This window comes from Abramis brama, assembly GCF_963993115.1.
Source record: "Abramis brama genome assembly, chromosome: 16".
In the NCBI taxonomy this organism is placed as follows: domain Eukaryota; kingdom Metazoa; phylum Chordata; class Actinopteri; order Cypriniformes; family Leuciscidae; genus Abramis; species Abramis brama.
The window spans coordinates 17,380-161,558 of NC_139978.1; the positions used below are offsets into that span (position 1 = coordinate 17,380).

Sequence of the window (144,179 nt, forward strand, 5' to 3'; positions counted from 1 at the left end):
AGCTTGATAGGCTGTTTTTTTCTGGGTTTCTCACATATTTTATTTTTTTCCCCGCTGTCTTCCCATTTTAATATTTTTCCGTAAAAGCTCCCGTATTTTAATAATCTAATAACATTAGCTCTACCATCGGACCTGTCAGTATCTAGCTACTGTTGTCCTGTTGCTACCCCCTTGCCCTTCCAGCAAATCTAGATGTTTTCAAAGCATCGTTTTGCTTGCTTGAAGGCAACCTTAGAGTGAGATTATTTAAGATGACGGCGTGGTTTTGTGAGAGCATGGGTGCTACGAGTAGAGAAAGAATTCCCCGTTTGTATATTCACTCCAAGTTGGCCTACCATAACTTCCCAACTCTCCACTGTAGCCCATAAGCTGCATGACAGGCTATTTATATTTTTCATATTATGTACTATAAATATGGTGTACAAAAATTATATTGTTATGTTTGAAATTTAATTGTTTCAACTTTCTCAATAATGTAGATTAAGAAAGCCCAATGCCCTTGCCCCAAAGCCATGATGATACATGTAGAGAATTATTATTAAAAAATCTTTAGCCTTGTTAGGGCTGTATGAAGTTGACCAAATTAATATAGGCTGTTGTTAGGCGTAAATAAAGTACTTTGTTGGATACATTATTGGCTGACCAATGCATGAGCTTGCAATTGCGAAACAGACTAATACTGCAGCCCTTCCAACGTTGGGGGACGAATGTTGACATTTTCCTGTATTTTGGGTGAGAAACCCAGGAAATCTCCCTTATTTTCAATGCTCAATGTTGACAGCTATGCACTGTTAATAGTTTTGTTCCTGAATGAATAAATAAATAAAATAAATAAATAGATAGATAGATGAATAAATAGATAGATAAATACACAAATAGATAAATAAATAACATGCTAAAAGTGAGATATTATGTAAAAAGTTATTCAAGTTGTTGGTTTGTGGGCCAACCCATTTCAGGCTGAAATGGATTTATGGTTGACTGCCACTGTATATTCTGATGAGCCACTAGCCTATGCTATCTGTCAGGGTTCACAGATGAAACAGACAAGATGGTAAGTTCAATGCTTTAATTGCAGAGTGAATCGGAGTTGGATTCAAAAGGTGAGTAATCACAACACAGAGAATCAGAATATGCTTAGCTGAAATGTAACAGTCCTTCTCTCTTTCTACCTTGCAGATGATGATGATTGAGGATCAATGAAGATGGTTGACAGGCAGAAGGAAGGTGATGACGTCTCAGGTAAGTGAACGGGTAAGTGTTCCAGGAGTCTGTGAGTCATGAATTGACATGTATTGACGAGACCAGACGATGACAGAAGGGTGAGTGCTGAATATAAAGGGGTGAGATGACGAGGTACAGGTGATGATGATAATTACTCAGGGATCCTGGGGAACGTAGTGCAGAGAAGACAGACGGTGAATGTGGTGAATGTGACACTATCTCAGTTTCCCCTTAACAAAGAAATAAAATCTTATTTTAACTTTTGTCGTTGCAGGTATTGGCAAAAATAGAGTAGCTCGAGTGGCAAGGTATTATGCAGAGTAGAGGTCTGCGCGGGACTGTTTTTTAAGTCCCGCTCCCGCCCGCTCCCGCTGGGGTTATATCCCGCACCCACCCGTTCCCGCTATATATACACTATTTGTTCACCCGCTGTCTGCTTAGAATAATTTTCTTCCCAACCCGACCATCCCGCTTAATATAGATCTCCCAGAATTTCACATGTACATTTTCATAGAGAAAATAAAAATGTAGTCTGCACAAACATTTTTTATTATTATTTTATTCACCTTGTCAATATACAAAATTTAACATTTTGCTGCAGACAGTAGGGGAAAAAATGTCGCAGCGAAAAAAAAATGAAGTGTAGGCTATTATTTTTATTCGTATTGTCAAAATTCGTAACATTTTGCTGTCAACACAGGAAAAGTGTCAGAGAAAGAAAGAAAATATGACATGTCATTAAGCAAAATATGTAGGCCTTAACCGAACAATATGTAGGCCTTAACCTTCTCATCCCTGAGAAGAATGTGCTGACGTACGTCTCTCCAACAAAATATATAAATTCAACAATAACTAAAAAAAATATTAACAACTCAAAATTGTAGGCAAAATATGTAGGCCTTCCATCGCGAAATTAAATCACTTTTTAACCAAACAATTTAAGAAAAGAATATGCCGACATCGATTTCAACGTCTCCCCTACAAACGAAATAAATTCAACAATAACTAATAATAAATTAACAACTCAAAATTGTAGGCCTTCCATCGCGAAATTAAACCACTTTAAAACAATTTAACATCCCTGGGAATGTGCCGACATCGGTTTCAAGTCTCTCCTACAAACAAAACATAAATTAAATTCAACAATAACTAATAATAAATTAACATCTCAAAATTGTAGGCAATATGAAATGAACGAAAGCCGTTTACTTACTTGGAAAAATCAGCTTTTTCCAGACTATTTTAAATATCCATGCAAGAAAAGAATGTCATTGACAAATGATCCAGCAAATACAATCAATGAGAAAGAACCGTTACTGGACCAGCGTGCAGCGCGTGCATAACGGTCCTGAGTACAGGGCAGACTGTAGCCTATACCGGGTGGTCGTTAAGATTAAGATTAGGTAAAGCGAAGATATGCTGTTCTGAAAGAACGTCGGCGTCGGGAACGTGATATTGAATGACCGACCGCTCCCGTTCAAATTACACCAGAGTTACCGACCGCTACCGTTTTTTAGTCGGAAATTTAATCCCGTGGCGCAAAATATCTGGTCGGGTCCCGCGGGTCCCGCGGGACAGCCGCGGGAATGCAGACCTCTAATGCAGAGAATGCTGAAGCCAGACCAGAACGTAGGGGTGGTGCTCGCAAAGTTACAGAAAATGAAGAAAAGAAGAAACTTGTGATGGATCACATTCAAACATTCACTTGCAAGGCAAGCCACTATGGCAGAAGAGGAGCACCTGGGTGGAAATACCTTCCCAGTGACCTCAGTGTAAAAAAAATGCACGATTTGTTCAAGCAGCAAAATCATGAAGCTGTTAGCTACTCTCTCTATTACAGTGTTTTTCCGATACAGTTTCAACCTTGCATTTGGACATCCAGCCACCGACGCGTGTTCTACATGTGCAAAGTTTCATCTCACAGTAAAGAACCCCAGCTTGCCCGAAGAGGAGAAGCGTACAGCATCAGCATCTTTCATTTTGCATCGCAGACGAGCAAGGGTGTTTTATGATTTGCTTGGGCAAAGTGACAATGCAGCATTGACAGTCTGCTTCGACATGATGCAGAATCTGGTACTCCCAAAAAAACCCATTGGTCAGGCGTACTACTCCCGAACTACATGTTCTGTCAATGCTGTTTGCTTTAACAAAGCAGAATTTTCCGAATATGATCACTGAATATGTGTTTCCCATCAGGGGACACAGTTTCCTTCCTGTCGACCGTGTTTTCGGGAGGATTGAGCAGCAGATTCGAAAGCACAATACCATCCTCATGCCAGAGGAGTACTATGACATTTTGAGGAACCATGGACATGTCCATGTCTACGGCCAGGACTGGCAAGCTTATAATTTCAAGAAGGCAACACAGGCTTTTGTAAAGCCACAGAAGTCATTCAAGCTCAGTGATGCTAGAATGCTGGAATTGAGGAATGACAAACTTGGATTCAAGACTGTGTACAACAGTGACTTCTGCTATCACTCGGTTTTGAAGCGAGGACAGAACTGGGCAAACTTCAAGCCGAGTCAGCTCCCAAATGTAAGCACAGTGAAGGATGCAAAAAGAAAGGATGTGCTTAACTTGCTTGCTGAAATTGGTGCCAGTGACACTGTGTGTACCTTCTATGATGGAGCACTCATTGTAAATGATGCCGACCGCGACAGCCATGAAGAATAATTCTGCCGATTGTGCCTTTTGAGTTCACTGTTTCAGTGCATAACACGTGTGTATGTGAGAAAGACCTGAGCAAACAGGAGGAGGAGTTAAGTGAGTGGGGAGAAAGTCTGTGTGTGGTTGGGTGTGTCTAGATAATGGCACTTCACAATGGCACTGAATTGTAGTTGTCCATAATAATTAGATAGATAGATAGATGGATGGATGGATGGATGGATGGATGGATGGATGAATGAATGAATGAATGAATGGATGGATGAATGAATGAATGAATGAATGAATGAATGAATGAATGAATGAATGAATGAATGAATGAATGAATGAATGAATGAATGAATGAATGAATGAATGACATGCACTGCAACATGATTAATGTATTTCATATATCTGTGTTCCACTATAAGAAATTTGTTCAAGTTGGCATTGTTATGTAAATCGACTGTCATGGTTGCTTATAGCCTAGTTATGTTGCACAATCTCACACAGATTTATCGTTTATTTAAAGTTATATTTTGCACAGAAATATTGTTATGTTTTTTAATGACACAGAAATATTGTTTTTATGAACATATTTTTATGAAGCATTGTGATGGATGTATTTTTTAGAAATCTGTTGTCCAAGTTTGGGACTTGTATGTATAGATAACTTACTATTTAATACTATTTAACTTAATAATTGTACAGTTTCGTACATTGTTTTGAAAATTGAATTAATGTAGTGTATAGAATAACAAGATGAAAGCAACAGAAACAAAATTTTGCTCTAATGTTACGTACGAGTTCAGGATGAACTTGAAATCTTGCTGTTAACAGCATTAATATCAGATTGAAATGAATGCAATCTGAAAAAGGCAGCAAGATGAATGTACTTTTAAAAATTGGTTTAATGGTTTAATATAAGTGATGTTGTTCAAGTTTGGGGTTTGTCATATGTATAGACAACCTTTCCTTGTTATTTATTGTTATGTCTTTGCTCAATTTCATACAGAAAGTGAGTTTTTGTTGATGAAATGGATTTGTAGCATTTTGGGGGAAAACGTGTTATGGATATATTGCATTTTGGAGAAAAAAAAATTCTTTGTTTAATAAATGTTTAAAATCAAAATATGGATTTGATTTTTTATGTTATTACAAACTCATAATGATATATTACAGTTTGAAACAGAAAATAACAGTTTTCATACAAACAGTCTTTTGGGAAAGAAAACGCCTTTTTTCTCAATTTACCAATTTTGGATTTATAGCGTTTTGGAACCAAACTCTTCAAATATACGTTGCTTGTCTCGTTGCGGTGTGTTTTGGAGCGCGCGCCACATTTGGAACAGCGTCTATTGCGTCAATTTTGCGTACTTTTAATAGCCTTTTATTATCAAACGCATCCCGCAGTTTAGCAACAGTAAAGACTACATTTTACAACAATCACCGATCGTGCAGATTCTGCCATTACTTTGGGATTTAGGGAGAAATGACAGCGCACCGCCGTGAAGTTAAGGAAGTTGCGCTGGAGAGAATGCGGCTTTAGTTTTTAATGGTTATACCTCAAATATCTTCTTTTTTATAATCATTGGAAGCCAAAATCTAAATCTAAAATAAAATTAGTTTAATATCAAAGATGTAACCGTTTGAATGTTTAGTTCTGTCCTCATCGTCACTCATTAAAGGTGCCCTAGAATGTGTTGAAATAATATTTTAATTTTGTCTCTGATATCTACATAGAGGGTATGGCTTATTTAAGGGCATTTAAAATGTCCAGATATGGTTTTACAGGTCCATTTTCAACCCTAGAAATTGGCCCTAGAATGAAATGGTCTGTTTTTACCTTATTTGGAAGGGTCATGAATAGTAATGAGGAGTTCTGCTCTGATTGGCTGTTTCACTGCAGGCTCATTACAGTAGCTCAGAGTGACAGCAAACGGTCCCTGATGTCCAGCGTGACAATGGAAAGATTAGGCGTTCAACCGTACATCAGAGTCCTGCACGGGTCCGATTTTGTAAATCCGCACCCGCCCGTACCCGCAGTGCTTCAAACCACATCCGACCCGTTTTCCGACAGCAGCACTAATTAAAATCCGCACACGACCCGACCCGCTTAAAATAGAACCGACACCCGACCCGCACCCGAAATAAAATAAGTTTAACCAATCACATTAAAGACACAATTACAAAAATGTTTATTGCCAGGTCATACAGAAGTTATTACACGACAATTAACACAAGGACAACTTCAGCCGAAGCTGTAAAAAGGCCGGTACATGAAGAACATGGTTACGTTACCACAAAACTGAGTAGCCTTATAACATTTTACCAGTCGAACAGACGCAGCTACAACACTATATCTGCCACGCAATTTCGTCTAGCCTACATCTGACAATTGTGGGTTCAAACACTCCCTGCACACCACACATACTGAACAGTGTTAAATTTGAAAAATACTGTTCGATAGAACTGCTTGCTTTGTTACCACAGTTATCTGCGTGCTTCCTCGGCGATGAAGTTCCACATCTGCGGCTATCCAACACGAAAATGCATGCAGCAAATAAGCCTTTCACAATATTTTCTTCAGATAACTCCAGATTTCTACCACACACATGCATCCATCTCGACGACTGCAAGCAGATCACGCACGCGGTTATGATGAATTTTTAAAAGTGAAAGTAGCCTAGGTAACATTATAGGTCCTGGGAGGGCGCAGTTCCACCTGGCATTGAACATGGGCTGGCATATGCAAATTTTTGGAGGCGTGCATATTAATGATCCCGACTGTTGCGTCACAGTCGGTGTTATGTGGAGATTCGCCTGTTTTTCAGGGGTGTTTTTCAAAAACGAGATATAAATAAGAAGGAGAAAACAATGGTGTTTGAGACTCACTGTATGTCATGTCCATGTACTGAACTCTTGTTATTTAACTATGCCAAGATAAATTAAATTTCAAATTCTAGGGCACCTTTAAGCAGGGCTGTTGTGTTGTGCGCGCCGTGGCTCCGCATGAAAGATCGCTCTCTCTCTCACACACACACTCTCTCTCTTTAGCAAAATTGCATCACAGACAAATGGTTCAATATTATTATATATAGAAGTGGCTGGCAAGATTAAATTTGCAAGATAATAATTTCTTAATAGCAATAATAAATAGCGCGTGTACTTTCTTAATTTCTCCAGTACCGACAGCAGAACCGATAACGTCCGAGCTTATCGATCCAGCAGTCTTTCATAATTCAGCACCGGGGCCCGTTTAATACCGGGTTTCGGCACCCATCCCTAATAATGACACACTCGAAATTGACATAATAGTAATACATAGGATGATAACAAAAAGCTTACACAACAACTCTTGCTTATTGATATAAACAAGTAATTTATCTTTCATCTCAAGCCCTTGTTATATTTACAACTATTTAATGGACACTTTTTACATTTATGAGGTTCTCAGATCCAATATAATGTTGGTTGGGTAAACGTAAATAGTGTCGAATGGAAGTATAGTGGTAATGTAGTGGTGAACTACAGCAAATATGACTTTGCATTCCCATTTTTCTCCAATTTCGTTTAGATATTTTAATGCCAATAACACAAATCAAAGTGTTATAAATATAAAATGTAAAAATGTATAAGAGTTTTGGTAGATTTACAATGCTAATAACCATTAAAATGCCTCATTACAGTCTGTAAATATCTCTTAACAACATGATGCAATCACTAGTAAGACTTTCAAGTGAATTACGGGTCATTGGTCAGGCGTCCAATCACAACTGACTTCCAATGACATTTGAGGTTATTAAAACGGTAAGTCCCGCCCCTCAACTGCCAAAAATAAAAGTGTTCAAGCGAGCAGAAGCAGCAGGCGAGGGGAGATCAAGTACGAGAGCATGGGGAATGATCATGCGCACGCGCGCGAGGGCTTGTATTGCGTGCAGAGGAGATGCCATGCGCACGTGCAGGGTTTGAATGAACTCGCAAGTTCCCGTTTTATCACGTGTAGATCTGTTATCCTCTCGCGAAAGTCATTTACAGCATCTAAGCATCGGTACAGTGTGTGATACTATAGTGCTACAAGGCTTAAAGGCAGGGTAGGCAGGTTTTTTCTAAAAAACTTTTTCCCAAATTTGTTTAAATTGTCTTTATATACCAGTACATAATTATCGAGTGTCTGTAGTCCTCTCAGGGCTGCAATAAACACAGCTACTTATTTCCATTCGGAACGAATGAAATGATTGGCTGGGTGACTGTCACTCTCCCTCGCTACCTTGGCTACCACCCCTGCCGCTACAGGAGCTGCCCACATGCGCAAACCCACAGGAGGGGAAGAGGCATGGAAGCTAGGAAGAATCACAATTATGGCAGAGAAAAAGTGGGAAAAAGTTTTTTTGAAAAAACCTGCCTACCCTGCCTTTAAGCCTTGTAGCACTATTGTATCACACACTGTACTGATGCTTGTATCGAAATTACACTACCATGTGATTGATGACGTTAGAAGCTTCGAATGTCATGCAGTATAAAAAAAATGTAAACCTCATCCGATGCATAAAAAAGGGAAATGATTATTGAGGAAGCATTATTTAAATGATTTAACACTACACATCCCTATAATATAAATTATATATATTTTAAACAGAACACCTAAAATATTCTTCTCAATTACTTTAATTATGATCACATACTTGTATATTTTATATCATTGATCAGTATGTGAATCTGTTTACCAGACTACACATCACACGAGTTGTGGCCTCATTGGCACAAATGATATATTTCTCATGTCTGTGAGGCATGTAGACTATACGCTGAGTTTTGGTTCATTTATGAGACGAGCTTCAGTTCACGTGCAATGCAAGTGATCGCGCCGGCACCTCCATGCCCTGATTATATTGTCTGCTATATTTGCTTATGTATTAAATCCAGGTGGGATATAAGATAACATAATCTGATACAGAATATAATGTATATTGTAGGCCTATATGCAGGGGCGGACTGGGACAAAAATTCAGCCCTGGCACTGTAGCCACACAAACACAGTATACTGCCAAAAATGATTGTATACTGCCAGAAAGCATTTCAAGGTCAAAGGGGCAATGACCACTGGGCCACCTCCCCTCCAACCTTTCTCAACATTTCTGAGAATACTTTTTTCTGACAACACACTTTTTCATGAGACATTTCATCAGTAGAAGAACTTTAACTACAGCCTCAGACTTCTTACCATATCAGGAACAGAGACTCCAGGTAAGATGTGATTTTAAAACAATATCAACAGGCAGTGTCAGTGTGTTTTGGAGTAAAGGTTAAGAGAAGGTTAATACAATGCTCAGCAAATCAATCTACATGTTCACTGAAAGAAAAAGTTAAAGCAAGTTTTCAGAGGATAGACATTAGAAATTGTGAAAATATTGTAATATCTCTGTAAAGCTGCTTTGAAACAATCTACATTGTTAAAAGCGCTATATAAATGAAGATGACTTGATTTGACTTGAAACCATGAAGTTGAAACTCGAAATACTAAAAAGTGCAAAGTTGTATTTAACTATTATATTATCTTTTACCTTTTATATTACTGATATATGTGTGTGTGTGTGTGTGTGTGTCCTGTGCTAGCAGAATGAGTCAGAATGTTAATTATTCTTAATATCATTAATTCATCTTTCTCACTAGGATACGTACTAAAAACCTTTAAGCTGGCTATGATTAAACCCCTTGTTAAAAAAAACGCAACTTGATCCTACAGAATTAGTCAATTACAGGCCGATCTCGAATCTACCTTTTCTGTCAAAGATACTAGAAAAGGCAGTATCCTCACAACTATGTTCCTTTTTTAGAAAGAAATGATATCTGCGAGGATTTTCAGTCAGGATTTAGACCTTACCATAATAAATGGTAAAAAAAAATAAAAAAAATAAACCATTATAAATGATTTGCTCTTATCATCCGATCGTGGTTGTATCTCTCTATTGGTGTTACTCGATCTTAGTGCTGCATTTGACACTATTGACCACAACATTCTTTTAAATAGACTCGAAACCCTAAACCAATGAGAACGTGGGACAGTGATGACGATACATAACAACAGAGCCTAAACCAATGAGAACGCAGGACAGTGATGACGATTCATAACAACAGAGCCTAAACCAATGAGAACGCGGGACAGTGATGGCGATACATAACAACAGAGCCTAAACTAATGAGAACGTGGGACAGTGATGACGATACATAACAACAGAGCATAAACCAATGAGAAAGCGGGACAGTTATGACAATCCATAACAACAGGGGGTAAACCAATGAGAACGCAGGACAGTGATGACGATACATAACAACACAGCCTAAACCAATGAGAACGCAGGACAGTGATGACGATACATAACAACACGGCCTAAACCAATGAGAACGCAGAACAGTTTTGATGAAACATAACAACAGAGCTTAAACCAATTAGAACGCAGGACAGTTTTGACGAAACATAACAACAGAGCCTAAACCAATGAGAACGCAGGACAGTGATGACAATCCATAACAACAGAGCGTAAACCAAACCCCGGCAAACAAATGGCTTTGGGGGATGTAACACCGCCAGTCTGCGACTTTCTAAATTCCCCATGGATTTCAGGACTCGGCGGTGGCGTCGCTACTGTTTTTGAAAACTCTTTTAAATGCAGAATGCTATCTATGGACATGTATTCCAGTTTTGAGGCCAAGTTGTAAAAAATTGACATCTTGGATCCTGTTTTCTGTGTACTCGTCTACACACCTCCCAAATTTAACAAGGATTTTATTCAACAATTTTCGGACTTCCTCTCTGGACTGGTGACTCGTGGTGACAGACTCCTCACTCTTGGGAATTTTATTATCCATGTATGCTGTCCATCAAAACTGCTGGTAAATGAATTTATCTCACTAACCCTTGTACAGCACATCACTGATCCTACTCACAACAAGGGTCATACATTAGATCTGGTATTATTGTATGGTCTTTCTGTGTTCAATTTAGAAATTTTATATACTGGCATTTCTGACATTATTCAATCATATTTGAGTCAGTGTCAACCTGCCCTCGCCCTACATACACTCAGCCTTTATGTAAAGCCCGGTCTATTCACTCGTCTACTGCCAATCTTTCTTCAGAATTATATTTAATGCATTTTTCAGATGGGTTAGGGTGAGGGTTAGGGTTAAGGTTAGGTGTCTCGTGTGTTCGGCCCGTTATGCCTCTTTATGGAGTTTCTTGTGTCGACTTCATGATCGTGTTTCATAAGCCCGTTCCGGGAGTGGAATGCACGTCTGTTAGATTCAGTTTATAACTTTATTTAGAGCTGGTGGTAATTGGTGATGGGTTTTTCACATGTTATTTAGTTTAGGATTAGTTAGGGTAGCAGTCAGAGGACCCGGAAGACTCACGGAGAACATTGTCTTTTGTTTTCGAACGGGAGGTAGGCAAGTGTTATTTCTCCAGTAGATATGTGGGTGCAGGGTAATCTTTTTGTTTGTTTTGTTACTTTCTTTTACCACCATGCTCTGCTTATGACAAATTATTCATTATTTAAATAATTTATATATAAATAATTTATGCACCGTCACTGAATCTCTGTGGTCTTTATATGTTATGATGTTCCATTTTAATTCATTTGATGGGCTCGTAACAGTCACCAATGAAAATTAAAAACAGCTTTATTTCAAAAACAGCTTGTGTAACATGAACATTGTTTAACAAATTAATAAAAGAGACAGAGTGTAGCTACATCACAGGTGGCTTGAAAGACATGGGTAATATGGTTTATCCATTTTGCAACACGAACTGGAGGTAAGCAACAGTAATTTGTGGCTAGTTTGATATCTACAGAACTTAAAGATCTCCCTCTTTTCGTTTTCTTTCTTGCTACATTAAAGATGAAATGGTGACACTTCTGTTTTCGCACAGGCGCAGTGAGGGAAAACACACTAGCTGTGTCCCAATGTAAAGGCTGCATCCTCCGAAGGCCTCTGTGATGATGCAGGGTTGAATCAATGGAGGAAGCAGGATCCAAAAGCAACAGATTTATTAATTAAACTAGAAACAAAACAGACTCAGATAAAGGAACAAAACTAGGGAACAGAACAACCAGACTAAAACAACATCACAAATAACAAGAACCCACAAACACTGAACCAAACCACAGGGTATAAATACAGTGACTAACCAGCTAAACAAGATAACAAGGGGGGCGTGACTAAGAGAAAACACCTGGGGATACTAATAAACTAGAAAAACTACAAAAGACTACAAAACATGACACAGAACAGGAAATAACTAAAGTCCACACAAGACGAGGGAAACACAAGACAGGAATCATTACATAGCCCCCTACTTAAGGAGTGGATTCCAGACACTCAAAAAACAGTTCAGGAGGGTGGTGGAGCGGAGGCGGACCCGGGGGCGGGATGGAGGGCCAGGCCCGTGGAACGGCAGAGGGCCTGGAGACTGTGGCAGAACGGGAGACCAGGGCGGATCAGGCTGTGCAGGCGACCAGGGCGGAGCAGGCTGTGCAGGCGGCCAGGGCGGTGCTGGCTGAGGAGACGGCCACGGCGGAGACGACCCTTCTGGTGGCCACGGCGGAGACGACCCTTCTGGCGGCCAGGGCGGAGACGACCCTTCAGGCGGCCAGGGCGGAGACGACCCTTCAGGCGGCCAGGGCGGAGACGACCCTTCAGGCGGCCAGGGCGGAGACGACCCTTCAGGCGGCCAGGGCGGAGACGACCCTTCAGGCGGCCAGGGCGGAGACGACCCCTCAGGCGGCCAGGGCGGAGACGACCCTTCAGGCGGCCACGGCGGAGACGACCCTTCAGGCGGCCAGGGCGGAGACGACCCCTCAGGCGGCCAGGGCGGAGACGACCCTTCAGGCGGCCACGGCGGAGACGACCCCTCAGGCGGCCAGGGCGGAGACGACCCTTCAGGCGGCCACGGCAGAGACGACCCTTCAGGCGGCCACGGCGGAGACGACCCTTCAGGCGGCCACGGCGGAGATGACCCTTCAGGCGGCCAGGGCGGAACAGGAGACCACCCCTCTGGCGGTCCTGGCGGATCAGACTGGTCCGGAGGTGTATTGCCCCCCCCCAAAATTTTCTTGGGGAGGCTCCCCGGTAAAGAGTCCTGGACCAGCGGCGAAGAGGGCTTTGGGCTGGGCAGGACCAGCGGCGATGAGGGCTCTATGCTGGGCAGCGATGAGAGCTCTGAACTGGACGGGACCAGCGGTGAAGAGGAATCTGAGCTGGACAGGACCAGCGATGAAGAGGGCGTTAAGCTGGACAGAACCAGCGGCGAAGAGGACTCTGAGCTGGGCGGGACCAGCGGCGAAGGAGATTCTGGACTGGACAGGACCAGTGGCGAAGGAGACTCTGGGCTGGCGTGAAGTGCAGGCTCGGCTGGACTGGCGTGAAGCTCTGAATCGGCAGAAGTGACATGAACAGTCTCTGGATCAGCAGAAGTGACGTGAACAGTCTCTGGATCAGCAGAAGTGACTTGAACAGTCTCTGGATCGGCAGAAGTGACGTGAACAGTCTCTGGATCAGCAGAAGCGACGTAAACAGTCTCTGGATCGGCAGAAGCGACGTGAACAGTCTCTGGATCGGCAGAAGCGACGTAAACAGTCTCTGGATCGGCAGAAGTGACGTGAACAGTCTCTGGATCGGCAGAAGCGACGTGAACAGTCTCTGGATCAGCAGAAGCGACGTAAACAGTCTCTGGATCGGCAGAAGGGACGTGAACAGTCTCTGGATCGGCAGAAGCGACGTGAACAGTCTCTGGATCAGCAGAAGCGACGTGAACAGTCTCTGGATCGGCAGAAGCGACGTGAACAGTCTCTGGATCAGCAGAAGCGACGTAAACAGTCTCTGGATCGGCAGAAGTGACGTGAACAGTCTCTGGATCAGCAGAAGTGACTTGAACAGTCTCTGGATCGGCAGAAGCGACGTGAACAGTCTCTGGATCGGCAGAAGCGACGTGAACAGTCTCTGGATCGGCAGAAGCGACGTGAACAGTCTCTGGATCGGCAGAAGTGACGTGAACAGTCTCTGGATCAGCAGAAGTGACTTGAACAGTCTCTGGAATGAGAGCTAATGTGGGAGTACCGCGTTTCTCTTCCGTGATCCCCACAGCATATCCCGAATCACTGAGCTGCAGGGCCAAGTTAATATAAAGTTCTAAAGTGCCGTGGGGAGAATGCAGTGGCATGGTTGACCCAAGTGGCTCTGATAGCCCTCCTCTAAAAAAGATCATGAGGCACATAGGGTCAATAGGGGTAACATTTGCCAGATTGATAAACTCCTGTACGTACTCCTCAATTTTCCGGTCTCCTTGACGGAGACACATAATCCGTGCTACAGGATTCCTGGAGATCATTGTTGCTGGATCCTTGTTGTTTGGTGGGTTCTTCTGTGATGATGCAGGGTTGAATCAATGGAGGAAGCAGGATCCAAAAGCAACAGATTTATTAATTAAACTAGAAACAAAACAGACTCAGATAAAGGAACAAAACTAGGGAACAGAACAACCAGACTAAAACAACATCACAAATAACAAGAACCCACAAACACTGAACCAAACCACAGGGTATAAATACAGTGACTAACCAGCTAAACAAGATAACAAGGGGGGCGTGACTAAGAGAAAACACCTGGGGATACTAATAAACTAGAAAAACTACAAAAGACTACAAAACATGACACAGAACAGGAAATAACTAAAGTCCACACAAGACGAGGGAAACACAAGACAGGAATCATTACAGCCGCGGACTTCAAAGGATGCAGCCTATGCGTCCTCCGAACGACGCACCATGTAGCCTTCGTAGGATTTCCTAATTGCGCAGCCAGGTGTTCCCGATCACCGCTCCAGGCGGCAAGCAACGGTGCGAGAGTATGCTGCCATCCTGATAATTCATTTGATATAATTGAGTAAACAGCTATGGAGCCAGAATTGGCTATTGTCATTTTTATGTTTTATATTTTACTGGAGGACATGGTATTAAGGAAGTTTCAGGTCATGTACTTTCAGCTTAGCCGAAGATTCAAATGTTCATTTATATCTTACCTTGATGCGATTTTGTAGGCTATTGTATTCTTTTTATTATGCACATAAATGGACCATGGTAAATATATTTACACAAGTTTTCAACCCTATATGAATATAAAACCCAGTTGAATATAAAAAGTCCAGTGCGAATGTTACTCCCGCTCTTCATCGGCAGCTGTCAGTCACTGTTGCTAGGCGACAATAACAATCGTCCGTAGGCTAGACCGGTCCGAGCGCTTCAGATGCGCCAAATGTGACGGAGCAGTAGTTAGCAACAATTTGTTAATATTGTGACTATAGGCCTACATTTTGTTACTTTAATTTTAAAAATAACCAGTGGTGGTATGTAAGGAACTACATACTTCGTTAATACTCAAAGTAATTTTCCCACACAGGACAGCAACACTACAAAATTATGTTATTTTACAATATGATGCATTGTTTTACATTAAACTACACAAAAGTATATAGTTTAAATGTATCAACCTTGAAAATATTCAGAAGTAAAATGCAACATATGCAGTAATATAAATGCAAAACATCATAAAAACCCTGACAAGTTTTTTTTTTTTCCTGCAGAATTCCTTTACTTTTACTCTTGATGCCTTAAGTACATTAGAGTATGCAAGATAATTTTGCTTAACTAAGGTTTGAAATATATGACTAGTAGTTTTTCCCCAATGCAGTATTAGTGGTTATTAAAAGTACTTTAGTGTAATAAAGTATCTCAATATTTATTCCATGAGTCAGCCCTGCAAACCTGTTGGTAGACAGCTTAGTGGATAGTGAAAATATGCAGTCAAACACTCTGGAGAGCATCCCAGATGATGTCCCACCAGCAGGAGGCCTTACCAGGGTCTCTATTGTGGAGCCCATCCCGGTCCAGCAGCACCACCAGGGTCTCTCACTCAGCTGAATAAAAGTCTACTTCATTTTTTCTTATTTTATGTACTGTAAATTTAAATGTTTATGTTGATTTTGAGATGTTTAACATATGTTGTAAATAGTTGGGGGAAAAAAAGGTATAGAATAATTTGTTTCATGTAGAAATTATGACTGTCATTACAAAAATAAACAATGTCCAGAGCAATGAATTCTCTTTTATTTACACATTTAAAGTTGCATAAAAAGAAATAAATGTACAGAATTTTTTTCCTTTTAAAAAATATAAGTGAAAAAAAGTTAAACAAGAATATATATATGTCTTCTCTAATCAAGTCCAAAAACTCGTCCTCTCTGTCTCGCCTTCTTCGTGGTGCTGATGCTGGTGCTGATGCTGGTGCTGCCTTTGGCTCCTCCTCTTCTTGGTCACACACTGCTGAACTCGGCCCTGGTGTGTCCTCAGGGATTCAGGCAATGAGGACAGAGGGGTGGTGCAATGCATCTGTCCCAACACCTCATCCATGAGGACAAACCAGGGCCAAGTTTCAGCAGTGGGTTTCCCACTCACTCCCTCTCCTGTCCCGGACACGTGCAATCCTAAGGCAGAGCAAATTAACCATGGCTTGTTAACAGCACAATACATTTCAGCAAAGATATGATCTCAACTTTCTTACTTTGTATTTTTAAAATCATATTCATATTCAGAAATCATATTTATGGATACTCAAATAATGTGGTTAAAACCTTTGTATATAGCTTGCATGACAGCACTACAAAAACACATAAAAGTGAAACCCCATTGCCTTATCTACTGCTTTTCTTATGTTTGTGGGCTTTATAGGGTGAGTGATATTTCTTATTCACACAAGTTAGACTAGACTCCTTGCCTCCTGAAACAATTATTAAACTAATATTAGCACAAGTTTTGCCTCAGACCACCTGACAAATGAAGCCACGCAATGGTGACGAAGGAGTTAAGATGAAGTTTATAAGAAAGAAAAACTTGTGGCTTTTAACTCAGGTTTCACTAGCTATTTGAGTAAATGAAAACATAATACTTACATTTAAATGTGAATTTGCCGTCCGCCACCAAACTCTCGGCCGTCATTTTTTTTTAAATAAAAATGCTGTCGTCACCGGCGCGCAATGACTTATGGGGTAGGATCGGGTAGGATAGTCCGCTAAGTGTCCATTTATGTATCCTTCCTTTCACGGGGAAACGAAGGGTGCATTTGGCGTCGCTTTAGCCTTCGTCGCGCCGCGATGACGCAACCGGCCTTCAAATACGGCCTTCGGAGGATGCAGTATTGAATTGGGACAGCCTTCATTGTGCCGCGGTGACGCAATCGGCCTTCAAATGCGACCTCTGAAGTGTGCAGCCTTTGAATTGGGACATCCTTCGTCGCGCCGTTGTGACGTTTCGTCGCGCCGCGATGACGCAACCGGCCTTCGAATACGGCCTTCGGAGGATGCGGTCTTCACATTGGGACACAGCTAATGAGTTTAGGGCAATCGGTTCGTAGCTCTGCTTCAAGTTCAAGTTCAAGTTCAAAGTTTATTTGTCACATACCAGTTATAGTTCATACAACAAGCAGTGAAATGTAAGCCTGGTATTCCTATAGACTGTGCAATAAAAACATACCCTAAATATTATTTAAAAAGATACAACAATTAAATAAATATACAAATAATAATTACTAGTAAATTGCATAAGCAGTGCCATGTATTAACCATTTTGTCGTCAGAGTCCTTAAAGTGCCATGTTTTTTATGTCCGAGTTGAGTAGTCTGACGGCCTGAGGAAAGAAGCTCCTCCTGAGCCTCTCTGTTTTAGCCATCAGACTACGAAAGCGTCTACCTGATTGCAGCAGTTTAAACAATGCATTTCCAGGGTGAGTGGAGTCCTTGTATATCTTGACCGCCCTGACCCTGCTCCGTCGGTTGTAAATATCCTGCATAGAAGGAAGAGCATTCTTCGTTATACGCTCTGCTGTGCGCACCACTCTCTTTAAGGCTTTACAATCCTTGGCTGAGCAGTTTCCAAACCATGATGAGATGCAATATGTCAATGTACTTTCTATTGCCCCAGTATAGAATATTTTTAAAATTGCAGGGGAAACCCCAAATTTCCTCAGCAACCGCAGATGGTATAGCCTTTTTCTGGTTGTCTTTACTTGGGCTTGAATATGATGAGTCCAGGTCAAATCCTCAGATATATACACTCCAAGGTATTTGAAACTGCTCACTCTCTCTACTGGTGTCCCACTGATGTTGAGGGGGGTATAGTGCCGCTGCGGCCTTTTCCTGAAATCAACCATCTCCTTGGTTTTACTGATATTCAGAGATAGATTGTTTAACTGGCACCATGTCGTTAATTTCTCCACCTCATCCAAATATGCAGTCTCGTTGTTATCAGCAATGAAACCCATCAAAACTGTATCATCTGCAAATTTAACAATTGAAGTGGAGCTATAAGAGGACACACAGTCGTACGTATAGAGGGAGTAGAGCAGGGGACTCAAAACGCATCCTTGTCGTGCTCCTGTACTCAGGGTAATGCTGTTAGAAATGGTCTGACCCACTCTCACTACCTGTGTTCTGCACGTGAGAAAGTCCAGGACCCAAGCACAGAGCTGGGCATTAATACCAAGGCCCCTGAGCTTGGAGACCAGTCTGAGGGGAACTATGGTATTAAAAGCTGAGCTGTAATCTATAAATAGTAGTCTCATATAATTCCCTTTGTTGCTGTCAGTATGGGTAAGAGTGGCATGTAGTATATGAGAGACAGCATCCTCAGTACACCTATTGGGACAATAGGCAAACTGGAGTGGATCGATGTTATTTGGGACGGAGGAGCAAATTATGTTCTTGATAAGCCTCTCAAAAACCTTCATAATTTGTGACATGAGTGCCACTGGTCAATCATCATTTAGGCAAGAGGGCTTATTATTTTTTGGCACAGGAACAATTACAGATTTCTTGAAACAAGTGGGTACCACTGACTGAGTGAGAGACTCATTAAAAATAGATGTAAACAAGCCCGTCAACTGCTCAGCGCAGGATCTCAACACTCGACCCGGAATGCCGTCCGGGCCAACTGCTTTCCTGACATTCACACGCTTCAAAGCTCTATGAACTTCGTCTTCCGATACCGTGATCGTGCGCTCGTTTCCGACGCCAATATCTATTTCCCCAGTGTTGCACACTGGCAAACTGAAAGTAGTACTAGAGCAGTTTGTCTCAAAGCGTGCATAAAAGATGTTAAGCTCATCAGCCAGAGAAGAGTCTGCACTTACCGCAGCGGTGGGTCCCCCTCCGAATGCGCCAACAGTCCTCAGTCCCTGCCACATGCGTCGGGTGTCATCAAGTTGGAAATGAGACTCCACTCGCTCTCTGTACTTTTGTTTTGTCGGAGAGCATAACATGACGCTTTGTAATTGTTCATGTCTCCTGACACAAGTCCCTCATTGTACGCAGCTGTGCGCGCGTTCACTGCTGATCTGATCGTCTTATCAACCCATGATTTCTGGTTAGAAAAAGTTTTTATTGTGATGGTGTGTGTTACTTCCTCAACCAGAGTGCCGATAAAGCTGATAGCTGCATCCGCAAACTCATCGACGTCACCAGAACTAGCTCTGAACATATCCCAGTCCACGTCATCGAGCGCATCCTGCAGCATGGGTTCTGACTGGGCAGACCAATGTTTCACGACCCGCCTCTCTGGAGCCACCCGCACGTGCATTTGTTTATATTCCGGTATTAGAAGGATAGCGGCATGATCTGACTTCCCAAAAGCCGGTAGCAAGTTAGCTTTATAACCATTGCTGAATTGCGAATAGCAGTGATCCAGTGTGTTCTTCCCTCTGGTTGGACAGGAGATATGTTGATAAAAGTTTGGCATTACCTGTCTGAGTTTTGCCTTATTAAAATCTCCAGTCACAATGATGGCAGCGTCCGGATGACGGTTTAAACACACACTGAGCATGTCATGGAGCTTAGACAGGGCCGTATCTGTGTCCGCCTGAGGTGGGATATAAACGGCCGTTACAATGACCGACGTAAACTCCCGTGGCAGATAAAACGGGCGGCACTTGATCGTTAAATGCTCCAGGTGAGGCGAGCAGGAATGGGACAAAGTGATGATGTTTCTTAGGTCACACCATTTGCTGTTAATCATGAAACATACCCCACCGCCCCGGATTTTACCAGCCTCAGCTGTCCTGTCCATCCTAAAAACTGAGAAGTCTTCGGACGGTGTTACAGCTGCGTCCGGTACCTCTGGGGTAAGCCATGTTTCGGTCAAACAGAGGATGTTGCAGTCCCTGATATCCCGCTGGAATCTTATCCTAGCTCTCAGATCATCCATTTTGTTCTCAAGTGACTGGACGTTGGCAAGCAGGATACTGGGCAAAGGTGGACTATGCGCTCTAGTCCTCAGTCTATTCCGTACCCCAGCACGTTTCCCTCTGTGTTTTTTATTCCGTCGCTTCAGAGGAGCTTTCTCCTGGCTATTATTCCCCTCCATAGCACGAAGAATCTCTGGTGGCCACGCTGGGTCAATGGATAAAACATCGCTCACTAGGTAATTAAAATGATTTCTAATGGTTAAAAGTGTTCTACTATCATACATAATCACTGCAGATGTTATATGTACAAAAGAAAAAAGTAGTTCTAAATAAAATACTAAATAAAAACACAGTCTAAGCGGAGCAACCAGAACGGCGTCCGAACGCGGCGGCACCATGTTTCATGTTTCAGCTGTGCGATTTAGTCACAAGGAGCAACCAAAATATCTGACATGCCAGAAATTCATCCGACCATCCGATTGCCGGTCAGGAGAGGTTTATCGCCTCTCGTATCCCCCCATACACTGCACGAACACTGCGATAAACTACGCATGACAAAGCTGAAAATCGACCCGACCCGAAAAAGAGTCGCACGAGTCAGATTTCGGCTCAAAATCGGACGAAAATTGCACAGTGTATGCCCAGCCTTACTCTCCAACTAGAGACTCAGGTCTTCTGACCTATTGCTATTGACAGTTCCTCATTGCTGTTATAAATCTAAGGGTGACCGTGCCTTTTGGGTGAAGGGTCTGAAATTATGGAATAGTCTTCCTTTCCATGTGAGGTCATCTTCATCGCTAGCCATTTTTAAGTCTTCTTTAAAAACATATCTGTTTTGTTTGGCTTTGAATAGATCATGAAATGGGTTTTTGAAGCTGATATAATGTATGATGTTGTATTTAAAAAGAAAAAAGTTTATTCTTGCTTGATCTGTAAAGCACTTTGGGTCAACTTCGGTTGTATGCTATAAAAAATAAAGGTTGACTTGACTTGATCAGAGAAGGTTAGGAGAGGTTAGGAGGAGTCAGCAGGACTCATCAGTGGCATCTGGTCCCTGTAAAAAAAACAACAACAACTGTGAACATGCTGAAATCAGGAGCAAATGGGGCTGCACAGTTTAGGGGGGAAATCTGGTTAAATTCTGGTTAAAATTGCGATTTGACATTCACATTGTGCCTACTTGTAGGGTTGCACTATTTCATTATTATAAAATTACAGTATTTAAAAATAAATATAATATAGTAATTAAAATAATAATAATAATTTTACCTTTATTTTATAAGAAAAATGCAGGCAGCCTCTAACTATAAATAATTAGAAAGGAACACTTAAGAAACAACAAACAAAGAATGAGAACAAAGGGTGACAGGGGAAACTAAGCAGAATATGACCATGAAACTAAACAAGACAAGGTCGTGACAGGCATCTCCTTCACATTGACATTCAAACAGGTCTCCTTGTTGACGATTCCAAGATGGCGGCACTTTTGACGTACCTGAAGCAGCCGAGCTGCATCTACTGTACATATCTATGGTTGGCGACCCTAGCTGCGGTGAATGCACAGGTAAGTGTGCAAGTGTAACCAGATGTATTTCATGAGATTAAGGATAAAAAACCTTTGTGGAAGTTTTTTTTTTTAACTTTTTTTTTTTTTTTTTAACTATTCCTTCAAAAATAGGAAGTGTTACAACCCAAACCTGATGAACTTCAGATTTTAAATAAAGACACCAGAGGACTTCATTTCTTAGCAGACAAAGGAAACAAAAAACATCCAGGTAAGATTGAAATGTTGTTACAAAATGTGAATGTGCTATCAAAAATATCACTGGACAGATTCAATATCATTTGAAGGAAAAATGTCTCAGGTTACGTATATAACCTGGTTCCCTAAGAGGGGTTGGTAATGACATTTCCATAGTGTCAACACCATGACAGCATCTAGTTCCCCTTTCAGGGAACCAAGTTACATGCGTAACCGGAAACGTTCCCTTTCGGAACTCAACTCTGTCATGGCATTGACACTATGGGAATGTCATTACCAACGCTGCCACACTAAGGAAGATTGTCTGCTCAACAAGGCTGTGTAATACTGGCACAGACAACTGTTGAATGCAGACATGACTTGGTAAACCCTGAAGGACCTGTGACCCTGGAGTTGAGCCCATGTCCAGACTGTAAATCCTGAGTAATGTGTGCGGAGAGGGCCAGCCGGCTGCAGCACAAACCTTATGTCAGGGCCCACCCCTAGATAGAGCTATAGAAGATGCTACACTCCTTGTGGATTTCCAGAGGCAAAGCCATTACGAGAGCCTCATAGGACAGAGCGATAGCATCTATAATCCAATGGGAAAGGCACTGCTTGGTGACTGTGTTACTAAAGCAGACCAGAAAACAAGACAGGGGTAGCTGCAGGTCAGAGCACTGGGCGTGCAGAAAGGAGGTGTGTTTTGGAGGTGTGAATTGCTACAACAGAAACTAACCCTGCCACACACCTTGGTCGACAGCTTTTGCGACCAATAATAAAGACCCTTCCACGCGCACCTACCATTCGGCATTCCCCAACCTTTCGTCATGCTCATTACTCCAACCTGCAGATATCCACACTTGCAAAAGATTAGGAGAATGTACGCCACTGGCCCGACATAAATCCTAAGAGCCTGGATTGGTTATAGTAGATGCAGCCTTTCTCAAGGCTCAAATGGAGCCTCTAATAAATAAATAAAAATTAAAAAAACTTTCCAGGACCACAGAAAGATCCTACAAAGGAACTCTGCAATTTTAGGTCATACAATTTTCTTGTGGTGGGAGCTCTGGAAGTCAAAAGTGTCTCAAAATCCTCAGTTGAGAGATCAGAATCTATGAGCTGTTACCTTTCAGGTACAAGACCCAAAGTTTCCAAATCTTCAGCCAGAAAGTAAATTGCCCTCTGGAAGAGCAGTTTGGTTTCTGCCAAAAGCAGGAACTGCTGTGCCTGCCTGAATAGGAGGTGCAAGCACAGCTCGCTTTGGTGATTGATGTAAGACACTCTATTGTAAGTTGCTTTGGATAAAAGCGTCTTTTAAATGTGTACATGCAAATAAAGCATTTTATATGATATAATTATAGTTAAAGTTTAAAGTTTAAATCTGTATTTCCTATGACCATTTTCTTTGCCATGCCATGTGCTTGCTATGGCTTCAGTGCTTGCTTGACCCTATATTGCTGCTTGCATCTTTATTTTAAAATGGATTTCTTCAGTATTAACTCTTTCCCTGCCATTAACGGAAATTTCCATCATTTGTGACAAAACGCTTCTTCACCATTGACGGAAATTTCCGGCATTTCGTGTTTTCACTGTTTTACGGTAGGGGGCACTATTATGCATCTTCTGAAAGAATACCGAATCTCCTGATCAAAACACAGGTGAAAAAGAAACCGAAACATTCATTCATCAACATTAAACATCACATTAATCAAACTGCCTAATGTTACTGAATGAAAAGTCGACCCAGGACAAGCTATAGGACTGTGCAAGCTTTGAGGGTGTTTACTCAATCTACTCTATCCATCTATGTTTTGATCATCGTTCTGAATTAGATCTAGATATAGTCTTTGACAAAAACTTTTTTTTGCTTTTTCAGCTTTTTGCTCAAATTGTTGCTTTTTTAACTTAAAAAGGAAATGCATAGAGCTAGAATAAAACCTTTTTGTTTTTTAAAGCAGAGGGTGTGCTCTTTATTTTGAAATGTTGCATGTTTGAGATATTCACACAACAAAATATTCTGGGATCATGAAAATTTTGTGAAAATGATCAAAAATGCTGGCAGTGGCTAGCAACTTTTTTCAAAATGCTGGCGGGTAAACAGTTAAACAGTATTCATTACCATCAGATATAATTTTGTTAATATATGATAAATATTCTAAGTATAAATAATACCTTTTATTTATTTACTGCAGCCCTGGCATCACAGACCATTAAAGTGGCAGCTCTAGGAAGACCTCTGTTTCCTGGTATGCTGTATGACTGCCGCAAGGATACCTTCATTCCAGGTGCTTTACAAACCTAAAATATATAAATAAATAAAAGTTTATTTTCCCCTCTTCATCAAATATTGCATCACTAATTACCAATCTTTGTTTAACAACACTATAAAACCTGCATGTTTCTTCAACAGTAAATCACTTCCTCATACATCTATCTATAAATTACAGCAACGTCTGTCTGTCTGTCTGTCTGTCTGTGTGTGTGTGTGTGTGTGTGTGACCCTGTGTGTGTGTGTGTTATTCGCATATCTCTCAAACCGTTAGTCCGATGGATTTCAAACTTGACAGGTGTCTTGCTACAGGCATGAGTAAGTGCAGTGCCAAGTTTGACGTTGTTTGAATTAGAAATGCAAAAGATATTGTTAATATATATCGGTAAAAGAAGCACACACTTCACACTGAGTGAGCACAACTGGCCACTCCCCAGGACCAGAGACAGAGAGGGTCGTAGAAAGCAGTGGATCTTAAGTAGTGTTTTCTCTGAGTTCACTGTGTAGACTGCTCCCTGAATCGTGTAGTTAAACTTTCCACATATATTGTATGTCATTATGTCAGTATCAGTATTTGCTTTCTACCATGCACAAATAAAAATGTCACTGAACCTTTGCTGTGTAATTGTAACAATGAGCACTCAAACACACCAAACCAACAATTACTAAAAACACACAAAAACTGATTTTGCACGGGCACTTTGCACTGCTCCCTGAATCGACGCGTTTATTCATTTGTGGATGTAAACTGAAACTGTAAGTCAGCTATGCTGTTTACTTCTGAATATTATATTTCATTCTGGTGTGCTTAACGTTATCGCTACTGTGTAATAGTAGCCTATGCTATTCACCAGCTAAACATATCCTATTCAATGCGTTCACACAGTCTCTTTCACAGACATCATTTGTAGTAGCCTATGCACAAACTGTTTGCTCAAGCATAGCGTTTTCTTGGAGTTCACGTTGTGCTTTCTATCATGCACAAATAAAAATGTCACTGAACTTTTGCTGTGTAATTGTAACAATGAGCACTCAAACACACCAAACCAACAATGACTAAAAACACACACAAAAACTGATTTTGCACGGGCATTTTGCACTAGTAACTCTAAAAGTAATTTCTAATTTCAGGTGTCACTCTGTGGGATAAGAAATCCTTGAGAGAAGATGTGGACAGCCGTCCACAGCCAAGGACAGATTTGAAGTTCAGTAGCTCCGACTCTCTCTCTAGTAAGTCCAGTCTCCTGGATGTGAGTGCTTCCCTGAAGGCCAGCTTCTTGGGAGGGCTGGTGGAGGTGGGAGGATCTGCCAAGTTCCTGCGTGACACCAAATCCTCAAACCAACAGTCCAGAGTTACAATGTATTACAGTGAAACCTCTAGATTCGAACAGCTCACTATGACTCAGTTGGGACAGATCACCTACCCTCAGGTCTTTGACCAGAAAACTGCAACTCATGTGGTCACAGGTGTACTATATGGAGCTCAGGCCATCATGGTGTTTGATCGGACATTTTCAGAAGAGGAAGACAAGCAGGAGATTGAGGGAGAACTGAATATCATGGTCGAGAAGATTCCTCAATTTTCCATTAAGGGACACGGAGCTGTAAAAATGACAGAAGGTCATAAGAATATGGCTGAGAATATCACCTGCACATTTTATGGTGACGTCCGCCTTGAGCAGAACCCCACCACTTACATAGAAGCCCTAGAGGTTTACAAGAAGTTCCCCACTATACTGAAGGAGAATCCACAGAATGCAGTTCCAATAAAAGTCTGGCTCTATCCTCTTTCTCTACTGGATACAAAAGCAGCTCAGGTCAAGAGAGAAATTAGCACAAGTCTGGTTTCCAACACTGAAGATATAATAGAGGTGCTGGAAGAAGTAGAGAGGACTTGCAATGACCTCTCCAGAAAAACTCTGGTAAATGTTTTCAAAGACATCAAAGAGAGGCTCCGTTTATTTCAGGGCTCTCTTAGCATTTACGAAACGGTGCTCCTGAAAGAAGTGGCCAAGGTCTTGCCTGCTATACGAGGAGGAGAGATGGAGCAACATTCATTGGAAGACATCCTGAAGATCCACTACAGCTCCCCCTTTAATGCTGACATGCTTAACCAGTGGTTAGATCATGCAAAGGCTGAACTTAACCTCTTGAGTTCTCACACTGAAATACTGAAGGGAATCAATACTGAAGACTCAAACAGTCTCAACACCATCCTCTTTAATCCTGATATTGATGTTGTGGTGTGCTTGACCTTCACATCTCTGAAGTATGAAGACCCAGATCTCTCAACCCTGAAGAAGTTTGTGGAATCTGATGAATTTAAAGGGCTAAATGTGGGAATGAAACCACATTCTAGCACTTTAGCACCTGTCAGAAAGTGGTTCAACCATCCTGATGTCAGCTCAAAGATGAGAAAGAACTTATCTCTTTTCAGAAGTTTTTCAGAGGCTAATAAAGATGAAAAGAGATATCGATTATTTCTGCCATCTCCGATCCCTCCAGTCCTGGCTCCTCTATCTATCTGTATGAATCAGGGAAGCTGACAGACACACAGTTCCAGCCTGTGTCGAAGCCTCCTCCACCAGAAGTGACGAAGGTCCTGGAGCGCAGTGTGACCCTGAAACTGCAGAAGTCCCCAACTGGAGAAACTGTGCAGTTCAGAGTGGAGTACCAGCAGGTGAAAGCAGATTCTGGCGCTGAGGAACAGTGGATTATCATAAACACCGCTGATGAAGTCTTTACTCTGACTGGATTGGAGTCTGGAAAGCAGTACTTGATCTGCTACAGCATAGTGGGTAAAGTGGGAGTGAGTGAAGCCAGTGACACTATCGGCCCCATACAGTCTTCAGGTAAGTGATTTTTGCATTAATCTTTATCTTTAAAAAAATATATAAATTTCGCTTCATTCACAGTCAATGTTTGCATTGACAACCATATTTCCTAACATGTGTGGCTATAATTAAATGTGTAACATGTTGTAAGTGTTTCCCACTTGACTATATATGAACGTATTATTTCCTTTGTTCATGTTGTTACAAATAGTCCTTAAAGACGCAGAGTATATTATGTATTTGATGTCTAATGTAGGCTACTATACTTAATCATATGACATTCACAATAAACAATAAACAATACAAAGCCTTGAACAAGTGACACGTACATTTCTCTGTATAAAAACCAATAGGACATTTAAAACCCTCTGGTGCTCCTCATTTGGGAGTCACACTTATTCTCTTCGTGGTCAAAAGTGACCGGACGCCTGATATTGTTTTATTTAGTCAAATTTGTAAAATGTAAAATTGTATTTTGAGAGGATTTGATGGTAATTATTCATGTTTATGCAATAATTATGGTCCATTTTTGCCATTGAAAATAATTTAAAAACAAATTCAAATTTTTTGCATATTTTTTGCATATTTTTTTACAAATTTTTCAAAGAGATCTTCAGATGTCCACTTGAGTGGACAGCATGCGGTTATGGTTTAAACTGAAGATATACTGTATTAAATATAATACAATAATCGAACAGATAAAGTATGTGTATTTAACAAACTAATCAATACAATTATATCAAATCATGTGAAAACTATAAAATATATACAAAAAATATAAATGCGAAATATTGCAAAGGCTTCATACAACTTCATACAAGTTGCACTTCGCGTATCTTTGATATCAGAACATGAGGACGTGATTCCATCAGAATTTTCTACAGTCTGTCAAGGTACAACTGTGGAAACCACTCAGATGCTCCCTCCAGTGCACCAGAGTATGAAGATTTACCCTTATTAGCTGATAATTCTGATTATGTTCAAGATGGACATGCACATTTCTATCATAGCCCTCCTCTGAGAAAACCTAGCGATACGTTTTTTTCAATCTCATCTGATCAGTGTTGGGGGTAATGCATTACAAGTAACATGCATAATGCATTTAGATTACTTTTTTGATGTTACAAGTAAAGTAATGTGTTACAAGTAACATGCATTACGTAATCAGATTGGTTTTAATGTTACGAGTAATGTATTGTAACATGCATTACCTAATCAGATTACTTTTTGATGTAACGAGTAAAGAAACGCCTTACAAGTAACATGCATTACGTAATCAGATTACTTTTTGATGTTATGAGTAAAGAAACGCATTACTAGTAACATGCATTACGTAATCGGATTACTTTTTGATGTTGAGTAAAGAAACGCATTACAAGTAACATGCATTACGTAATCAGATTACTTTTTGATGTTATGAGTAAAGAAACACATTACAATAATGTGCATTATGTAATCAGATTACTTTTTGATGTTATGAGTAAGGAAACGCATTACAAGTAACATGCATTACATAATCAATTACTTTTTGATGTTATGAGTAATAAATCGCATTACAATAACGTGCATTACAAAATCAGATTACCTTTTGATCTAACAAGTAATACATTACAAGTGTCATACATTATGTAACCACATGACTTTTTTCGATGTCAATGAAAATTACATTCTAATAATACAAATACATTTATTTACAGTAAAAAAAAAATCACTGCAGATTAAGTTTTTAAGTTTTAAATTTCAAAAACAATATTCACATCATAATTATGAATTGTAGCTGAAATATAGCCATTGATGCATGACGTCCACTACAGTGGACATGTGATTAATCAGAGTTTTCTCTCAATCTAAAATCAAAACTTGGAAAATTTTACTGTCATATGACTCATTAGATATTGCTTGATGCTGCAATATATATATATATATATTTTTTACCTACAAGAGTCTCCTAGGATAGAAGGAATGGGTGGATATTCCGGAGCAACTTTGCATGTCTGACTGACCCTTGGCCATCTTGGTTTGGAGGGAGGAAAAATCGAAACACAATGGCTTGCCACTTGGTTGCAATTTATAGGATGATGCACCAGGGTCCAATGAAGAGGTTGATGTGCAACTTTGCCATAAAAACCCGGGCAAATTGAAGAAAATGCTTTTTTAATAGCTATCCACTGTAGAGACTAGGCCTTTTAAATAAATATTTGAAGGCAGATTAGCACCATCTGTTGTAATTTCATGGTGTTACCACAAGATGCCTGTATAGGTCTCTATGGAGAGGCTTGTGAATTCTCTAGTAGTTTTTGGACAAAATTACTTACTTTTAAGATGTGGATTTGAATGTTTTTTATTTTTTATTTTTTTTAAAAGAAATTCTCAAATAATACTTTTTTATATTGTTGTTTTAGAGTTTCACCCCTTCATTGCTGAGCACTTTTTTTCTGCATCGTGGCCGATTTGTAGATTGTACAAATCGTACAAATGTGGTTTTGTCGATTTCACATTAATTTCCTATGGTCGGTCATTTTTGATCGAAGAGCACAAGTGTGACTACATTTTTTATGACCACTTAGCCTGCTCAAACCATGCCCTCAATTTTTTTGTGTGTTCACATTCCAAATGCCATAAAAGTCACCAAGTTTCGCACCATTCCGATGAAGCTGTGGTTTTTAAAAAATAATTAAATCAAAAAATGTAACTAAAACAGACCAAAGAGCACCAGATGATATTGCTGACATAAAAATAAAATAAATAAATAAACAACAACAATCATAATCAAAACACAAAAACAAATAATCAACTTAAAACACAAAAACTGTTGATTCTTAAAGGATTAGTTCACTTTCAAAAAAAATTTTGCTAATAATTTACTCACCCCGATGTCATCCAAGATATCCATGTCTTTCTTTCTTCAGTCGAAAAGAAATTAAGGTTTTTGAGGAAAACATTCCAGGATTTTTCTTCATATAATGGACTTCAATGGCAACCAACGGTTTGAAGGTTCAAATGTCCGTCTCAATGCAGCTTCAAAGTCTCGACACGATCCCAGTCGAGAAATAAGCGTCTTATCCAGCGAAACGATCGGTCATTTTCACAAAAAAATAAATAATTAATTATAATATATACTTTTTAACCACAAATGCTCGTCATGTACCATCGTGTACCAGATGCGCCACGTATTACGTCATCACGTTGGAAAGGTCACAAAAAAAAAAATATAATAATAATAAATTAAAACAAAGATGTCAGACGATTTTGAAGTTGGAGGAGAAAATGAGATGAAATTTTTCGCCCTTCCCAACCTTTCTGAACCGGAGTACACAGACAAATAACTTAGATGACGTGACGCGTGACCTTTCCAACGTGATGATGTAATACGTGGCACTTCTCAGAGATGGTACATGACGAGCATTTGTGGTAAAAAAAAAAAAAATTATATATATATATATATATATATATATATATATATATATATATTTTTAGAAAATGACCAATCGTTTCGCTAGAAGTCAAGTCAGGTTATCTTCATTTATATAGCGCTTTTAACAATGTAGATTGTTTCAAAGCAGCTTTACAGAGATAAACGTATAATTTAAGGTAACAGAGATTGTTTTGGCTTTATAGCGGTTCTTTAATAAAGTTATTTTCCAGCTAAAGTTAGTTTTGATTGATTTGCTTCCGTCACAACGATCATTTGTTATTAAATTAGGGGCCGCTAAGACGACACCATTCTCTCTACACAGACTTTAAACGCGAACTTGTGAGAAACGCTGATGGCGTTCACATGCGCATTAAGAATGGGTTCTATAGTTATGTGCGTTTGAATATATGTGCGCAGGTTTGGAATTCCCTACAAACCAAGCCTAAACAAAGTACTGGTCTTTCCTTATAAATTTTGATACAGAATTTTATTTTATTTTATCACTTCTGGGTAGGTACGCAAAACGAATTTCCCGAAAACGCTTTATCTGTAGAGTGGTAAAGGGATCCTCCATAGGGAGAGACTAGTTGGCACTTCAGCACTGCGTTGTCATCGGGATGAAAGACACCAAAATTAGCGTAGATGCCATTCTTCTTATGATGTAACGAGTACATCAGGATTTATGGGAATACCTAATCTATACAGCCTAACATTGAATTATAGAAGTCTATAATGTATTATGTGAATGCTAGGTCAAAGAGATGTGTTTTTAATCTTGCTTTGAACTGACGAGTTGAAGAGTGTGTCTGCTTCCCGGACAATGTTAGGAAGACTGTTCCAAAGTTTTGGTGCTAAATAGGAAAAGGATCTACCGCCAGCAGTCGATTTTGTTATTCTAGGTATTATCAACTGGCCGGAATTTTGAGATCGCAATAGACGTGAAGTACTATAATACGTTAAGAGCTCGCTCAAGCACTGCGGAGCTAAACCATTTAGTGCTTTGTAAGTAATCAGCAATATTTAAAAATGTATACAATGTTTAATAGGGAGCCAATGCAGTTTTGACAGAACTGGGCTAATATGGTCATACTTCCTGGTTCTGGTAAGAACTCGAGCTGCTGCGTTTTGGACCAGCTGTAGTTTGTTTATTAAGCGTGCAGGGCAACCACCCAGTAGAGCATTACAGTAATCTAGCCTTGAGGTCATGAACGCATGAACTAACTGTTCCGCATTTGTCAATGAGAGCATATGACGTAATTTAGATATATTTTTAAGATGGAAAAATGCAGTTTTACAGATACTAGACACGTGACTTTCAAATGAAAGGTTGGTATCAAAGAGCACACCCAGGTTCCTAACCGACGACGAAGACTTAACAGAGCAGCCATCAAGTGTTAGACAGTATTCTAGATTATTACGTGTGGAAGTTTTTTGTCCAATAATTAGAATCTCTGTTTTTTTTAGAATTAAGTAGTAGGAAATTACTAGTCATCCAGTTTTTTATATCACCTATGCATTCCGTTAATTTTGTGAATTGGTAAGTTTCGTCTGGGCGTGAAGAAATATAGAGCTGAGTATCATCGGCATAACAGTGAAAGCTAATTCCATGTTTCCTAATGATATCTCCTAATGGTAGCATGTACAGAGTGAACAGCAGCGGTCCTAGTACTGAGCCTTGTGGTACGCCATACTGAACTTGTGATCGATGAGACATCTCTTCATTTACTGCTACAAACTGATAACGGTCAGATAAGTATGATTTAAACCATGCTAGTGCAATTCCACTAATGCCAACATAGTTTTCTAGTCAATTTAAAAGAATGTTGTGGTCAATGGTGTCAAATGCAGCACTAAGATCGAGTAACACTAATAGAGAGATACAACCACGATCGTATGATAAGAGCAAATCATTTGTGACTCTAATGAGAGCTGTCTCGGTACTATGGTACGGTCTAAATCCTGACTGAAAATCCTCCAGATATCATTTCTTTCAATAAAGGAACATAGTTGTGAGGATACTGCCTTTTCTAATATCTTTGACACAAAAGGTAGATTCGAGATCGGCCTGTAATTGACTAATTCTGTAGGATCAAGTTGCGTTTTTTTAACAAGCGGTTTAATCATAGCCAGCTTAAAGTTTTGGGTACGTATCCTAGAGACAAAGACGAATTAATGATATTAAGAAGAGGATCTATGACCTCTGGAAGCATCTCTTTCAGTAGCTTAGTCGGTATAGGGTCCAACATACATGTTGTCGATTTAAATGATTTAACGGGTTTGCAAAATTCTTCCTCTCCTATAGACCCTTTTACAGTTGGTAAACATGGTGACGTATTTGTGTGGGCGGGGCTTAGCTGGAGGCAGAAAGATCCCTCTTGCCGCTTCACTAACGTTAGTTTGCCAGGGTAACACTTTATAATAACTGCACGCTATTAATCATTAGTTAAGCATTAGTAAACAGTTAATTCATCATTTATAAAGCATTAATAGACATTAATAAGCAGTTTATAAATACAGCTATAAATGCTTTATACTTGATTTAAAAGCATATCTATAATGTGTTTAATAATGGAATTTTCATACTTTATTAATGATAAATTTATCATTTCTAAATGAAGTATTGCTTTATTTTCAAACCAGTTCTTTAGGAGTTGTCAGTGGTTCATAAGATCACTTAGAAAGTGTAAGTAAATGATTAATACATTATTTAAATGTACATTCATATATCTTATTATTCAGACATATAGTAATAGTTACTTAGTGTGTTAATAAATGCTTTATTAACATGTATTTCTACTGTAATTCATGGTTAATTCAGGTAGTTATAAAGCATTTAGTAGTGGTCAGTTAACTATGTTTGTGAGCTCAACTAAAGTGAGGACTAGTTATGTCTTGTAAAGCGTTTACAAAGGAGATTTAAAGGTTGTTAAATATTTTTATGTTCTGTATCACTGTGTTGTGTTTGTTTCCTTTTTCTGTTTAGAAGATAACCGAGCCTTTAAATCTCCTTTATAAATGCTTTACAAGGCATAACTAGTCCTCACTTTAGATGAGCTCACAAAAATAGTTAACTGACCACTTGTAAATGGTTTATAACTACCTGCATTTACTACATTTACTTTCACTTTCTAAGTGATATTATGAACCACTGACAACTCCTAAATAACTGGTTTGAAAATAAAGAAATACTTCATTTAGAAATGATAAATTGATCATTAATAAATTGTGAAAATACAATTGTTAAACACATTATAGATATGCTTATAAATCAAGAATAAAGCATTTATTGCCGTATTTATAAACTGCTTATTAATGTCTATTAATGCTTTATAAATGATGAATTAACTGTTTACTAATGCTTAACTAATGATTAATAGCGTGCAGTTATTATAAAGTGTTACCGTTTGCCAGTTTGTTAGCTTGTTTTTTTAACAATGACTGGAGAAAATCCAATTTTATCTTAATGTGCAAGGTCACTCACTGTCCAGGACAGCGATTGTTATTTGCAAAAGTTAATTTTAACGGATGGAACCAGATTGGCTGACCCAGGCCGTACACGCTTACTCAATGGATGGATGATCTGACAGGATTAACGTTAACGCTACCCCCGGTTGAGTGGCCTGACTTCTAAACCTAACATTACCCGATAGAGAAACTGAGGGTAAAGAGAAACTGAGGACATACATCTTTAGATGCCTATAACTATGTGCTGAATGAATGGTCATATAAAGACTTGTGTGGTACGATCCACAGTTCTGCCTAGCCAGCACCAAGAAGACGACAATGTAAAGAGTGACACTACGGTGCAATTTTAAAGATGTGGATATTTTCTAGAAATAAAAATTCCAGATACAGCATACTCATTTTTCATCGATTCTTGTACCCAACAACACAACAAGATGACATTTAATAATAAAAATAATAATTTAAGCTCCTTATTATGTAGCCGAATCTGTGCTGGTTTGTATTGGCCGCCTCCAGTTTTCCCTTTGTTTTGCCTCCAGCTAGCGCCGTGACGTAACTGTGACATCGGCGTAAAAGGGGTCTATAGGGGTGTGAGAGGACGCTGGCTCAGCTGGATGCCGCTTCTCAACCCATGTGTTTTAGTTATTTGTTATTTTAAAATAAATAAATCTGGACTACATTGGACCTGTTATGTTCTGTGGGTATTGGTATAGATCAGCTTTCAAAGGATGAAGTTAATTTTAGTGATCATAAATTACTGACAAGTGAATTTACCATCTCTGCCTCCCTGCAGTCTTCTAAACAGCGTGTCATATCCTTTAGAAATATTAGGAATATTGACCCTGAAAGGATTTCTAACCCTGTTGTGGAGCTTCCTGTGCTTGGCTCTATTGACTGTTACAACTCTGCACTTTCCTCAATTCTTAATGTTGTTGCACCAGTGAAAGAACGAGTTGTATCTTTTTCCAAGTCGTCTCCCTGGTACACAAATGATCTGCGTGCACTTAAAGTTGAAGGAAGGAAGATTGAGCGGTTGTATAAAAAACCAGGCCTCACCGTTCACAAATTAATGTTTGAACAACACCAGCTGCAGTATCATCTTGCTTTGAAGACTAGCAGAGAGGCATATTACTCTCATGTTATCAATAAAGGTGCTGCTAATCCTAGGACGTTATTTAAGACAATTGATAGCCTTCTCAAATCTCAAAAGAAAACTGCCTGTCCTTCTGACGAGATGTGTAATAATTTTAACAAATATTTTACAGAGAAAGTTCAGAGTATTTATAGCTCCATCTCCTTTGACTCTCCTTTGCTGACTAGTGAGTCTTACTAAAAAAACTCACCTTCTACTGCCCTTTTGAACTTTACTACTGTCAATGTAGACAATGTTTTTAAATTGATCATGACTAGGAGTTCATCCACGTGCTTTCTTGACCCCTTGCCTACTGAGGTTCTAAAAAAGTGTTTATCACATGTCTGCCCTTCCATCACTGTAATTATTAACAACTCCCTAGCCACTGGCCAGGTTCCTCCGGCCCTTAAGGTGGCCGCTATCACACCTGTTCTAAAAAAAACTGGCTGTGATGTTCAAAATTTAGCTAACTACAGGCCTATTGCGAACCTGCCCTTTGTGGCAAAGGTTCTCGAACGAGTTGTTGTTGGTCAGTTACAGCAATATCTGTCCAATAACAACTTATTGGAACCGTTTCAGTCTGGTTTCAGATCTGGACACAGCACTGAGACTGCACTTGTAAGGGTCACCAGCGTATTCTAGTCCTGCTAGACATTAGCGCAGCTTTTGACACTATATGTCATATTATCCTTCTTAACAGGTTGCGTGTGTTGTTAGGCATCTCTGGTGTTGTGTTCAAATGGTTTGAGTCCTATTTAGCAGATCGTTCTCAGTATGTTTGCATGGGGAAACATAAATCTGAGGCCACATTAGTTCAGCAGGGTGTCCCGCAGGGGTCAGTGCTAGGGCCGACTTTGTTCTGCATTTATATGCTTCCACTTGGTGACATTATAAGAAAATACGGTCTGGGGTTTCATTGTTACGCTGATGACACGCAGATCTATGTTAACACACTCCCGGATCCTAATCTTGCAATCACAGCTCTGAGCGCATGTATAGAAGAAATTAAGTTATGGATGCATGCCAATTATCTTAAACTTAATGAATCAAAAACAGAATTTCTACTTGTTGGTAAGCCGACAGCCTTGCACAAGTTTAACTGTCAAAATCTGATCACTGATTCTGACTTACTGGCCCCAGCATCACAGGTGCGAAATTTAGGTGTTATTTTTGATTCACATTTGTCTTTTGATGCCCATATAAAATTGGTTTCAAAATCAGCTTTTTTTCATCTAAAAAATATTGCCAGAGTTTGGCCTTTTATATCCCTGCCAGATGCGGAAAAGCTTATCCACGCATTTATCACGTCGAGACTGGATTACTGTAATGCACTATACTCTGGTCTCCCTGATAAACATATTAAGAAATTACAGTATATCCAAACCTCGGCCGCACGCGTATTAACACACACAACTGTACAGCAGCATATTTCCCCTGTTCTTTATGAACTCCATTGGCTTCCAGTAACGGCACGTATCGATTTTAAAATCTTGATTTTAACATATAAAGCCATTCATGGGATAGCACCGGAATACCTTTGTGATCTAGTTGTTCCTTACATTCCAAATCGTTCTCTCCGCTCGTCTGACTCTTCTACTCTACAGCAGCCCACATTCAAATTAAAGTCGATGGGTGGTCGCTCCTTTACGGTTACCGCCCCGCGGTTGTGGAATAAACTTCCATTTGCGATTAAAAATTCCCCAACTCTGGACTGCTTTAAGAGGTCTTTAAAGACCCATCTTTTTAAAAATGCTTACTGTCTTTGAAGTGTATCTTATTTATATTTTTTTTGTCTGATTTTTCTGTTTTTAATTATTGTTTAATTATCTTATATTATGTTTACTATACTGTGTAGCGCTTTGGGTTGGAGAAAAGCGCATTACAAATAAAATGCATCATCATCATCATCATCTATAGCAATAAATGAATAAAAAATTTCCTCAGGGAGACTACAATGCACTGCCTGATTTGATACTGTAGTAGACGGTTGCATAGTTATAATTTTCTCCCTGATATTATCAATCTTATAAGTGAAGAAGTTCATAAAGTCATTACTGCTGTGTTGCTTGGAAACGTCTGGGCTTGAAGCTTTCTTTTTTGTTAGTTTAGCCACTGTTTCAAATAAAATTCTAGGATTATGTTTATTTTATTCTAATAGGGTTGAAAAATAAGCAGATCTAGCAGCTTTTAAAGCCTCTCTGTAAGTAATCGAGCTCTCTTTCCATGAAATGCGAAATACCTCTAGTTTTGTTTTCTTCCAGTTGCGCTTTGTTTTTATGGCTGCTCTCTTAAGGGCCCGAGTGTGCTCGCTGTACCACGGCGTTAGACTATTTTCTTTAATCGTCTTTAAGCGCAACAGAGCAACTGTGTCTAAAGTGCTGGAAAAGAGAGAGTTAAAAGTTTCTGTCGCAATATCGAGTTCTTCTAAGCTATCTGGGATGCTGAGATGATGAAACTGATCAGGAAGATTATTAATAAAGCAATCTTTAGCGGCAGAAGTGATAGGTCTAACATATTTATAACACGGAGTCGGCTTTGCAACCTTGGCTAAATGTAATTTACACGAGACTAGATAATGATCTGAGATGTCATTGCTCTGCTGCAGAATTTCAACTGCATCAACATCTATTCCGTGTGATAATATTAGATCTAGAGTATGATTACGACGGTGAGTAGGTCCTGACATGTGTTGTCTAACTCCAATAGAGTTTACAATGTCTTTAAATGCCAATCCCAATGCATCTTTTTCATTATCTATGTGTATATTAAAATCACCAACAATTAGTACTTCATCTGCAGTCAATATTAATTTGGATAGAAAGTCCGCAAATGCTGTGATAAAGTCTGTATGGTGCCCTGGTGGCCTGTGTACAGTAGCCAGCACAAATCTTAAGCGTGATTTATTGTTTACACTATATATTTTTACATTAAGCACCAACCCTTCAAAAGAAGTATATTTAAAACTTGATTTCTTAGTGGTTTTGAAAATATTACTATAAATTACAGCAACACCACCCCCTTTGCGTTTCAGACGAGGCTCATGTTTATAACAGTAATCTTGCGGGGTGGACTCATTTAAAGTAATGTAATCGTTTGGTTTTAGCCAGGTTTCTGTCAAACACAGCACATCTAGGTTATAATCTGAAATCATATCATTAACAATGAGTGCTTTTGAAGTAAGCGATCGAATATTCAGCAACCCAAGCTTTAGCATTTGCTCATCTGTATTATAGTGTTTTTTTATTTGTTGAACATCAATTAAATTTTTAACCTTAGATGGGTTTAAACGTTTTTTGGATATCCAAATTCGGGGAACAGACACAGTCTCTATGTGATGATATCTAGGTGAAAGAGGCTCTATGTGATGGGATTTATCTGACCTTGGTGACACGAGGCCGCTAGCAGACGGTCGGTTAAGCCAGTCTGTCTGCTTCCTGACCTGAGCCCCAGATTGTCATGCTTGAGCTCTAAGACTATGTGTCATATAACTAGAGAGAAGAGCAGCACCATCCCAGGAGGGATGAATACCATCTCTTTTCAACAGGTCAGGTTTGCCCCAAAAACTTTTCCAATTGTCTATGAATTCTATATTATTAAGCGGACACCACTTAGACAGCCAACCGTTAAGCGAACACAATCTACTAACTATCTCATCACTCCTGCAAACAGGAAGGGGGCCAGAGCAAATTACAGTCCTTGACATCGTACTTGCAAGTTCACACACCTCTTTAATATTAATTTTGGTGATCTCCGACTGGCGGAGTCGAACATCATTAGTGCCGACGTGAATAATGATCTTAGAGAATTTACGATTAGCATTAGCCAGCACTTTTAAATTTGCTTTGATGTCAGGCGCTCTGGCTCCCGGCAAACATGTGACTATGGTGGCTGGTGTCTCTATTTTCACGTTCCGTGTAATAGAATCGCCAATAACTAGGGCACAATCAACAGAACTCTCAGTGGGTGTTTCACTGAGCGGGGCAAATCGATTTGTTATGGTAATCGGAACGGAAGAGTGGTTTTTTGATCCGCGACTAGAGCGATCCCTCACTGTCACCCATTTGCCCGGCTGCGCAGGCTCTACTTCAGCCGGAACCGACTCATGTAAAGAGTTCACTATGCTAGGCGCATCCAAAGCAGTATTTAAATCTCTAGCACTCTTACTATCCTCAATTAATGTTTGGATGCGTGTCTCTAATTCTGAAATCTTCTCTGTCAACCTAACTGTCTCCTTACATTTATCACATATAAATCCTATACTGCCGACAGAGAAGGCTATGCTAAACATGTGACATGAAGTGCATGTGACAATAACAGGACAAGACATTACTCACCGTGTTTGTTGACTGATTCTTACTCACCTGAGCTTTTTATGAACTCAAAGCCGTGAGCGCGTGAGAAAAATAAAATAAAATAGCTGAGCGCATGGGTGGAGCGTTAACAGGCTAGCGAATTACTAGCGTGTTGTGCTAGTAGTGACGGAACACTTACATTTGTACTATGCAAATTATGTGCATTTTAGGTACTTTTAGTGTGAAATCATATTTATTTTGTCCATCAAAAGTGTGCTTTCACTTTAATTGAGCGTGAGCTCAATGGTGAATGAAAAATAGACTCGGCGCCGAAACCCTCAGCTTCACTACTGCTCAGCTCACGCGCTGCTCCTCCTGTGTGTGAATGCACTTGAACATGCACGCACGCCGAAAACAATTCGCGCTGCTCGCAGGTGCGGTCTGAAACGGCCATAATTCACAAGGTTTCCTACATGTGCGTTCCTTGTGCACGTGTGATGCTGATGTTGAACGATGTTAATCATGCAGTGCCCGAGTTGAGCTTGTGCTTCAGAAAATGTAGCTTCAGCTTGTGTAGACGCTACCGCACTACTTGATCAACAAAAGAGCTTCGCTACTGAAAAGCTATTTGATTCAGAAAACAGCGACGCTACCACCATGCTATTGAGAAATGTAGTTAAGCTAGTAACGTCACTACTTGTAGCGACGCTACTGCCCAGCACTGAAAGAAACCTCATTGCTTGACTTGCTACTCTCTGCTGACTTCTTCCGATCCTATGTCGGCCACCGTAGCTTCTCATTCGAGTTTGCAATTTGAGAGAAAGGCCGTGAGTTACTGACTGTTTGCAATTCGCAAATCTCACCACTAGATGGCGCTAAAAATCACACACTGCACCTTTAACCCTCTGAGGTCGGCAAACGCGCCCCCGCGTTTTGCTGGATTTTCTTCACATTGTAGAACTATAAACTTAAATTACTCCGTCATTTATGGTCATACAGAAAAAAGAAATATAAAAAAAGAATCTGTGATATTTCTACTTTTGTATGTGTCCACTTACAATCAAATCAAAACATTGTGCTTTTGTAAAATAAAGAAAATAAACAGGGTGTGCGTTCTGCCTCTCCGTCGCGGTGAACTTTTTTTTCTTGAGCACGTCTATAAACTGAAACAAAACTCAGCGAATACTTGTCACACATTTATGAGCCATATACCTTTATAAACATTTAAGTGTGTACTTTTAAATTATCGGATTCAAACTGAAAACAAATATTCTCTGTTTAAGTAATTTGTATAAAACCAACAAAGATGTCCAGCTTCTCAAACGCTTGTTAATAGTTTTACCTAATTATTTTTAATTTGAACACGCCCACTCACGCAAAAGAGATTCACATGCAAATCTCCACATGGAGCGCGAACGCGCTCATTACCTCAAAAACAAAGCACGAAAAAACTTCATAAGTCTCTGCTTTTCGTTGAGTTTGAAAGGCGCACCGTGAGCTTACATTGGATTTAGGCTACCTCAGAAGAAGAAGAACGCGATTTGAAGACAAGAAAGATGTAAGGTAAGAAATTCTTACATATTAGTTTGTTATTGTTGCATAAATTTCACATTGCAGTTGAACTGTTGCTAGATATATGGTGAATATTATAATATTTAGACCCGTGTTTACTGTTACTGTGTTTGTGGATATCTGCTCAAACATAGATATGTATATGGTAACCATAAAGTTTTATATTTGAGCGCGATCGCGTTTGAATGTATCATATTTGATACATTCGAAAAGCAAAACGCACCAAACGGCTTCATGTTTTTACTATTATCTCATTTCATATCATCATAACGAATGGAAACATTTGAAGTAACATAATAATCAATATATTTTTCTCTAGCTTAGTTGTTACTGAAATATTTTGGAAGATTTATAGGCTGCTATGGTTATTGTTATTATTATTTTATGCAGCACTGCGCATAGCCTATGCCTACAAGGCACAGCAAACCTGGTGTTCATTATATTATATATTGTTGGAAACATTTGTGTGTGTGTGTGTGTGTGTGTGTGTATTCTGTGAATTTTAAAAAGCAATTTTAACCAGAAAAATCTAAAATGTATTCCCAAAATCGTGCAGGCCTTTCTCTTGATATCAGTATGTTCACTTTTTTTTTTTTCAGGGCCCAGATGCCACTCCTGCTGACTTCAACATTCACATGAGTCTCTGTACATGAACATGGTAAAGTGAAAATCAAACACCTTGGAAATGAAAGGTATGTACAATGTTTTTAGGAATGGCACAAAGGTCTCTTTCTTTGGATCATTGGTTTCAATGAGTGCTTTTTTGTCATTTGTTGTGTATCTTTGGATTATGTTGTGTTGTTAATAAATCAAACAATCTAAAAGCCATTCTTTTTTAAATCTCCTCATTCTTTGTGCAAGGTTGCTCAGAATGACAGGGCCTGATAGCTCCTAATAGGGCCGTTAGGGGAGGGTCTTTGTCTTTCTCAGGTGTGAAAATCTTACATATTAATGAGCTCCCGCATAAAGCTTTGTCGCACAAAACACGTCGTAAAATTTTTAAATCAATATATTGTTTTATCTGAATGAGCAGTCAGGGTGATTTTCACATAGTTTTAGAGCAAATATTCTAGGCTACGTCATACAATTTTCAAAAGTCTTGTGAAGAAATAATCAGTATGGGAATTTTTTTTTTGTATTTTCACAAACCACGCATAAATGTCATTAGCTCAAAACTACAAACTTTTACACACATGCTGCTGATATATTATTGTAGCAGAGTTTGTGCTGAATACAGTGTAATTAGACTTTAGCCATGAAAATGTCACAAGTAACAGAAATAACCACAAATGTCAGAGCATGTCAGAACACCTCCAGGGCCCAGAAAACAGCTCAGACCCCAGAGGGTTAATAATAATCATTATTAATGCAAAGCATGCAGAAGTTCATTGCAAAGGAAATAATCCTACTAAAACCCTTCTGCTCTCTTGCTCCAGTTTCTCTAATTGGAAACTCCCACCACCATTTCTACTAGTGCTTAACCGAACCCTCTGAGCGTCCCATACGCTCGTATAACACCAAAACACAACAGAAATTCACAAAAGACATAAATTTTATTCGCTCGCTGTTATCCTAATCTTTAGAATCCATACTGCGACTGTGACACATCGTCATATGAATGACTTTTGGTGGCGCTTTTGACATTTTCACAATAAATAAATTATTGTGATTACACTTGTCTGTCCTGTTATGTTTTTCTTCATAACGTTACGTAGTTTGAAGCAATGGTTATGTGTTAGGCGTAGCGGCCTAACCTAGTGGCTCAAAACATCTTTTTAATGCTATATTGTTTCTAAAATTGTAATTTTCCAAATTCCGCCACATCTCTGTTCATTACGTTTTATTCTGTTTAAATTCTGTATAAAAAGGGTATGTTTAGGTAAAAGGAAAATTATACAGATATCTTTATGCTATGAAAGATTTGTAAATATGTGACGTCCTGTAGCTGTAAAAACATAATAATATTTTGTTTAAATGTTGCAGATACTTACACATTATACATTTTAGCATCTATCCACATGTACAAAAAAACATACATTTTTGTGTCTCTGAAAAATACGTATTAATACCTACATATTAACAATGGGACCAGGCTGTTCAATGATAAAATGAGAAAGATGAGAACATATTCAATATTTTAGCAGATTAAATCTTAATATACTGTATGAATTAGTTCACCACATCATGACAGCAATATTACAGACAACACAACTCACCGTATTCTCTGTCGCAGCTTGTCTTATTGGAAATACTTGAACGAGTTGAACGTGCTTTAAGCCAATAACTAAAACCTGTATATCTGACATTAAATCCCCATACTCTGTGACTTTAAGTAGACACTATTGATGACAACAATGCATTTGTGAACATGAAGGAAACTTTTGATATTTACTGTTTAAATATTGCTGATTCTATTGATACCAAAAGTTGAATGAATATCTGATAACAATGTGTTTTTAAGAATGTAAGAGATATGATTTTGTGATATCAGCATTTAAAACCAAACGTCAATGATGCATTTTTATGATTTTAATAATTAGAACTAAAATGTGGCTTTCATGTATTCACAGAAATTCTCATAATAAGCAGTACATTTACATTTACATTTAGTCATTTAGCAGACGCTTTTGTCCAAAGCGACTTACAAATTAGGACTAAATTAAGCGAGTCATTGTGAAGAGGCAAAAAACAACGCAAGAAGTGCTCAAAAAACCAAGTGCAGGCATTGTTCAGAGTAGCATAAGCCCGATAAGGAAAAGATTTTTTAATTTTTTTATGAGGTTAAGTGCTCACGGAAGAGATGGGTTTTCAGCTGTCTTTTGAATGTTGCCAGGGACATGTTTCAACTGCTCATCCACACAGTCCAGACCACATTCACTCAGCCATTCTATCCAGGGTTTGGGGCTTTCAGTAGAATGGTTAAAATGATTGAGCATCAGACATGTATTGATCAATTGATGTCTCTTTGAAAAAGAATAAAAAGGAGGTTGAGGTTTAATCCAAGTCTTATAAAGCAATATGATTACTTTGTATATGATTAATATGATTAACCATATTCCCTCTGATCAAATCTGTGCTCAGTTCAGTTCTACAGAAGCCAAATCAAATATGGTGACATGTCACTAATATCAACCCCTCAACAGTGGCTGTGTCAGGATCTGGGCTCTGTAAACAGCAGAGACATCTCTACATATCTGCTGTGTTGGAGGATTTCTGCATGTGTTAGCAATGGATGCAGGATCGCTTTCTCTTGACATGATAATCACACTCTTCATGTCTGTTGATTTCCACAGCCACTGTTCCCAAGACCAGGAGCGAGTTCCTTCAATGTAAGTCAGAAAACAAGCAGAGAAACTCACTGAGTGTGTTCATGTTCTTCCTGTAGAAGCTGAAAGAAAACATGATGGAAGAGTTTTAGAGTTGATCATGTGAATGACGATTAAACTGCACTGAGACACTGCTGATATACTGAACATGAAGAGTTCAGAGACATTAGAAGATCATATTCATAATTCCTGACTGTGATGTGTTTTCTCTCCATCAGATTCCCGTCAGCTCACTCTGGATCTGAACACGGTGAATAAACACCTCCGTCTGTCTGAGGAGAACAGAGTGATTACTTACACTCACCCACAGCATCAGTCATATCCTGATCATCCAGACAGATTTGATGAGTGGCCTCAGGTGTTGTGTAGAGAGAGTGTGAGAGGACGCTCCTACTGGGAGATTGAGTGGAGTGGTGGTGTGTTTATATCAGTGTCATATAAGAGCATCTGCAGGAAGGGACAGGTTAAAGAGTGTATGTTTGGAGCTAATGATCAGTCCTGGAGTTTGTTCTGCACGTCCTCCAGCTACGCATTCCTACACAATAGCATAGGGACTGATCTCCCTGCAGTGCCCAGCAGTAGAGTAGGAGTGTATGTGGATCACAGTGCAGGAACTCTGTCCTTCTACAGCGTCAGCGGAGACACAATGAGCCTCATACACACAGTCCAGACCACATTCACTCAGCCGCTCTATCCGGGGTTTGCGGCTGGTCCTGAATCATCAGTGAAACTGTTGATGAATGAGAATAGACAGTAGAGAGATTCTACCCATAATGCTTTGAGCTTCATGATAAATCAGTAACAGTGAGATGTTACAGAGTCTCTTATTTTCTCTTCATTACATTAATAACACAGCTGAACTTCTGTCAGTGAAATATCATGTCAGAATAACTGTGTAATAAACCCTCATATAGACATCAGTGTGTGTGACGGTGTGTGTCTTCCTCATATAGACATCGGTGTGTGTGACGGCGTGTGTCTTCCTCATATAGTCATCGGTGTGTGTGACGGCGTGTGTCTTCCTCATGTAGACATCGGTGTGTGTGACGGCGTGTGTCTTCCTCATATAGACATCAGTGTGTGTGACGGCGTGTGTCTTCCTCATATAGTCATCAGTGTGTGTGACAGCGTGTGTCTTCCTCATGTAGACATCAGTGTGTGTGACGGCGTGCGTCTTCCTCATGTAGACATCAGTGTGTGTGACGGAGTGTGTCTTCCTCATATAGACATCAGTGTGTGTGACGGCGTGTGTCTTCCTCATGTAGACATCAGTGTGTGTGACGGAGTGTGTCTTCCTCATATAGTCATCAGTGTGTGTGACGGCGTGTGTCTTCCTCATATAGACATCAGTGTGTGTGACGGCGTGTGTCTTCCTCATATAGACATCAGTGTGTGTGACGGCGTGTGTCTTCCTCATGTAGACATCAGTGTGTGTGACGGAGTGTGTCTTCCTCATATAGTCATCAGTGTGTGTGACGGCGTGTGTCTTCCTCATATAGACATCAGTGTGTGTGACGGCGTGTGTCTTCCTCATATAGACATCAGTGTGTGTGACGGCGTGTGTCTTCCTCATATAGTCATCAGTGTGTGTGACGGCGTGTGTCTTCCTCATATAGTCATCAGTGTGTGTGACGGCGTGTGTCTTCCTCATATAGACATCAGTGTGTGTGTGACGGTGTGTGTCTTCCTCATATAGACATCAGTGTGTGTGACGGTGTGTGTCTTCCTCATATAGACATCAGTGTGTGTGACGGTGTGTGTCTTCCTCATATAGACATCAGTGTGTGTGACGGTGTGTGTCTTCCTCATATAGACATCAGTGTGTGTGACGGTGTGTGTCTTCCTCATATAGACATCAGTGTGTGTGACGGTGTGTGTCTTCCTCATATAGACATCAGTGTGTGTGACGGTGTGTATCTGTGCTTTTCTCAAGCTCTGTTTGTGTTGATGAAGATCAGCTTCATTTAGTTTCACAGTAGATTCACATAAATCATTTATAAATCATGTAGAAGTGGGATTTGTTAAACGTATTTTAATCCAGGTGTATTTTATGCAACATTATTATATTTGCAGAGTTTTATCAGTTATTATTTTCCTGCTGTAAACATGTCTGGGCGTCAGAGACTGTAAGTCATAAAGATCTCAAGCTTGAAAATAAAAGAAACTTCTCCTCGACCGTTTGATCCAATTCACTTGAAACTCAGGACAAAAAGTCATCAAAAAATCCCTGACACATCAAAACACTGTGAAGATATTAAATGATAATGTGTATGTGTTGATCTGTATCTGCTGAACATCACGATCAAACTCAACGAATCCTGATGTTCATCTTCTCTGGGTCACATGATAACACACTCTTCAGATATCACTCACACAATTCAACAAACATGGCCGTCAGCAGCCAATCAAATCACAGCAGCTAATAAGGTCAGTTCATAATGTCTGACTCTTATGATAATTAACGTATATGTGTCAAAATGAGGCTGTGTATCAAATCTTGTGAGATTCAGCCACATGGTGGCGCTATAATAAGCAACATTACATTTTTGCTAATAACTCTGTTTCTTAGTGAAGCTTCGGAACACAACAAGCACTGAAAACTGATAAAAGAACAGATATTATACAGACACCTGATATTTAATCTTATTAGATGTTTAGTTCACTGCATCTGATGGATTATACGATCAATAAAACATTTGCATGTGTTTGTAAAAGCTGTTTTAGTGCATTAGATTCATGATGAATGGCGTGCTCAATTCCTTTTGAGTTTGATTTGGGTGCTCTTCGGTCCAAGGTAGAACATCTAAGAGGCAGTGTAGAGAAAGAATTCTCTGATAACCGAGGCACTCCTTAATTAAAATGTCTTTATTACAAAAATGACATGTCCTAACTGGACAACTTTAAAATGGCATTTTAAAGTTGTCCAGTTAGGACATGTCATTTTTATAATAAAGACATTTTAATTAAGGAGTGCCTCGGTTATCAGAGAATTCTTTCTCTACACTGCCTGTTTTAGTGCAAGTTTGGCCAGCGTGTGGCGATTCACACGATCCGAAACACTGAATCATTTTGTTCAGTTGATTCAGAGCTTTGAAAAGCTTGGTTTCTCCCATCACTAGTCGACTCTGAACTTCACAAAAGTACACAACAGGACATTCTGAGGACTGATGTTTGCAGAGCTTCAGTTTTAAAACACCAGCCGTTATATCAGTGGGAATGAGAGATGACGGCTGTGATATTAATGTTCTCAGCTCTAGGATAAGAAATCAATCGATCCACTTTCATTTGTATGTTTACTGCACTTTAAGATGAAATGTTTCCTCACATAAACCTCTGTTTACACCTGTAAGTTCAGTTCTAAGTCTTAATAACACACCTGTTGGGAATCTAACTTCTCTCATACTGGAAAGCACTGCTTTAAGTTCATGAGGATCGATTTTCCCAGTTAAGGGTTAAAAACCACAGAAGATCCTGATGATGCTCCTGTGGACGAGATGAGAGGCGTCATGATGTCACACACACACACACACACACACACACACACATTCTTGTACATCTATCTTTAAGAGGACATTCATTGACACAATGCAATCTCTAGCCGCTAACCCTAACCTTACCCATCACAACTAAGTGCCTAACCCGACCCCTGACCCTAAACCGACCCCTGACCTCATTATAACCTGATCCCTAAAACCAAAGCTGCGTCCGAAATCGAATACTTCCCTACTATATAGTATGTGAAAAACAGTACGCGAGCAGAGTAGTATGTCCGAAATCATAGAATTGGAAAAACAGCAGGCGAAAAGTACCCGGATGACCTACTACTTCCGGCGAGATTCTGAAGTGCGCATACGATCGACACTTTACTATCCCATGATGCCACGGGAGAGGAGTTGTCGTCGTTATATTTGAAAATGGCGGAAAACGGAGACGCGGCTGTTTTCAAGTGTAAGTAACGTTACTTTACAAAACACTTTTTGTTTCTTTGCGGTTAAATTGTGTTTGTTTAACATTATATAAGTAAATGATTGACTTGTTAAAAGTTTAAATAATGTAAATCAAGGGTACAATTTTGTGAATTGGCTGCAAAATGACAATTGTATTATTATTATTACCGAACAGAACGAGCTAATGCCTGTCAGCTAGTTAACACTGTTTTATTTAAACAACGACGTTGTTTCTCAGTTAAATGAGATAGTTACAAAACTTTTATTTTACAACGATTTTATTTCTCCTTTACCAGTGTTGATATGTAATATGTGTTGGCTACGTAGCAAGCTACTGTTATCAAGTGTACCTCAACTTGTCCATGTAACATTAATATTAATATAATAATATAGATTGACCATGGTTCATCACTAATGTTAAATTCTGTGTTGATTTTGCAGGGGCTGATGAACACACCTGTGTTCTTATAGAGTGAAGAGTGGCTAATGAAAGAGAGGAAAGAAAAGAAAGAGCGACGAGAGCATGAGGAGAGACAAGAACAGGAGAGAGAGAGAGAGAGAGAGAGAGAGAGAGAGAGAGGAAAGATTCCTTCAGCTTTTAGAAATAATTGCTAAAAAATAATAATAATAATAAAGAAAACAAATGTTACACACTCTCTTTACATTTATTTGTAAGTTCATTTTGTCATGCAAGTTTTATTACAAAACACTTAATTCCCAGGGATTTACATAGCCCCTTTCACACAGAGATTCCGGAAAATACACGGATAAAGTGACCCGGGATTTGACCCGGGTTCGTTTGATTTTGGTTCATTCACACTGCCAGTGATTTTCCGGAATCAGAGAGTGCGTTCACACACAACCCGTAAAAATTCCGTAAAGACACGTGACATCGATGTGACTTGTAATGTCTCAGCAGCGTCTTAAGTTTGCTTATGAGCTGCGATTTCTCTCTGGAGAAACCACGCTTGTGCATTTTTTTCTCTGATTCGATCATAAACTTGCGCATTACGTTCCGTTTCACAGCTGGCGAACGATCCCGGCTTCAGCGTCATCACTACGACACGGCATTATTACGGCTTTTGTTCACACAGCGCGCATTCCGGGACTGAACACGGCAATGTTACTAGATCCCCAACCCGGCATCGATCCCGGGTCGTGTTTGCGTTCACACAATAATTCACAATCGCCTCAACTTTAGACTGGACAGGACGCACCTGCCCACGGCCAACCACTTTACCCAGATATACCACAGTGGCCTGGCCAAACTCACATTTAGCTAAATTGATGGTTAAATTAGCTTCTGATAGTCTGCGAAACAAAGTAGAAAGATGGGCCACATGCGAAAGCCAGGTGTCACTATAGATGACCAAATCATCTAAATAGGCCTCGCAATTAGGCACACCTTCAAGAACGTCGTTGATAAGTCTTTGAAAAGTGGCGGGAGCGTTGCGAAGGCCAAAGGCCATGGCGGTATACTGTAGGAAGTGATCGGGTGTCACAAAGGCTGAGATCTCTTTGGCACGGAGTGTCAGCGGAACTTGCCAGTAACCCTTCAATAGGTAAATTTTACTGACAAATACAGCTGAACCCAAACGATCAACACAATCGTCAACACGCGGTAATGGGTAGCTGTCAGGTTTTGTAACGGCGTTCACCCTCCTAAAATCCGTGCAAAAACGCATGGAACCATCACTCTTTGGAACCAGTAAACAGGGCGAACTCCATGGGCTATTACTAGACTCCGCAATGCCGTTTTTCAGCATAAACTTCACCTCATTTTGAAACAACAACCTTTTATGTGGATTTGCACGATAAGGATGTTGTTTTATTGGGCATGTAGCGCCCACATCAATGTCATGTTCAATTGCCGTTGTCCGATGAGGCACATCAGGAAACAAATTCTCATGTTGCTTGATCAGAGAAATTAAATCATTTCGTTCTAAGGTGGACAAACTAGACATAAATTGATCTAGAATAAATTGATAAACCTCAGAATTCTTCATTCTCCCTTCAATAACCTCCCTCGAGGGAATACCACCCTCACCTTCAAATAAAGGACTAGTCACAGCACCCTGTTGTACTGACGGAGACACGTTTTCAACTTGTGCCGCAACCGCCAGTGAAGTAACAACTTCAGCACCACACTTCTTGGACAGCGCCACTTCTGTTGCGCGAGCATTATTTCTGACAGTTGAAGTGCAAGGCGACTTGAGTTCCGAAATTGAACCTTCTCCACGATCACAAAACAACTTCAAACGATTAATGTGACATAGCGTGGTCTTTCTCCTTCGAACTGGAGTGGAGATTACATAGTTTAAATCACTCACTCGTCGTTCGACACGATAAGGACCACTGTAACGAGCCTGCAAAGCAGAGCCCATCCCAGGAATCAACACAAGAACTTCATCACCAGGACTGAAACTTCGGGAAACAGCCCTCTGATCAAACCTCTGCTTCATTCTCTTCTGACAGAGACCTAAGTTATCTCTAGCCAACTGACATGCACGACTGAGCCTACTACGCATATTGGACACATAATCCGTCAAACTGGGACACTCTTTAGACTCAGCAAGCCACGACTCTTTCAACAGCTTTAAAGGTCCACGAACCGTGTGCCCGAAAACCAGCTCCGACGGGCTAAAACCCAAACTCTCTTGTACTACCTCGCGCACAGCAAAAAGAGCAAACGGTACACCTTCATCCCAATCACGCTGGAACTCGAGGCAGAAACACTTGAGCATACTTTTCAAAGTTTGATGGAACCTCTCAAGTGCACCTTGGGTCTGTGGACGATACGGGCTGGATGTAACATGGTGGACCGCGAGCTGACGCATAGCTTGTGCAAACCCACGGGACATAAAATTAGTACCGCGGCCAGTCTGAATAGTTTTTGGAAGGCCAAAAAGAGAGAAAAAAACCATCAGGGCTTTAATGATGACAGGAGCTGTGATCTTACAGAGCGGAATAGCTTCTGGAAAACGAGTCAAGCTACACATTATGGTGAGTAACCATTGATTCCCAGTCTTTGTTCGAGGCAATGGGCCAACACAGTCCAATATAACGTTTTCAAAAGGCTCAGACGTAACCGGAATCGGCTGTAAAGGCGCAGGCGGAATCACCTGGTTAGGTTTACCAGTGACCTGACACAGGTGACATGTTCGACAATATCTCACGACATCTTTCTTAATACCTGGCCAAAAAAAATGGCGTAAAATTCTGTCAGTAGTCTTATTTACGCCGAGATGACCCGCGAAGTGATGGTCATGAGCTAAACTCAAAACTTTATCACGAAACGGAACTGGGACAACGATTTGAAAAAGAACTCTCCACTCATCTTGCGCTGAGGCCATAAGAGGTCTCCACTTGCGCATTAAGACACCATCTCGTAAAAAATAGCCATGCGGCGAATGCTCGATGTCTTCCTCAGACATAGCTTCCGAAAAGAGAGAAGACAGAGATGGGTCAATTTTCCCGTTCCTTAATAAGCTGCTCTCGACTCATAGAAAAATTAGGAACATCAGAAGAAAACGACAGTGAAACAGAATTCCCAGATAAGTCACTATCACTTGAGAGTGAAGGTCGAGCAATAAAAGTATCACTAAGATCAAGTTGATCCTCAATTTCATTCTCTTTTTCGTTTCTCGCCATAGCACGAGTAACCACGCTAGAAGAAAAAAACTCAGGTAAGTTAATTGACAGGTCATCAGTACATATTTTTGGAGATGCATGAGACACTATGGGGCAAGGCAAGACTTTTCCACCACACAAATCGTTACCAAGTAGCACCGCTACATTTTCAATGGGCAAGGAGGGGCGTACGCCCACAGTAACCTTGCCAGTAACTAAGTCAGACGTAAGAGAAATCTCATGCAAAGGGACGTTAACATAACCCATTTCGAATCCACGTACAAGAATACTATCACCAGTAAAAGTCTTATCACTGAAAGGCAACACATCTTGTAAAATAAAGCTCTGTGAGGCGCCAGTATCACGCAGAATTTTTACCAGAATTTTTAAGCGCTCACCAGACTCACCGGGCAAAGAGACAAAGCCATCCATTATAAAAGGTGCAAAACTGTGATTGTCAGTATTGAAGACGTTCCTACTCACAGGCATGTTTGAAACACACAAACCCACTTCTGATCTATAAGCCGGTTGACTCGCTACCTTATGTTTACGCTTTAGAGAATAAAAGTCGGCCAGAACATGACCATGTTTCTTACAATAGGCGCAGATAGGAACTGTAGCGTTAGACCCCGACGAACACCAATCAGGAGAGCGGGAAGAAACAGGCACGGTTTCTCTAGACATCTTGGACACATTTGGATGACTAGAAACGTTTTGTGAAAATTTAGAATTAGAAGGAACACGCTTATGTGTGAGAACATACTCGTCAGCAAGCACAGCTGCACGAGCAGGAGTCAGATTCTGATGCTCACTAACATGGGTAGCGACTGTTTGAGGAAGACCGTTTTTAAAATCTTCAAGAATCATCAAATCACGAAGAGATTGGAATGTTGTTACTTCTTGAGAACTAAGCCATCGATCAAATAGCATTTCTTTTTCTCTAACATACTCGACATACGTGAGAGCTTCAGGTTTATGATAACTACGAAACTTTTGTCGATAAGCCTCTGGCACAAGAGCATAAATGCGTAAAACAGCATGTTTGACTTTTTCGTAATCTGCTGCGTCTTCGAGAGTTAATGAGGAATAAGCTTCCTGTGCTTTCCCAGTGAAAACACATTGCAACGTCATGGTCCAAATTTCTTTGGGCCATTTAAAAGTCAACGCTACGCGCTCAAAATGTGCAAAAAACTTATCAACTTCGCTCTCATTAAAAGGTGGAACGAGGCGAATGTTACGAGTTATGTCAAATTGATCTGGCTTGAATGAAACACCAGCCTCCCGGGCCTTCAGCTCAAGTTCTTTAATTCGTAATGCCTACACAAGGCCATTTCCCATTTGCTTGACAGCGTAACATACATACACACACACACACACACACACACTGCTTGTAATATTGCCATCCATGAATGAATCAACAGAGATACAAACACGATGGTAATATCACAAGTAAATAAATTACTTTTTCCTTACCAAAAATGAACATCTGTCATTGTTCACAGGTTTGTGTGTGTGTGTGTGTGTTTAGCACTTTTTTAACGGTCGCAAAGTATGTTCTAATTTAAATGTAGTACCTTCTCACATAGTACGCGATTTCGGACACAGCTCAAGTCTTGACCCTCAAACAGGTCTTTAAAGGCTCTCTGAAACTTAGGACCGGCCAACATGTCCTCACTTTACTCTCTCTGTCCTCACTCCAGTGGTCTAAAACTCAAACTGGTCCTCACAAAGATAGTTGTTCAAGTACACAAACACACACACACACATATATATATATGTGTGAGTATGCTATTGTAAATACTGTATTTAATTAATTTCATTAATTCTACCCTATTCTAACCCTAACCCGTTTTTGGAGAACATTGTCAATAAAAAAGCAAAACAGACTTTTTAATTAATATACACTTTTTGGATGTTCTGTATGTCTTCTTTCTGTACTTCTCTGTATACTGTTGAATGCTTTGTTCTGTCAATAATTATTATTATTATAATAAAAAACAATATATATATGAATTTGTACGTGGTGGGAGTGGCCTCCCCCATGACGTCCGCATAGAACTGGCGCATCACAACCTGTAGTCTGTTGCTAGGAGACCGAGGACTCACTTCCGGAGTTTACTGTATTATTGCCAGGGGGCCAATGTTTCGGAAAACACTGAAGCTTCCCCGGGCGCCGCCATTGATTAGCAGACCATCACCTGCTGTTAGCATTCTATTGACTCCCATTCATTTTGGCGTCACTTTGACAGCGAATAACTTTACATCTGAGGCATTTAAAGACTTCATTTGTCCATTATTTATTTCTAAAGAAACACGAAAATGTATAAAAGGCTCCATTACCTTGTATCTTACGGTATGGCCCTGTAGAAGCAGTTTTTGTAAAAATAGGCTAACGATTGCGTCATAACACGCGACTCTCTGTCGCACAGTAGAGAGATTACCGTATGGACAGGAGGAGACGCTCGCGGGCAATCGGGGGGACGTGGAGGCAAAATGACAAAATAATTAATCAGAATACTTAGCAAAAGTTTCTCCTGCTCCTAGCTCATGGACAGCTCCTACTCACGCTCTCCGTCTCTGTGAGATTCGGAAGGGAATGATTCAGATTTCTCTCGGCACGGCATAAATCCTCCAAAAACTGCACAAATGTTGAGTAAAAACATTAATAAACAGACTAAAATTACAGTTGTTAAAAAAAATTAAAAAATTAAAAAAAAACTATTAATCTCTTAGAAAATTACATGTTATTGTCTGGGGACCCTGGAGACCCCAAAGACCACGAGTGTCACTCCAAATGAAGACCATCAGATTTTCCTCATGGACACTACAATGCGCTGTCTGATGCGCTGTCTGATGCGATACTGTAGTAGACGTTTGCGTTGATATTAGAATTACAATAAATTATAAACTATTATAACTATCTTGCAAGTAAAGTTGAAGTTTTATTTCTTGATAATTTAGTAACTGTATCAAATACCTAGGATTGTATTTGTTTTCTTCTAAAAGTGTTGAAAAATAAGCAGATCTAGCAGTTTTTAAAGCCTTTCTGTATGCAATTGTGCTCTTCACAAAATGTGAAAAACATCTATTTTTGTTTTCTTCCAGTTGCGCTCCATTTTTCTGGCTGCTCTCTTAAGGGCCTGAGTGTGCTCGTTGTACCACGGCGTTAGACTATTTTCTTTAATCTTTAAGCGCAAAGAAGCAACTGTCTAAAGCATTGGAAAAGAGTCAATAGTTTCTGTCGCAACATCAAGTTCTTCTAAGCTATCTGGGACACTGAGATGAAACTGATCAGAAAAATTATTTATGAATATCTTATGAAACAATCTTAAGTGGTAGAAGTGATTGTTCTACCATATTTGTAACAGAGTCGGCTTTGCAGCCTTAGCTAAATGTAGTATACACGAGAATAAATAATGATATAAGATGACCTTGAAATTATTCAGCAGAGCGATGATAATCAACATTGATTCCATGTGAGAATATTAATATCTAAGGTGGAAAAAGGCTGTTCTTGTAACATATGAAATATGATTTTTGAAAGACAAGTTGCGGTCTAGTATAACACCCAGGTCTAAAGTAACAGGACATCCTTCTAAATTAAAGTTGTACACAAGATTTACCACCCGGCCCTCTTCCGGGGGAGGGAGCGGTGCGGTCACCATCTCCCGAAGAGCAGTCCCATCCATCTACGGGTCGCCCATCCAAGGGCCGCTTACCTTTGGCTTTACCTGCTTGCGACTGGCTCCTCGGCGCTGCTTAGATGGAGGCTGCTGCTGTGATGCGGGACCGAGGGACGACGCAGGAGGACGCCCTCTGCGATGAGTAGACTGATGGGCCGCAGGCGGTGGGTGGGAGGCAGCAGCTGACCGCGGCGGCAGGATATGTTTGACTGCCTCAGTCTGCTTTTGTACAGCCAAGAACTGCTGTGCAAAGTTCTCGACCGCGTCGCAGAAGAGGCCGGTCTGGGACATGGGGGAGTCAAACAAATCATGTTGGCTAGACTCAGCCAGAGATGGCGTTCCTGGACCACCATAGTGGACATCACACGACCCACAGGCCATGCGGTCACCTTCGTCGCACGAAGCGTGAGGTCTATCACAGCACGATGTTCCTGGAGAACTTGGGGATCATTACCATCCTCGAGCAGATCTTTCAGTGCCTTGGCCTGATGGGCCTGCAACAAAGCCATGGCGTGTATGGCAGAGGTGGCTTCCCCACAGGCCTTGTAAGCCTTGCCGGTTAGGGAGGTGAGGGAGGGGGAGCCACCGGGGCGGTTTCTGGTTTCAGGTGAATGGTGCCATCCATGACCCAGCGAGCTCCTCATGCACCTCCGGGAAGAGATGAACCTGGGTGGGTTGCTGAGAACCAGTGTGCGCCACCCCGAGAAACCAATCGTCCTGCCTCGAGGGCTCGGGACACGTTGGAGGGTTCCACATGAACGCGATCCTGTTGGCGGACCAGGAAAGCATGGCCATCATCTCCATGTCCGACTCGGGCACTGCTGTTACACCCGAAGGGGGCAGCGCTGCCGAATCGTCATCCCTGGAGAAGTCTGACCCACCCTTCGATGCAGTGATCAACATCTGGTCATCTTGGGGAGCGTCAAAGGAAACAGCTGGTACACACCTTGTGGATGGTCCAGCATGTTCCGTCAGCGGCTCTACTGGCTGCGGAGCGTGGGAGGGATGAGGGTTCCTAGGGGGTTGGTTCCCCTTTCTTTGGCAAAGCTCTTTCTAATACATGTCACTATCCTTTTTAATAAATGCTTAAAACATTAAGTGTGGGATGTCTTTCTTTATAAACCACTTTCTCAATAAATGATTTTACAACAACAATCACAGTGTTTTCTTCATAAACAACTTACTCAATATATGGTTTCAATGATTAAAGTGTCTTTAATTATATAACACTTCTTTAATAAATCGTTTAACAACAACTTCTGGTGTCTTGCTTTATAAAAACACTTTCATTATATAAGGTTACCATTTTGGTTGACTACAATACATAAGTGCATCATAAACAAAAAGGCATATTTATAATAGAATACTTGCATATTCCATAACAAACATCAACACTGCAAAAACAGATTCTGATTCTCACCTAATTTCACTGTCTGCCCCTCGAGCGCCTTGGAGTCAATGCTGGCCACGGCTGCCAGTAAACCGAGACCCATGGGCCTGTCTGATGAGGTGTTTACTCTGACGGGGAGTGGGAAGGAGCAGCCAACGCCTAGTCAACGGACAACTACGCTGGTTCCCGAAGACAAACAGCAACAACTTTGCCACATGGCGACCCCCAAAACTCCTCCAGAATGATCCAGGAGCTGGCACCCATAAAGATGGACACGATTGTTGCCCAGTCCCTAAACATTACACAAACAGCTGATCTCTAAACTACAAGCTCCATTCCCTCCGAACAACAATTAAATAACACCCGACGCTGCTGGTCAGGTAAGCATTGGCCAACCAAGAACTTTTCCGGAGTTTCAACTGGCAGTTTAAATAAAACCCAATCCAGTGTCCCCAATGACAGCAGTATAGCTTTGCCTAATCTGGAACGAAAAATCACAGGTCTTATCCCAGCAATTAAGAAACTACGAAAACATAATTGTTTTCGCTAACCCTAACTGTAAATAATGCCAGAGTACTGTGGGATCCCCATGCTAAACCCAACGGTCTGTTAGGGGGGCACCTGAATATTCTAAGTACTATTCCAAAAAGTGATCAAATTAAACATCTTCTAGCTGAATCTAACTTAGATTAACAGTGTTTATCAGAGACATAGCTTCATAAAAATCCCCATCATCTTCTGCCTTGCATATTCCTGGGTATAATGCCTTCAGGAAAGATTGAGCTGAGGGCAGAGGTGGGGGGTTGTTGTTTTATATTAAAGATCTCATATCATGTAAAGAGATTCAATGCCATGCTGAGACATGCCATGTATTTGTTTAGACGTCACAGTGTCACCATAAATGTCTTTCATCCTCATCACCACCCTCTGCAAAATCTGTATTTTTTTTAGAAATGAAGTGCTTTATTTTTATTTTATTATTTTATTTACCCTTTATTTTACCAGGTGATGTCCCATTGAGATATTCAAATCTCTTTTACAAGGGAGCCCTGGGGCAACAATTACACAAGTTACACAGAATCACAGAAACGGACTCAACAAACAAAACAGGTTTACAATACATGTTAAACAATTTAATGCTTTACTTTGGGAATGCAGCTCAGGGAAGGAAGTAATTATGATGGGTGATTTTAATATCAACTGGGAAGACAAATCAGGTAAAAAAGCACTGAAACAAATCACAAATAAATTTGATCTGATACAGCTAAAAATGTAGATCGCATGGGTCGCTTGTGTCTGAACGAGCTGCTAGATGCAGAAGAAACTCGTGAGTGTTTGACATCCTTTATTGAAACATTACACTTCATCATATACTCTGATCGAATAACACATTTTAATGAATCCTGTGTGTGATCAATTCAATTGAAAGGTGATGACACTACAATAAGAACTGAATGACAGCTTTCCATCAACACAAATAGTTTAAGAAAAGCACAGATACACACCGTCACTCATCATGACTCTCTCTCACACACTGATCTTACTGTCTATATGAGGATTTATTACACAGTTATTCTGACATGATATTGCAGTGACAGAAGTTCAGCTGTGTTATTAATGTAATGAAGAGAAAATAAGAGACTCTGTAACATCTCACTGTTACTGATTTATCATGCAGCTCAAAGCATTATGGGTAGAATCTCTCTACAGGCTTTTCTGATTCATCAACACAGTTTCACTGAGCCATAAACCCCAAACCCAGGATAGAGCGGCTGAGTGAATGTGGTCTGGACTGTGTGGATGAGGCTCATTGTGTCTCCGTCGACGCTGTAGAAGGACAGAGTTCCTGCACTGTGATCCACATACACTCCTACTCTACAGTGATCCACATTCACTCCTACATTCACTCCTATTCCACTGTGATGCACATTCACTCCTGTTCTACTGCTGATGGGCTTCACAGGGAGTTTAGTCTCTGTCTTATTGTGCCAGAATGAGTAACTGGAGGGAGAGCAGTCCAAACTCCAGGACTGATCATTACGTCCAAATCCACACTCATCACCCGATCCCTTCCTGCGGATGCTCTTATATGACACTGATATTAACACAATTTCACCACTCCACTCAATCTCCCAGTAAGAGCGTCCGCACACACTCTCTCTACACAACACCTGAAGATGACATTCAAATCTGTCTGGATGATCAGGATCCCACTCAAGCTCTGGTAAAGAGTATGTAATCACTCTGTTCTCCTCAGACAGACAGAGCCATACATTCGCTGTGTTTGGATCCAGAGTGAGCAGCTGGGAATCTGATGGAGATAAAACACATCACAATCAGGAATTATGAATCTGTCTGATCTTTTAATGTACAGTAGCTGAATTCATGTTCAATATATCAGTAATGTCTCAGTACAGTGACTTACATTGTAGGAAGTCGTTCCTGGTCCTGGGAACAATGAAAGTGACTGTGGAAATCAACAGACATGAAGAGTGTGATTATTTGCACAGATGACAGAATAATGGCGTATGGGCATCTCTGGTATTAATGCGCTTCAACACGAGCAGCGTCACTCAAGACATGGCACTGCTGCTGCTGAGAGCTTTTCTTTCACCGTATTCGGAGAGTTTCATACGTATACTGTGTGCATCAATGTCAAAAAGTAAGTGTTACTATCTTCACCTACTAGTAGATTGTGTTTTATATTAATATTTATGGCTAATGTCTCTCTGTGTGTATTAACATGTTGTGCATCGAGTGCAGATGTTATTTATCTATATTGTGGATTGTATGATTTGATACTGGACGGTATAATCTAAAGCCCTATTCGCACGGGATTAGTATGACCTGGTGACCTCTAGTCATTTGTAATAATTGCGGAGGTTGTCTGTGATCTTAATCCCGTGCGAATTGGCCATGTCTGTAATTTGTAAAGTAAAAATTCCCCCGCAAATGACCTACCATATTTCGCCGAACACCGAGGTCCCGTAATAATATTAGTCCCGCGCGAATCGGCATCTCTGTGATTTGGCGGGTCGTATATAATTCTTTCAAGGTTTTTATCTCCCGTGCGCTTTTTATCCATCTTTCGTGAAGAATAAAGGCTGCTTTGGAGTGTTCTGATAGTATTTTGGGTGCTGGGTCATATCGCTATACACCATACAACTATACAATTTGCAGAAAGAGAAAGCTGGAAACCATCAGAGGAGCAAATTCATATACAGTAATTCTTGCTTAACTCCAATAATGAGAGTGAAATATTTAAATGTGTAGCCTACATCAAAATGAAAACAGTTTAACCCTTTCTCTTACTTCATTACTTCACTCACTCCAGTAAAAGAGTGCGTATGCACGTCACTGATTCTAATCGACCACCTCCGAGTGGGATTCGAACCGGAGTCTCCGGCGTGGGAGGCGGACACGCTAAGAAGGACGCTAAAGACCACAGCTGCTAATGTCAGTTGCTGGCGCGCCTCTTGAGGCCAGGGGAGTGAGGTTTACACAAACAGCTTACTAACTTACTGGCTTACGTCCGTTACACACTAGTTCACTAGTTTAATCAAAACTAGCTTTAGCTGGACATAAACTTTATTCTAGAGCTGCTGTAAAGCAAAACAATCTCTGTTACTGTAATCTCCTGTTGTCACTGTGAAGCTGCTTTGGAACAATCTGTGTTAAAAGCGCTGTATAAATGAAGGTGACTTGACTTGACACAGTCTAGAGCAGGGATAGGCAACTCCGGTCCTGGAGGGCCACTGTCCTGCAGAGTTTAGCTCCAACCCTAATTAAACACACCTGAACAAGGCAATCAGTGTTTTCAGGATTACTAGATAGATACAGGCAGGTGAGTTTTTAATCAGGGCTGAAGCTAAACTCTGCAGGACAGTGGCCCTCCAGGACCGGAGTTGCCTATCCCTGGTCTAGAGTGTTTGGACGGTGCGCACACATTTATGTTTTATAAATCCCAATACACATTTCAATGCCTTTTGTGCGTATGCAACATTTATACACGAGGCCCCAGGACTTTACCTCCGTCAGAGATCTTCCTGAGGTCCTCCTTGCAGAAAATCTCCAGTTTGTCTCTCAACTGACGGACAGATTCTCTTACGCCATCAAAAGAGGAGAAAGAACTGAAGGGATTGTCATTCACACCTGTAGATTCAGGAGGAGCTGAGAGAGACTGGAAACTCTAGAGGAAACAGAAATCAAAGCTCATCACCTCCACACTTCATCAATAACCTGCTCTACTGTCAGATTTCCTCCAATCCAGCACTTTCACAGCATCAGCTTCATTATTCTCATAGTCATTATATCATGTTAGAGCTCTTGCATCATTCTAGCATTTGCCACTTACACTATATGTGAACTTTCTAGGAAATCACTTGGATGATCAAACATCTGCCAATAACATAAATGTAATAGATCAAGTGCATCAAGTCACATGGCAGAGTTGAGCAGATCTGATCAGGAAAAGCAGTTTAAAGGCAACGAGTAGATTGACCATTATTTATAACTTTTGAGCAGTTAGTAGCTGTGAAATTCACAAGGACTCTTAGGACACGATCCCAAGGTCAGGTTTTGTGGTTTTAATACACTGAAGCATTGCTAATGTACAGTCTTATTCCCTTTGAATAATTAATTAATTTGTGTTCCAGTCAAATAGTTATGAAAATTAGCTGGGGTCCCATAACTGGTACCATCAAGTTCATGGATTTCACATTGTTGTAAAACAAATGTTAAATATTAGTGAAGTTTTGTGCAGTTGCTGTCTGGAAGCTCGATAGAGATTTCAGAAAAATGTTTTCTTCAGAGATTTCTAGATCTGAAATGTATTTGTAAGTGCGTCTCTTTCAAAAGAAGAAGATCAGATGAGAGTCTGACTGATGATTATATAATAACCGAACGAACAGATCAACACTTCAGTCAGCAGCTCATTCTGCTCTCATGAAATGTTTCTCTGAGTCGCCTGCTCAAGTCCACTATGACCCTGTTCTTCTCGATCTCTGTTACCTGCAGGAAATGTATGTGATCCTGTGTGTGTGAAAGCTGCTCCAGCTCAGCGTCTCTCCTCCTCAGATCATTGATCTCCTGCTCCAGTCGCTCCAGTCGTTCTTCAGCTCGACTCACTGCAGTCTTTTCCTGATCTCTGATCCGCTGTGTCGCCTCAGAGCGGCTTCTCTCGATGGAGCGGATGAGCTCAGTGAAGATCCTCTCACTGACCTCCACTGATGTGTGTGCAGAGCGCTGTTACACACACATCACAATCACACAGTGAGCTTCAGTGAGTCCTGACTGAGACGTCTCAAATTTCTCTTCTTCTCCAGACTCACCTTATGAGACGCCACAGCCTCTCTCAGCTGCTGAAGATCTTTCTCTCTCTGCTGGATCCTCTGCTGGAACGACCTCTGCGTCTCCTTCAGCAGGTGCTAAAGGACAGACCCATAACAGGAGAAACATCACATAAATCATCAAGTAAACAGATATGAATCCATTATAGGTGAAGTGGTTAGACTGAGGGGTTGAAGATCTTACATGATAAGGTTACAGGTTTATTCATAAGTGCCAGCATTATTTCATCAATGCCTAGTTTTATAGGGATAGTTCACCCAAAAATGTAAATACTTTCATTGTTTTCTCATCCTCAAGTTTTTCCAAACTAGATTTTTTTCTCTTGCATAACACAAAAGATATTCTGAAGAATGTCTCTCATTCTTAATGTCCTTTTTGAAGACCATATTGACTTTTAATATACAGTCAGATGGGACATTCATCTGTTACTGCTTGAGCAAGAAAAACCTCTGCAAACTCTCCAAAGGGAGTTACTCTCTATATCAGTGTCACTGTTTCTGAAATGCTTGAAATGCCTCCATTGTAGTCTTTATTCAGCCTAAACCCTTTATATGGCCTTCCTAATGCAGACTAACTTGATGGTTAAAAAGTACTTTTAATTTGTACATGATTATGAGCATAAGCAGAAGTCTTTTTCATTGTCATTATTCCTCAGCAATATACAATCTCAATATTTTGTTGTGTTCTCATTTCCGACACACACTCTAAGCAGTAGACCAATCACAACAGACTGGGGCCGACTGACCAATCACAACAGACTGGGGCCGACTGACCAATCAGAGCAGACTGCGATTTTCAGGAGGCACGTTTCAAAGGAACTGAAACTAAAACGGTGTTCAGACAGAGAGTGAAAACAGACATTAAATTATGTAAATGTTTCCTAGTAGACCCCATTAACAAAATGATGAGCCTTTAAATGAGCATAATGATATCTCTTTAAGTTTATACCTGTGTCTCTGTCCTCTGTGCTGCAGCTGATACAGTGTCATGCTTTTTATGTTCATCCTTCGTACACAGCAAACATATACACTTCTGATCAGTGCGGCAGAAAACCTCAAGGAGCTTGTTGTGTTTCTGGCAGATCATCTCCTGCAGTCGTCCAGTGGCATCAGTCAGATTGTGTCTCTTTCCTTTAAACAAACTCTCATGTTGTTTTAGGTGATTCTGACAGTAAGACTTCAGACACAGCAGACAGGACTTGACGGCTTTGCGTTTTCTTCGAGTACAGACGTCACACCGCACGTTTCCAGCTCCAGCGTAACAGTCAGCAGCAAGCTTAGTCTTCCTCAGTTTCTCCACCACTTCAGCCAGCATGGTGTTTTCAGCTAAAGCAGGTCTTGGCCTGAAGGTCTGTCTGCACTGAGGGCAGCTGTAGACTCTCTTCTGATCCTCCTGATCCCAGCAGCCTGTAATACAGATCTTACAGTAACTGTGTCCACAGGGAATGGCCACTGGATCCTTCAGGAGATCCAAACACACTGGACACAGGAACTCATCCTGAGAAATTCTGGCTTCTGCCATTTTACTGCAAGAACACAGAGACACAAACACACACCAGCTCAACTACACTTCAGTTTCTCTTTCTCTGAACTCATGTGATTCTTGTTTCCTGGTTCTGTGTTTGAATGACGTGTGTAAAACAGGCGTGTCTGCAAAGCAGTTCCTCATTCCTGCCAAGTTTTTAGTTTCCACACACATTGTGTTTAAACAGTCTCAGAGACACATTTAAAGAATATAAGTTAGAGTGTTAGGGTTAGACAAGACAACAACATTAAAAGTTCAGTAATTCTGTATCCCAAGTAGTATACTGGTACTGCAGGACTGAAAACTGTGTCCATAATTACAATTCCTTTAAGTCACCATGAAATCAAAATTGCCAAATCTTGTTTTTATTGTATATTGCAGTATTTATTATAAATTATTTATTCATGCACTACATTATTTTGTTAAATTCATGTGCTCTTGTAACCATGAATCAAAATGAATTCCCCTCCCTCTTGCAACCACATCTCTTCTCTTATGACGCGTTTACTGGACGACCTGTCACTCACATGAGATCCGCCAATAGCAAACCACAACCATCCAATCAATTCCCTATGGACAAAATCAAGCCCCGCCCACATTTGTTCTTGTTCCAGAAGCCGTTTCACTCGGACATGTGTCACAATAGCGACGTATCGTAACTTATATACCATGCTGACATTAATATCATGAATGTTTTCACTTTGAGTATCATGAAATATTTAGTCTTTTCAATTATAAATAGGGATTACTTTTGTCGCGAGTCATTTCTTGAGATGAATGGACATGTTTTCACACATTTCACAGTTTGGTGTTTCAGATTATCATCTCTGATGATACATCAGTAAATGTACAGTGAAAGCAATAAACTTGATATACTTTAAGTGATGAACGAGGAAAAAAACATGATTCTTTCTGGTTGTTGTTGACAACTTGCCATAATGCCAAAAAGTAGAGCACACCTTCTAACGGTGGTGGCCCCAAAAAACTATTTAAATCAATAATTAAATAACTTGTTTAAAACCAAATAATTTGGGCGCCCGACAGGAGTAGGCCTATCAAAATAAATTATAAAAAAAAAAATGTAATAATAAAAAAATTATCAAAGAAATAAACGATCTTTGAACAACAATTTCAGTCCTATGAAGGTAAAATGATACCTAAAAGATTTGCATGCACAAAGTTAGATCTGTGAAAGTCTACACAAGATTGCAAGCATTAATTACATTTGCATGTGCAAGAGAAAATTTGTAAAGGTGTAAATCATGTTTCAAGTGTAAGAAAAAAAAGATTTGCAGCATTTTACTGCTTTTTGTAAGTGCAACTCATGAATTGTGAAACTGCAGCTTCACGCTGACGTAAAATAAATATGATCTGTATTCCTCCGACTTCCATTTTTCAATTCTGTCTTCTGTTCTGTCTTTCTTTTAGGCACGATTCTCTCACTATTCTGAGTTTTGCAAGCATCAATGCGGGAGAAAGAACGGTTGAAAAAAGAAAACTTTTGTTTTGGAGTTAAAAAAAGCACCACAAATCAGAAACCGCAGATTGCTCCATAAACAGCTGAATAATCTTGCTGGATTTAGACTGAACACAGGGCCTAGATGAGGAGTGATGTAGAAAAGGGTCTAAACAGAAGTTAAGATCCCCACCCAGAATTAGTTGGTTGGAATGCAAATCAGGGAGGGAAAACAAAACTTTTTTGAAAAAAGCCTCATCATCCCAAGTAGGACCATATACATTGTCCAAAATCAAGCAAACTCCACTGATCTGTCCTCTAATCATAATAAAATGCCCATTGGGGTCTGAGATGACCTCAGAGACAGAAAAAGGAACTGATATATGAATGAGAATAGCAACCCCTCGAGACTTACTCTGAAAACAGGGATGGTAGAGCTGGCCCACCCATCCCTTTCTGATTCTTAGATGATCTGCAGGCCTGAGGTGTGTTTCCTGAATAAACGCTATGCTAGTATTCAAATGTTTCAAATAATTAAGAACTTTATTTTGCTTCACCGGAAAATTCAGTCCCTTAACATTCCAACTGGTGAATTTCAGTGCACCACGAGGTGCCGCCTTGTTACTCATCACAGACATGGATAGTTAATTCTATGAACATGACCAGATTTCTGAGCCCCCCCATAAACAACCCAGCCAACAACACACCTTGCTTGTAGCATATCAGGATATAAAGTGGTGTAATAATGATTGCACATGAATAGAAAAAAGGTAAAAAATAAAATAAAAAAAAGACAAACAAAGAACCACCCACCTTTACACCAGCTGACATCAAAAACAGCAGCTGGAACCATGACAGGTAAGTTTCCTAACTCCAAGTCCTCCCATATATGGTACGTAACCTCAATATTTGTCCAAAAATTACTGACAGACTTAGACTTCAAAACAAATCTAATGTATAATCCAGGTAAAAAAAAAAAAAAAACTTAACTTGGGCAAAAGGGCAGTAAAACTAGGTGTCCAAAATTAGCACACTATATATAGATTAAGCTTTGAAGATCAAACATAAGGATCGTTGTGGTGAACAAGTTAACACTCACCTTTGTCAAATTTAGCAAACAGTCCAATATTAAATTCACTAGGCAACTAGGCCTAAAATAATAGGAGACAAAAAAAAGGACTGCTCACAGTATAATAGTCTGCTTGAACTCAGAGCGAACCATTAAGAGCAAAAAATACACATCATAAAACTAATTGCCCGAGATTACCATACTGTAAATAAAAAGAGATTGAAAGATCAAACAGAAGAATCTTCATATTGAGCAAGTTTGAGGGAGAGAGAAAAAAAAAACTTTGTCAAATTTGGCAAACAGACAAGATACAAGTCCACAGTCCCAACAGCCAAGGTCGTCCCCGAAATTAAGAGAGAAAAAAAAAGGACAGAAAAAAAAAAAAAAATCAAGACTGACATAGTAGAATGCAGTCCATCGAACCCACTACGAGTCCAAGCACTGGATGAAGTTGTTGGCTTCCAAAACAGAAGCCAGCCATTTCTTCTCACCGTTTAGAAGCGTGATTTGCAGTCTGGCAGGATAGAGAAGCGCAGGTTTGAGACCGCGTTTGTACAGTGACCACATCACATCTTTATACTCGGCGCGGAGTTTCAAAACCTCAGGGCAGTGATCCTCAAAGATACGGATCTTATGTCCTTCATACAGCAGCTCACCCTTTTTGCGAGATTCACGGATGACCAGGTCTTTCACTTGAAAGCAATGAAATCGCAGAATGACAGGTCACGGTCTCTGCCCAGGCGCTGGTTTAGGTGCGAGGCTACGATGAGCTCTGTCCAGCTCAGGCGGCGAGGTTTAACGCCTGAGAGCCAAGGACATCCACCAGGAGCTGGGGAAAAAATGTAGTCGGACGCGGCCCCTCGACTGACTCGGGTAAGCCCAGAATTCAAATATTTTGGTGCCGGCTGCGGCTCTCGAGGTCTGAGACTTTAGCCTTGAGCCACTCATTATCCTTCTGGAGCCTCAAACACGTAGCTTCGACTTGCTCAAGCTGTTGACTAATTTCCGTAGTGCCAGACTCGAGATTACCGATGCGAAGATCATGATCTGCCACAGTAGACTGAATGTTATCTAGCTTGGTTGCCAAGCTTTCAAAGATGCTTTGAAGTCCGCGGCGATTGAGGCTCTGAGATCGTCATGTAAAGCACTGATCTCGGCTAGCGTAATGCTACACAGTAAATTTGAAATCCGGAAATCAACACCAATAGAGTTAATTTCAACACTTTAAAAGTGTATATATGGGAACCACCCACAAAGTGTTAGTTCAACACTTTCAAAAGTGTTGCCTCTCGCAACACCGACACAGTGTTACAATATGAACACTAAGAGAGTAAAATATTAACACCAATGCAGAGAACAACAACACTGTTACAGAGCTGGGTGCAGTTAAACTTCTACACTGTTCTGGTGTTGACCCAACACTTTAAAAAAATGGAAATCACAATCTTCTCAACCTTATAGGAGTCAAATATTACACCATCCTGGTGTTGATAAAACACATTTTTACACATAAAAACACTAAGGGAGTTACCAGTTTTTCTTATTAGTGTTCTGCATCTGCCACTTTAAAGAACTGTAAAATAAACTCTTTGAAATAAACATCACTCCATATTACTCTTTCAAACCTTTATTTCAAAACAATCCAGAAAGTTAAATTGTAACCTCAGTCTGGGATCATAGTAGAATTCTGTTCAGTGTAAAGTTAAAAATAAAGGCAAAATGCAAACAGTTGTTTTGACAAACTAGTTTTTTATTAACTAACAAGCCCCTTTACATCATAGGTAACTTTTAAAATAAATGAAGGAACAATATAGGCATTTCTGTCACCAGAATTATATGAAAGCTGCTTATTCAAATGGTCTGTAATACCTCAAGTCCTGTACATGTCAGTGAATGTAAGCTCTGTGTCAGTGAAGTTGATTCAGTACCTTCGACTTTGCAACAGTACAGCAGTGCATGAGTCAACAACATTCAGCAGATGAAGAACAGTTGCAGGATATGAGTGGATCAGTTCAGTGCATAGTTGTTTCACAGAGAAGGAAAGGCTGTGCATATCCAACTTTCTCGAAAAATCCTGGAGTGCTGGTTCCCTAGACAACACAAAACCAGACCAATTACAATCAATACAATTTGTGTTTTACAAATACAGCAAGTTTATGGTGGAAAAAGTTCAACCATCTTAGACTTTAGTGACTCAAACAAGAAACTATTTTGGTAAGATTAAGACTTGAATTTACTGATTTCCAAGTAAATTAAATACTTTATTCATCCAAAAATTTGTATTCTGTCATTAATTATTCACCCTTATGTTGTTCCAAACCAGTAAGAGTTTTGCTCATCTTCGGAACACTTCATGATGATATTTTTGTCCCTTGATCGACAGCCTATTCAACTACCACTTCCAAAGCCACGGAAAGGTATAAAGAAAATCACAAGTAATCCATGTGACTCCAGTGGTTTGACCTCAATTTTACGACCTTTTTTATGACAATTTTAACTCAACTTTATTTACAAAATATTAATCTTCACACAACAACATCTGCTCTCGCATTAACAACATGCACGAGTTGTAATGTTCTCATGAACGCATGTTGGAAATTAATATTTTATAAATTAAGTGGTAAATGTTTTTTTGCTGCAAACACAGCACTAGCATAGTTTAATAAAATTGATGTTAAACCACTGGAGTCGCATGGAGTACTTTAATGATGTACCTTTCTACCTTTCTGGGGCTTGAAAGTGGTAGTTGCGGGACAGCAACGGAGGGACAGGAACCTCTCAGATTTCATTAAAAATATCTTCATTTGTGTTGTGAAGATGAAAGAAAGTCTTACATGTTTGGAACGACATGAGGGTGAGTAATTAATGGCAGAATTTCCATTTGTGGGTGAACTAACCCTTTAAAGGGATAGTTCACTCAAATTAAATTTTGGTATGTTTTAGCTTACCTCAAGGGCATCCAAGATGTAGGTGTCTTTGTTTCCGCAGTAGTTTCAAACATCAACCAAAAGTAAATCTGATAAATACATTTTGCATACATACAGTGAGGAAAATAAGTATTTGAACACCCTGCTATTTTGCAAGTTCTCCACTTGGAAATCATGGAGGGGTCTGAAATTGTCATCGTAGGTGCATGTCCACTGTGAGAGACATAATCTAAAAAAAAAAATCCAGAAATCACAATATATGATTTTTTAACTATTTATTTGTATGATACAGCTGCAAATAAGTATTTGAACACCTGTCTATCAGCTAGAATTCTGACCCTCAAAGACCTGTTAGTCTGCCTTTAAAATGTCCACCTCCACTCCATTTATTATCCTAAATTAGATGCACCTGTTTGAGGTCGTTAGCTGCATAAAGACACCTGTCCACCCCATACAATCAGTAAGAATCCAACTACTAACATGGCCAAGACCAAAGAGCTGTCCAAAGACACTAGAGACAAAATTGTACACCTCCACAAGGCTGGAAAGGGCTACGGGGAAATTGCCAAGCAGCTTGGTGAAAAAAGGTCCACTGTTGGAGCAATCATTAGAAAATGGAAGAAGCTAAACATGACTGTCAGTCTCCCTCGGACTGGGGCTCCATGCAAGATCTCACCTCGTGGGGTCTCAATGATCCTAAGAAAGGTGAGAAATCAGCCCAGAACTACACGGGAGGAGCTGGTCAATGACCTGAAAAGAGCTGGGACCACCGTTTCCAAGGTTACTGTTGGTAATACACTAAGACGTCATGGTTTGAAATCATGCATGGCACGGAAGGTTCCCCTGCTTAAACCAGCACATGTCAAGGCCTGTCTTAAGTTTGCCAATGACCATTTGGATGATCCAGAGGAGTCATGGGAGAAAGTCATGTGGTCAGATGAGACCAAAATAGAACTTTTTGGTCATAATTCCACTAAACGTGTTTGGAGGAAGAAGAATGATGAGTACCATCCCAAGAACACCATCCCTACTGTGAAGCATGGGGGTGGTAGCATCATGCTTTGGGGGTGTTTTTCTGCACATGGGACAGGGCGACTGCACTGTATTAAGGAGAGGATGACCGGGGCCATGTATTGCGAGATTTTGGGGAACAACCTCCTTCCCTCAGTTAGAGCATTGAAGATGGGTCGAGGCTGGGTCTTCCAACATGACAATGAGCCGAAGCACACAGCCAGGATAACCAAGGAGTGGCTCTGTAAGAAGCATATCAAGGTTCTGGCGTGGCCTAGCCAGTCTCCAGACCTAAACCCAATAGAGAATCTTTGGAGGGAGCTCAAACTCCGTGTTTCTCAGCAACAGCCCAGAAACCTGACTGATCTAGAGAAGATCTGTGTGGAGGAGTGGGCCAAAATCCCTCCTGCAGTGTGTGCAAACCTGGTGAAAAACTACAGGAAACGTTTGACCTCTGTAATTGCAAATGTCACAGGTCGGGGTGGAGCGCCAGCGGGCCACCCACCCCTCCGCTTGCGTGCCGCCCCTGAGGAGCTGACCGTGGACACAAAGGAGACGGACACAGAATTCAAAAATAAATGTTCTTTATTAAATAAATAAAACAGTTTCTCTTCAGCATTAGCAGGCTCTTCCAGCATTAGCAGGCTCTTCACTAGCCTCAGGCAGAGAGTGGAGAATACGCGTAACTCACAGCATTAGCAGGCTCTTCACTAGCCTCAGACAGAGAGTGGAGAATACGTATAACTCACAGCATTAGCAGGCTCTTCCAGCATTAGCCGGCTCTTCACTAGCCTCAGGCAGAGATTGGAGAATACGTATAACTTACAGCATTAGCAGGCTCTTCCAGCATTAGCCGGCTCTTCACTAGCCTCAGGCAGAGAATGGAGAATACGTATAACTTACAGCATTAGCAGGCTCTTCCAGCATTAGCCGGCTCTTCACTAGCCTCAGACAGAGAGTAGAGAATACGTATAACTTACAGCATTAGCCGGCTCTTCCAGCATTAGCCGGCTCTTCACTAGCCTCAGGCAGAGAGAGGAATGGATACGTGTAACTCACAGCATTAACAGGCTCTTCCAGCATTAGCAGGCTCCTCCAGCATTAACAGGCTCTTCCAGCATTAGCAGGCTCCTCCAGCATTAGCAGGCTCTTCCAGCATTAGCAGGCTCTTCCAGCATTAGCCGGCTCTTCCAGCATTAGCCGGCTCTTCACTAGCCTCAGGCAGAGAGTGGAAGATACGTGTAACTCACAGCATTAGCAGGCTCTTCACTAGCCTCAGGCAGAGAGTGGAGAATACGTATAAAACTCACAGCATTAGCAGGCTCTTCCAGCATTAGCCGGCTCTTCACTGGACTCAGGCAGAGAGAGGAATGGATACGGGTAACTCACAGCGTTAGCAGGTTCTTCACTGGACTCAGGCAGAGAGAGGAATGGATACATGTAACTCACAGCATTAGCAGGCTCTTCACTGGACTCAGGCAGAGAGAGGAATGGATACGTGTAACTCACAGCATTAGCAGGCTCTTCACTGGACTCAGGCAGAGAGTGGAGGATAATGGTATTTCCCCAATGCAGCTGTAACTTCACAGGGCTCAGGTAGAGAAGAGGTTAATGAACAGCTGTGACTGCGAGTGAACAGCAGAAACAATTCCCACACTCGCATATCCACCACACACTGTAAGATTTCGTGCTCGTGCTCATTTCCACAATAAAACTGCAATTCAACAGACTCACGGTGCAACCAAGGCTTACACCCGCAATCCAGCCGAAGTCTTCTCTGTCTCTCTCTCTCTCTTTCTCGCTCTCTCTCTCTCTCGCGGCCTCCCTCCGCATCCGCGGCCGCTCACGTGCTGCATGCCTCACATGTCCTCTCTCCTCGAGCCTTCCTCTCCTCCCACCTGCCCTTTTCTCTCGAGCGTCAGCTTCTTTTATCTGCCACTCAGTCCAATCGCCTGTTGACATTTTTCCCCGCACAGCTGCCAGCGATTACCCTCATTCACTCTCGTTCGCGGCGTTTTTCCGGCTTCCGTGTATCCCCGGAACCAGCCTTGTGTTACCCCAGAAGTGCTCCCCACGGGAAACAAGTTCTTAATAAAAAAAGGTTCCGCCCAGCCGCTTGTCACCCCGTGACACAAACAAAGGCTACTGTACCAAATATTAACATTGATTTTCTCAGGTGTTCAAATACTTATTTGCAGCTGTATCATACAAATAAATAGTTAAAAAATCATACATTGTGATTTCTGGATTTTTTTTTTTAGATTATGTCTCTCACAGTGGACATGCACCTACGATGACAATTTCAGACCCCTCCATGATTTCTAAGTGGGAGAACTTGCAAAATAGCAGGGTGTTCAAATACTTATTTTCCTCACTGTATAGACACCATGTCTGGAACAGAAGCAACTTTTCCACCACTTAAGGCCACAATACCTCTTGTGGTCTGGGAATGTGCAACACAGGATTCAAACCCACAACCGGAATGGTTCGGGGCTCGTGGCACGTGGTTTAGCAGCTTGCGCCACTCAGTTGACGCTGTCTTACCAAGCTGCCAAGGAGAGGCATAAGTGTAAGAATGAGCACACAAAAGCATGTTAACCAGATTAGCAAGCTAAGTTAACTTAATGCTAATGTAATTTATGGTTAGCCTGATAGCTGAAGAGCCACATTAGAAAGAATGGCATCTGGTTAGCATGCTAACCAATTAGCATGCTAAGCTAACTACCATAAGGAGACAAATACATTATATTTGGAGAAAAATATATCAGGAATGGTAGCGAAAATCAAAAATCTGTTCAGTCACTTCTGTGTGGCTCGGTCCAAAGATCATCTTAGCCAATTGTCGTAAGAATTGAACAAAATTTGAATGAGGAGTAGCAAAAAAACTGAACACTGTACTTTTCAAAATGTCCACTACTGTAATGGGCAGAGTCTTAATTTAAGATATTGATTGTGATCACCATAATGAGTGGAATCAAGTGTACTAAGTTTCATTTTACATCTATTTACATTCACATCTAGATCAAAGGGTTCAAAAGCTATAAACCTTTTAATGTGGAATTTTTGAACTGGTGGTGGCGCTATAGAGTTGGTCCTAGAGACTCAAAAATTGGTCCAATTACTATTCATTACAATCACTACAAGTGTGGAAGGTCACGACATGCCTAAATTCAGGGTCCGAATGTCAGCCGCATAATTGATGGAGATATGCTTCAGTCTATCTATGTGTAGAAAATGTGTGATTATTTATTAGCCAATCAGAATCATTCAGCCTGAAGCAATGACAAAACTTAGACCTTGGTGAAGGGTATAATTGCTGTGATTTTTGTAAATGTAAGGGTGTCAGCACTTTTGTTACTGTAATCACTCCTTGTGATTCTTGAAGCTGACTTCTGCCTGATGAAACTGCAAACTATCTTCAAATCTATCAGTAAAATTTCCTTTAATTTATTATAATTCTGACTCTTGTCTTAAATTGACTGCACTTCTAACTCCTGGTCTTAATAAATCCTATCTGGTCCTTGGGTCTTTAACTGTAAGTCCCAAAATACAGATATACAGTGGTAATCCATATTGAAACAAGGACAATAAAGCAGAAGTTTCAGCAGATATTCTTTAATGATGTTCCACTGTTTAAGGTACACAGTGAGCACAACCATTGGGCATCTTTTCCAGGTAGCTTGTCTGGTGATAGTCCAATGCACCACACATTGGGTACCATCTTTGGCACTGTTCACATTGGTAAACATGACAAGGATTAATTATGTAACAAACCACTAACAGTTATAGTTATGCGTGTTAACCAATTACATAATGCAATGAATAAATATTAAATAACATGTTCAATTGCTTAAATATTTTTGTTTACCCAAAGTAGTCCTGACTGAAAACATTTGAAAAAATTGTATTCAAACACACACATTTGTTTTACTTAAACTTTTACGTCACTTCAATAAAAGAAAATATAGTAAAGTAAAAAGTACTTGACAAAACAATCAGTTAAAGGGTTTATGATAATATAAGAACAACTTAAACCAAGAGAGGATCAACAACAGCAAAATTTTGAAGAGGTGAAATTGAAATATTACTCTAACCACAAGAAATTTACAACTTTTATGTATAATCCCAGTGGTATTCCATGAACAATTAGAAAGATAATAGAAATAAAACAGTGCACTGTACAGTATCTTGAATGCCTCCATGATATTGCTGTACATTATCTGTCAGATTTGCTAAACCAATGCGTACAGGTTCAGTCACTACTGTTAATAATAATGTAGCCCCTATTAATGTACTACAACCTTAAACAAACAAATCCCCTTTTAGTGAATTACAGTATTATATCATTATGTAATACAGTATTATTAGGTATTGTCAAAATTTCACGTGTAGTAAGTAGTGTTGCACGATGTATCGATACTTCAAAAGTATCGCGATACTCGGAAATTAAATATCCGTGCAGACTCCATGGGCACATATCTCCGAGCATTCACCATCCTTTCTGTTAATGTGTTTATGTGAGATCCTGAGAGCCTACGAGTGAGAGGACCCATCTTCAGCCACAAGTGGAGAAGCTGTCTCATGACTCGAGGCACACGAGGTGCATGTAGTCGAGGGGGAGGCCAGAGACCATATCCAGGGGCGTTTCTTCAAGGGGCGAGAGACCACGGTGATGATCAGAATCGGTCTCGCTTCTGAAGCTCTCATTGGTTCTTCGAGGCAAGTCACTTCTTGGAAATGTCATCCTGTTTTCCAGGTACACACCATGGAGTGGAGTCTGCACGTTTATATACTGTCTATGAGCACAAGTGGTCCACGACTCGTAGAAAAAGATGACGCTAGGAGGAGTGACATATGGAAGTAAGTTGCCTACCTTGCTCTGTTGCACGGATACTTCAAAAGAAAACCGGAAATTAAATACGTCACGATTCCTTAATTTATTAGTAGGCTATCGCTTCTAAGAATGACTGCGTTCCAGATTTGTAAAGGCCTGACACACACTGGCTGCGTGTCGTGTCCGTTTTGATTTCGGCTCCCATGTTAACTGCCTGCGTGACACGCATCTGGGTGCAGCTCGAGACGCGCGGAAACGCGTGCATGGTAGAAATAGAACCGACGCCTATTTTTCACGCGACACGCACGCGTGTTGGAAGCGTTTCCAGGCAAAATAGAATAGGAAAAGATGTTTCTTTGTCATTTTGACACGAATACATATTAATCAATGACATTTTGATGTTTGAAAGTTTTGACAAATACAATATAAAATGTAATTTAAAAAATATGATCGATTTTCAAATATTGCACCTCTCAATACAGAACGAATTATTCTGTAGCCTATTTTGCCGTCAACACTGCCGACGTTGTCTTTGCTGCTATATATTTGTTTAACATGAAGTATAGGCCTTCCACAACTCTCTCCCCACGTCAAATATATCACCAATGAGGCTTATCATACCAATATTAAACATTGTTTAATATAATTGCTGTTCATATTTTTATTCAAAGTTCAGAATCAAGATAAAGCTCTTATGTTTCTTATGATAAATGAGATAATGCTGCTAAATTTATATTTTTTTTACCTTGAATGTCATTGCTCTAATTTATTTTTTATATTTTGATATTTCATATTTTGTTCAAATGTTTAATATATCTGCTGTTCATATGTTCATTTATTAGTGTGTTATATGATTAGAATGTTGTCCCAGTTTTAAAATAAAGCACAGCAATGATATTTGAGAGTGTTTCTCCCTTTTCAGGAAAAGTATCGAAAAAGTATCGAAATCGCAATACTTGACTTGGTATCGGTATCGAAACAACAATTTTGGTATCGTGACAACACTAGTAGTAAGTATGGTCACTAGGAAAGTACTACAACCTTTGGGATATAAAAAAAAAACCACTATAGGTGATTTACAGTTTATTTCATAAACATATGTAATAATATGCTCATTACATAAACATATTTGATAATTGTACAGTAAGGGACTTTGTGTCAAAATTTCACCTGTAGTAAGTCAGTCTGGTCCGTAGGAAAGCACTACAGCCTTTGGAACACGAAAAAATACTTAGGGTGAATTACAGTAATTTTTTAAGAAACATATTTGTCAACTGTACGTACAGTAAGGGACTTTTTGTCAAAATCTCACCTGTAGTAAGTCAGACTGGTCACTAGGAACATGCTACAACCTTCGGATAGTAAAAAATCCTTTTGGTGAATTAATGTAATTTTATTCTAAAAATATTTATGTACATTATGTACAGTGAGGCAGGTTTCCTAAATACAATCATTATAATGCACTTTTTATTGTTGCTAAAGTACAATCAATAGCATTAGAACACATAATGTGAGAGATATTTGCTGGTACATCTGTACTTTGCAAAAATGTAGTTGTCCGTTTACACACAATGAAAAAAATAGAACTTTTTAGACGGTCCCTATCTTGTTTACCACACTACATTGGACATTCGCAACTTTGTATGCCATTAAAACAATATTTGCCCATTTTGATCGATTGTGGAGAGTGTTGTAGTTCACCATCTTTGTCCTAAAGATCATGTAGCTGCTTTTATTTTGCAAAAATGTGCTTTATTGCGCTTGTTATTGAGACAGTTTTTAAGCAAAAAAGTGTGAATGTGCGAATATAAAACCAACTTTACCTAAGTGCCATAGCTTTACCGAGGTTAGCGTACCATGCAGTGGAAAAGCGCAATTAGTGGCCCAATGCAGGGACGAGGTGTGCACGAGGGAGAGAGCGGCCCGATAACACAAGCGTGCACGAATTAAGTTACACAAGCACTAAACATATATGATGGGCATTATGCAAGACACACTATTTGTTAACATGCATGTTAACATGCATACATGTGTTAAACACGATTACCTTCATGACGATGACACACATCAACGCTCTCCGTCGACTCGTCTCGAACTCGAGTCGACGGAGGCGCGCGCGCACACACACACACAAGAAAAAGTGACATCAGCATCGAACAGCCAATTGCATGCCCTGAAACAAGAGAATCGGAATTAACTTCTCGCGAGAGACTAATTCAATACTCTCATCTGAAGATTCGATTGAAGTATATAAAATACATAAATGCATTTAGACAGCAAGAAGAAAATATCTTGCTGTAACAAGAACATGTGTTTGTCTTATTTATACTCCACAATATAAACGAACTAAATTTATTTAATAAAAAAATTCAGGTATAACAAATTAAAATAATTTTTAATTTTAAAATGCTATTTATTCCTGGGACACAAAGCTGAATTTTCAGCATCATTACTCCAGTGTCACATGATTCTTTGGAAATCATTCTAATTTGATTAATTTGATTAAATGCCCAAGTAACATTTTTTATTATCAAAGGATTATCACCATCATCACTGGAATAAATAACATTTTTAGATATTTACATACAATTATTTTAAATTGTAAAAAATAACAATTTTGTTTATTTTTTTTTGCATAAGATACTTATTTCAAAAGCTATATACATATCCTTCTTACCAGTCTTAAACTTTTGTGCCTGTGTAGACTTTATATGCAAAAGCCTCTGAGGGCCGTCTGACAATTTCTTATAAAAAGAGCATTTTTATCAGACATTTCTTAGGTTCAGTAATGTCACTTTAATGGAAAGGTGAGGTCCTGTTCATCTCCAGTAAACACACAGGAGCCTGCTAAAGAAACTCTCCTTCAGAAGATCTCAGACAGAGCTTAGAGGATTCTGCATCTGAAGTCTTCATCCTCTGAGTGCAATTGAGGATGTTCTGAAGTGTATGTACATCAGTTGTGTTAATGCAGTTTACTTAGTCTAGTCTTGGTAGGCCAGTCAACAAACAACACAAAAGGGTTTGTTTCTGTTGAGGTCTTAAAACTATGGCTTGCAGTGAGCCATCCTATTGGACACTGAGAAGAAGAGCAAAGGACAAGGTGGATCAACAACTGCAGACAACACAAACTACAGCTTGGGGAGAGGAGTTGGGCTGCAGGCACAGTGGCAATACCTGTCAATGTCTAACTGAGGATGAAGACACATTTATGGACTGAGTCTCTCGTGTTGATGAGACTGAAGGTGTCAATATGGCAAGTGTTCTTGACGACAGTGAATCAGACACAGAGTCCGAATCTGATCCAACTTCCCTGGAAGACGATTGGGCAACTTGGGCAACTGAACAAAAAAAAAAAAAACACACGTTGCATTGAATTAGATATACTGCGTCAGCACAGTTTAAATCTGCCAAAAGACTCAAGGACATTGCTGGGAACAATGCGTTTGAACCCTGAAACACAAGACAAGGCTGGTGGCCAATATTACCATGTCTGAGTGCTGGAGTCCATTACAGAGGCGCTACACCAGAACATCTGCATTCACACGCTGGAGCTTCAGGCCAACACTGATGGTTTGCCCCTCTTCAAGAGTTCAGCAACACAGCTCTGGCCCGTTCTAGGAACACTGCAACATATCAGACAAGAGGAACCAGTGGCAATAGGCTTATTTTGTGGCACATGTAAACCTACCTCGCTAACTGAGTATCCTGAAGACTTCATCGCTGAAGTAAATGAAGTGGCCAATGGGTTCAACTTTGAAGGAGTGAGGTTAACTTTACATCTGTCATCAATGGTTTGCGACGCACCTGCTCGTGCATTCCTGAAACATGTTAAAGGTCACACAGGCTATCATGGATGCGGAAAATGCCCAGAGGATGGCGTGTACCTGGAAAACAGGATGACATTTCCAAGAAGTGACTTGCCTCGAAGAACCAATGAGAGCTTCAGAAGCGAGACCGATTCTGATCATCACCGTGGTCTCTCGCCCCTTGAAGAAACGCCCCTGGATATGGTCTCTGGCCTCCCCCTCGACTACATGCACCTCGTGTGCCTCGAGTCATGAGACAGCTTCTCCACTTGTGGCTGAAGATGGGTCCTCTCACTCGTAGGCTCTCAGGATCTCACATAAACACATTAACAGAAAGGATGGTGAATGCTCGGAGATATGTGCCCATGGAGTCTGCACGGAGACCAAGGGCACTGAGGGAAACTGAAGGTGGAAGGCAACAGAGTTTTTACTGTATACGGGACCAGTCATGATGAAAGATCTCAAGACAAAAACTTCATGCTGCTTTTTGTGGGAATCTTCATCCTGTGCAACAACAGTTTCATTGAAGATTACGGTGATTACGCAAATGAAATGCTAGTTCTTCTAGTCACTCACTTTGGGCAACTGTACGGTCCACAGTTCTTGTCCTATAATGCACACTCCCTCGTACATCTTGCAGATGGTGCAGAAAAGCAAGGCGTTCTTGACAACTTCAGTGCTTTTAAGTATGAGAATCACCTGAACAAACTCAAAAGACTTCTGAGGAAACTAACATGCCCTCTGAGTCAGATAATAAACAGATTCTCAGAGATAGAAAGAAGCTGCAAAACCCCTCAGAAAACCAGGCCACATCTGCTCAAACACAGCATGCGAATGGTCCTCTATCCTTTCATGAGGCGACACAATATAAAGAGTTGAGGACTCTTAAACTAGACAAGGCAAACAGTCACGTCTACATCGGCGGCAAAGCTTCTAAGCTCCAGAACATCATGTCATTCAAGGATGAAATTTATGTTGCTTACAGTACCTTCAACAGCCAGGAATCTGTTTTTGACTATCCTCTACCATCCTCTACACTCGGCATCCGTTTAGCTGGCGACCTCTCAACAACCGCTGAGTTCTGCAAGTTTGAGGAAATAGAGAACAACATTTCTCTTGCCCCATATCAACATCATTTTGTTGCAATTCCTCTTTTACATACTAATTAATTCTTTATCAGCACTTTTTGTAACATAGTTTATGCATTTGAATTACATAGTTGAAAATTTTATCCGAGTAAATAAATAATATGGGTTTCAGGCTTAAAAAAAAAAAAAAAGTACCTAATAGTGGAGTTTGAGGGAGAAGGGACCACTGGACCAATTGCCAAGTCATGGTACGCAGACGGCCATTCCTGGTGGCCTCCATATAAAGACCCTGAGAGGGTGATGAAGAGCGTCAGAACCACGGAGGAACCACAGCCAGAGAAAGGGTGACGGAGGAGCCAGAGAAAGGGTGACGGAGGAACCACAGCCAGAGAAAGGGTGACGGAGGAGCCAGAGAAAGGGTGACGGAGGAACCACAGCCAGAGAAAGGGTGGACCCGACATAGAACCAAAATCCTGCATGAGTCAGGTAAGAGGAGATTAAACATGATCTTGCTCAGCATACCTGTATTTCATTGTTCAGAATCTTAATAATATACTTTTTTATTTTATTTTTCAGCATCTTTTCAAAATGTGGCCAAAAACTGGAAGAAGGCCAGCTACACATCTGACACACATTCAGAACCTGAAATTGCCAGAAAAAGGATTCCCAAGTAAGTCACAAAAGACAAAATAAATGGTGTAACACATGAAAATCCAATAATTAAGATATTTTTGATGAAATCTCTGAGCTTTCTGACCATTCAGCATATTTACGTAGCTTTGCTTTTAAACAGTGAAGAGCATCCAATTGTACTTTTTCTTTGTTTTCCTAGAAAGAAAACATACTCTGATAACATCTACTCATCAGATGATGAGGCACCAGAACCACCACCCCTTAAAAAAAGAAAAAACGCAGACAAAGAGAGTGTTCCTCCAGCACCGAAACCTCCAGCACTTCCAAAAAATTACGATTTTGACCTGAGATTTTGAGCCAAAACACAGGCGGTTTAGAAAGATAGCAGCATCGTTATTTTATCTCTACAGAGAGATTGGTAGTCTATTAGTAACATCTGTGGACTTCAGCAATCTTTGCTGCATGTGTCAATGATGACAGTTCCAAAAAAAATTCATCCATGACATTCAATATTATACTATTATATTTGGTTGATTTGATGATTGATGAAATAAGTAAGATTAAAAGTGCATAACAGCCCAAAATTGTCCTTATTGTCCTTAAAATGTCCTTATTATTAGGTCCTGTTGTGCAAACTCAGGTTTTCCAAAGCAAAGCTGTAAACCCTTTAAGCAACTGTAAGTCTTAAGTTTCTTTTTTATCTTTTTTAAATTTTTTTATCCAAATCTACAATGATTACAAAAGCGCTATATAAATGAAGATTACTTGACTTGACTTGACATGCAGTGTTTTCGCCAACTGACCTAAACCGTTGACCCCTGAAGGTATGACTTCTGAAGCCCTCTCATGTGTAGATTCACTCGGTTGAAAAATGGTAATTTGTCATTTAAACATCCGAAATTAAAGGTACAGTAGTTTTTTTAAAATGTATTTTATTAGCTAAAACCATTGTCTTTATTCATAAATATGTCCTCATTGGTGTAAAATGACCTCTGCCAATGATCTGACTTATCCTCGTAAGCGAAGAATTTCTTGTCTTTATTTACATGGGACGGGTAAGTCCATGAGGCTTCCATGTCGTTCCGCCATCTTGAGAAACTATAATACCAGAGAGGTACAAAAAGCACTAGCCTACCTCAACACGTTTCATCAACGCGTGTTCGTTCAGAGCCAGCCGACTGAAACCAGCTGAAGCGGACACGGAGATCAGTGAGCGCTAGTTGCAACACGTGAGATCAGTGAGGCGCCAGAGAGCACTATTCGTTTAAATGCTAAATACAATTTCAGCGCTAGATGGGAGAAATTCCTACACAGCGTACCTTTATGGACTAACTTGTAGGGTCTTTAACAAAAAAGCCTCTAAAATCGAGGAGGTCAGAGGTCATGCTTCCTGCTATAGTATCATCAGCTCTCCCCAAAGTCTATTCATGCGGCCACCAGACAGACAGCCTGTCGCATCAACAAATGCTAACATTTTAAACTTCTACATGTGTTTTGAGTAGATAACCGCAGACAAAGAGAGTGTTCCTCCAGCACCGAAACCTCCAGCACTTCCAAAAAATTACGATTTTGACCTGAGATTTTGAGCCAAAACACAGGCGGTTTAGAAAGATAACAGCATCGTTATTTTATCTCTACAGAGAGATTGGTAGTCTATTAGTAACATCTGTGGACTTCAGCAATCTTTGCTGCATGTGTCAATGATGACAGTTCCAAAAAAAATTCATCCATGACATTCAATATTATACTATTATATTTGGTTGATTTGATGATTGATGAAATAAGTAAGATTAAAAGTGCATAACAGCCCAAAATTGTCCTTATTGTCCTTAAAATGTCCTTATTATTAGGTCCTGTTGTGCAAACTCAGGTTTTCCAAAGCAAAGCTGTAAACCCTTTAAGCAACTGTAAGTCTTAAGTTTCTTTTTTATCTTTTTTAAATTTTTTTATCCAAATCTACAATGATTACAAAAGCGCTATATAAATGAAGATTACTTGACTTGACTTGACATGCAGTGTTTTCGCCAACTGACCTAAACCGTTGACCCCTGAAGGTATGACTTCTGAAGCCCTCTCATGTGTAGATTCACTCGGTTGAAAAATGGTAATTTGTCATTTAAACATCCGAAATTAAAGGTACAGTAGTTTTTTTAAAATGTATTTTATTAGCTAAAACCATTGTCTTTATTCATAAATATGTCCTCATTGGTGTAAAATGACCTCTGCCAATGATCTGACTTATCCTCGTAAGCGAAGAATTTCTTGTCTTTATTTACATGGGACGGGTAAGTCCATGAGGCTTCCATGTCGTTCCGCCATCTTGAGAAACTATAATACCAGAGAGGTACAAAAAGCACTAGCCTACCTCAACACGTTTCATCAACGCGTGTTCGTTCAGAGCCAGCCGACTGAAACCAGCTGAAGCGGACACGGAGATCAGTGAGCGCTAGTTGCAACACGTGAGATCAGTGAGGCGCCAGAGAGCACTATTCGTTTAAATGCTAAATACAATTTCAGCGCTAGATGGGAGAAATTCCTACACAGCGTACCTTTATGGACTAACTTGTAGGGTCTTTAACAAAAAAGCCTCTAAAATCGAGGAGGTCAGAGGTCATGCTTCCTGCTATAGTATCATCAGCTCTCCCCAAAGTCTATTCATGCGGCCACCAGACAGACAGCCTGTCGCATCAACAAATGCTAACATTTTAAACTTCTACATGTGTTTTGAGTAGATAACCGATAGTATATTCTCAGTAAAGGGTTTCACCCTGTGTGTTTCCACACTGATTTAGGATAGTTCGGCAGATACAAGAACAGTAAAAATTATCTTATACATCTTATACGTGCAATAGATCATAGCTACCGTAGAAAAAGTCAAGTCAAGTTTATTTATATAGCGCTTTTCACAATACAGCTTGTATCAAAGCAGCTTCACAGTATTAAATTAAAACAATACATCAATGTTTGGTAATGCTGATCAATAGTATTGTTGATTGATTAATTAAATTAAATATCCCCAAAATATCCCCAACTGAGCAAGCCAAAGGCAACAGTGGCAAGGAACCGAAAAACTCCATCAGGTGACCTAATGGAGAAAAAAAAAAAAACCTTGGGAGAACCCAGGCTCAGTCGGGGCCAGTTCTCCTCTGGCATTTATGAACTAGAGGCCGGATTGTAGTTTGAACTGTAAGATTAAAAATATTATATGAATGCCTGGCCGAAAAGATGCGTCTTTAATCTAGTTTTAAACTGGGAGAGCGAGTCTGAGCAACGAACAGTATCAGGAAGACTATTCCAGAGTTTTGGAGCTAAATGTGAAAATGCTCTCCCTCCTTTGGTGGATCTGGATATCCTAGGTATGACCAAAAGCCTCGAATTTAGTGATCTTAAAGAGCGCGATGGATTATAGGGCGATAGAAGATCCGTTAAATAGACTGGAGCTAAGCCGTTTAGGGCTTTATAAGTCAGTAGCAATACCTTGTAATTAATACGGGACTTTATAGGTAACCAATGTAGTGATGATAAAATTGGTGTTATATGATCATATTTTCTTGATCTAGTAAGAACTCTAGCGGCTGCATTTTGGACTAACTGTAGCTTGTTTATTGAGGATGCAGGACAACCGGCTAATAAAGCATTACAGTAATCTAGTCTCGAGGTCATGAATGCATGAACTAACCTTTCTGCATCAGAAACTGATAGCATGTTACGTAGCTTAGGGTTAGGGTTAGGGTTAGAAAAAGGCTGTTTTTGTAACATATGAAATATGATTTTCAAAAGACAGGTTGCAGTCTAGTATAACACCCAGGTCTTTTACTGTAGAGGATAAAGTAACAGGACATCCTACGATGTTAAAGTTGTAGTGTGAGAGGTTTTGTGGGCGGTTTTTTGAACCGATAAGTAGTACCTCTGTCTTGTCTGGATTTAATAAAAGAAAATTACGCGTCATCTAATCTTTTATATCTTTAACACACTCTGTCAATTTGGATAATTTAGCGTTTTCATCTGGCCGTGATGAAATATGTTTGAGTGTCATCAGCATGACAATGGAAATTAATTCCATGTTTCCTTATAATATTTCCAAGTGGCATCATATATATTGAGAATAACAGAGGGCCTAACACAGATCCCTGCGGCACTCCATAGTTTAACTGGAGTTATGATAGATTTTTCTCCATTTAAATAGACAAAATGGTAGCGGTCAGATAAGTATGATCTCAACCAGCTTAATGCTTGTCCTTGAACGCCAGTATAATTTTGTAGTCGATCTAAGATAAAACCATAAAAATTGAAACCCCCGCATGGACAAAAAATGCTGATTGAATCTTTTCATATGAGATTTAAGACGACCAAGTACAGTTTTTCAACCATCTAAAGTTTTTGAACAGACATTGTTTAATAACAATTATACTTTAGGTCACCGTTAAACAAAATACTTACAGTAATCTTCTAAAAGATAAATAGAAGATGCATATGTATTCAAACTTTAAAGATTTAATTTAAACAATCTTTCATTTTAAAAGATCATATTTAAACTTTTACGATTATGCTTTGAAATAAATTTAGTACGAGCAAAACTTTGGCTCTGGAAAGACGTTAGCAGACTAACATTACATGATGCAAAGAGGCTCATCTGGTCTGTCACCCTATATCCTGAAGCTATCATTTATGATTGTCAAGCAACGTCTTTCTCAGAAGATGCAGCGCTGATCGGAAGGGCCTTATAAGCAGCCTATCAATGGGGACAGCCTGAGGGTTCACAGTTTCTAAATGTTTTCAGTGTTGCTCTCTCTCTCTCTCTCTCTCTCTCTCTCTCTGAAGATAGGCCTATGTGGTCATTTTCTCACAGATACAACTTAAGGAATTATTGAACATTTCACAGGTGTGAGATGACTTGTGACGCTTCAAATTTCGAATTATTTTAAATACGAATGATAAATAAATAAAAAATATATACTTTAAGTTCAAATCAAGTTTTTCCACAGACCATCGTTGTAGAATATTTGTTTTTTATTAAGACTTTTAATAATTTATTGAATTTAATTTAAAACATCTTTTACTTTTAAAAGATATCATTTAAACTTTTAAGATTATACTTTGAAATAAATTCAACACAACATTCACAATGTCTCATCCTGATCACTGAATACAGCCCTATGAGTCAGAGACCAACAGACGGTGCTGTGAGAGAGAACCACTCTGTGGTTTTATATTATATACTTTATATTATATATTTTATATTATAAGCAATTAATTTATATACTTTTAAAGAATAGAATGTTTTTCAACTTTAGTTAAATTAGCAAGATATTTATTTTATATTATATATTATAACCATTTCATTTATATTATTTTAAAGAACAGAATGTTTTTCAACTTTAGTTAGTCTGATATATACAACATTATTAGGGCACCTCTTTCTCACTGTTGCCTCAGGAATGTGGAGGGGGATCATGTCAGAGCTCAAATGCGGAGGGTGCGCACACAGACACATGCACCACTGTGGCCGCGCGATGCCGCTGGAGAGGCATTCAGGTCTTTTGTATTACAACTTTTAACTCATTCATAGAAGCTTCTTCTTCAACTCTCTAAACATGTAAGATGATTTTATTTTTTATTCTTGTTTATCTAAAACTGAAAGAATTGGTTTCAATAGATTTTTAGTAAGATATTTTTTATTTTATATTATATAATTTATATACTTGTTTGTTTTTCAACTTTAGTTTAATTAGCAAGATATTTATTTTAAAGGATAGAATGTTTTTGTGTGACGTTGTTTAATCACAGTGCCCGAGCAGCACGTTTCAGATGTCAGAGCTCAAATGCGACGGGTGGGAGGGCGCGCGCACAGACACACGTCCTATATAGCCCTTCTTGACACTGGCTTCAAACCTTCATCAAAACCATCCGTCAAAACTACATAATCGAGGACTAGCAGGGTTAAAAGGTCAAACTAACTGTCAAAAACACATGATCGATGGGCTAGCAAGGGCAAAGGTTAATCCCTGACCTCTATACCAGAAGTTCAACCTGTCAAAAGGTCAAAGTTAATCCCTGACCCCTATACCGGAAGGTCAACCTGTCAAAGGGTTTAAGGTCAAAGCCATTAATCATTTTGACATAAGCACCATCATAAGGACTACTGTCTAGCTTTGAACTGACAGAGTGTGTCTGCTTCCCGGACAATGTTAGGAAGACTGTTCCAGAGTTTTGGTGCTAAATAGGAGAAGGATCTGCCGCCAGCAGTCGACTTTGATATTCTAGGTATTATCAACTGGCCAGAATTTTGAGATCGCAATAGACGTGAAGGACTATAATGCGTTAAGAGCTCACTCAAGTGTTGTGGTGCTAAACCATTCAGTGCTTTGTAAGTAATCAGCAATATTTTAAAATGTATATGATGTTTAATAGGGAGCCAGTGCAGTGTTGACAGAACCGGGCTAATATGGTCATACTTCCCAGATCTGGTAAACCAGCTAGCTCAGTAAGTAAACTTTATTTAAATAGCACATTAATATACAGAAGAGATGGACATGATTTAAAACCATGAGAGAAAGTGCAAGGCAGAGTCAAGAGGCAGCTGATTCCTTAGGCGAGTTTTGGTTTTCATGATGAGACATGACATGTGAAGTATGAAAAAAAACTTTCAGTTTAAGTGTGTTCACATACATTTCATGATAAACTCACAAACCGCTTCTTCAGGTGGCGATTTGTGAATGTGTGCAAGATAGGAGCGTTACGGTGGATGGAGACGGTGATCATTTTCTGGTTTGATCCTTAAACTACACAATCGTTTGACCTCGAAAAACTTGAAATATTTGATATTTTTACATTAATTATTGTGACCATACTTTTATCTGCCTGTTATTGAGAGATGGTTAGGTTTAGGGATCGGGGTCTGCTCAAAAACATCTACGTAATAGTCATAACCCAGAATATCATGTCAAGGCGACAAAATTATACACCAATTTAGCCAAGTTGGTTCATTTGCCTTGAAATTCTTAATAATATGGAATGAAATCAAATTATATTTACTAGAACTTTTAATAATACAGTTACTCTCGTAAGCCTTTCTTCTTGGTCTGGTACATCTTAAGACAAAATGGCAAAATAGTATTGATATTCAAAAAGTAAATTCTCCTACATGACTTCAGTGATATTGACTTGTAAAGTAAAGTAGGGCAGACCAGGGGCGAGTTTTCACACTCTTTATTCCAGTAAATAACAGTTATATTATTTTTAACTGCCTTTTTTTCTTTCAAATTAGTGTTGATTAATGTTACTGAACATGTTGTCACACTATATGGCAGTGGTCTCGAACCCTATTCCTGGAGGGCCACAGCTCTGCACAGTTTAGCTCCAACCAGCTCCAACTCACACCTGCAAGGAAGTTTCTAGTATTCCTGAAGACTTGATTAGCTGGATCAGGTGTGTTTGATTAGGGTTGGAGCAAAACTGTGCAGAGCTGTGGCCCTCCAGGAATTGAGTTTGAGATCACTGCTATATGGGGTAAGTTGTCACAACTGAAACTTGACATTACAGTGAAACAATTCTAAAATACACATTACTGTCATCCAGTGCTTTAAAAAAAAAAAAACTTTTCCTTTTAACACATTTATACGGAAGAGGATTAGGGCCAAGCAATAATAAAAACATAAAACCATCTCGAGATTAAAGTCATTGTAATGCGAGATTAAACTCGTTAAATTTCGAGAAAAAAAGTCGAAATACAATCTTGAGAATAAACTCATTACATTTCGAGAATAAAGTCGTTGTGTTTCGAGAAAAAACTTGTTACATTTCGAGAAAAAAAGTCGAAGTAATCGTGAGAATAAACTCATTAAATTTCCAGAATAAAGTCATTGTGTTTCGAGCAAAAAAGTCGAAATGAAATGTAGAGAATAACGCATTCGATCAGTGTTCATTGCATAGCCTACTGATATCAACCTCATCGAGGTTTCGTGGTTTCCCTGGATACCATAAGACGCATTTTAATCGTTGTTGGTTGTGTACGCCTCCATCCACAGAATGTAACGACTGTAACCATCTATACAGCCATTAATGGCAATGCCGTACGGTTTTAATTTATCATAGCTGTCCATATGCCAGAGTCCATTTGGGCCAGCGCAAGTGTACTGGCGTCTTCTCAAGTGTCTCCTTCGTCGAAATTCCACACCTTGAGGATCAACAAGTTTAATAATGCGTCTTATGGTATCCTGGGAAACCACGAAACCTCGATGAATTTCATGTTGGACAAAAGCAAGTACATGGCGCAAATTGGACTGATTTTTTCTTCTAAAAAGACCTAGCTGACCTAGACCTAAGAATGTTCTATTCTTTGTTACTGAAAGAAAGTCTAAAATATAGCTTGACTAAGTGATCCAACGACTTTTTTTCGACTTTTTTTCTCGGAACACAACGACTTTATTCTCGAAATTTAATGAGTTTATTCTCAAGATTGTATTTCGAGTTTTTTCTCGAAATTTAACTAATTTTTTCTCTAAACACAACGACTTTATTCTCGAAATTTAATGAGTTTATTCTCAAGATTGTATTTCGAGTTTTTTATCGAAATTTAACGAGTTTTTTCTTGAAACACAACAACTTTATTCTTGAAATTTAATGAGTTTATTCTCAAGATTGTATTTCGAGTTTTTTCTCGAAATTTAACGAGTTTTTTTCTCTAAACACAACGACTTTATTCTCGAAATTTAATGAGTTTATTCTCAAGATTGTATTTCGATTTTTTTCTTGAAATTTAACGAGTTTTTTCTCGAAACACAACGACTTTATTCTCGATATTTAATGAGTTTATTCTCAAGATTGTATTTCGACTTTTTTTCTCGAAATTTAACGAGTTTAATCTCGCATTATAATGACTTTAATCTCAAGATGGTTTTATTTTTCTATTATTGCTTGGCACTAATCCTCTTCCGTACATTTCACATTTTGATGAAATCTCAATAAATAAAAAATGCATAAACTTTATTATGATTTTACTAACTTTACTAGATTATTACTACCAGATAATACCAGATACTACCAGACGAGAGAAAATGGCCGCAGAATAAAGTCTGTCATGTGGTCGCCTCATTAGAGCTTGTGTGAAGAGTTAGTCCAGCTGACCTGTAATAGCCTTCGCTTCATCTTATATTCACTTTAAGCTCAAATGAATAGATCATTGATATAATAAACACCCATTAAAGTATGGAGATCCAAAACTGCAGAAATTAAGAATAAATAAATAAATATATAAGTAGGAAATAAATTAATAAAAGTGGACATAAATAAATATATAAATAAATCAATGTGGGGAAAAATGAATACATTTTTGTGAGAATAAATGTAATAATAGGAAAATACATATATCTAAAATGTGAAATATATAAATAAATACATGTTTGAGCAATAGATAAATAAATAAATACACGCGGGAAAAATAAATTAATGAATAAACAAATAAATAAATTGATGTGAAAATAAATAAATATAATAATAGGAAAATACCTTAAGAAATGTATAAAAGTAGAAATAAATACATGTGGGGAACATAAATACACTGCTCAAAAAAATAAAGGGAACACTTTTTAATCAGAGAATAGCATCAAGAATTGATCTGGTCAGTTAAGTAACAGAGGGGGTTGGTAATCAGTTTCAGCTGTTTTAGTGTTAATGAAATTAACAGCAGGTGCACTAGATGGGCAACAGTGAGACAACCCCCAAAACAGGAATGGTTTTACAGGTGGAGACCACTGACATTTTTTCCCTACTCATCTTTTCAGACTGTTTTTCACCAGTTTTGCATTTGGCTAGGGTCAGTGTCACTACTGGTAGCATGAGGCGATACCTGGACCCTACAGAGGTTGCGCAGGCAGTCCAGCTCCTTCAGGATGGCTCATCCATATGTGCCATTGCCAGAAGGTTTACTGTGTCTCCCAGCACAGTCTCAAGAGCATGGAGGAGATTCCAGGAAGACAGACAGCTACTCTAGGAGAGCTGGACAGGGCGGTAGAAGGTCCTTAACCCATCAGCAGGACCGGTATCTGCTCCTTTGTGCGAGGAGGAACATGATGAGCACTGCCAGAACCCTACAAAATGACCTCCAGCAGGCCACTGGTGTGAATGTCTCTGACCAAACAATCAGAAACAGACTTCATGAGGGTGGCCTGAGGGCCCGACGTCTTCTAGTGGGCCCTGTGCTCACTGCCCAGCACCAGGGAGCTCGACTGGCATTTCCCATTGAACACCAGAATTGGCAGGTCCGCCACTGGTGCCCTGTGGTTTTCACAAATGAGAGCAGGTTCACCCTGAGCACGTGACAGACAGGAAAGGGTCTGGAGAAGCCGTGGAGAATGTTATGCTGCCTGTAACATCGTTCAGCATGACCGGTTTGGTGGTGGGTCAGTGATGGTCTGGGGAGGCATATCCATGGAGGGACGCACAGACCTCTGCAGGCTAGACAATGGCACCCTGACTGCCATTAGGTATTGGGATGAAATCCTTGGATCCATTGTCAGACCCTATGCTGGTGCAGTGGGTCCTGGGTTCCTCCTGGTGCACAACAATGCCCGGCCTCATGTGGCGAGAGCATGCAGGCAGTTCCTCGAGGATGAAGGAATGATACCATTGAAGGGCCACCACGCTCACCTGACCTACATCCAATAGAACACCTCTGGGACATTGTGTTTCGGTCCATCTGACATCACCTGGTTGCACCTCAGACTGTCCAGGAGCTCAGTGATGCGCTGGTCCAGATCTGGGAGGAAATACCCCAGGACACCATCCGTCGTCTCATTAGGAGCATGCCCCGACGTTGTCAGGCATGCATACAAGCACGTGGGGGCCATACAAACTACTGAGTACCATTTTGAGTTGCTGCAATGAAATTTCAGCAAAATTGACAAGCCTGCTGCATCATTTTTTCACTTAGATTTCCGGGGTGTCTTTGAATTCAATCCTCTGTAGGTTGATCATTTTCATTTCCATCAAACGATGTGGCATCCTTTCATTCATAACACATTACCCAGTCCATATTAGTATAGATATCCAGCATGATATTTTTCCCCATTGAGATCTGATGTGTTTTCAAAGTGTTCCTTTAATTTTTTTGAGCAGTGTATATAAATGAATAAATAAATAAATGTATGTGAGAATAAATAAATGTTCCATAGGGCATGTTTGATAATATCATCGGGTTTTAAAACACAGGGGAATGATAACATGTTAAACAGTTAATTATTATTTTGAAGCTAGCAAGATTTTCCTTAATCGTTTTACGTATATTTTTCACATGACTTTAAAATTTAACTGAGAATCTAAAATCATTAGAATTAAAATCGTTCAATAACCTCATCTGTAAACTATAGCTCTTTTTTTTTTTTATAGATCCTTTTATTTACACATTTAAAGTTGCATATAAATAAATAAATGTACAGTTTTTTTTTCCTTTTAAAAAATATAAGTGAAAAAAAGTTAAACAAGAATATATATATATAGCCTATATATATTTCTCAATCATTCTTTAAAGAAGAGAAACAGCCTGTCCGTCCTCTCCTGTGCTCTCCTTGCCTCTGCAGTCCCATGTCTTCTCTAATCAAGTCCAAAAACTCGTCCTCTCTGGTGCTGCTGGTGCTGGTTCTGTCGCTGCTGGTGCTGCTGGTGCTGGTTCTGTCGCTGCTGGTGCTGGTGCTGCTGGTGCTGGTGCTGGTTCTGTCGCTGCTGGTGCTGGTGCTGGTTCTGTTGCTGCTGGTGCTGGTGCTGCTGGTGCTGGTTCTGTCGCTGCTGGTGCTGCTGCTGCTGGTTCTGTCGCTGCTGGTGCTGGTGCTGGTGCTGCTGGTGCTGGTGCTGGTTCTGTCGCTGCTGGTGCTGGTGCTGGTGCTGCTGCTGCTGGTGCAGGTGCTGGTGGTGCTGCTGGTGCTGCTGCTGGTGCTGCTGCTGCTGCTGGTGCTGGTTCTGTCGCTGCTGGTGCTGGTGGTGCTGGTGCTGGTGCTGCTGCTGCTGCTGCTGCTGCTGCTGCTGCTGGTGCTGGTTCTGTCGCTGCTGGTGCTGGTGCTGCTGGTGGTGCTGGTGCTGGTTCTGTCGCTGGTTCTGCTGCTGGTGGTGCTGGTGCTGCTGCTGGTGCTGGTGGTGCTGGTGCTGGTGCTGGTGCTGGTGCTGCTGCTGCTGCTGCTGCTGCTGGTGCTGGTGCTGGTGGTGCTGCTGCTGGTGCTGGTGCTGGTGCTGGTGGTGCTGGTGCTGGTGCTGCTGCTGCCCCTGGCTCCTCCTCTTCTTGGTCACACACTGCTAAACTCGACCCTGGTGTCCTCATAGACGGTGGGCCGAGGGGATATTTCGTGTTTTCGGACGATCTGTGGTGAGGGATAACCCAGTTTTTTATATGTAACCGCTACGCTTTTCAACAAAGCAAATAAAAATTGTTGCCACTCACATACTTTGTCCATTACTATAATTAACTTACTGTAACTTTCTCCAGGTTATTTCCCCGGCGAATAGAGCAGGCAGCTACGTGTGGGGTCTGACATGCATGACGTATTTGTTGCCTTCATCCAATAGCGTGCGTGGAAAGTGTCGGTGACGCGTTTGTCAAAACACTGGCGCTCCGCGCCCAGGAAAGATTTAACTTAACTCATTTTACCCACTTATGCTACATATTCAGTTTGACACAAAATGTGAATGTAGAGGTAACATTATCCATTATTACTGTTTTTATTTTATATAACCATCTTTTGTCATACGACGTTCTGTCATTTAGTTGTAATCTTTAATAAATACACCGTTCTGATTTCACAATTTTTTTGTGAAAAATCAAATCAAATATACAATCAAGAAAGACAACAAATAGAGTAAATAAAATAATAATAAAATAAGTAAAATAAATAAATGAATAACATATATGTAAAAGTAAGTCCTTGCAAGGGGTAAAGGAGCTAAAGTGCACTTAGCTCATTGAAGACATTGGCTACTATAGAAGCTCTTTCATTTGGAAGGGTGCAAAGTGAAGCAGCAAAAGCTTTAAGTTCATTAGTAAAATGAGGAAAGGACGGGGAGGTTTTCATAAATCTGCATTTATGAATGAAGTATTTAGCAAATTCAAAAAGATAGCAAGTAGTAGCCTACTGTGGACAATCTTTCTTAAGTACACCAAACTTAATTTGTTTGTATTCAAGGGGATTTACACATGTAATAATACATGACAGTTTACTGTACAATTGAGACCAAAACAATTTTGAGTGATTACAATAATAAAAAAAATATGTTCAGTGGTTGCAATACTTCGTTTCACAAAATTGACAAGAGTTTTCTCCGATATCAAATTTAGATTTCAGGAATTCTTTAGATGGGTATATGTCATTTATAATTTTTTATTTAATTATAAATAAAAAAATTTTTATTTATAAAAAATTATTTCTTTCATTTTAGGGAGACATGGAAAGGTAAGATAATTCATTCTCAATTCCTTCACCTCCTCTGGGTTAAAATCTTTGAAAATATAGTACTGATTTCACAGATTTGCTCTGTATTGCTTGGAAACACAATGTCATAAAAACGAGCCAGACAATATTTTTTTCCAGCACATGTTTACTGGGTAGAAATGGCAAAACATGAAGTGCTGCATGCATATATTTGAGGGAAGTGGACCCACCATTCCCTTCACAGACATAAGTTGGGACAAATTCATTAAATCAGTGTTTTTGTGGAAAGACCTTGAGTGCAGAGAAAGTATTATAGCAGAAGAGGCAGTACAGGCATACAAGTTACAAAGCCAGGAACCTACAAACCAGTTAGTCAAACCAGCTAACAGTGGCTACCACAGGGAGTGCTACAGCCATTTCACAAATATCACCAAGATAAAACGAGCACAAAGGAGAGGAGAGAAGGCAGTATTAGTTGAAGAAACTGCAAAGGAAGGTTGGTATTATATTGTATAGACAGGCGGTGCAGTGTAGACAGTAGTATACAGTTAAGATAGTATGGTTTGCAGTAATATAAAGTAAATATAAATGTGCAATGTATTAGTAGTAGCCTTATAAGAGCAGAATAGATATGGATATGCAGTACGAACAACATATGCAGATATGTGCAGTGTAGTAGCAGTAACAGTATAAGAGTAGTACAAATAATATAGATAATATACAGTGCATTAACAGTAATATAATAAAAACACCCTGCAAAATTTTACCCTTCCAATTATGGCATCATTAACATCAACAAGGCCGGACACCTGAATGCTGTGAAACTGGTCTATTACCCATGTTAAGGGAACAGGTGGAACCAATATATGGAGCATGAGTTTTCCCCTGCTGAAAGTTACAAACCATTTCTCCTTAATCAGTGATGTGGGGAAGGGTGCAGAACCTAGATCTATTGTTTTGCACTTATTTTAGTGGTAGAGGCAGAGGATGGTGAGGCAACTCCAGTAAAAACACGGGCTCTGAGGTCTTGCGCCCATGATCTCTACACGTCCAGCTCCAGAGGCCAGACTGGAACTCGTGCACTGCTCGTGTAAAAAAACAAATTGTGTTAAGGGTAGATGCACATGTAATCAACATTAAATCAAATATGTAATCGCATGATGCTAGCTACTGCTAGATAGCCAGCTGAAACTACCCTACTTAACCCTTGTGTGGTGTTCATATTTTTGTTATTCAGCCAGTGTTCGTGGGTCTGGTGGACCCGCTGCATGTTTGGGTTTTTAATTCAACACAATCAAAAATTTTATGTTAAAATACTCAACAGATGTTTACTTCATCACAATTACATCACAATTACAAGCAATATAAACTGCATATATGGTTAATATTTTCTCTTTACCTTGTTAGATTTTTTTAATTGCAACCCTGTGTGGGAACGGCAGGAGTAGAAACACAAAACTCACTCTTGCACTCACACTTGCACACAAACACACCTCACTCACTCACACATTCAGATATGTGGTTTACGGGGACTCTCCATAGGCGTAATGGTTTTTCTTATGTACAAACTGTATAATCTATCCCCCTACACTAACCCTACCCCTAAACCTACCAATCACAGAAAACTTTTGGCATTTTTTGCATTTAAAAAAAACACCATTTAGTATGTTTTTTAAGCCGTTTGGTTTATAAGGACACAGATGTCCTCATACACATTTGTGTCCTCATAAACCATATGCAAGAACACACACACACACACACAAACAAACACACACACACAAACACACACACACAGTAGGCCCTGACAGGAGGAGGACTGAGTAAAGGTACACAGGACCTACAATTTCCACACTTTTATTAGCCCTGGGTCCAGTGGACCCGAACATCCTGTGTGTAATATAAATGTGTAGGGGGGGTGTACTGTGTGTGGTCATTGAAAATGTGTTCAGATATATATTCTTCACAGAAAGGCCAATGAGTCTGAGTTTGAAAAAATAATTAATCGTATAATTTTTCTCTTGATAAAAAATGAAAACAGGTTCTACAGACCTGCCATACAAGGGTTAAAACGACACTAACGAGACGCTTACATACGTTTGAACAACACAGTGTACAAAAACATTTTATATAGATATCATATTCTAATTAAATGAATACTTACAATCACAGAAAGAATGTCCTTGGCGATGCTACTTGTGTCCGATAGCTGAATCATACGTGTAACAGCTGTTCTAAATAAGCTACATCTGATTGGTTAATAATAATCCTATGTCAGTATTTTGCCGCACTATTGGCTCGACTGATATAGTAGGCAACCGCGTTTGCCTGCATATTACGGGTCGTGCAATATGATTTCGGGAGTAAATGTGCAATAAATGGGAGTGGCAACACTTTTCATATCGTTGAGAAAAAAACAACCGTCCCAACTTTACAAATTCAGGTTCTCCCTCCATGGGGATCATCCATTTCGAAAAGTAAAGCAGATACGGACCCTCGGCCCACCGTCTATCAGGGATTCAGGCAATGAGGACAGGGGGGTTGGTGCAATGCCTCTGTCCCAATGCCTCATCCATGAGGACAAACCAGGGCCAAGTTTCAGCAGTGGGTTTCCCACTCACACCCTCTCCTGTCCCAGGACACGTGCAATCCTAAGGCAGAGCAAAAGAACCATGGCTTGTTAACAACAACAGCACAATACATTTCAGCAAAGATGTGTGTATTAATTTTCTTAAATATATATATATATATTGTATGTATATATATATTATTTTGTGCCTGTATGGGAGTTATGTTCCCCAGACCCATTTCTTTCCTGAATTATTCTAAAAAAGCAGAAAAGGGTACTTAACACAGGGGTGCAATCTTAAGTGCATTGTTAACACTGCAAAATATGACACATCAAGACATGCAAAATATACTTAATATTTCTGTATACTCAAATTTGGTTAAAACCTTTGTAGACATAGCTTTCATGACAGCACTACAAAAACACATAAAAGTGAAATAATAATACTTACATTTAAATGTGAATTTGCTGTCCACCACCGATCTCTAGTCTCAGCCGCCTTTAAAATAAATAAATAAATGCTGTCGTTACCAGCGCGCAATGACTTATGGGGGTAGAATATCCTTCGATATCCCACCCTTAGAAGTACACACCATGTAGCCTTCGTAGGGTTTCCTAATTACGCAAACAGGTGTTCCCGATCACTACTCCTGACGCCAAGCAACGGTGCGAGAGTATGCTGCCATCCTGATCATTCATTTGATATTTATAACTGAGTAAACAGCTGTGGAGCCAGAATTGGCTATTGTAATTTTTATGTTTTATATTTTACTGGAGGACATGGTGAGGATGTTTCAGCCCCGGCGCTGCCAGGTCATGTATTTTCGGTTTAGCCCTGTTTGAATATAAAACCAAACTGAATATAAAAAAGTCCAGTATTTCTCGCGCTCGTCATCGGCAGCTGTCACAGTTGCCAGGCGACAAGAACAATCCTCCGTAGGCTAGACCGGTCCGAGCGCGTCAGATGCGCCCTTTCATATGGGATGCAGCTGTAGTTAGCAACAATTTGTTAATATTGTGACAATAGGCCTACATTTTGTTACTTTAATTTTCGGAAATGCATATTTCGTTAATTATTCACTTACAAATGTGAAGTAACCTACTGAAGTACTTTTTTTCCCTCACATATGATTTTACATTAAACTAAACAAAAGTATATAGTTTAAATGTAACAACCTTGAAAAAATTCAGAAGTAAAATGCAGTAGTAGCATAATATAAATACAAAACTATCATAAAAACCCCGACAAGTTTTTTTCCCCCTGCAGAATACATATTGCACCTCTAGTTTTACTCTTGATACTTTAAGTACATTAGAGTATGCAAGATAATTTTGCTTAACTAAGGTTTTAGTAGTTTTTCCCCAATGCAGTAGTTATTAAAAGTACTTTTTTCAGAAATATACTCTTTTTGAAAGAAAAAAAACCCCTCAGTGACGTGGCAGCCGTCGATTGAATCAGCCCTGCAAACCTGTTGGTAGACAACTTAGTGGATAGTGTAAATATGCACTCGAACACTCTGGAGACCATCCCAGATGATGTCCCACCAGCAGGAGGCCTTACCAAGGGCAGCCCATCCCGGTCCAGCGGCTCCACAAGGGTCTCCCTGTTCAGCTCAATAAAAGTCTACATCATTCTTTTCTTATTGTATGTACTGTAAATTTAAATGTTTATCTTGATTTTGATATGTTTAACGTATGTTGTTCATAGTTGGAAAAGGTACTTTAATGTAGCCTGTAGAACAAATGATTTTCATTTACCAATTTTATTAAAAAATAAATAAATAAAGGTATAGAAGAATTTGTTTCATGTAGAAATTATGACTGTCATTACAAAAATAAACAATGTCCAGAACAATTCATTCTCTTTTATTTACACATTTAAAGTTGCATAAAAATAATGTACATATTTTTTCTTTCCTTTTAAAAAATAAAAGTGAAAAAAAGTTAAACAAGAATATGTAGAAAAAAAATATATTTTTCAATCATTCTCTCAAGAAGAGAAAACAGCCTGTCCATCCTCTCCCTACTCTCCTCCTGTGCTCTCCTCGCCTCTGCCTCCCTCTCTAGTTGCCCTCTGTCTCGCCCCCTTCATGCTGTAAAGGGTTAGGGTTTCTTCCAGCCGTGTTGCTGCTGCTGCTGCTGGTGCTGCTGCCCCTGGCTCCTCCTCACCGTGGGCACCCACTGCTGAACTCGGCCCTGGTGTGTCCTCAGGGATTGAGGCAATGAGGACAGGGGGGTTGGTGCAATGCCTCTGTCCCAACACCTCATCCATGAGGACAAACCAGGGCCAAGTTTCAGCAGTGGGTTTCCCACTCACACCCTCGCCTGTCCCAAGGACACTTGCAATCCTAAGGCAGAGCAAATTAACCATGGCTTGCTAAAAACAACAGCACAATACATTTCAGCAAAGATGTGTGTATTAATTTTCTTACTTTGTATTTTTTTTTCTCCTGAATTGCTCTAAAAAAGCAGAAAAGGGTACTTAACACAGGGGTGCAATCTTAAGTGCATTGTTAACACTGCAAAATATGACACATCAAGACATGCATACAAAATACTTCAGAAATCATATTTCTGGAAACTCAAATTTGGTTAAAACCTTTGTAGACATAGCTTTCATGACAGCACTATAAAAACACATAAAAGTGAAACCCCATTGCCTTATCTAATGCTTTTCTTATTGTTGTGGGCTTTATAGGGTGAGTGATATTTCTTATAATACACAAGTGAGATAGACTAGTGCAAATATTACAAATATTCGTTAAACAAATAAGTTTTGCCTAAAACTATACCTGACAAATGAAGCCACGCAATGGTGACGAAGGAGTTAAGATGAAGTTTATAAGAAACTTTAACTCTGGTTTCGCTAGCTATTTGAGTAAATGAAAACATAATACTTACATTTAAATGTGAATTTGCTGTCCACCACCGATCTCTAGTCTCGGCCGCCTTTAAAATTAAATTAAAAATGCTGTCGTCACCAGCGCGCAATGACTTATGGGGTAGGATAGGGTAGGATAGGCCGCTTAGGATCCTTTTAAGTATCCTTCCTTTCACAGGGAAACGAAGGGTGCATTTGGCGTCGCTTTTGAATCAGGGACGTCCTTCGTCACGCCGCGGTTCTTAAACTCAAATGTAAGTACTCCTGTTAGTACTTTGGGTGTATATATGATGTTAGGTAATGTTTGTGTAAATGAGATGGGTAAATTTGTTAATGGTGTCACTAAGTTTATTTGTTTGTTTGATGCAGAGGGTTCAACTATGGAGGCAGCTCAACTATAGCTAGTACCTTGATCAAAAAGGGATTAATTGTCTTCGTTTTGCCAGCAACATTTTTAATAATAATAATAATAATATGTTTATTTTATATAGCGCCTTTCTGAGGACTCAAGGTCGCTTTACAATAATTACAAATACACATAACATAGAAACATGACAGAGACGATACATATAAACTGTGAAGGATAACATAGTAGAGGTATAGTACATATAGAATCAGAACATTCAGGGGTCAGGGAAACAAGTGACAAAAAGATGTGTTTTAATGTGGGTTTTGTCTTATAGTGATGAGAGATTGCGGATTTGTTGTGGAATTGAATTCCAGAGAGTTGGCGTGCCGGTGCAAAAAGCCCTTCCACCAAATGATGATAGTTTGTGCCGTGGGATTGTCAACAGATCGGTATCGGATGATCTAAGTGTGCGGACAGGTGTGTATGTATGGATGAGGTCAGAGATATAGTTTGGGGCAAGACCATGGAGTGCTTTGAATGTAATAAGGAGTATCTTGTACTGAATGCGATAGCGGATGGGTAACCAATGTAGATTGCGTAAGATGGGGGTAATGTGGGAAGATTTCTTAGTGTAACTGAGGACTCTGGCGGCAGAGTTCTGGATATATTGAATTTTATTTAATGATGAATTTGGTAGGCCATAGAAAAGAGAATTGCAGTAGTCAAGCCGCGAACTGATGAAAGCATGAACTAGGGTCTCAGCATCACTGATGGTAAGAAATGGACGTAAGCGTGCAATATTGCGAAGGTGGAAGAAGGCAGATTTAGTGAGTGAGGAGATGTGAGGAAGAAAGGAAAGGGAGGAATCAAAGATTATACCCAGGTTTTTGACAGTGGTGGAAGGTTGAACCGGAACTCCAGCAATATTGAGATTGTCAACACAGACCCGGGATGTAGTTTGAGGTGAACCAATAAGAAGTCAATCTGTTTTGTCTGTGTTGAGTTTGAGAAAATTACTGGTCATCCAAGCATTTATTTCATCAATACAAGCTGATATGGAAAGCGCTGGGAAAGGAGCATTGCGTTGGGAATGGATGTATATTTGGGTATCGTCTGCATAACAGTGGAATTTGAAGCCATGATGACGGATGATATCACCTAGTGGAAGCATGTAGATAATGAAGAGAAGAGGCCCAAGAACAGAACCCTGAGGAACACCGTGCGGGACAGAGGCAGAAGTGGACTTTGACTGGCGGATGGAGATGTAATGCTGGCGATCAGACAGGTAGGAGGTGAACCAGGATAGGGCAGTTCCAGAAATACCAAGAGCAGAGAGTCGTGAAATGAGAATACTATGAGAGATTGTATCAAATGCAGAGGAAATGTCTAGGAGAATTAGAATACTGGTGGAGCCGGAGTCTGTGGCCACAGGGAGATCATTAACAACCCTAAGAAGTGCAGTCTCAGTGCTGTGAAGGGTGCGGAAACCAGATTGAAAACATTCATAAAGGTTGTTGGATGACAAATGAGTTTGAAGTTGAGCAGCAACCACTTTCTCAAGCAGTTTTGAAAGGAATGGTAAATTAGAAATAGGTCAGTAGTTGGCCATGTCAGAGGGGTCGAGGCCAGGTTTCTTTAGGACAGGAGTGACGGCAGCAGTTTTAAGTTCCAGAGGAACAACACCGGTGCTTAGAAGTTGAGTGATGAGAAGTGAAATCGATGGTGAAATAACGGGTGCACATTTTTTGAGTAGAGTAGTAGGAGCAGGATCAAGATGACAGGAGGATGAGTTTGCTTTGTTAATTAGCTCAGAGATATAAGCGGGGGTTGGAGGGGCAAAAGCAGTGAGAGTACCAAATGTAGAAGAGGTTGGGGAAGACATGTAAGAACAGTAGAGGTAGTGGATGGGAAGAGAGTATAAATTCTATCAGTCTTACTTTGAAAGAAGTGCAGAAATGACTCACAGAGGTCTGCTGAGTTATTCATAGCGGGTGCAGGAGGATTGGTGAGTTTGTTGACTATAGAAAACAGTGTTTTTGGTCGAGAGGATGCATTGTTAATGATGGTAGAGTAGTAACTAGAGCGTGCAGTATTTATAGCAGATTTGTAGAACTGAATATGGTCATTGTAAGCAGTAAGGTGAACAGTTTAACCCTCTGGACATTGGACATTGGACATTGACATCCATATGTTTGGCATATTAAAAGACCACAAAGTAGGCTATGTCAGTAGCAACAACCAAAATACGTATTTCAGGGAGATCAATTTTAACTTCATTCTGGTTCACATTCATTTAAGCTATCATCATCACTCGGCTCCAGTAAAAATAGCCATGGTGTAATTGTTATATCTTTGTATATTTCGCCATCGATATAAAGTTTATCAGCAACAAGTCTTACCCTTCCCTTTTCTTTTTTGTTCTTTTTTACTTCTTTAAATATGGGAAGCAGTGCTTTTCGTCTGTCCACAATCTCCACAGGGTACTGCTGGTTAATGCCATAGCTTTTACCCTTGAGCTTTGGACCCAACCCAAAGACGATTTCTCTGTACCTGTAATGCTCGAAGCAGGCGATGATGGCCCTTGGTTTGGCCTGCTCCTCCACCACAGCATTCGAGTATGAACTTTTCTTAGGTCTCGCAGGTCCGAGTCTGTGCACTCTGAGGAAGGAAATCTGCTGAACAATCTCCTTATTGATACCCAGCTCGTTGATAAAAAAGCTTTTGAGCACGTCTTCCACATTCTCGTTTTTCTTCTCAGGGATACCGCTGAATATCAAGTTGTCTCGCATTGAGCGCGCTGTCATCTCCAGCATTTTTTCCTTCAGCTTGAGGTTTTCCCTGGTAACATCTCTCACAGACCTCTGCACGTTCTTCACCTTTTTTTTCACAGAGTCAAGATCCTTGCGTGTCTGCTCCAGTGATATCCCATTTGCAATCACTGTCTCTTTTAGATCTTTGATATCATCCAACATTGAGTCCAGCTTGTCAAGTTTCTTTAATTTCTCATTTATTTCGCTCAATATTCCCTCCATATCCGGCGTAAAAGAAAAAGAATTATCCGGACTGCTTTCTAGTTCCGTGTTCAGTCGTTTGTTCGGGGGCTCAACTCTTTTTTTGTTTGAAGCTCCGGGCGTCTTTGTTGTATCAGACGCCATCAAACAAAATGGGGGAATCAGTCGGATCAAAAAGTATGCCACTGGAGCGTAACGCCAACTTAAATTTGGCCCATTCAAAAATCAAAAATAATTCTTAATTGAATTCTACCATTTCTCCCGAATAATACTCAAAATTCTCCCATAAATTAATAAATTTTGCCACACGACATCACCTGCTGCTCACTCACTCACGCATGTGCATATCATATCGCATATAACTTGTGATCGTTACAGGCACATAGCATGTTCTGTGTTGTTCATCTGTAATTGCATGTTGACACAGAAAAAAAACATGCAACCTGGGTCCGTGAAGTCCTTACGAGTAATAGTCTTTTCTGGTTGAAAACTGTTATTTCCTTGTGCTGGACATGAGTCAGTTGTTGGTTGACACACTTGATACTAACAGGTTTCCGAACCATGAAGAGTTATCTTCAGTCATATGGTGTAAAGATCAAGAATGTCTTGTTGTAGTTTGTTCAAGTTCTCTGATGGATGACTGAAGTTCCCGTATGTGAGTCTCTGCGTTGTGTTGCTGCGTCTGCGTTGCTTTTTCTTTTGTGATAGTTCGTTCAGCAGTTGTCGTCTTGAGGTTGTGGCTTCATATGCAGGTGAGACGGTCGTTGCATATGGGTCTCGGGACAAGTGTTTATCTGCACAGAGTAAGAAAGAAAACAAGAGACGACAGAGCAGTATTTGTTCTAACACTAGGGTTGTAGCAGTATTTGTTTAACCCTCTGAGGTCGGCAATCACGCCGGCGTGATTTGCTCGTTTTTTTTTTTTATCAGTTCAAACGAGAGTCCAAATACTCTGTTGACTTTGATCTTACAAACCAGTTTCATACATCAATCTCTCCTGTTAAGTGTGTATTATTTTTGTGTATACTCACAATAAAAACAAAGTGTTGTGCTTTTTGCCAAATAAAGAAAAATAAACATGATGCGAGTTCTGCCTTCTCTCTGCCAGTGAAGTCCATTCTGAAACGCGTCCGAAAATGAACCATAACTCAGCGAATACTCAGTCAAACAGGCATACAGACACACAGGCATGAAGCTTGAATTCTCTTCTTTTAAATGAAGTAATATTTTTATAAAAAACAAATATTCTCAGTTTATGTAATCTGTAAGAAAAGAGCGAGATGTCAGTCGTTCTCATCTCATCTAATTATTTTTAATGTGACTCCACCCACGGAGAGCGCGCGCTATTCAAACGCAAATGACAGATAATCCACGCAAACCTGTGAACGCCCCCATATCAGCTCGAGAAAACACAAGTTTATTCAGATCATTACTTGTTTACACCGTCTCGCAGCGCTGTGAGGAATAATAATAATGGAAAATGTACCTCAGAAGTGCGGGTATTTCGAGGAGCAAGGATCCGACTGAGCTGAGGAATACTGTAGTAAGTTTTTTTCCTTCTCAAGTGAATCGCGTTTCTGTTTGTGAATGAATGAACGGCAGAGATGCGGTGTTTACCACAGCTCGCAAAAAGACAGTTTAAATTTAAATCGCGTTTCTGTGTGTGAATGAATGATGATGTTTTAGCAAACTGTATTGCTATACTGAGATGAGTAAAAATCGACTGAAATATGTTGAAATAAAATGTAGGCTATTTGTATTGCAACGTATTAAACTGCAAATTAAAGGCACAATATGTATTTTTTTTGCTTTCAAAATATAAAAAATCACTATATCTATGTTATATATTTTCTAAGTTGTGTATTTACATTATCCCGACAGTTCCAATTAACTTCTAAATCCAGAGAAATTAATATTTTAATTCGAAGACACGGACCGTGTCTTTATTTCCGTTATGTCGCAGTCAATGGCGTCATATCCGCGTTGTCCCTGGTTTCCGCTCGTGCTGCCATGGTAACCAGAGCTATGAACCAGAGCCCTCTGATAGTAACCAAGACGACAGACGTGGACCACTGTAGTTCGCAATGTCTATCTGCACGCTGTTGTTGTTTCGTTCAAACATTATGGACCATGGCAAGCAGACTTTGGATAAAAAAGGAGAACTAAAACGAGAATCAATATCAGCGCGGTGTTTTCGAGATGCCGAGAGCTCCCATAGACAGTATACAAACGAGAGCTCCACGTCCAAGACTTCGACCGCTCCTACATGTAACGTTACTTTATTAAACAGGTGAGTAAATTTACATAAAACTAATCAATGTTTTATAGTTCAACAATGATAAAATGTCAGAATATGATCTGTATGTTATTCTAATGTTGATCTAGCTTAACGTTACTGCTAACGTTAGTCTCATACAGACAAACTAACACATAAGTTACATTTCAACACATTCAAATGCAGTTTAGTGTGATAGTGTAATGTTAGACCAAGTGAAACAGCGCTGTGTTACCTCACAAGTTTAATTTGTCTAATAAACTGACCTGTGAGTAGTGATTCTGCGTGTAGTTCGGTAGAATGAAATGTCCATATTCCTTTTATATCCGCGGGACTCGCGTCGCGTTTGGAGCGGTTTGGAGCTGATAGCTGTCTCTTAGCAATCCCGAACTGCTTCATATCATAGTCATGACAAAAACATCGATGTATTCAGTCATCCATAAACATTATTAGATCGGTCGGCTTGACGTTGATGACAAGATCCATAATTCTTAGCAAATGTTGCGTCATCAAACTACGCCTTTGTTATTGTAAATAGGTTAGCGACCCCTAGTGGAGAAAAAATCCCATACTGTACGTTTAACATTTATATGCCCTAATATTTCATAAAAACAACGTTACAGTCAGGCGAAATATGAAAGACAACATTTTGTTGACTAGATTTGGGTACAGTTTTTACTGTAGAATATACTGCCACATCAAATAAGCTTTTGTTTAGCAATTTCTGCTCATATGTTATATATACAGTGCCCTCCACAATTATTGGCACCCCTGTTTAAGATGTGGTCGTGGACTTCTAAAAATTCTCCTTTTTTTAAAAACAACATAGAACCCAAATGCAAAAAAAGAGAAAAATCCAACCTTTCATTTAAGTACATTACTTGGGTGGTAAAAAAAAAATCACACATTTAGAAAAAAAAAACAAAAAACTTGAAATCATGTGTCCCACAATTATTGGCACCCCTAACAATTGACCCTTCGCTAAGCCCCGCCCTCCTTAGTTACTGTTGCTACGCCTGTCAAGCTTTTGCGCCTGGCACGTCTATTACAGTATGTATGCACTGGTTTCAGACATTCCTAAGGAGATAATTAGTCATTTTTGGCGGACAGGTGGAAATATGAGCGAGCAAGACTGCAGTATGCATTCGAGGGCTATATCCACGACATAATATGCAAACGATTAGAGAATAATTTCATCAAAATTGAAGTTAAAGCATAACGTTAGGTCCCAGCGCAAGCAGCAGCGCCTCATACGCTGACCATTCAAATGGGAAACACACAAATTTGAGGAACAGCTGTGCATGCCCAGCAGGGTAAGTGAAATCTGAAAATATTCTAATATTTATAAAACAAACAGCTTATCCATATGTATTATGGAATAAACACAAGACATTAGCCTGACCACTTTGCAATGATAACATTCTCCCGCTTATATTTTTAGCGCGCCAGGCTAACGTTACTGCTCACACGTCGGACTAACTTACTGTTATGAACTGATTAAGTTTGCATACCAACCTTTTCCTTGGAGATCTCCGGCAAGCCCCCTGATGTTCCCTCCTTTTACTAACTACCTTTTACTTTTACTAGAACTAACACCGGGAGAGTCGCGATCGGATTGGGGTAACGGTTTGGCCGTCGATTAACAAAATGCTGAAATATATTTTTAAGTAACGTTAAGTTATGTCAGTGAGCCTCTGTCTTGCCTTTAATCACACTGCTTGATCCACGAGCTGGACAATAACTTTATTCTAGAGCTGCTATAAAGCCAAAACACTTTACTTTAATTTCCTATTATCAATGTAAAGCTGCTTTGGAACAATCTACATTGTTAAAAACGCTATATAAATGAAGATGACGCCCGGCATTTCTCCCCTTGGGTTTTAGGTTTCGGGAAGGGAACAAAATCCACCACCCTGTCCAAACTTTTAGGATACCGGGTATCAGATTTGCACAATCCATACGCACGACGCTTCGGCATGTTTCCCTCGCTCGAAAGCTTGCCAGACCTCCCGCGCCTAGTTACGGTTGCTAAGCCACGATTGGCCTGTGGCGGTTTTTGGGCGTGGCTTAGCGAAGGGTCAATTCCGCTGAAAAATTTAATTGATTTTTTTTTAAATATATTTTTCTGTAGTTGCTAAAGTTGGTCAGGTTATCTAGGAACTTTTAATTAGTAATTCATGACTTCCTGTTTCCCTGGGGTATAAATATGACGTGACACAGAGGCCTAATTCAAGAGAACACACCATTCAAGGAAGGCAGATGTGTGTCGACCTTCATAAGTCAGGCAATGGCTACAAGAAAATAGCCACTCACCTTAACTTGCCAGTAAGAGGAATCATTAAGAAGTTTAAAACAACTGGAACAGTGACAAACAAGGCTGGAAGAGGTCCCAAGTTTATCTTGCCACAACGCACAGTGAGGAGGATGGTAAGAGAAGTAAAAAAAAGTCCTAAGCTCACTGTCACAGAATTGCATCAAAGAGTGGCATCTTGGGGTCACGCTCTCTACATGCCAACAATCTGTTTGGGAGGCATGCAAGGAAAAAGCCTTTTCTCACTAACACTCACAAACGTAAACGTCTGGAGTTTGCTAAGCGGCACTGGGACTTCAACTGGGACCGTGTGCTTTGGTCAGATGAGACTAAGATTGAGCTTTTTGGCAACAAACACTCTAAGTGGGTCTGGCGTAAAACAAAAGATGAGTATGCCGAAAAGCACCTCATGCCCACCGTGAAGTATGGTGGAGGATCTGTGATGCTGTGGGCCTGTTTCTCTTCCAAAGGCCCTGGGAACCTTGTTAGGGTGCATGGCATTATGAACGCTTTGAACTACCAGGACATTTTAAATAAAAACCTGATGGCCTCTGCCAGAAAGCTGAAGATGGGTCGTCATTAGGTCTTTCAGCAGGATAATGATCCAAAACATGTGGCAAAATCTGTCCCCAGACCTCAACCCAATCGAAAACCTGTGGGGCGAGCTAAAGAGGAGAGTGCATAAGAGAGGACCCAGGACACTGGATGATCTAGAAAGATTGTGCAAAGAAGAATGGTCAAAGATCCCTCTCTCTGTGTTCTCCAATCTTGTGAAATGTTATAGGAGGAGATTAAGTGCTGTCTTGTTGGCAAAAGGGGGTTGAACAAAGTATTAACATCAGGGGTGCCAATAATTGTGGGACACATGATTTCAAGTTTTTTTTTTCTGTGTGAATTTTTTTTTTACCACCAAAGTAATGTACTTAAATGAAAGGTTGGATTTTTCTCTTTTTTTGCATTTGGGTTCTATGTTGTTTTTAAAAAAAGGAGAAATTTTAGAAGTCCTCGACCACATCTTAAACAGGGGTGCCAATAATTGTGGAGGGCACTGTATGTATATATATATATATATATATATATATATATATATATATATATATATATATATATATATATAAAATACTATTTTTGTCAAAAATAAAGTCATCAACTAAGATATTAGCTGTTCCAATGTTGGCTATATTCAAACTAATGAATACATATGATAAAATGTAGGGCTATAATCTTTTTTTTTTTTTACAAAGAAAGAGTACACTTGAAATATTGTTGAAATTGTAATTATTGTTGTAATTGTAACCTTTTTAATAAAATAGCAAAACATATTTACAAGATAGATGTAAGCAAAATCTTAAATGGTCAATATAAGTCTTCTTCTAAATATATCTTTTGTCCTTGCATTGTGGCTCATTCAGTGTCACACCTGAATGAATGGCTCATTATGCAGAGTGGGTGGGACATTGTATTCTCAGGTGTAAACCATTCCTCGTTCACGCCCCCCTCACATATTGGCTTTCCAAGCAAAACCTGTTTTACACAATTTAAATCAATGTATTGTTTTATGTGAACGATAAAGCAAGACTATTTTCACATAATTTTGAAGCCAGAACTCAAAGCGACAACATCCATTAGTCAAAAGTCTTGTGGACACATATTTAGTATGAGTTTTGTGGTCTTATTTCAGCAACTTTCATTTTTATTTTTTCCAATAACCACGCATAAACATTATTCTCTTAAAAATACAAACATCTACATACATGATGCTCACATATTATGGTAGCCCTGTTTGTGCTATATAGAGTGAATTTACACCTTTGCCATTAATATGTTTATAAATAACTGAAAAAAGCACAAATGTCAGGGCATGTCAAAACATCCCAAGGGCCCCAAAAACACCTTAGACCCCAGAGGGTTAAATACGGGTTGTATCGTTTTCAGAGTCTGCTGTTGTTGTTTCATTCTTTCCCTATTTCTTAATTTATTTGACACCTATGGACCAGTGAGGTGGGGATAAGAGGGGGGATGAGGAAATCTTCACCACATGGCTGACCCCCGATGCCTGTTGCACTTCGGTTCTTCCATGGGCTCCGCACTGGTCTGTGTGTATTCTGTCCCTGTTGTGTGCACACTGTACAGTGTGTGAGAAAATTTACACATTTCCATTCTCCAGTAAAACATCAGTCATAGTATACATCATATTACAGGATAGGTGCCTGACTGGACTATTCTGTGGTATAACATTTAAGGCTGTGAGTCTCTACTTAACCACGGTCCCCCAAAGGAAGGCTGAGACTTTGTTCTATCAAACAAAAACAAGTCTTTCATCTTTGTTGTTAGTTACTGGGGAAATTAAGCACTCACAGCCTAAATGGTTAACACCTTATCACATTGCCCCACGAGTTTAAGGAGGAGGGGAGGGGCTGCTTCAGAGTAGCAAGCAAGCCGAGCAGGAGCTGAGTAACCTTGTTAACTTCTTTAAAGTTCTTTTTGTTTTTCCTACACTCATTCATCCAATGGCCATTTTTACCACAGTAATTACAGCTGCCCTCTCTCTTAGGACATTTGCGTTTCTTTTGCTTCTCAGAGTTGACCTTAAAAGAAACTGCTGCAATTTTTACTCTTGCCTTGACATCAGAGTTTCTTTCCCAAGTAGCTAACCTGTCCAAGTTGTTTTGCAGGGTTCTACTGGGCCATGTTAATTCTAAGTAAGGCAATGCATTTTTATGTTCTGACAAAAGCCCATCAAACCATGCGCGAACTAGAGGACCATTATCATCTAGAACCTTCTCTGACTTGTCAGCAATTCCGCTGTAAGTTGCAGCGGTCTGGCAAAATCTTTCTATGTACTCACAAACAGTTTCACCCTTCTTCTGTACCAAACTAGTGATCTTCGACCAGTCCACGTTCGGTCCAACAATGTTTTTTAACACTTTAACAACTTCCTCTCTCAATTCATCTTTACTGGCCTGTTGCATTTCAGAATTATTTACAGCACTTTCAAAATCATTGAATTCTGACTCAGTCAAAATCTGTGATATTAGCTGGGTGACTTCAGCTAGAGACATATCATAGAGATGCATTTTGCTGATCAATGCTCTTCTAAATTCAGAAAAATGTGTGCGTGCTGAGGGTAAACTCTGGGATAGTCTCTCTATATCCTTAGGACCTAAAGCTGCGTTGACTGCTTGTATTGGGGTTGCAGATGGAACTGGTGCATCAACTTCTTTTCCCCTACTCTGAGCCTTTTGTCTTGCTTCACACACTTCAACTGCATTTACATCTTTCATCATTGCATTGACATTGTCCTCTATTCTATCAAAAGACTGTAAATCAGGATAAGTTTCATCTGACTGTTGGTTTTCTGAGTCACATTTGGTTGAGGCTTTGTTATGGCCCACGTTTGTCTTGAGACAGGACACCTGAGTCTGCAATTGTTTGATCTGTTCTTTTAACTTAGCAATACACTGAGCTTGTTCTTGTGCAATGGATAAGCTAAATTCTCTGTGACAACAGATAATGGCTTTCACATTGTTCTTGCGAATACTGGCTCATAGTATCTTTTTACAATCTTCAATTGACCATACTTTTTCTGGGTGAATGCCAAATTTCTTTGTTAAATTTGTAATCCTTCACCCAGTAAATGCGAGTCGTACGTCAGTGACGTCAACTCAGGTGGACACCACCAACTGAGATCAGGACGTATTATAGGCGCAATGGAGGACAAAGGATACACACAGTGGAGCAATGCGGAGGTTTCATATCTTTTAAGTCTTTGGGGCGAAGAAAAATGCAGGGTTGTTACAGAAATAAATCCGTGTTTGAAGACATTTCACGAGATATGGGGAGGCACGGTTTTAAGCGCTCGTGGCTACAGTGCCAACGTAAGATAAAAAGCTTAAAAAACTAATACAAAGCGATAAAAGACCACAACAATAAGAGTGGAAATAGCCATGCAACATTCCCATTTTTCGACCAAATGGAAGGCATTTTGGGTGACAGGCCAAGCTGCCGACCACCCGAATTACTAGACAGCTTCAGAGAAGATGATGTCGCTTCATCAGTGGACTGTGAAGAGCCGGAGTGTGAGAACATTAACGTTCCAGGTAAGGGCAAACTAAAGTTTTTTTTTTTTAGATAGTGTAGCATTTTAAAGATGTTTCAGCAATCGACAGATTAGAAAAATATGTTAGCAATTACAGTATTACAGCTACCATCATTCATTACAAAGTATGATAGCTAACATGACTTTCTAATTTGATGAATGCTTCAATATTATATAATATGCAATAGGCTATTACTTAAGTTGTTTATATTTTTTTTGTTGTTGTTATCATAGACTCTAGACTTAAACATGTGATCACAGTTAGTCATACTTCTTTAGAGTAATATCTGATATCTTTAGTTCAAATCAGCCACTTTTTGTAAATTTACAAGTCAACATTTGTCAAACAGATGAGCCCTCTGACACGCCACAGACCGCCTCGAGTGAGACCAGTGGTTCATCCAATGATACCACATCATTCAATGAGAGAACCTCATCCAGTGTGAGCACCACAGAAGTACCTACAAGGGCCTCAACACCAACACCTTGCTCAAATCAACCGGACCGTAGTACACCAGGTAGGATTAATAGTCATTTGTATAACCGTAATTTATTTTTTTATTTTTTTTAACAAATAAGTAATTTCATTCATTCACGGTGTAAAGTAAATTTTTTTTGTACAAAAATAAATATTACAGCAATACAGCTATAATGTTATTGGTCAACACTCATAGTGCAGTAATTGATAAAGTAGTCAACAAACAAATTGCTCATTATCTAAAAACATTTGTCTTTTTACAGGTGCACCTACCACACATAGAAAGCGAAAAAATAAGCTTGAATCCACAATGGATGTTTTTTCAAAGACAATCAAAGAAGCCCTGTCTCAGGCAGATGATACTGAGCTACAGCTTAAATTGCAAGCAGCCCAGCACGCCCACGAATTAAAGATGATGACACTGTTTACACAGTTTCTTGCAGGAAGACCATCGTACCAGCCACCACCTCACCCAGGCCATGCCACAGGGTCAAGCTATTACCCAGATCAGGTTCAGCCACCTAGGTTTAGTCAAGATTTTTCCCACCCTGGTCCCTTTACTCAGGATCACACACGCCCAAGTTTTCCCCAAAATGATGGCCACCCCTGTCCCCCCTTTTACCAGGATTATGTCTCTGCTGGTCCCTTTCACTATTCCCACCCTCCATTCTTTTCAGATAATCGTACACCCCTCCTACCTCCTGATACCCCACCTCCAAAAACCTTCACCACCCTTCAACCTCCACCCTCTCAACAGGGCCGCATCTGCTCTAAGCCAGTCAGTTCCCCCAATCCAAATTCAAACATACCCGAGTTACAATTTTCATCACCCCTGCCTTCAGAGGATGACTAGTAATTTTCAAGTCATCTTGTAGTTTTTTTTCTAGTTTTTGAATAGTCAGGATGACATGTTTTCTAGTGTTTTCAAGCTTAGTATTAAGGGGAATGTCAAGTTCAGACTAAACTATAGTTTTTTTTTTTTTTTTGGAAGAGCATTTTTTTCTTATTGTAATGTGTATAAAATGTTTGATATATACACAGACTGGAAAATGTTAATTGTTTGAATAACAGTAAAAATAAATACAAGTTCAGCATTAGGAATGTTGTCTTATCTTTTATTACATTGTTTACAATTATTATTGAGCAAAATATTGGGTCAGTGCCTCCCTGATTCTTAGTGGCTGGATGTCTGCAATGCCCAACGGGTCAACATCACCTGGTGGTACATCAGGCGGTCCAGCTGCACTAGGATCTTCACTGTAGGCCTCATTGTGTTTTTCACAGATGTTATGCAGAGTGCAGCATGTGGAGATAACTGTGGGGACCAGTGATATGTCCACATCTAGACGTTTTGACAGGCACCTCCACCGACCTTTCAGTCTTCCGAACGCACACTCCACCGTCATTCTAGCCCCACTTAGTCTCTTGTTAAAATGACGCTGGTGTTCGGTCAGATTCCCAGTTTCCGGGTACCCCCTCATTAGCCAGGACCGAAGTGGGTAGGCTGGATCCCCACAACAGCATGATGGGCACTTGTGTGCCCTGGATCTCCTCAATGGTCTTTGGTCATGAAAATAACAAATTACATCTCTTGCTGAAGAGAAATACTGTGATAATGACATTACTATGCAAATCAAGGTAAATGTTTTAAGTTATATAATTGCACATCAATATCATTGATCCATACTTCATGACAATAACTTTTAGCATGATTAATAAATATGTGAGTAGATAAAGCTGGGATAGTTCAGTATAGTTTATGTACATACCTTTCTATACTATGTATGCTTTGCACACATTGAAGGCTGAATTTGAGTTTACAAGAAAAAATAACTCACGTTTGGAAAGAGGACTCCTCTTTCTGCCTTCTCGTAGATAACAGAATTACGAAGAACCCTGGAGTCGAGAACACTTCCTGGCCATCCGATGTTGATGTTTGTGAAACTATTGGGGTGGAAGTATTAATTGTACATTAATAAAGAGAAAAACATGATATCTGAGTAAAGACAGTGACAGAAACAAATGAAAGACAACACGTAATAACACAATAACATGGGAAAAGGCATAGCAACAACCAGGGAGACAAATCAATATAAATTATGTGTGTCCTTACCAGTATTTGTGGTCCACAACTGCTTGCAAGATCACCGAATGCCATCCCTTGCGATTAAAATAATCCGCATGGTTCTCAGGTGGAGCGATGACTGGGATATGACTCCCGTCTATAGCCCCGGCACACTGAGGGAAATCCCAGCGATTTTTAAATCCTAGAAGTACGGTTTGGAGCTCCTCATCTTCTGGCAGCTTGATGTACTCGCGCATCATCTCATTTTGCACGGCATGGCAAAACTCCCGGACTATTAGGCATACTGATGCGTCACTTATGCCAAACAGATGTGCCAGTGTTCGATAACCAGCTCCTGTCGCGAGCCACCATAGTCCAACTCCAACGCGCTTCTGCACTGAGATTGCCTGGCGAAATGTCGTGTCCTCGTAAGAGAGCATTGGTGACAACCGCACACACAACATTTCAAAAGTTTCTCGTCGCATATGAAAGTTGCTGACCCACAGTTCTTGACCCCAGGTTCCAACCCACCAGTCTTGAGTCCTTTGCCGCATCCAAATCTCCCTTTGAACCGATGTTGCAGCGATCATCGCTAAATTCGCCCAGGCTGCAACAAGGGCTCTCCTATTTTTTCTCCGCCGTACGAGAATGTTTTGCTGATTTTTTTGTTGACTTTTCAAAATATTGTGGAAAGCAAAACACTGTATAATTTTATTTGCATCTGCATCCATTGTATTTTCGTGCTGTTTTACTTCCTTTTCCGGGTCAGAGCGTCTACATTTGGTAGTTTCAGCTGTGTATAGTGTAAATGCAAAAATCGGATACGGGTCACTTTTAAAAGATGATGTAAGCGGGTCTTCAAAAAAATCGGATATAGTCAGAAAATCGGATTTGGGCATCAAGACCTGCAGTGTAAATGCAGCCATACAATCAACGTCAATTTATATATTGGTACATAACATCCACAAACTCTATTCTCAATATTATTCGTGAAATTAACAAATATTTAGTTACAAAAACACTAATTTCACCGGAGCACATTTTACCTGGGGTGTGTCTCACAAGTGAAAGGGCAAATGACCCACTAATTACTCATGTGGCCACAAGGGGTCACCAAACAGTTATTAAATGAACAAAACAGTAATTTTGGTGAAAGACATAACATTTATAGAAACATTTTTTTTTTAACCCTGTTACATTAACATACACTGTAGTCCCACAGAAAGAAGGACGATTTCCAACAATTGTACATATTGTGCCAATGTAATTTTTCCCAGCTTTCTTACCCCTTGGGCGAGATCTAAGTTGTAGAATCCCAGTTTGCTGCAGGATGGTTTTAACTTCAGGGGCCAAAGGGGATGCATATCTTATCAGACTTATTAAAAAAATTAAATTGTTCTTAAAACCGAGTTGTGTCATTATTAACTTGGGGAAAGACAGAGAGAGTTACTTGAAAGGTTGCAGTGGAGAATTTTCATCCATCCAGCTGTAGTCGAGTAGGCCGCAATTTTCCTAGAATCCATCAATATCTCCTCAGAGTAATTCCATCCAAATGTCCTGATGCCCAATTTAGGAATAAAATCACACCATTAGGTGATCCGTTCGTGCTTTTCTAGACTATGTTAAGTTAATATTGTTTAAAAAGCTAAAAAAGGCAAGTTGCTGAGCAGCTCAAAATTAATGCGGCTGCCCTTCACAGAACCGCCGACGTCACAGAACTTTACCTGCGTCAAAAGTGCGACCTATGTTTGGGGATTCTGATTGGCTAACGTGTGTGCACGATGTTATTTTTGAAAACGGAGAGGGTGAAATGCCCGTTTATGAAAATAGCCGGCCATGTGTAAACGTAGCCTGAACAATAGACAGCAAAGTTACTAGGCATGTATATAGCAGTAAAATTGGCTGAATGGCACAGGGAATTCAAGGCTGCCGCATGCCTGATCATAATTCATGAAAACGAGTCCAATTTGACCTTTGCTCTCTCACTTTCTGACCAAGAGACAGCAAAGTCATTTTGCTCTTTGTAAACTGCAAATAATAAGCTTTATTATGACATAAAAGACATGTATATGGCATTCTTTTAAGCCTGATGTTTTTCTGTTGATCAGTTCACTTTGAATGGAAATAAATGCATTGAGTGCATGTGTGTATCTATGGTGTATTGACAGTATTGTTTTATAGTAGTGTACATAGAATCTGTGAAATGCTTATAGATTATTAAATGTTTAATTTTTGTAGTGCCCAATAACACATTTTTTTCCCAAGTTGCCAGACATGATGAAATATAATGCTGTCCATTTAAAAGGAATGACAATTTTATCTTATATGTATATATATATATATACAGTATATATATATATATTGTTATGGAATATGCAATTATTCTATTATAAACATGCCTTTTTGTATATAAAGAACTTCTGTATTGTAGTAAACCACAATAGTAACCCTATATAAAGAAAGTGGTTTATAAAGAAAACACTGTAAATTGTTTTTGTAAAATGGTTTATTGGGAAAGTGGTTTATAAAGAAAAACATACCACACCTAATGTTTTAAGCATTTATTAAAAAGCATAGTGAGGAAAAAAACATGAATTAGAAAGAGCTTTGCTGAAGAAAAAAGAAGAATGCAAGCATTACCGTCATACGTGTTGTGGACGAGACACAGGTCCGAAGAAGGAGGACGAAGAAGCGAACGGCTGTCCGAAAGGAATGTCCAGAACGTATGACAGTTCAAGACTTCGGATTGGACAGATTGTCTGTATGTGACATTTTGAGGTTTTTGAGTTCTGTTTTTGAATCTTTTTCAGTGTTTTCAGTTTTTGTGATTCGTTTTCCCCTGTCTTTGTGATTTTGGTTTAGTCCTGTTAGTTTTTTCCTGTCTGTTTGATTAGAAATTCCCATCACCTGTGTTCTGTTAATTATCCCATTAGTCCCAGTTCATTTAAGCCCTGTGTTTTCCCTCAGTGTTTGTTGGTCGTCGTCATTTCATGGTTGTGTGTTTTGAAGTCCTGGAGTTTCTTTTCCCTTGTTCCTGTATGTTCATAGAAGTTAAGTTTGTAAATAAATTACTTAAACCGCAGTTCCTGTGTCCTCGTCCTCGGCTCCCTACACAAACCTGACACTGTAAAGGACTGAATGCATGCTGAGGGGGTTTCCAAATGTCAAAAAGTATGATAGACTATAAAGGACTGGAAAATGAATGTCCAGGCAGACGCCGATTCGTAAAGGACGTCTCCGGTGTTTTAGATGCCTTGCCATTGCGCCCCCTGCAGTTAAAGCTTGTAAACGATTTGGTTTTGATTAACTTTTATTTTTGTTTTATATATTAGTACCTTTTATGTAAAATAGTTAACCTGTACTAAATAAAAAATATATATATATATAATTGAAATGAAGAAGCTCGCCTGCCATGAGTCTCTGTTCTACAAAAGATTGAGCTGAACTAGGAGAAGTCTTCTGTGAACTAAATATTGTAAGTATGGAAATTCAAATGCTTATCATTTAGGACAGATTTAACTTACTTTACTTAACCCGAGAATAATTAAAATAAATCAAATCAAGTATATTTGTATAGCGCTTTCACAATACAGATTGTATCAAAGCAGCTTCACAGTATTAAAATAAAATAATACAACAAAGTTTGTTTCTAGTGGAATTTATTGATTGATAGAATAAAATTAAATATCCCCAAAATATCCCCAACTGAGCAAGCCAAAGGCAACAGTGGCAAGGAACCGAAAAAAACTCCATCAAGCGGCCTAATGGTGTCCTAAAACTCCATCAGGTGACCTAATGGAGAAAAAAAAAACCTTGGGAGAACCCAGGCTCAGTCGGGGGCCAGTTCTCCTCTGGCATTTATGAACTAGAGGCCGGATTGTAGTTTGAAACTGTGAGATTAACAATATTATATGAATGCCTGGCTGAAAAGATGCGTCTTTAGTCTAGTTTTAAACTGGGAGAGTGAGTCCGAGCAACGAACAGTATCAGGAAGGCTATTCCAGAGTTTTGGAGCCAAATGTGAAAATGCTCTCCCTCCTTTGGTTGATCTGGATATCCTAGGTATGACCAAAAGCAATGTTTCTAAGGTGGAAAAAGGCTGTTTTTGTAACATACGAAATATGATTTTCAAAAGACAGGTTACAATCGAGTATAACACCCAGGTCTTTTACTGTAGAGGATAAAGTAACAGGACATCCTACGATGTCAAAGTTGTATTGTGAGAGGTTCTGTGGGCGGTTTTTTGAACCGATAAGTATTACCTCTGTCTTGTCTGGATTTAATAATAGAAAATTACGCGTCATCCAATCTTTTATATCTTTAACACACTCTGTCAATTTGGATAATTTAGCGTTTTCATCCGGCCGTGATGAAATATATATTTGAGTGTCATCAGCATAACAATGGAAACTAATTCCATGTTTCCTTATAATATTTCCAAGTGGCAGCATATATATTGAGAATAACAGAGGGCCCAACACAGATCCCTGCGGCACTCCATAGTTTACTGGAATTATGATCGATTTTTCTCCATTTAAATAGACAAAATGGTAGCGGTCTGATAAGTATGATCTAAACCAGCTTAATGCTTGTCCTTGAACACCAGTATAATTTTGTAGTCGATCTAAGAGTATTGTGTGATCTATAGTATCGAACGCAGCACTTAGATCAAGTAAAACTAGTATTGAGATGCAGCCTTGGTCAGAAGCTAAGAGTAAATCATTTGTGATTTTAACGAGCGCAGTTTCAGTGCTATGATGCGGCCTGAATCCTGACTGAAACTTTTCATAGATATCATTTTCTTGCAAGAAAGAGCCCAGTTGAGTGGACACAACTTTTTCTAGTATTTTAGACATAAAAGGTAGATTTGAAATGGGTCTATAATTTGCTAGATTATGCGGGTCTAATTGTGGTTTCTTAATGAGAGGTTTTATCACTGCCAGTTTAAATGTTCTTGGAACATGACCTAAAGATAAAGACGAGTTAATAATATTGAGGAGAGGCTCTTCCACTACAGGTAACACTTCATTCAGTAGTTTAGTTGGTATTGGATCTAATAAACATGTTGTTGTTTAAGATGAAGTGATAAGTTTATTTAACTCGTTTTGTTCTATAGTTGTAAAGCACTGTAATTGTTCTTGCGGGGGGAAAATTGAGGCTGAATTATAAGGTGCGATTGAGGATTGAACGTTTACAATTGTGGTTCTGATGTTTTCTATTTTCTCAGTGAAGAAGTTCATGAAATCATTACTACTAAACTGTAACGGGATATTTTGTTCGGGTGACGTCTGTTTATTTGTTAGTCTAGCCACGGTGTTAAATAAAAACCTAGGATTGTTTTGGTTGTTTTCTATTAGTTTGCGGAGATGCTCAGCCCTGGCCGCTTTTAGGGCCTTTTTATAACGTGACATACTGTCTTTCCACGCGATTCTAAAGACCTCTAAATTAGTTTGTTTCCATTTACGCTCTAAATTACGGGTTTCTCTCTTTAGAACATGCGTAGTATTATTGTACCATGGTGCTTTAATTTTCTCTGTGACCTTTTTTAATCTAACGGGTGCAACAACATCCAATGTTCTAGAGAGAATGGTGCTCATAGTGCTAGTTAGTTCTTCTAGTTCATCTGTTTGTTTGGGTTCAGGCAGCAGCTGAGACAGATCAGACAAGCAACTCGAGAAATTATCTATGGTGGATGGAAGGATTGTTCTGCCTGGTCGAAAACGCGGCGCCGCATGACATATTACAGCAGTACGTAATATGCAAGTTACCAAGTAATGGTCAGTGACATCATCACTTTGTGGAATGATATCTATATCGGTTGGATCGGTTCCATATGATCAGAGGTGGAAAGAGTACTGAAAATTTGTACTCAAGTACAAGTACCGTTACATTGCTGAAACAATACTCAATTACAAGTAAAAGTACTGGTGTAAAAAAAGTACTTAAGTAAAAGTACAAATTACTCTTCTCAAAAACTACTCAGAGTACTAGTTACTAGTTACTTTTTAGCTGGCGATAGTTAATGTATTACCAATAAATATTCAACCAAATCATAGATTCATGTAGAAAATAGCTACTTTTAACAAGTTTTACCTTATTGTCGAAGGACATTAGTGGTCATGATACTGGAATTTCTGACTTCAATATGACACCTTGAAATATGTCAGTATTCAGTAGGCCTAGCCTATAATTTTTAATACCATCGGGAAAACTACCACATACTAAATATTTTAATATATACATTTTTGTCCATCCATTTTGTCAAGGCAATCATTATTTTCAAGCATCGAAAAACACAACACTCATTGTAACAGTAGCCTAATCTATTTGAATGGAAAAGTTTAATTCAAGTCTTCTGAGGAGACACGTCCACTTTATGGTGAGATTTTAATTTAGGCTTTTGTTTACATATTTAAACATTGATCAATAACCATTACAATAATCTAACTTAAATATTTACTCAGTGTATTTGTCTTTACAATAGGGTATCGTTAACTGTTGCAATAGCTCACACACAGCACAAGGAAGCTTGATTTCAAGCTGAATTTAATTTGCAAAAAAGACTAGATTTTACATAACTTTTGACAGCGTTTAATTCAAGAGCATGGAGAGATTGGAGCTGGACGTCATTTGAGTCTGCAGTGAGAACCACTTGGAGAGATTCGCGATTGCACATGATATGACACAGTCCGAGAGCGCACACTCAATATCCGAGTCCAGTTCACTCGTATATTTGAGAGCTCGCATCCAGTTTTCTGCGATTACATGAATGTGCCCTCGCGTTACAATATTACACTCGTGACATTTGCCATTAAAAAATGCCATAGAAACTTGCACGTATTAATAAAATTATGCGTAATAGGCCTACCTGCAATCCCGCGCTGAGAGGAGGCGGGTGTGTCAAACTCGCTGTCGTTGAGATGAGAGAATGAGAACGCGCAGCTGGTATCGTATCGGTGTATAGGCCTATACTGCAGAAAATGAGTATTGACTGACAGATATTTAAGTATTGATATGTATCAAAATATAGATATTTTGACAATACTACTATGTAGTTTGTTGTTTCTCCAAACTTTCATTCCAGCCATTAATCACTCTGAGCTCCTCGCCTCCTTCACTTATGATCAGCTCTTCAAAACCTGCTGCGACTGCGGCGGCTTTAATTCAGTCCAAATATCAGGGGTTTTATTGGTCCGTTTACGATCAAATATTTTTATTGGCTACCGAAATGCCGGTCTAAGATTTGAATACCAATTCAAATTGTACTCAGTAACGAAATGTGATTTTACAAGTAACGAAGTATATTACTTAGCTTAATATGTACTTGAGTACAAGTAAAATTACAGATTTAAAAATATACTCAAAAAAGTACAAGTACCCAAAAAAACGACTTAATTACAGTAACGTGAGTAGTTGTAATTCGTTACTTCCACCTCTGCATATGATATAATTAAATCGAGTGTGTGATTAAGACGATGAGTTGGTCCGGTGACGTTTTGTTTGACCCCAAAGGAATTTAATAAATCTATAAACGCAGCCCCTAACGCATCATTTAAATTATCTACGTGTATGTTAAAATCTCCAACAATTAATGCTTTATCGACATTGACTAATAGATCTGAGAGAAAATCTGCAAACTCTTTTAGGAAATCAGCGTAAGGCCCAGGCGGTCTATATACGGTAGCCAAGGCTAGAGATAATATGGATTTTTTTCTAACATCTAAGAGCGTAACATTTAGTACAAGTATTTCAAACGAAATAAACTTATAACCCGTTTTCTGAGTAACATTGAGAATATCTCTATAGACCGCTGCAACACCGCCGCCACGACCAATCAGACGGGGTTCGTGCTTATAGGAGTATCCTGATGGAGTAGACTCATTTAGACCGAAATAATCATTAGGTTTAAGCCAAGTTTCAGTAAGGCAAAGCACATCGAAGCTATTATCCGTGACTATTTCATTTACAATAACTGCCTTAGGTGTGAGTGATCTAATGTTTAGAAGACCTAGCTTTAGAAATTGTTTTTGGTTACTAATAGCAACATTTTCTGGTTTAATAACAATTAGATTTTTTCTAGATCCTGCAGTAGATTTATTATTTGATCTCACTAAACGAGGAATAGACACAGTTTCTATTCAATGTTCTACACTATTTATATCAGTTAATTTGGTGCAGCAGAGACTATGATTTGAACTTTTGGTTACTAGTCAAAAGGTATTTAACATTTTGGAGATGTTATCTGACAGAAGATCCGATCCGAATCTGCTTGGGTGTAAGCCATCAGCACGGTAAAGCCTAGGACGCTCCCAAAACAGATTCCAATTATTTACAAAGAGCAGTTTCTGCTCATTGCACCATGACATTAACCATTCATTTAGCGCGAATAATCTACTAAACTTTTCATGACCTAGTCGGTACGTGGGAAGCGGTCCTGACACAATGATCGTTATATCAGGCGATGTGCTGCGTACCGTATCGATCAGATTCCTGAAGTCTTTCTTCAGAACCTCTGTCTGGCGCAGCCTGATGTCGGCCCCTCCCGCGTGCAGGACCACAGTTCCGACGCGCTCGTTCAGAATCTCGGGAACGTGAGCAGCGATTTCAGAAACACGAGCACCAGGAAAGCAGTGACTATGCACCTTACTTTTATTTAACGTAGCTTGTACGTGTCGAACGATGGAATCACCGATGATCACAGCATCGCGTTCTGTTTCGCGAAGAGGGGAGAAGCGGTTTTGTGTGGATATCTCGAAAACCGGGAGGGTCGGAGAGAGTTTTCTTGGTCTAGACCTGACTCGCGTCTTCCGCTGCGGAAATATCCAGGCTTCGTGGTGGCATGTTGGAGCCGGCGTAAACGAGACCATGGCTGATCGCGGCCTCGACGCTCGTGACCGATGCTGAGTAACGCACGGAGTAGACGAGGTCGGAGTCAGCGGGTTAGTAACGTTGATCACTAATTTGTGTGCATCGGCGCGTGATGTTTCAAGAGCTAACCGCCGGTCTATCAGCTCGGCTTTTCTCACTAAAAGGTCGTGGATCTGTTTCTCAACAGCTTCCAGCTCAGACTGCAACGCGTGTAGCTCAAATGTGTCCTCACCTGCACCAAAAGGTAGACTACTTACATCTGATATATTCGCCATTTTAACAGATGGACAGTAAGTTAAGTTAGCAACGACGCTACCAGTGATGCTATCAATATTAATACTAATTTATGACTGAAGTCTTGGATATAATCCGTCTTTTTAGTGGTACAGGTGTAGAGTAGACGCACGATAGGCGAAAAAATGTTTGTTTGTAAGTGAGTGTGGAGAAGACGCGTTCAGCCGTGATCCACAGGAGTAACCTATAAGAGTATCCGACGTTGGATCACTAATAGGCTTGAGACGCATCTGCTCAACAGTCCGCGTTGTAACTATGAGGTGAGGAAAAATAGAAAATGTTCGTTGTAAGTGAGTTTAAAGAGAAATCAAGAATTATAAATCAATCGATGGAGCTCCAAAGACAACAACGCGTTCAGACGCGACGCATGCGCATTCGAAACAGGAAGTTCGAAGTGGTGTAAGGTAAAAGGTGATTCATTTTATTTTATTTTATAAATAGACTTAGTGTGATATAAACATTAACACATATTATAGTAATGAATGGTTCGATTTTTTACAGCTAAACGATCTGATTTTGGTTTAATTTCGCTGGGGCGTTCTCGAGATATAAGCGGAAAACCAAATTACCATTCATTCATTAATTCTGCCCAAGACGTCCTCCAGGGTCACGGGCAAATCTGAGCGTGGACAAGAATGGTGTTAGGAAGTAACTAATTAAGATTAGTTTTCTTACCCAAGTGGCATATAAATTTTGCCTGTTTTAAGCATAAACTCACTTAATTTTGATTTCCCCCAGAAAAAAAAGACATAAATGCCATTTTACATCTTAATTTAAGAATTCATGCTTATCTCTCCTCCACTCCACACACCCCCCTTCATGTGCACGCACACTAAAATTCAATCAAATTTAAATAAATAATCCTTACTCATTCATAATACGAATTTAGAATTAGTAAATTTAGTCAAATAAAAAAAAATAGAGCTTAATAATACATTTTGTATTAATCTCAACAGAACAAGGGAATGGACCATTTATTCGTATTCATAATATGATTAAATAATTAGCCCCCCCCCCCCCCCCCCCTTTTTTTTTTTAAAGAACCCTGTCCGTGGTGAAAGCTTTTTATTTATTTATTTATTTTTATTGTATTTTAAGCACAAACAAATGCCACAGAAGATTTGGCCCAGACCTTAAATATGCAAGTAAAGCTGAAAGCAGACGTCAACACACTGCAACTGACTTATGACAGCAGCAGCGACAACACAAATAGAAAGTGAAAGTGAAAGTCCAGTTAGAAAATATTTTGGCGGAGCTCGTGTTCATGTTAAGAAAACACAATAATCGATCAATTCAGCGGGAAAACGTCGGACAGGATGGACAGGCGTACAGAAGATCCCGTTCATTGCAGTAAAACGGTATGAATGATTCATTTCGCACCTGAACATCAGCAACAACACCATCATTACAAGCTCTGTTGTAGTTATATGTTCTAGGGTTCAGAATGTAACTCCATATTCAGTTTTAAATATAGAACCCCAGAAACGACGCCTAACAGAAACAGAACGTTAGGTAATGTTTTAGAAGTTGGGTTAGCTACTTCAACTGCGAGCGCGTTTTGTTTGATATTTTTGAGCGCTGCGCGAGGACAGCATCACTTCATAACTCTTCCTGTTTAGTTCATCTTCCTATGCACAACAAATATGACCAGGGCCGGAACCATTGATATTGATATTCTCGATGCTGCTCTGTTGCACTCCATTACTACACACAGTTTGTTGTTAGGATGACAAAGAGTAATACATATTTCGCTTTAGGAGCGCGGTTACGTTAGTTTAAGTTTGGTTCGATATTCGCCGGACATTCGTGTTCCCTTGCCACTGCTCTATAAAGTCGACAGTTTTACAAAGAATACAAATCAATACAACGATTGCAACCAGTGTATATCGACATGAAATATTCATTCAAAATGACCTTACGTGCATTATAGCTGCATATTTAAACCTGAGAATACTTTGACGCGCTAAGGGAACGTCTACAAATTCAACCAACTGCGGTAAAACGTAATATTTGTATTCATTTAAATTACCTTTAAAACTTAAAACAGATATGTTAATATGTCAAAGCTTGTAGTAGGTTCCGATTAGTAAGTTACTACAGGTGAAATTTTTGCCAATACCTCCCTTACTGTATGTACAGTACATAAATATATTTAGAAAATAATTACTGTAATCCATCAAAAGTTTTATTTTTATATTCCAAAGGTTGTAGTACATTCCTAGTGACCAGACTGACTTACTACAGGTGACATTTTGCCAATACCTCCATTATTGTACGTGCAGTACACAAATACTTGTAGAAAAGGGCTCTCCTTCTTCCGCCTCTTTATATGAACATGTAAATACAATTAAAAAAAGAAATAAAAATCATAGGAAAAAAACATATAAACAACAAAATAAAACTCCATACTTTCCAGTACTTAAAAAGAAACCTCTATTTACATGTACAAAAAGGAGTAGGAAGAAGTAAAACGTATGTGCTCCTACCCCTTTATACCCCTACTACTATATTTAAGGCAATGGCTACAAAATAATAAATCTACAGAGATAATAAATCTATAATCAATGAAAATATATATTCAAAATTTCTATTCACATACATATATTACACCTACACAGCAATAATTATACACATACTATAAATGATTCAATATAAGCTCAGGTTATTGTTAGCACTGTACTTCTTTGTACCTCTGGAATATAATTTCTTTGCACATCTTTTTAAAATGTAATATGTTTGGACATTGCTTTAACTCATTATTTAGTTTATTCCACAATTTAACACCACTGACAGATAAACAGAAACTTTTCCTAGTAGTTTGAAAACTGGGAGTCTTAAAATTTGACATTCCCTTTAAATCGTAATTCCCCGTAAGAATTAGAAATTTAGACTGTAATGAGTTGGTATGTTCCAAATATCCAGTGTTATAAATTATTATTATTGCTCTTTTGTGAAGTATAAATAATGATTGCAATGAATTTTAATATGTGTTTCCCCAAACCTCTACACAATAATTGAAATAAGGTAACACCAGTGAACAATACAAAATGTAGAGTGATCTGTAATCCAGAATGTGCTTAGCTTTAGCCAGGACTGCAATACTTCTGACAGTTTTGTTTGAATATATTTTATGTGATATTTCCAGCAAATCCTGGCATCTATAATCACTCCAAGGAATTTCATTTCATATACTCTTTCTATGTTAACACTTTCGATCTGTAACTGAAATTGCTTGATTGAATTACAATTGACAAAAATCATGAATTTAGTTTTGCTCAAATTTAATGATAACTTGTTTATGTCAAACCACTGTTTTATTATTTTTATTATTAAGTCCAGGAGTTGCTGTGAATTCTGACCTGAAACAGATATTTATGTCGTCAGCAAATAACACAAATTTCAGTAGTTCAGATACTTTACATATGTCATTTATGTAGAGAATAAATGATTTTGGTCCCAATACTGACCCCTGGGGGACACCACACGCAAGATCCAAACATTCAGATGTATAATCTCCCAACTTCACAAATTGTTTCCTGTCTTTTAAATAACTGCTTAACCAATTCAGCACTATGCCCCTGATCCTGAGCCTTTCCAGTTTATTGATTAATATTTCATGATTAATTGTATCAAATGCTTTTTTTCAAATCAATGAATACCCCAACTCCATATTTCTTTTTGTCTGTGGAATTTGTAATTTCTTCAATGAGTTCAGTTAAAGCTAATGATGTTGACCTATTTTTTCTGAATCCATATTGACTGTCAGTGAGTAATTTGTATTTATCAATGAATTTGTCCAATCTGTCATTGGAGAGTTTTTCTAGAATTTTTGAAAATTGTGGCAGTAGAGAGACAGGCCTGTAATTTGTGAAGTGGTGTTTGTCTCCAGTTTTGTACAGAGGTATGACTTTTGCTGTTTTCATTTTTGTTGGAAATTGACCAGTTTGAAATGACAAATTAAAAATTTAAGTTAATGGTTTTGAGATCCCCTCAATTATATTTTTTATTATCTTCATATCTGTTTCCTTGCAATCAGTGAATGCTTTAGTTTAGCATTTTTTTAACAATATCTATTATTTAATTTTCTTCTACTGCTTTAAGAAACATTGAACATTGATTTCTTTTAATAAGATCATTGTATCTGTTATCGATTATCAGTGGAATAGGAGTTTTTTCAGCTAAATCTGGTCCGACATTTACAAAATATTTATTAGTTATTGACCACATCCTCCAAATTATTAATGTTCTTTTCATTATCAATGAAATACTGAGGATAATTAGTCTCGTGCCCCTTCTCATAATACTGTTTATATATATATATATATATATATATATATATATATATATATATTCCATATACCCTTCATATTATTTTTTATTATTATCTAATAGATTACTATAGTATTCTCTCTTATAACTTATTTTTATATTTCTTATATTTATTTTCTGCTTCTATAGTTTCTATGAATTCTCTATAAAGTGTATGTTTCTTTTTACAGGCATTTTGTAATCCTTTAGAAATCGCTCCGGTTACGACTGTAACCTCGGTTCCCTGAAGAGGGAACGAGCGTTGCGTCGAGTTTGACGCTATGGGAACGCTTTGCGTGATGACGTCTTGAAGCACATGTAAAATCAGTCCAATGGTGTAGCGGGACGTCAGAGGCGGGTGACGTCACGTACCAGGAAGCTATAAAAGCCGGCCTGAAGCAGGAAACAACAGCTTAGTAAAGTCTGAAGTCGTGCTGACAGGCATGAAGGAGATATGGCAAGGTGACGCAACGCTCGTTCCCTCTTCAGGGAACCGAGGTTACAGTCGTAACCGGAGCGTTCCCTTTCAAGGGAACTCGCGTTGCGTCGAGTTTGACGCTATGGGAACGTCTATACCAACGCCTCCATAGCTACAAATGTCTGTCCTGTGTGAAATCATGAAGAGCAGCACTAGGATGACAAAACATGAGACCCTGGAGCAGAGTCTAGATCCAGAGAGTAGAACCTGACGAAAGTGTGCGGTGAGGACCAGCCTGCCGCATCACAGACATCCTGTAGTGAAACTCCTGAAATAAGGGCCTTAGAGGCCGCCATACTCCTTGTAGAGTGCGACCGGACAGCCAAAGGAGAAGGCTGCCCAGCCGCCTCATAAGCAAGTGAGATAGCCTCGACCACCCACTTGCTCATTCTTTGCTTAGACACCGGCCCTCCCTTGTTAGGGGAGCCAAAGCAAACAAACAACTGATCACTTCTGCGCCACAGGGCAGCTCTGTGGACGTAGGCGTCTAACGCCCGAACTGGGCAAAGCAAATTATTAGCCTCCTGGTCCGCATTCTGGAAGGGAGGAGGACAGAAGGCCTGCAGAATAATAGGTCTGGCCACATTAGTGGGGACCTTGGGGACATAACCCGGTCTGGGATGGAGAAAAGCTTTCACCATACCCGGAGCAAACTCTAAGCAGGACGGAGCAACCGACAATGCTTGAATATCCCCAATTCTCTTAAGAGAAGAAATGGCAAGAAGGAAAATAGCTTTCAAAGTCAGAAACTTTTCCGAAACCTCCTCAATGGGCTCAAAGGGGGCCAGGGACAGGCCTTGTAGAGCAATGGACAAGTCCCATGGCGGCACCCTAGAGCGGACTGCAGGCCTCAGCCTCCAAGTGCCACGAAGGAAACGAGATACCAGAGGGTCCTTCCCCACAGACATTCCACCCAAAGGAATGTGGTAAGCACCTATGGCCGCCACATAGACCTTTAAAGTGGACGGGGTCAGACCTGCAGTGAACCGGTCCTGCAGGAACTCCAGCACTGTACCAATCGGGCAGTGGACTGGGTCCAACCGACGGTCACTACACCAAGAAGTGAATACTCTCCACTTCAGGGCATAAAGTTTCCTCGTGGAGGGAGCTCTGGACTGTAGAATGGTCTCAACAACCTCAGTTGAGAGACCTGACTCTATGAGCTGGGCCCCCTCAGAGGCCAAGCCCACAGGTTCCACAGTTCTGGGCGGGGGTGAAATATTGAGCCCCCTGCCTGGGACAGAAGGTCTCTCCTGACGGGTAACTCCAGAGGATGCCCGTCGAGGAGGGAGACCAGATCGGGAAACCATACTCTGCCCGGCCAACGCGGGGCTATTAGAAGCAGGCAAACCCGGTCCCTGCGAACTCTCTCCAGAACTCCCGGGAGCAGAGCAACTGGGGGAAAGGCGTACAGACGTAGCCTCGGCCACGTCTGAACCATAGCATCCAGTCCCAGAGGAGCTGGATGCGTGAGGGAGAACCAAAGTGGACAGTGAGACGTCTCTCGAGACGCAAACAAATCCACTTGTGCTTGGCCGTACTCCCTCCATATCAGCTCCACCACCTCGGGGTGGAGCCTCCATTCCCCGGGCCTCGGCCCCTGCCTCGACAGAGTGTCTGCTCCTATATTCTGAACCCCGGGGATGTAGGCTGCTCTGAGTGACAGCAACTTCCCCTGGGACCACAAGAGGATATGGCGTGCCAGATTTGATAATGGGCGCGAGCGCAAACCCCCTTGGTGGTTGATGTAGGCGACTACCGACGTGTTGTCCGTATGCACTAACACATGGTGTCCCCTGAGGTCTGTGACAAAGCTCCTCAGAGCCCGGAAGACAGCTAACATCTCTAGGCGATTGATATGCCAGGAACGATGATGGTCTTCCCACAGACCTTGAGCTGAGCGACCCTCCAGGATCGCTCCCCAACCCGTGAGGGAAGCATCCGTCGTTAGCAGTCTGCGACGACAAGAAGCTCCCAACACTGGGCCCTGGGACAGGAACCAAGGTTTCTTCCACATAACCAAGGCACGTAGGCATCGGAGCGTGACCTTGATTGTGCGAAATGGGTTGCCCCTCGGGGAAAACCCCCTGGTCCTGAGCCACCACTGCAGGGGCCTCATGTGCAGCAGTCCAAAAGGTATCACGTTGGAAGCTGCTGCCATGAGACCCAACAGTCTCTGGAACTGTTTGACAGTGAGTAGCTGGCCTAGCTTTACACTTTTCACAGCTGCAAGGATGGACTCTATACGTGGCGGTGACAGGCGCGCCTGCATCGACACTGAGTCCCAAACCACGCCTAGGAAAGTGGTTCTCTGGAGTGGAGAAAGCACACTCTTCTTGGCGTTCAGCCGTAACCCCAGCTCTTTCATGTGGGCGAGAACAACATCTCGATGTTGAACCGCCAACTGATGCGACTGAGCTAAAATCAACCAATCGTCGATGTAGTTCATGATGCGAATCCCCTGAAGGCGCAGAGGCGCCAGAGCTGCATCCATACATTTCGTGAAAGTGCGGGGTGATAAAGCTAGGCCGAATGGAAGAACACGATATTGGTATGCTTTGCCCCCGAAAGCAAACCTCAGGAACTTCCAATGACACGGACGGATGGAAATATGGAAATATGCGTCCTTGAGATCTATCGTGACAAACCAGTCCTCGGACCTGATCTGTGGCACGATCTGTCTCAATGTCAACATTTTGAACTTGAGCTGCATGACTGACTCGTTCAGAACTCGAAGATCCAAAATGGGACGCAATCCCCCGTCCTTTTTTGGAACTATGAAGTACCGGCTGTAAAACCCGGTTTCCCTGTCGGAGGGAGGTACATATTCTATGGCCCCTTTCTCTAACAGAGTGTTTACTTCCTGTTCCATAACCAGAACCTGCTCGGGGCCCACCACTGTGGGTAGGACCCCCATAAACCGAGGTGGGCGTTTCTTGAATTGTATCTGATACCCTTTTCCTACGGTCTGCAGGACCCAACGAGAAACATTTGACAGTAGCTTCCACGCTGTCAAAGATTCTACTAGAGGTACCAGCCTCTCGAGACTGGTTTCTGGATTTTGTTGTTGCTGAGCAGTCAATTCGACGCCCTGTAACGGCGCACCGGCAGGGAGCGACCGAACAGACTGCTCTAACACCCTCCTCGGAGGGGGCGGGCATCCCGAGGCCACTACGTTTCCGGGTGGTCCTTGAGATATGTGCTCGCCGGAGACCGCTGCGCCCTGTAACACCGATGGCGGCAGGGTTGGCAGAACGGTCCCCTGAGGGTACCGAAGAGAGACGGGCACCGTAAAAAGAGGTGTTAACCGCTCTGCCTCGGGGGAGACTACCCTCATTAATCCTGAGCCCTCGGACGTCAGGATTTCTTCCCAGCAGCCTTCTTGGCGGTAATAACGGTCCGCAGATCCGTTCTACCCCTCGAAGACTGCTGGGTTTGAGCGCGCCCTCCGTGTCCCCGAGATTTTTGTGGGGGAGCACGGGAGGACACGCTCTGCTTCTGAGTGGCACGATGCTCAGCACCCTTTTTAGAGGAGTGAGGCTGCTCCCGCTCAGCAGCCTCATAGAAAGAACGGCGGGGGAGAAGCTTTTGGAGAGCAGCTGCTTGTTTAGCGGCTTCTTGTGATTTTGCAACCGCAATATTTACTGCATCCCCAAATAACCCGGCAGTGGAAACCGGAGCGTCTAACAGAACATGTTTTTCTTTGTCCTTAATATCGCTCAGGTTGAGCCACAGATGCCTCTCAGTGGCCACCAGGGCTGCCATAGACCGCCCGATAGATTTAGCGGTCTCCTTGGTGGCTCTGAGAGAAACATCCGTGGCTCTGCGCAGTTCAGCCACAGTGTCGGGACCGATTCCCCCGCCCTCCTCTAAATCCCCCAATAATTCTGCCTGATAGGCTTGTAAAATGGACATCGTATGCAGACACGCTGCAGCTTGACCAGCGGCTGCATACGATTTATTGATCAGGGAAGATGTTAATTTTACTGGCTTTGAGGGAAGTGTAGGAGCCTTCAGGGAAGATGCCGTTGCTGGAGAGAGATAGCCCGCGAGCGTCTCTTCCACCTTCGGCATCCCCCCATAACCATGCTCTTTATATTGAGAAATAGATGAATATAGAGAGGTGTGTGGTGTGTACACTCTGTGAGAGACTGGTCTCCCCCACGATCTCGACACCTCGGTGTGGAGATCGGGGAAAAACGGCAGGCTCCTACGCTGGGGCTGAGCACGAGATGGCAGGAAGCGTTCGTCGAGTTTGCTTTTTGAACGAACGTCCTGCCTATCCTCTGGCCACTCAATAGACAATCTGTCAACTGCTCTCGTGATCACATCGAGCAGTTCTTCAAAAGCATGAGACTGAGGTGGCGAATCCTCAGACTCAGCATCAATACTTACAACATCCAACTCCTCAGAGCTGGATAGTTGCAGTACTGGTGCCTCTATCGGGGGGGAAGTAACCGCAGCGCGTGCTTCCACACCCTGATGAGAGGCACTGGATCTATCAGAAGGAGGCTGAGATAAGGCAGAGCCCGTCTCAACATCCACTGATAGATCCATCTGCGAACCCCAGGTCTGAGATCGACGCCGTGCCTCGGCAGCGGCGGGACCAAAGCCCTGGGGAACGTGGTCGGGATTGAACCGAGCCAAGCGGGATCGGAGCGTACGCAAAGGAAGCGCACAGCAATGCTCACAGTCACCACCCTCGAGTGCTGACTGGGCATGCTCCTCTCCCAAACAAACAACACAAAGAGTGTGTGTGTCACCTCCCGTTAAATAACGCGGGCAGGGATGGACACACACTCTAAACTGCTGCTTGCTCGCCATACTGAATAATATATATATATCAGACAACACCAAATAAGACAGACAGATTTCAACACAGAGCGCTACTGAAGACTCAGAAAGCTGTTGTTTCCTGCTTCAGGCCGGCTTTTATAGCTTCCTGGTACGTGACGTCACCCGCCTCTGACGTCCCGCTACACCATTGGACTGATTTTACATGTGCTTCAAGACGTCATCACGCAAAGCGTTCCCATAGCGTCAAACTCGACGCAACGCGAGTTCCCTTGAAAGGGAACCACGGTCTATCACTATATTTTTGTTTTCCGCAATATTTTATTATCGGACAATTCTTATCATATAATAATTTAAATATTCTTAGGAATTCACCATATACTTTATCAGTGTCTTGTGAAAGCAAATCATCTTTAAATGCAACCATAGACTCTTCTGTTCTGACCCGTCTGAATAGAGGTTTATTGCCTTTTTTAGATGTGTAATTGCTGTTGTAAACTGTAAAAACTGGTAGGTGGTCACTAATATCATTTATTAATAGTCCACTCACTGTATTATCTATATAATTTGTAAAAATATTATCAATTAGTGTTGCACAGTAGGAAGTTATCCTACTTGGTCTGGTAATTTTGGGGAAAAAGCCCAGACTATACACTGTATTAATAAAATCCTCCATCATATTGTGCTTATTTGGATTTAGCAAATCAATGTTGAAGTCACCACAGATAAACATGACTTTCTGATTTGTTTTTGTAAATTTTTCCTCTATCCAATCCTTAAATAAATCAATATTAGAACCTGGTAATCTATAGATGCAACTTACAATGACATTTTTTTTTCTCTACATACTTTTTATTGTAACACATTCAAGTAAAGCTGTGAGATGGAGAAGGTTTTGAGATGGAGAAGGGTTGTGAGATGGAGAAGGTTTTGAGATGGAGAGGGTTGTGAGAGGGTTTTGAGATGGAGAGGGTTGTGAGATGGAGAAGGTTTTGAGATGGAGAGGGTTGTGAGAGGGTTGTGAGATGGAGAAAGTTGTGAGAGTTGTGAGATGGAGAGGGTTGTGAGATGGAGAAGGGTTGTGAGATGGAGAGGATTGTGAGATGGAGAGGATTGTGAGATGGAGAAGGGTTGTGAGATGGAGATGGTTGTGAGATGGAGATGGTTGTGAGATGGAGATGATTGTGAGATGGAGAGAGTTGTGAGATGGAGAAGGTTGTGAGAGAGTTGTGAGATGGAGAGGGTTGTGAGATGGAGAAGGGTTGTGAGATGGAGAGGATTGTGAGATGGAGAGGGTTGTGAGATGGAGAAGGGTTGTGAGATGGAGAGGGTTGTGAGATGGAGAGGATTGTGAGATGGAGAGGGTTGTGAGATGGAGCGGGTTGTGAGATGGAGAGGGTTGTGAGATGGAGAGGATTGTGAGATGGAGAGGGTTGTGAGATGGAGAGGATTGTGAGATGGAGAAGGGTTGTGAGATGGAGATGGTTGTGAGATGGAGAGGATTGTGAGATGGAGCAGGTTGTGAAATGGAGAGGATTGTGAGATGGAGCGGGTTGTGAGATGGAGAAGGGTTGTGAGATGGAGAGGGTTGTGAGATGGAGAAGGGTTGTGAGATGGAGAGGATTGTGAGATGGAGAGGGTTGTGAGATGGAGCGGGTTGTGAGATGGAGAGGGTTGTGAGATGGAGAGGGTTGTGAGATGGAGAGGATTGTGAGATGGAGAAGGGTTGTGAGATGGAGATGGTTGTGAGATGGAGAGGATTGTGAGATGGAGCAGGTTGTGAAATGGAGAGGATTTTGAGATGGAGAGGATTGTGAGATGGAGCGGGTTGTGAGATGGAGAGGATTGTGAGATGGAGAGGGTTGTGAGATGGAGAGGATTGTGAGATGGAGAGGGTTGTGAGATGGAGCGGGTTGTGAGATGGAGAGGGTTGTGAGATGGAGAGGATTGTGAGATGGAGAGGGTTGTGAGATGGAGAAGGTTGTGAGAGAGTTGTGAGATGGAGAGGGTTGTGAGATGGAGAGGGTTGTGTGAGGGAGAGGATTGTGAGATGGAGAGGGTTGTGAGATGGAGCGGGTTGTGAGATGGAGAGGGTTGTGAGATGGAGAGGATTGTGAGATGGAGAGGGTTGTGAGATGGAGAGGATTGTGAGATGGAGAGGGTTGTGAGATGGAGCGGGTTGTGAGATGGAGAGGGTTGTGAGATGGAGAGGATTGTGAGATGGAGAGGGTTGTGAGATGGAGAAGGTTGTGAGAGAGTTGTGAGATGGAGAGGGTTGTGAGATGGAGAAGGGTTGTGAGATGGAGAAGGGTTGTGAGATGGAGAAGGGTTGTGAGATGGAGAGGATTGTGAGATGGAGAGGATTGTGAGATGGAGAGGATTGTGAGATGGAGCGGGGTTGTGAGATGGAGAAGGTTGTGAGAGGGTTGTGAGATGGAGGGGTTTGTGAGATGGAGGGGGTTGTGAGATGGAGAGGATTGTGAGATGGAGCGGGGTTGTGAGATGGAGAGGGTTGTGAGATGGAGCGGGGTTGTGAGATGGAGAGGGTTGTGAGATGGAGCGGGGTTGTGAGATGGAGGGGGTTGTGAGATGGAGAGGATTGTGAGATGGAGCGGGTTGTGAGATGGAGAAGGTTGTGAGATGGAGAAGGTTGTGAGAGGGTTGTGAGATGGAGAGGATTGTGAGATGGAGCGGGTTGTGAGATGGAGAAGGTTGTGAGAGGGTTGTGAGATGGAGAGGATTGTGAGATTGAGCGGGTTGTGAGATGGAGAAGGGTTGTGAGATGGAGAAGGTTGTGAGAGAGTTGTGAGAGAGTTGTGAGATGGAGAGGGTTGTGAGATGGAGAAGGGTTGTGAGATGGAGAGGGTTGTGAGATGGAGAAGGGTTGTGAGATGGAGAGGGTTGTGAGATGGAGAAGGGTTGTGAGATGGAGAGGATTGTGAGATGGAGAGGATTGTGAGATGGAGAGGATTGTGAGATGGAGAAGGTTGTGAGAGGGTTGTGAGATGGAGGGGTTTGTGAGATGGAGGGGGTTGTGAGATGGAGAAGGTTGTGAGAGGGTTGTGAGATGGAGAGGTTTGTGAGATGGAGGGGGTTGTGAGATGGAGAGGGTTGTGAGATGGAGAAGGGTTGTGAGATGGAGAAGGGTTGTGAGATGGAGAGGGTTGTGAGATGGAGAAGGGTTGTGAGATGGAGAGGATTGTGAGATGGAGAGGATTGTGAGATGGAGAGGATTGTGAGATGGAGCGGGGTTGTGAGATGGAGAAGGTTGTGAGAGGGTTGTGAGATGGAGGGGTTTGTGAGATGGAGGGGGTTGTGAGATGGAGAGGATTGTGAGATGGAGCGGGGTTGTGAGATGGAGAGGGTTGTGAGATGGAGCGGGGTTGTGAGATGGAGAGGATTGTGAGATGGAGCGGGGTTGTGAGATGGAGGGGGTTGTGAGATGGAGAGGATTGTGAGATGGAGACGGTTGTGAGAGGGTTGTGAGATGGAGAGGATTGTGAGATGGAGCGGGTTGTGAGATGGAGAAGGTTGTGAGAGGGTTGTGAGATGGAGAGGATTGTGAGATGGAGCGGGTTGTGAGATGGAGAAGGTTGTGAGAGGCTTGTGAGATGGAGCGGGTTGTGAGATGGAGAAGGTTGTGAGAGGGTTGTGAGATGGAGAGGATTGTGAGATGGAGCGGGTTGTGAGATGGAGAAGGTTGTGAGAGGGTTGTGAGATGGAGAGGATTGTGAGATGGAGCGGGTTGTGAGATGGAGAAGGTTGTGAGAGGGTTGTGAGATGGAGGGGTTTGTGAGATGGAGCGGGGTTGTGAGATGGAGAGGATTGTGAGATGGAGCGGGTTGTGAGATGGAGAAGGTTGTGAGAGGGTTGTGAGATGGAGAAGGTTGTGAGTAGGGATCGACCGATATGAATTTTTAGTGCCGATGCCGATTTTTTTTCATCAGCCTTAGCCGATGACCGATACGGGCTGCCGATTTTCTTGAGCCGATATTTGGAGCCGATACTGCTTTTTCTCCCTCAATTCACATCATAAAAATGACACAATGATCATGATGATAACAAATGTTACAAGTCTCAATTTAAAAAAGGATCATTTATTGAACTTAAAAAAAAAACTATATTTAACAAATAGTAAAAACAGGTGAGGTAGAACAAGTAAAAAAAGAGTTCAGTGCTGAAAATACTGAAAATAATTATTTAAGCATAATTAAAAATGAGCAAAAGGTACATTTGTTACTGTATTATTTATTAATCTTTGTTAATCATAGTTAATAAAAATACAGCTGTTCATTCAGCTGTTCATTTGTTCATGTTATTCACAGTGCATTAGGCTAACTAATGTTAACAAATACAACTTTTTATTTCAATAAGGCTACTATAAATGGTGAAATTAACATTATCAAAGATTAACAAATGCTGTAGAAGTGCAGTTTATTAATAGTTAATGTTAACTAATGAAGTTAACTAGAGTTTAATAAACTTTATTATAAAGTGTTACCGATTTGTTATACACCGATTCAGACGTCTGGTGAGTACAGTGTTGGATAGATCAGTTGTTATAATGTGTTGCCATACATTAAATAGAATCGGTTCAAAGGAGTCACTAGTGCGTGAATCAAAGGTTTCATTAGCGGACGTGTACGTGTTTGTGTGATTATCCTGGCAGTTTAGGACATCGCACAAGATTTGTGTCAACACAGAAAACATTTCATCACTGGATAGGTTTTTGGGTTTATTGAAAGTGTGGTTTGTGTCAGCTGAATGTGCGGAACGCTTTTCAGAGAAGATAAGGAAACGTTTTTTTAGCACAATTCACATCCAGCGGTAATTCAGGAAAAAAAATGTCCCAATCCGCCACATGAAACTTCGCTCTTCCGACCTTTTACCATCATGTCAGTTCTCAATTGATTTTGATTAATATGCGCGAGGGAGGGAGAGCAAGACAGTTTGAAGACGGTGAGAGTGTGCGCGCGCGCGGCCAGAGGAGGGGCGCGCTCTCTCTCTGCTCGTTCTTTCAGCAACATGTGACCTGTCACAAGCGCAGTTGTCAGTCATCTACATCACTCAGCGATCAAATAAGGCTTTGGCAGGATAAAAATTCGCTCTGGCGACCGCAAAAAACGCATTATGTGGCGGCCGGTGTTGATTCTGTGGCGCACTGCCACGAATTAGTCTATGTGTGGGAAACACTGGAGAGACACACACACCACACGCGTCCAAACCTCTGCCAGGTGGTCGCTGAATAAAACTCCCACAAATACCACGGAACAACGTCGGCATTACTTAATCCTATGACCAGTGTTCGTAACAGCTACCGTATGCATACGAATAGCCTACAACTTCGCTATTTGCAGCTCCCTAAATACAATGGCAAGCAGTTTTAAAGAGGCATTCGCGTTTTCCATTTGGACCCACAAACTTGCTTAGCTATAGTTGCAAGTACATAGAGCTACGTGTTTCCACTTCAAAGTGTATGGCAATATTTCAGCTAAGTCAAAGAGTTAAAACAGTTTAAAACTTATCGTTGTCTTGAAGAGCAGATTCCAGCACTCTGCTAGTGGGGGAGGGGCAGTGCAGCGTCTCCAGCAATACAGAGCTGCCTGTGGACGCCTGTCTGTAAATAATGCCGGGAAAAAACGATCGGCGAACGCAGCAGCGTGTATCGGCCGATGCCGATACATGTAAAAAACGCAAATATTGGCCCGATATATCGGCCGGTCGATATATCGGTCGATCACTAGTTGTGAGATGGAGAGGGTTGTGAGATGGAGAAGGGTTGTGAGAAGGTTGTGAGATGGAGAGGGTTGTGAGATGGAGAAGGGTTGTGAGAGGATTGTGAGATGGAGCGGGTTGTGAGATGGAAAAGGTTGTGAGATGAGGGCATGGCCGGTTCGCTGAAGAGTCACGAGGCGACTGAAGAGTCACGCTGAAGAGTCACGTCTCCAGGCGGATGCACTCCCTGCACGAGCCAAATTCATGACACGACATTTGCAACAATGTCGTTGAAAATGTGCTCAAATTTGCTCTTTAATTTAGTCGCTGGATGGCCGCAGGGGAGACGCTAAATCAGCTTGAATCAAACTGACGAACTGAATCGTCAGCAAGAGAGAGGCTTCAGTCTTCTTTGGAGCAGCGAGATGATCTTCGCGCTGAAGAAGAAAGATTCTGCTGACTGGGCATTTCTGCATGGCCTTATAGGCAGCCAACGCTTGCAGCGGGCTGAAATGCCATTTGTCTGTGAAAAGCACAGACGTGAACCAATCTGGCTTCAGGATTCTGAGAAGTGAGTGAACCGTATGAACCTCAACTTTTGGTTCCAAAAATCTGAGGAAAGTTTCAGGGTATGTGAGTAGTCATTGCAACTTACTCTCTGAACATGACCTGTTCCAGCTCGTGTTCCAGGGTTAGTTTACCTCAGAGGTATTCAGTGCAAGCTTGCCCTATCGGTGAGGCTCCAGTGGGCCTGACAGATTGTGCACTATATGTGTGTTCTGTTGTTTTTGTTCATAAAGAACTATTATTATGCAATGTTTATTTTTCTCTAATTTATTTATTTTATTCTCCTCTCATACATTGTGGATCTGCATTCAAAAGGTTTTTTTTTTTTTTTGCAACACAACATTTTCTATATAATGTATTCATGTGTGATACATCTCACCTTACAAGAAATGTGGAAGGAAAATAGTTAAACATAAAATACACTTATACAGCCATATTATCTTTGCAAGGATGGACAGTTTTTAGTTCAATTAATATTTTTTTATTTATTATTAGCATTAAACAAAGAATATAAATATTTTTTCACAGTAGCAAAATACTGATTAAAGATTAAAAATGAAAGATAAGATTAAAATATTATTGCATAACCCTAATGTGTTTTTAACATGCTTATTTGTTTTTCAAGCAACTATTACAAACATACAATGATATTGGAAATCTTGTCTGGAGTATTGAATTGTCAAGTTATTAACTAAGGCTACATGTTTGAAACTAGCATTCTTCAATTGATGATTATCAGTTTCATTTCTGAATGTCATTTAAAACAGTATTTTTATATTTTTCAGAACAAGAAAAGACATATCCACAGAATAAGGAGTCCCTCACGGTACACCCATCTCTATCGGCCAAGGTTTGAGGGGAAATATTTTCATTCTCGGTAAGAATATGTCAAAAATCAAGGTTAAAGCTGAATACAAACTCAGTTCTAGAAACTAGCCACCAGGGTGGTTCCCAGAGAACTAATGGTTCCCGTAGGAAAATTGTCCTGGTTGCAGTGACGGAAAGTACAAATAATATTTTAACATACTGATGCATATAAACAAAAGAATCAGTAGTAGTAGAGTTACTTTGGACTACCTACAGTAATTATAACATAAGCACACAAGGCAACTTACACTCTGGTGTCCTCTCATTGGTGGGCACGTACTGCCGACGATAGCACCACATATTCACTGCAGACGCAGGTGTTGGTGGTGATCCTCAGCTCTCCATCAAGGTCGCTCTTTACAAAATGAATCCACCTCTTCTTGATATCATCATTTTTAGGAAATTTAAATAAGGAGATCAAGCTGTTTTGTAAATTATCGCAACCAGGTAATATGCATTTACATGACGAAGGCATAGCTAGCTAGCAAACTGTAGGCTGTAGTAACAAACACTAATGACAGTAACCCTAACCCTAACCCTGGTCCAATAATTAGAATCTCTGTTCCCTTTCAAGGGAACTCGCGTTGCGTCGAGTTTGACGCTATGGGAACGCTTTGCGTGATGACGTCTTGAAGCACATGTAAAATCAGTCCAATGGTGTGGCGGAACGTCAGAGGCGGGTGACGTCACGTACCAGGAAGCTATAAAAGCCGGCCCGAAACAGAAAACGAAAGCTTTCTGAGTCTTCAGTTGCACTCTGTGTGAAATCTGTCTGTATATTTGGTGTTGTCTGTCTATATCATATATATATATATTCAGTATGGCGAGCGAGCAGCAGTTTAGAGTGTGTGTCCATCCCTGCCCGCGTTATTTAACGGGAGGTGACACACACACTCTTTGTGTTGTTTGTTTGGGAGAGGAGCATGCCCAGTCAGCACTCGAGGGTGGTGACTGTGTGCATTGCTGTGCGCTTCCATTGCGTACGCTCCGATCCCGCTTGGCTCGGTTCAATCCCGACCACGCTCCCCAGGGCTCGGGTCCCGCCGCTGCCGAGGCACGGCGTCGATCTCATACCTGGGGTTCACAGATGGATTTATCAGTGGATGTTGAGACGGGCTCTGCCTTATCTCAGCATCCGTCTGATAGATCCAGTGCCTCTTATCAGGGTGTGGAAGCACGCGCTGCGGTTTCTTCCCCCCCGATAGAGGTACCAGTACTGCAACTATCCAGCTCTGAGGAGTTGGATGTTGTGAGTATTGTAGCTGAGTCTGAGGATTCGCCACCTCAGTCTCATGCGTTTGAGGAACTGCTCGATGTCATTACTAGAGCTGTTGACAGACTGTCTATTGAGTGGCCAGAAGATAGGCAGGACGTTCGTTCGAAAAGTAAGCTCGACGAACGCTTCCTGCCATCTCGTGCGCAGCCCCAGCGCAGGAGCCTGCCGTTTTTCCCCGATCTCCACACCGAGGTGTCGAGATCGTGGGCGAAACCAGTGTCATATCGAGTGTATACTGCACAAACATCACACTATTCATCCATTCACAATTATAAAGAGCATGGTTATGGGGAGATGCCGAAGGTGGAAGAGACGCTCGCGAGCTATCTCTCTCCAGCAACGGCATCTTCTCTGAAGGCTCCTGCACTTCCATCCAAGCCAGTAAAAGTTACTTCTTCCCTGGTTCATAAAGCTTATGCCGCCGCCGGTCAAGCTGCAGCGTGTTTACATACAATGTCCATAATGCAGGCTTACCAGGCTGAGTTATTGGGTGATTTTGAGGAGGGCGGGGGTATTAGTGCTGATACGGTGTCTGAACTGCGTAGAGCCACGGATTTGTCTCTCAGGGCCACCAAGGAGACGGCTAAATCCATCGGCCGCTCTATGGCAGCCCTGGTGGCCACTGAGAGGCATCTGTGGCTCAACTTAAGTGACATAAAGGACAAAGAAAAACATGTTCTTTTAGATGCACCAGTATCCACGCAAGGGTTATTTGGAGACGCAGTTAATAGTGCTGTAGCGAAGTCACAAGAAGCTTCAAAACAGGCAGCTGCACTTCAGAAACTTCTCCCCCGCCGTTCTTTCTATGAGGCTGCTGAGCGGGAGCAGCCTCACTCCTCTAAAAAGAGCGCTGAGCACCGTGCCACTCAGAAACAGAGCGTTTCCTCCCGTGCTCCCCCACAAAAATCTCGGGGACACGGAGGGCGCTCTCAAACCCAGCAGTCTTCGAGGGGTAAAACGGATCTGCGGACCGTTATTACCGCCAAGAAGGCTGCTGGGAAAAAGTCCTGATGTCTGAGGGCTCAGGACAAATGAGGGTAGTCCCCCCGAAGCAGAGCGGTTAACACCTCTTTTCACGGTGCCCGTCTCTCTTCGGTGCCCTCAGGGGACCGTTCTGCCAACCCTGCCGCCTCCGGCGTTACAGGGCGCAGCGGTCTCCGGCGAGCACATATCTCAAGGTCCACCCGGAAACGTAGTGGCCTCGGGATGCCCGCCCCCTCTGAGGAGGGTGCTAGAGCAGTCTGTTTGGTCGTTCCCTGCCGGTGCGCCGTTACAGGGCGACGAACCGACTGCTCAACAGCAGGAGAAAAATACGGTGCCGTCTCTCTTCGGTGCCCTCAGGGGACCGTTCTGCCAACCCTGCCGCCTCCGGTGTTACAGGGCGCAGCGGTCTCCGGCGAGCACATATCTCAAGGTCCACCCGGAAACGTAGTGGCCTTGGGATGCCCGCCCCCTCTGAGGAGGGTGCTAGAGCAGTCTGTTTGGTCGTTCCCTGCCGGTGCGCCGTTACAGGGCGACGAACCGACTACTCAACAGCAACAAAATCCAGAAACCAGTCTCGAGAGACTGGTACCTCTAGTAGAATCTTTGACAGCGTGGAAGCTACTGTCAAATGTTTCTCGTTGGGTCCTGCAGACCGTGGAAAAAGGGTATTAGATACAATTCTAGTAACGCCCACCGCGGTTTATGGGGGTCCTGCCCACAATGGTGGGCCCCGAGCAGGTTCTGGTTATGGAACAGGAAGTAAACACTCTGTTAGAGAAAGGGGCCATAGAATATGTACCTCCCTCCAACAGGGAAACCGGGTTTTACAGCCGGTACTTCATAGTTCCAAAGTAGGACGGGGGATTGCGTCCCATTTTAGGTCTTCGAGTTGTCATGCAGCTCAAGTTCAAAATGTTAACATTGAGACAATCGTGCCACAGATTAGTCCGAGGACTGGTTTGTCACGATAGACCTCAAGGACGCATATTTCCATCCGTCCGTGTCATTGGAAGTTCCTGAGGTTTGCTTTCGGGGGCAAAGCATACCAATATCGAGTTCTTCCATTCGGCCTGGCTTTATCACCCCGCACTTTCACCAAATGCGTGGATGCAGCTCTGGCGCCTCTGCGCCTCCGGGGTATTCGCATCACGAACTACATCGACGATTGGTTGATTTTAGCTCAGTCGCATTAGATGGCGGTTCAACATCGAGATGTTGTTCTCGCCCATATGAAAGAGTTGGGGTTACGGCTGAACGCCAAGAAGAGTGTGCTTCTCTATTTTAGAGGACCACTTTTTTAGGCGTGGTTTGGGATTCAGTGTCGATGCAGGCGCGCCTGTCATCGCCACGCTTCGATCCTGGCAGCTGTGAGAAGTGTAAAGCTAGGCCAGCTACTCACTGTCAAACAGTTCCAGAGACTGTTGGGTCTCATGGCAGCAGCTTCCAACGGGATACCTTTTGGACTGCTGCACATGAGGCCCCTGCAGTGGTGGCTCAGGACCAGAGGGTTTTTCCCCGAGGGGCAACCCATTTCGCACAATCAAGGTCACGCGGTGATGCCTACGTGCCTTGGTTATGTGGAAGAAACCTTGGTTCCTGTCCCAGGGCCCAGTGCTGGGAGCTCCTTGTCGTCGCAAACTGCTAACGACGGATGCTTCCCTCACGGGTTGGGGAGCGATCCTGAGGGTCGCTCATCTCAAGGTCTGTGGGAAGACCATCATCGTTCCTGGCATTCTATAGCCTAGAGATGTTAGCTGTCTTCCGGGCTCTGAGGAGCTTTATCACAGGTCTCAGGGGACACGATGTGCAGTACATACGGACAACACGTCGGTAGTCGCCTATATCAAGGGGGTTTGCGCTGGCACGCCATATCCTCTTGTGGTCCCAGGGGAAGTTGCTGTCACTCAAGGCAGCCTACATCCCCGGGGTCCAGAATATAGGAGCAGACACTCTGTCGAGACAGGGGCCGAGGCCCGGGGAATGGTGGCTCCACCCCCGAGGTGGTGGAGCTGATATGGAAATTTTAAG

General features: G+C 40.7%; 2 protein-coding genes, 2 long non-coding RNA genes and 1 pseudogene across 5 annotated transcripts in view; 2 read left to right on the forward strand and 3 right to left on the reverse strand.

Moving 5' to 3' along the window:
* Window positions 1–8,979: 8,979 nt before the first annotated feature.
* LOC311066544 (neoverrucotoxin subunit beta-like) lies at window positions 8,980–45,126 on the forward strand (annotated as a pseudogene). The gene is made up of 7 exons (XR_014609512.1): window positions 8,980–9,115; window positions 21,609–21,721; window positions 21,836–21,932; window positions 24,094–24,186; window positions 25,302–27,022; window positions 44,174–44,209; window positions 44,425–45,126. The product of XR_014609512.1 is annotated as a neoverrucotoxin subunit beta-like (transcript).
* Window positions 45,127–57,980: 12,854 nt separating this feature from the next.
* Window positions 57,981–63,811, reverse strand: LOC311066545 (tripartite motif-containing protein 16-like). Its single transcript, XM_084087767.1, has 6 exons — window positions 63,154–63,811; window positions 62,187–62,282; window positions 61,867–62,100; window positions 60,886–61,045; window positions 59,282–59,323; window positions 57,981–59,167 (listed from the first exon to the last, which is right to left on the reverse strand). Exons 1-6 carry the CDS (start codon window positions 63,724–63,726, stop codon window positions 58,581–58,583), a joined length of 1,692 nt encoding a protein of 563 aa, XP_083943893.1. The 5' UTR covers window positions 63,727–63,811; the 3' UTR covers window positions 57,981–58,580.
* A 13,743-nt stretch (window positions 63,812–77,554) lies between these two features.
* LOC311066517 lies at window positions 77,555–78,825 on the reverse strand. The gene is made up of 3 exons (XR_014603096.1): window positions 78,715–78,825; window positions 78,512–78,640; window positions 77,555–78,364 (listed from the first exon to the last, which is right to left on the reverse strand). It is a non-coding gene; the product is annotated as an uncharacterized lncRNA (long non-coding RNA).
* Window positions 78,826–112,816: 33,991 nt separating this feature from the next.
* LOC311066518 lies at window positions 112,817–114,641 on the reverse strand. Its single transcript, XR_014603097.1, has 3 exons — window positions 114,049–114,641; window positions 113,774–113,879; window positions 112,817–113,495 (listed from the first exon to the last, which is right to left on the reverse strand). It is a non-coding gene; the product is annotated as an uncharacterized lncRNA (long non-coding RNA).
* Window positions 114,642–124,316: 9,675 nt separating this feature from the next.
* LOC311066546 (uncharacterized protein) overlaps window positions 124,317–144,179 on the forward strand; it is a 69,334-nt gene continuing 49,471 nt past the window's right edge. The window contains exons 1-2 of the mRNA XM_084087768.1: window positions 124,317–124,520; window positions 139,810–139,901. Coding sequence (XP_083943894.1) covers window positions 124,479–124,520; window positions 139,810–139,901 — 134 coding nt within the window. The 5' untranslated portion in view covers window positions 124,317–124,478. The remainder of the gene's footprint in view (window positions 124,521–139,809; window positions 139,902–144,179) is intronic.

Bases quoted from the DNA above. Each gene is read 5' to 3' on its own strand.
- LOC311066545 (XM_084087767.1), bottom strand. From the start codon at position 63,726: ATGGCAGAAGCCAGAATTTCTCAGGATGAGTTCCTGTGTCCAGTGTGT. The intron at 62,283-63,153 runs GTATAAACTTAA...TCTGTCCTTTAG, and splicing joins CACAGAGGACAGAGACACAG to CACCTGCTGAAGGAGACGCA. The intron at 59,168-59,281 runs GTAAGTCACTGT...TATCTCCATCAG, and splicing joins CAGGAACGACTTCCTACAAT to ATTCCCAGCTGCTCACTCTG.